This window comes from Heteronotia binoei, chromosome 15, assembly GCF_032191835.1.
Source record: "Heteronotia binoei isolate CCM8104 ecotype False Entrance Well chromosome 15, APGP_CSIRO_Hbin_v1, whole genome shotgun sequence".
In the NCBI taxonomy this organism is placed as follows: Eukaryota; Metazoa; Chordata; class Lepidosauria; order Squamata; family Gekkonidae; genus Heteronotia; species Heteronotia binoei.
Genome location: NC_083237.1, coordinates 7,139,618 through 7,280,214, shown reverse-complemented (window position 1 = coordinate 7,280,214; position 140,597 = coordinate 7,139,618). Strand labels below are relative to the sequence as shown.

Genomic DNA, 140,597 nt, shown 5'->3' with positions numbered 1-140,597 from the left:
CCTTTAGGGTTTTCGAGGCAGGAGGTGTACGGAGGTGGTTGGCCGTTGCCTTCCTCTGCGCAGCAACCCTGGACTTCCTTGGTGGTCTCCCATCCACCAGAGCTGACCCTGCTTAGCTTCCTAGATCTGACAAGATTGGGCTTTGTTGCTGTTGTTGTTCAGTCGCACAGTCGAGTCCGACTCTTTGCGACCCCGTGGACCAAGTCTCACCAGGCCCTCCTATCTTCCGCCATCCTCCGAAGTCTGCTCAGATTCGTGTTTGTGACATCAGTAACGCTGTCCAGCTATCTCCTCTTTTGCCGTCCCCTTCTTCTTTTGCCTTCTGTCTTTCCCAGCATCAGGGTCTTCTCCAGGGAGTTCTCCCTTCTCATTGGGTGGCCAAAGTATTTTAGCTTCAGCTTCAGCATCTGACCTTCCAGGGAACTGTCTGGGTTGATTTCCCTTAGGACTGACTGATTGGATCTTCTTGCAGTCCAAAGGACTCTCAAGAGTCTTCTCCAGGGAGTGCTCCCTTCTCATTTGGTGGCCAAAGTATTTGAGCTTCAGCTTCAGCATCTGACCTTCCAGGGAACAGTCTGGGTTGATTTCCCTTAGGACTGGCTGGTTGGATCTTCTTGCAGTCCAAGGGACTTTCAAGAGTCTTCTCCAGGGAGTTCTACCTTCTCATTTGGTGGCCAAAGTATTTGAGCTTCAGCTTCAGCATCTGACCTTCCTTCCAAGGAACAGTCTGGGTTGATTCCCCTTAGGACTGACCGATTTGATCTTCTTGCAGTCCAAGGGACGCTCAAGATTCTTCTCCAGCACCACAGCTCAAAAGCATCTATTCCAGGGGTGGCCAACGGTAGCTTTCCAGATGTTTTTTGCCTACAACTCCCATCAGCCCCAGCCATTGGCCATGCTGGCTGGGGCTGATGGGAGTTGTAGGCAAAAAAAAAACATCTGGAGAGCTACCATTGGCCACCCCTGATCTTTCTTTGTATTTTTCCCATGGGAACCAGGGAATTGGCCAAAGGAAGCTGTGGCTCTTTCCTTCCTTCCCCAGGGCAGGGGGGAGAGCCTCAGCCAACAGAAGGAAGAGAGATTTGGCTCAGTAGCTCTGCTGTGCAATTGAGAGAGCCTGGCCAAGCAAGCTATTCCTCCCCAAGGGAGGAGCCTCAGCCAATGGGGAAAATAGAGGTTTTGCTCTGTAGCTCCTGTGCAATTGAGCAAGCCTTGCAAAGCAAGCGATGATGCAGAAGGAAGCAAGAGAGAGGGAGAAGGAAGCAGATGACAGCCAGTTGCTCGGGGGCCTGATAGGAGCTCTCCGGGCGGCGGGGGAGGGGGCCAGGCTGCATGTTTGACACCCCTGCTCTAAACACTGCACCCAGCACCCTCCCAGTTCCACATGTCTCATTAAACCTGCGGACTGGAATTCATTTTGGCCTTTCTCTTCTATATTCCCTTTGCGGAGTGACTGGAAGGAGGGCTCTGATGCTTCCCGTTTGAGATCCAGGACACCCAGTCTGCGATGGTAGACATTCCTGACCTTCCACTTCTTCAGAAAGAGGCCGTGTACAGAATAAGAAGGTGCCACTGGCTTCAAGCTTGGGGAGGGACGGTGGCTCAGTGGTAGAGCATCTGCTTGGGAAGCAGAAGGTCCCAGGTTCAATCCCTGGCATCTCCAAAAAGGGTCCAGGCAAGTAGGCATGAAAATCCTCAGCTTGAGACCCTGGAGAGCAGGGGAGGGATGGTGGCTCGGTAGTAGAGCATCTGCTTGGTAAGCAGAAGGTCCCAGGTTCAATCCCTGGCATCTCCAAAAAAGGGTCCAGGCAAATAGGTGTGAAAAACCTCAGCATGAGACCCTGGAGAGCCGCTGCCGGTCTGAGAAGACAAAACTGACTTTGATGGACCAAGGGTCTGGTTCAGTATAAGGCAGCTTCATATGTTCAAGCTTTGTTCTATCCCAATTAATTTTTATTTATTATTTTCGATTGATAGCCCGCCCTTTCCCGAATGGGCTCTGAGCGTTTAACAACGGTCAATGATATCAGGTTAAAATCAGATACACATCTTAAAACAATATACAATCTAAAAACAATAAAAAGGTAAAGGTAGTCCCCTCTGGGGTGAAAGGTAGTTCCGACTCTGGGGTGACATTGCTTTCGCAAAGTTTTCACGGCAGACGTTTTTATGAGGTGGTTTGCCCGTGCCTTCCCCAGTCACCTACGCTTTCCCCCCAGCAATCTGGGTACTCCTTTGATCGACCTCGGAAGGATGGAAGGCTGAGTCAACCTGGAGCCAGCTACCTGAACCCAGCTTCTGCTGGGATCGAACTCAGGTCGTGAGCTGAGCTTAGGACTGCAGTACTGCAGCTTTAACACTCTGCGCCACGGGGCTCTTCTCATTGTCTTAAGCCTGGACCAAAAAGAGGACATTTCATTTTTTTAACCCTAACCTTAAAAAAAGGTAAAGGTAGTCCCCTGTGCAAGCACCAGTCGTTTCCGACTCTGGGGTGACATTGCTTTCGCAAAGTTTTCACGGCAGACATTTTTACGGGGTGGTTTGCCTTTGCCTTCCCCGGTCGTCTACGCTTTCCCTCCAGCAAGCTGGGGACTCCTTTTACCGACCTTGGAAGGATGGAAGGCTGAGTCAACCTGGAGCCAGCTACCTGAACCCAGCTTCCTCTGGGATCGAACTCGGATCGTGAGCAGAGGGCTCCGACTGCAGTACTGCAGCTTTACCACTCTGCGCCACGGGGCTCTTCTAAAAACAATAGAACAGTCTAAAAGGGTAATGTCCTGCCCCACACCCGGTTCAATCTGTCACACCCTAACAGAAGGTGCCCCAAGGTGAAGCTGGAATTCCTTTGTTCCAGCAGTCCCTCCCTCTCGGGAGTTGGATTGCTGACTCTCCATCTTGTCTGCCTTTTGCTTTTTGTCCCCAAAGGAGGGGGCGGCTTCTTTTGCTATCTTAAAACCTTTGGTTTGACTGAGGTTGGGAGATAAGCAAGAGGACAGCAAAGACAGCCTGTTTCTCTCTTTCCCCCACCAGTAATGTGTTGTAAATGACGCCCTTTCTGGAAGCGTATGCAAACTTGCTGACTTCTCCAAAGGGATATTTGCTGCTGGGCTATCAAGGCCTGCTGCAACTGGTTTCTTGTCGCAAGGGACGCCCGGGGTTGCTTCCTTAGCCTGCAGATCTTTGGACTTCCTGTTTTTTTCTCTCCACTGCCTTTTGTTTTAGATCATTTTTGAGGCCCAAGAAGAGGCAAGCAGACTTGCTGGGGTTTTTTCATTACAAAAAACCTCCTCCTCCATTTGTCAACCGCACGGTCCCATTGCAAATGACGGCATTTCTGCGGATACGCTCTGCGTACAAGTTGTTCAAGAGAAGAGCGGAGACCGATGTTCTGTCTAAGCTGCACAGCCTCGTGAGCAAAAATTCTACGTTGTGAGCTATTGGTATTAAAAGTTGTGAGCTGCTGCGTAAATCATTGAGCTCTGCGGTCATCCTTCGTGAACGAAGACAAAAATGTGTGAACTGGAGGCTAAAAATCTGTGAGCTAGCTCACACTAACTCAGCTTAGAAGAAACACTGGCGGAGACCAGCGTTCCCTCTAAGCTGAGTTAGTGTGAGCTAGCTCACAGTATCTTAGCCTCCAGCTCACACATTTTTGTCTCAGCTCAGGACAAATGGCACCAGAACACACGTAATTTATACAGTAGCTCTCAGCTTTAATGCCAGTAGCTCAGGAAGTAGACTTTTTGCTCACAAGACTACAGCTTAGAGGGAGTATTGGCGGAAACCATGTTAATGAGAACTAGCGACTCGTGGAGTGGCAGAGGGATGTGCTGCGGCCTTGTTTTCCAAACCCAGGTTTGCTAGGCTGGCAGCGACAACGGCAATAGGGGTTGCATTCCAGCCTGGCTGTCTGGCGCTGTGGCTGCCACAAGACAGACAAAATCAGGTTGGACTCACCCAGCCAGTTCCCTCCATGAGGTGATTTTGCTGCCACATGTCCCCTCCCCCGCCGTGTGTCACAGCTTGATTTTTGCAGCATGGAATGCCTATTATTTGTTCGGAGAGTGCCTTGTGGCCTCTCGGGCATCTGTGTTTCACAACAGTCCTGCAAGGCGGGCTGTCATAATTCATTGCTTGGGCTGAGGAAGCAAATGAGCCCTTGGAGGTCAGTATGAAACGCACTGCGCTTGTTTGGCAGAGATTAGGTACCTTTAAAAACAAAAACAAAAAACCTTTGGGCAAACATTGTGTAACAATGTATATTATACTCCCTAATTTGCTCAGTAAAGTTTTATAATCAATGAGTAAACATGCTGTACTGGAATATTTTCTACAGTCCCTCGGAGTCCATATAGTAAGTTCATATCCAAAAGTCTGTTGTGTGTGCATGTACAGTTCCAAGTGCATATGCGAAGAAGTGTGTGTGTAACACACAAAAGCTTATGCATCGAATGAAACTCTGTTGGTTTGAAAGGTGTTACCGGACTCTTACTTAATTCTCTTGCTTCAGACCAAGGGTAGCCAAACTGTGGCTCAGGAGCCACGTGCGAACTCTTTCACACACATTGTGTGGCTCTCAGAGTCCCCAACTGCCCTTTCAGCCAGCTTGGAGAAGGCATTTGTCTCTTTAAATCGCTTCTCCAAGCCAAGCCAGTGAGGGGAGGGGGCTTCGAGAATATATTTAAAGTTGCTTTATTTCCACCTTTCCCTCCTTCCTCTCTCTCCCTTCTATTTTCCTTCCTTCCTGCCTGTCTTGCAGGCTCTCAAACATCTGATGTTTATTCGATGTGGCTCTTACATTAAGTGGCCAACATGGCTGCCCACTTGGATCTGTTGTTGTGCAGTGTTTGTGCAATATTTTTTTTAAAAACTTATATATCCACACTGTGATTCCCTTGGGCTGCATGTGGCCCTTGGGCTGCATGTTTGACACCCCTGCTCTAAGGTGCACTGTCCACTTGTGTGAACCGGAATGCCACATGCCCTCCAGAACACCATCCAGCATTGTCTGCAAAATGCAAGCACCCTTTAGTAGAAGTGCAGCAAATAGCGGTTACCTAAGAACATAAGAGAAACCATGTTGGATCAGGCCAATGTACCTAGAGATTAGGTACTGGCAGGTGAACTGAGTGTCCCCCTTCCTTTCCCTTCCCTTCCACACGGGTTCCCTTGCTGCACAAAGTAAATTCACGTTCTGATGTTTCCCTCCCTGTCTGGCGCCCCCTTCTGGTAAGCATGTGCTGTGGTAAAGGGCCGTGTTCTCAGAAACATAATCCGCAAGACTTCGGCGAAGAAGACGCTCAAAGCATCTTCCGGTAGCTTGCTGGTTGAACCAACATTTGTAAGCAGTATTACTCAGTTGTAACTTATACTGCAGGCATAAGCAATAGAATATGTTCTATTTTCCTGTGAATTCTGCAAGTTAGCAACTCTTGGGGTGAAGAATTTTTTTTCCTCCTGTCCGGAACAGAGTGCAAGATAAAAGTCGGAGCCCAGTAGCAACACAGTTTTATTCAGAATGTCGGCTGTCGTATGCATGCATAAGTCATCGGACAAGGGAATGGGGTGCAGTGAGCAGAACTTACATACAGCTGGTGGGTAGTGGTAAAGCTGCAGTACTGCAGTGGGAGCCCTCTGCTCACGATCTGAGTTCGATCCCGGCGGAAGCTGGTTCAGGTAGCCGGCTCCAGGTTTGCTTAGCCTTCCATGCTTCCAAGGTCGGTGGAATGAGTCCCCAGCTTGCTGGGGGGGGGAAGTGTAGATGACTGGGGAAGGCAATGGCAAATCTGTAAAAAGTCTGCCATGGAAATGTTGTGAAAGCAACGTCACCCCGGAGTCAAAAACAACTGGTGTTAAGTGGTTAAGAATGCAAAGTGATACAAAGTTAGACTCCATTGGCAAAACAGTGTAATAAACAAATTGGAAGACCATTTGGTCTGGATAGCATTTGTGTGGGAAACCAATAAAAGGTAATAAAAGTTGCCTGTTAATCGCTCTTGCTACAAGTCTAGGTAAAACAAGATAGGAAAGGAAAGGTCCCCTGTGCAAGCACCGGTTGTTTCCGACTCTGGGTGACGTTGCTTTCACAACGTTTTCACAGCAGACTTTGTACGGGGTGGTTTGCCATTGCCTTCCCCAGTCTTTTACACTCCCCACCCCCCCAGCAAGCTGGGTACTCCTTTGACTGACCTCGGAAGGATGGAAGGCTTAGTCAACCTTGGGCGGGCTACCTGAATCCAGCTTCCGCCAGAATCGAACTCACGTGGTGAGCAGAGAGTTCAGACCACAGTACTGCAGTACTGCTGCTTTACCGCTCTGCGCTGTGGGGCCGCTAAAAAACAAGATAGCTGAGGTGTAATTTGGGTCTTGATCACTAGATGGCCCCATCCTGTTATTCAGAGCCCAGCCGCCCTTTAGCAAAGTTTGGCCGGGTTCCCTTGTTGACTGTTGATTTGGGATGTGTGTGGCACATTCCCCAGCCTAACTGCCAGTCAAGGGGCATCTGATATTTTATCACCTCCTCTGTGGAATTAGGTTTCTGAAGTGTGTTCTGAGGAACCCTGCAGTTCCTGGAGTTGCTCAGAATGGCTCCAGCCAGGCAAGCGTCCCTCAAAGACAACCGGCCCACTGAATACAGACCCCCTTAGAGCCACAGCACACAGCTAGGGGAGGCATACTCTTAAGATGCACTGTCCATTTGTGTGAACAAGAATGGCACATGCCCTCCAGCGTATCCCCCAACATTGTCTGCAAAATGCAAGCACCGCTTAGTACAGGGGTGTCATAGAATCATAGATTTGGAAGGGACCTCCAGGGTCATCTAGTCCAACCCCCTGCACGATGCAGGAAACTCACAAATACCTCAGCATTTGTGTGGGAAACCAATTGTGTGGGAAATTCACAGGCGCTCCTTTGTTATGAGGGCCGGATCTGACATAAATGAGACCTTGTTGGGCTGGGCCATGTGTATACCTGTTTAAGGTTAGGTAGCAGAGATAAACTTTTTAAAGGATACAGACGAACACGACTAAAGATTATTTTTATTTTTAAACTTAAAACATTAGCACTCATTGCTCTTGAAGGTGCTTTCTTTGTGTTTCTCCCATGGGATCGAGGGAACTGAGCAAAGGAAACTCTGGCTCTTTCCTTCCTTCCCCAGGAGACCAGGAGGGGGAGCTTCAGCCAATGGAGAAAATCAAGGTTTTCCTTTGTAGCTCCTGTGCAATTGAGCAAGCCTTGCAAAGCAAGCTGAGATGAAGAAGGAAGCATGAGAGAGGGAGAAGGAAGCAGATGACAGCCAATTGCTCAGGGGCCTGATAGGAGCCTTCCGGGGGCCTGATTTGGCCCTTGGACTGTATGTTTGACACCCCTGCTCTAAGGTGCACTGTCCACTTGTGTGAACCGGAATGCCACACAGCCTCCAGAACACCACCCAGCATTGTCTGCAAAATGCAAGCACCCTTTAGTAGATGTGCAGCAAATAGAGGTTACCTAAGAACATAAGAGAAACCATGTTGGATCAGGCCAATAGCCCATCCAATCCAGGATGCTTGCTATAGAGCCCTTTTTTGAACATATGAACATATGAAGCTGCCTTATACTGAATCAGACCCTTGGTCCATCAAAGTCAGTATTGCCTTCTCAGACTGGCAGCGGCTCTCCAGGGTCTCAAGCTGAGGTTTTTCACACCTATTTGCCTGGACCCTTTTTTGGAGATGCCGGGGATTGAAACTGGGACCTTCTGCTTCCCAAGCAGATGCTCTACCACTGAGCCACCGTCCCTCCTTTTGAATGAGTGTGATGGTCAGATCGTCGGACTTGAGTCTGGGAGACTTGGGTTCAAATCCCTCTGCTGCCAAATCACTGGGGTGATTCAGAGACTGACAGAGAGAGAGATCTTGGGGTGATTGTAGATAACTCACTGAAAATGTTAAGACAGTGTGCGATTGCAATAAAAAAGGCCAACGCCATGCTGGGAATTATTAGGAAGGGAACTGAAAACAAATCAGCCAGTATCATAATGCCCCTGTATAAATCAATGGTGCAGTCTCATTTGGAATACTGTGTACAATTCTGGTCACCGGACCTAAAAAAAGGATATTATAGCATTGGAAAAAGTCCAGAAAAGGGCAACTAGAATGATTAAAGGTTTGGAACATTTTCCCTATGAAGAAAGGTTAAAATGCTTGGGGCTCTTTAGCTTGGAGAAACGTCGACTGCAGGGTGACATAATAGAGGTTTACAAGATTATGCATGGGAGAGAGAAGGTAGAGAAAGAAGTCCTTTTCTCCCTTTCTCACAATACAAGAACTCGTGGGCATTCAATGAAATTGCTGAGAAGTCAGGTTGGAACGGATAAAAGGAAGTACTTCTTCACCCAAAGGGTGATTAACATGTGGAATTCACTGCCACAGGACGTGGTGGCAGCTACAAGCATAGCCAGCTTCAAGAGGGGTTTGGATAAAAATATGGAGCCATCCATCAGTGGCTATTAGCCGCAGCATATTATTGGAACTATCTGGGGCAGTGATGCTCTGTATTCTGGGTGCGGGGGTGGGGCAAAGTGGAAGGGCTTCTAGCCCCACTTGTGAACCTCGTTTTTGTTTTTTTTTTGCTTTTGAGAAACACCTCTTTCTTTGTCAGATGCATGACATAGAGAGCTGTGTTTCTCAAAAGCTTATGCTACAATAAAATGTGTTACCCTTAAAGGTGCTACTGGACTCTATACTATTTTGTGACTGAATAGGGAATCAAACTTGGTTTTCCCAGATTCTAGTCCAACACTTTAACCACTGTGTTATCTGTGTAAACCCCAGGTGTCTGAAGCATTTCCACCTCATATGAGCTTGCCCTTCCTCAGAGACTCTGCTCTTGGTCCCTCCACGTCTCTCTGCCAGGTGAGGTAAATGGTGACCGGGGACAGGGCCTTTTTGGTTGTGGTGCCGCACCTTCAGAGTTTCCTCTTCTGCATTCTGGCTGTGCTCATTCTGCTTGTATCCTACGGAGCTGGATCCTGAGAATCAGTGGTTCTTTTCCCTGGACAAGAAGAAGATTGAAGATTTATACTCCACCCTTCTTTCTGAACCAGAGACTCCGAGTGGCTTACAATCTCCTATATCTCCCCGCACAGCAGATGCCCTGTGAGGTGGGTGGGGCTGAGAGAGCTCTTACAGCAGCTGCCCTTTCAAGGACAACTCTTACGAGAGCTCTGGCTGACCCAAGGCCATTCCAGCAGCTGCAAGTGAAGGTGTGGGAAATCAAACCCGGTTCTCCCAGATAAGAGTCCCTGCATTTAACCACTACACCAAACTGGCTCTCTGTGGGTCATCCAGTAACGGTAGTAGGGGCTTATTTATTTATTTACATTTTTTAAAAAATCCACCTTCCTCTTTGAGACTCAAGACAGAGTTGCACACATTGTAAGTCAATACAGGATGGGACAGGCTTGGATTTCTGAAATCTGGGTACAGAGCTGACACCAAACACAAGGATTTAAACGCGGCAAACTTACAGCAACCGACAGTCCACAGTGCTATATTCTGCATCCCCTCTCCCTTCAGCTGGGAAGACGGAGGGACGGTGGCTCAGTGGTAGAGCATCTGCTTGGTAAGCAGAAGGTCCCAGGTTCAATCCCCGGCATCTCCACTAAAAAAGGGCATAGGCAAATAGGCATGAAAAACCTCCGCTTGAGACCCTGGAGAGCTGCTGCCCGTCTGAGTAGGCAATACTGACTTTGATGGACCGAAGAGGGTCTGATTCAGTAGAAGGCAGCTGCATATGTTCATATGAAGAACGATCCTAAATAGCTGGATTCGAATCAGGGAATGGGGGAAATCTCCCCCCTCCCTTTTTTTCTTTGCAGTGTGGGGCTGGAGGAGAGAAGGGAAGGATAATTTTTCTCTCTTTCTCAGAGCCATTGGAGACTTCCAGGCCGCAGGATGGTGACAGAGGAGATTTCGCAAACGATGATCTGTTGTGATAAGCCTTCTGGTGGGGGGGGGGGGGTGGAGCGTTTGATCCTCCAGAAATAGAGCAAGGGGGGGACGGGACAGGGGGTGGGTAGGCAGCTCCATTGGTCTTGCTTTTTTTATGATAACCTTGGAGAGAAAGGCTAGCTGTCTACAGGGTGTGGGTAGGTCGATCCTCCCTCTCTTTAAACGGGCCTGCCAGTTCTGTTTTGTTGCAGGTTGGGGTGACCGACTAAGCCGGTATGTTGTGGAGGGGGGGGGGGGAGTGAGGAGGCTGTGGTTTGTGGCGGGCATCTTTCGCCACCGGGATGGAGTAACAGGTTGTTTCACAAGGTGATGCAATCGGAGAGGTTTACCTTGAGGTTGGCTCCTTAAGACTCCTGCCTTGGTGGGTGTGGGGGGGAGACACCATGTTGCCCAGGGGGAGATGCGTCTTCTCCAACCTTTACATTTTTTTTGAGAACTCCCCAAGGTACATTGGTCTCTCTGAAAGCATCGTGGGGTCCACGGAATGCCTCCCTAGAACCTCAAAAGTGACGGGAAGGTTAGAAAGGGCCCATCACCTCCAGAGAACCAGTTTGGTGCAGTGGTTAAGTGTGAGGGCTCTTATCTGGGAGAACAAGGTTTGATTCCCCACTCCTCCACTTGGACCTGCTGGCATGGCCTTGGGTCAACCATAGCTTTGGCAGAGGTTGTCCTTGAAAGGGCAGCTGCTGTGAGAGCCCTCTCCAGCCCCACCCATCTCACAGGGTGTCTGTTGTGGGGGAGGGAGATAAAGGAGATTGTGAGCCTCTCTGAGACTCTTGAGTAAAGGGCGGGATATAAATCCAATATCTTCATCTACCTCACAGGGTGTCTGTTGTGGGAGGGGGGAAGGTAAAGGAGATTGTGAGCCGCTCTGAGACTCTCCGGAGTGGAGGGTGGGATATAAATCCAATATCTTCATCTACCTCACAGGGTGTCTGTTGTGGGAGGGGGGAAGGTAAAGAAGATTGTGAGCCCCTCTGAGACTCTTTGGAGTGGAGGGCGGGATATAAATCCAATATCTTCATCTACCTCACAGGGTGTCTGTTGTGGGGGAGGAAGGGAAAGGAGATTGTGAGCCCCTCTGAGACTCTTTGGAGTGGAGGGCGGGATATAAATCCAATATCTTCATCTACCTCACAGGGTGTCTTGTAGGGGAGGAAGGGAAAGGAGATTGTGAGCCCCTCTGAGACTCTTCGGAGTGGAGGGCGGGATATAAATCCAATATCTTCATCTACCTCACAGGGTGTCTGTTGTGGGGGAGGAAGGTAAAGGAGATTGTGAGCCCCTCTGAGACTCTTCAGAGTGGAGGGCGGGATATAAATCCAATATCTTCATCTACCTCATGGGGTGTCTGTTGTGGGGGAGGGAGTTAAAGAAGATTGTGAGCCGCTCTGAGACTCTTGAGTGGAGGGCAGAATATAAATCCAATGTCGTCTTCTTCTTCCTAAAACTTACTAGCCGGAGATTGTAACATCAACCACTGGCTTGTGCAACCCGTGTGTGTGTGTGAGAGAGAGAGAGATGGGACCCAGGTACAGCAAAGAATGAGTCTCACTGTTCAAACATCTTGGGTGGTTCAGCAGATGCTTTTGGGGGCACGTCAATGAAAAGTGCGCTCTGAGTTAGGTCAAGAAATTGGACTCTATTGCAAGTCCCATCTTGTCATCTCTTGGAAGCTAAGCAGGGTTGACTCTGGCAAGTATTTGGATGGGAGACCTCCAAAGGATACAGCCACCTCTCTGAATATCCTCCATGCTCCCATTAGGGGTCAGTCGCCAGAGGTCGCACACAAAAATAAATTTACAAGAAATAACCCCCAAAAGGAGATATATAAGAAATTGGACTGTGACATTTAAAGGTGCTTTCTTTGTATGTCTCCTGTGTGATCCAGGGAACTGGGCAAAGGAAGCTCTGGCTCTTTCCTTCCTTCCCCAGGGGACTGGGGGAAGAACATCAGCCAATAGAAGGAAGAGAGACTTGGCTCAGCAGCTCTGCTGTGTGATTGAGAGAGCCTAGCAAAGCAAGCTGTTCCTCCCCCTCTTCCTCTCCAAGGGAGGAGCCTCAGCCAATGGAAGAAAATAGAGGCTTTGCTCTGTAGCTCCTGTGCGATTGAGCAAGCCTGGCAAAGCAAGCTGTGATGCAGAAGGAAGCAAGAGAGAGGGAGAAGGAAGCAGATGACAGCCAGTTGCTCGGGGACCTGATTCGCCCCCTGGGCGACACCCCTGGCCTAGAGGCTAGAAGGCATAGCTATGGGCGTCATAGTTTCAGAGGACAGCCATGTTGCCCCAGATCTCAGTCCAACAGTCCAGTAGCACCAACGAGATTTTAGGGGTATGACCTTTTGTGAGTCAAAGCTCCCTTTATCCAATACCTCAGACATCATGTCCTTTGGCCTCAGTTTCACCCTCTATAAAATGAGACACCTGTCTCTGCTACACAGGGCTGTAGTGGGGAGGGGCTTCTGGGTGGTTTGCAGATTGTTCTGTGCTATGACATGGGCTTTTTTTTTTTTTTTAGCAGGAATGCACAGGCTTGCTCAATCGCACAGGAACACAGTTCCGGCTGGCTTGGTGTCAGGGGCGTGTGGCCAGATATGCAAATGAGTTCCTGCTGGACTTTTTCTACCAAAAAAGCCCCGTGTGAAACAATGGTGATGTTAGGGGTGTGGCCTAATATGCAAATGAGTTCCTGTTGGGCTTTTTCGTAGCCCCGTTAAACAATGGTGTTGTCACGGTTGTGGCCTAATATGCCGATGAGTTCCTGCTGGGCTTTTTCTTCAAAAAGCCCTGTGCAGAACAATGGTAGTGTCAGGGGGTGTGGCCTAGTATGCCCATAAGTTCCTGCTGGACTTTTTCTACGGAAAAAGCCCCACGTGAAACAATGGCAAGGGGTGTGGCCTAATATGCAAATGAGTTCCTGCTTGATGGTGTTTTTTTTTTAAAAAAATGGCCCGCGCGAGACAATGGTGATGTCAGGGGGTGTGGCCTAGTATGCAAATGAGTTCCTGCTGGGCTTTTTCTGCAAAAAGTCTAGCGTGAAACAATCGATGGTGTCGGGGGGTTTAGCCTAATATGCAAATAAGTTCCTGTTGGGCTTTTTGTAGCCGCACGAAATGATGGTGTTGTCGTGGGTGTGGCCTAATATGCCAATGAGTTCCTGCTGGGCTTTTTTGAAGAAAACAAAACAAGGGTGGTGTCAGGAAGTGTGGCCTGCTAAGCAAACCAGTTCCCGCTGGGCTTTTTCTACAAAAAAAGCCCCGCTTGTAACAATGGTGATGTCAGGGGGTGTGGCCTAATACGCAAATGAGTTCCTGCTGGGCTTTTTCTTCGAAAAGAGCCCTGGCTATGACCCCGTGTCTGGCGGAGACAAATTGTCAGCTGCTGGAACCTCCAGCCCTTCAAAGCATTCAGCAAACTTCCCAGAATTGCTGTGGCAGAGTGTGGCAACCTTTACAACAACACTGTGTGGTCGATGCCAGGACGCGCATGCCGTCTCGTGCTACGTTTCCCCCATAGCCATTCGATCCGTGTTGTTAGCGTTATCCCCGGGGACCAGGCCCGTAGCTAACCAGGGGCTCACGGGGCCTGGCCCCTGACAGTTTTGGGGGGGGTCCTCAGCCCCAGGCTGCTGCCTCCCTCCTGTGTGATTTAAATCACATTGGAGGGGCACCCAGGAGCAGCTGCTGCCCTTCCCATGCCATTTATAGGGCCCAGAAATCAGCTGATCGGTGGGGTCTAAATTATGGAGGAGGGGGTGGCAGGAACAGTCACAGCCTCCTGCCTGATTTAAAGGGCCCTCCCCCATGGCTCCCAATGGCCCCCTCCTCCTGTGGCCCCTAGCTACAGGGCTGCCGGGGACCCTCCCTTCCTGCAAAAACCTGCTGGAAACCTTCAAAGATCTCACAAATGGGGGTGCCTGACGGTGTCTAACTCCGAAGCTGTTTGTTCACATGCTCAGCTCCATGGAGAGAAGCCACACTCTCCGCGATTCTTGACGCAACGTGTGTGTTTTGTTGCTCGGAGCCCCAAAGCAGGAGGGAGAAGGAAGTTTGGGGCCAGGGCAACAGTTTGTGCCGCCTGAGCCGTTAGAGAAGACCTCGGTCTGTTTGCCGCCTTCCCCCCCCCCCCTTCCTTTTTCTGGGAAGAAATGCACGAGGGTTGGGGGGAAGGGAAAGAAAGAATGTGCCTTCAAACTGTGGATGTGGATAAACCGTAACTGAAAGGATAAGAAAGGGAAGGAGTCCTTGTTCATCTCCCACAGTTCCAGATGCTCGGAATTCAAGACTCAGCCCGGTTCTCCAGAACGTGCAGCTCACGTGGTCGAGGCGTGGGATGTACAGACTGAAATGGGCCAGGAACATCGGTGAAGAAGTGTCCAAATGCTGTCTCTACCCTGGACTCAGGCAAGCCACTGGGAAGTCGCACAGTCTCAGTCTAACCTACCTTACGAGCAGGGCTTTTTTGTTATTGTTGTTGCAGGAACTCCTTTGCATATTAGGCCACACCTCCCTGATGTAACCAATCCTCCAAGACCTTACGGGGCTCTTCTTGCAGGGCCTACCGTAAGCTCCAGGAGGATTGGCTACATCAGGGCGGTGTGGCTTAATATGCAAAGGAGTTCCTGCTACAAAAAAGTCCTGTTTTAATGTAGGAAGTATATGAACAGGAGGCATGCCTGTTCAGCAGAATAATCTTTATATTTCCATCAGGTTTAAGGCAAAGCCTCTTTAAGCCTCCAAAGCGGAAGTCAGCGTTCCCTCTAAGCCGAGTTAGTGTAAGCTAGCTCACAGTTTTTTTAGCCTCCGGCTCACGCGTTTTTCTCTCGGTTCAGGAAGGATGGCTCCAGAGCGAACTAATTTGTGCCACAGCCAAATTGCTCGCACACTACCGTAATGCCAATACCAATAAAATAATAAAAAAAAACAAAAAGTTGTAAAGAGATAAAACAGAGGAGAGGAGAATGTTGCGCACTGCTTTGAGTACCCGTCGGGGAAGAAAGGTGGGGTGTAAAGGAAGCAAATAAATACCTTGCAGGATTTTTGTTGTGGGAATAGGAAGGGAAAGGGTGGAGAGACGACGCGAGCCACTTTGAGATCCCCGTTGGAAAGAAGAGGGGGGAGATGAATGAAATGAACAACAACAACAAATCTGGAAAGGAAAATGTTCTTATTGTCTTTCAGCATCTGTCCCCGCCTCTGACCTGCTTAAATTGCCGGATGCTGCCATTTGCGAAATCCCTGTACGCACAGTTTGGTAGAGTCAATGTCCCGCACAGTTCGGTAGGTCAGTCGCCAGAGGTAACACACAAAAATAAATTTACAAAAAATAACCCCCAAAAGGAGATACATAAGAAATTGGACTGTGACATTTAAAGGTGCTTTCTTTGTATGTCTCCTGTGTGATCCAGGGAAACTGGGCAAAGGAAGCTCTGGCTCTTTCCTTCCTTCCCCAGGGGACTGGGGGAAAGAACATCAGCCAATAGAAGGAAGAGAGGACTTGGCTCAGCAGCTCTGCTGTGCGATTGAGAGAGCCTAGCAAAGCAAGCTGTTCCTCCCCCTCTTCCTCTCCAAGGGAGGAGCCTCAGCCAATGAAGCCTTTTTCCTCAGTGCCTTGGAAAAAAGGCTTCTAGTACAAAAAAAAACCAAACAAAAAACCATTGCACCCCAAATTCGTCTTGATCCGTTTTGTCATGTGAAATCTTCTGAGCAGCAGGGATGGAGAGATAAGAACATAAGAGGAGCCATGTTGGATCAGGCCAATGGCCCATCCAGTCCATCACTCTGTGTCACACAGTGGCCAAAAAACTAGGTGCCATCAGGAGGTCTACCGATGGGGCCTGGACACTAGAAGCCCTCCTACTGTTCCCCCCCGCCAAGCACCAAGAATACCAATCATCACTTGCCCCAGACAGAGAGATCCATCTATATACCTTGTGGCTAATAGCCACTGATGGACCTCTGCTCCAGATGTTTATCCAGTCCCCTCTTGAAACCATCTATACTTGTAGCTGCCACCATCTCTTGTGGCAGTGAATTCCATGCGTTAATCACCCTTTGGGTGAAGCTTTGGGTGAAGGACTTCCTTTTATCTGTTCTAACCTGACTGTTCAGCGATTTTGTTGAGTGCCCACAAGTTCTTGTATTGTGAGAAGGGAGAAAAGAACTTTCTCTACCTTCTCTATCCCATGCATAATCTTGTAAACCTCTATCACAAACCTCAGTTGTCGTTTCTGCATGCTAAAGAGCCTCAAGCGTTTTACCCTTTCTTCATAGGGAAAGTGTTCCGACCCTTTAATCATTCTAGTTGCCCTTTTCTGGACTTTCACCAATGCTATAATATCTTTTTTGAGGTGCGGTGACCAGAATTGTACGCAGTACTCCAAATGAGGCCTCACCATCAATGAAAAGGCAATTGTGGACAAGTGGTGACTTCATACATCTATGGTGGTCCTGCCCTAAAATTCATAAATTTGGGGTTCTTATATTAAAAGAAATTAAGGAAATCACTGGAGAATCTCTCCCCTTTCATCCAGAGACTGTTCTGTTAGGCTGGTGGCCCAATGTACCATCAAACAAAATTTCTGTAGACAGGATAGCCCTCTTACTGGCAGTAGCACGATTGGAGGTTGCTACACACAGGAAAGACAAGGCTCTACCTTCAATACATGCTTGGAGAACCCGGCTGTGGGATTATTTCCTACTAAGTAAAATCTCAATTTATAGTGCTGATGCTCTGACAGGACGTACTCAAGAAAAATTTACCGTGTTCTGGTTCCAAATAGTGGACTATCTCACCCAACATAATATTCTCCAAAAAAAACCCCGTTTTTATCATGATATGCTCCATTTCTAACATGTTCTGGGCTCACTTCCTCACCTTTGGTCCGAATACAAAAAATTGTGAGCTCTAATTAGTTGAGTTTGATTAACTGGATTTCTTAATAGAATATTGGGACGGTTGTTTGTACATCCCTACAGTAAAATCAGTCAACAGAATGTAGTATTTTCACTGGATGCTCTTCAGTATAATTGCATGACTGCTCCTTGGTTCTCTATTTTGTGGATTACTCTTTCTTTTTCTTGTTTTTTTTTTTAAATTGTTTATTATATCCTCACTGCATTATTTGAGGTGACAGATTACAGTGTTCTTTATTGTAAACTGAAAATCTGTTAATAAAAATCTGATTAATTAAAAAAATGAAAAGGCATACTGCGGAACAAGTGTATGGAATGCACACTCTTAATGTGGAAGATGGCTGGAGGTGTGTCCTCGCATGCACCCCCTCCTCCTCCTTTCCAGGGACGCGCCAGTTCCAAGAAAAGCCTGCAGTGCCATCCCTGGCTCAAAAGCACACATTGGCACACCTGAGCTGCTGTAAACCGGCTATACCTGAATCTCATGCCATGCGGTGAAGCACAGAAGCTCGGGCTGTTTAATCTCTGGCTTCACCTCGTTTTGCCGTTGTGCAAGCACAGATAGCAAGTGTGCCAGGGCAGGCGGGGGGGGGTGGTATTTATTTGCACAGAGTGCTGCAGTCACGTACATGCACAGACCAACGGTGTTGGACAGGCAAGATGCTAAATAGTTTCGTTGCCAACCTTCAGGTGAGGGCTGGAGATCTCCCAGAATTATAGGGATCCGTTTGCCTGGAGGGTGGGCTCTACGGCGTTATACCCTGCCAAGGTCCCTCCTCCCCCTCCCCATCGCCCTCCCCCCAAATCTCCAGGAATTTTCCAACCCGCAGTTGGCAACCTTAGTAGGGCTTTTTTTCTGAGCAAGAACACAGTTCCGCTGGCTTGGTGTCAGGGGTGTGGCCTAATATGCAGATGAGTTCCTGCTGGGTTTTTTTCTACAAAAAGGCCCTGTGTGGAGCAATGGTAATGTTGGGGGTGTGGCCTAATATGCAAATGAGTTCTGCTGGGCTTTCTTTACACAAAACCCGCTCTGTCTCGCTAAGGGTAGGGGCACCCAGCAGCTGGAAGGGAATTTCTTCCTCACACTATCTCAGTTCAGGAAGATCAGAAGTCCTGACATTCTGTAGTGGAGTGGGAACACAGGAGATCTGAGTTCAAGTCGCTGCTCAGCTGCAACACGAGTCGAGGATGTGTTTACTTATTTATGTCAGATTCAGGGCTTTTTGGGTAGCAGGAACTCCTTTGCATATAAGGCCACACACCCCCCCCCCTGATGTAGCCAATCCTCCAAGAGCTTCCAGGGCACTTTGTACAGGGCCTACTGTATGCTCCAGGAGAACGGGCTACCTGAAGGGGGTGCGGCCTAATATGCAAAGGCGTTCCTGCTGCAAAAAAGAAGAGCCCTTCTTGTGCTACTTCTGCATGCTTTGCCTTCGCATGACCCTTGGCGCCCCTTTGCTTTGCACCCCTCTCTGGTGACCAAACCGCATATGATGCTGGAGTTCCATACTCTGAATTCCAAGCTTCAATTCGGCTGTTAAAAAAACAACAGCTGCGGAGGGTGGGTGGAGCACTCCAGATTGGCACCGAGGAAAGAGCTTGTTTGTTTTTAAGCTCTGTCCCTGTGCAATTTTTTTTTGTTCCAGTCGATCATGTTCCCACAGGGGCAAAGCTCAGCGGAGAGGAGAAGACGGGCGCACAGTCTTTTCCTTCCCGTGGCTTAAAGCAGCTGCTGGGGGAAGGGAAGTCAGGGAAAGGGGAAAGAGGTATCCCGCTCTTCCCAGTCCCCATCAATCTCTCTCCCCCACCCCCCGCACTGCAGTTCCTTAGGGTCACGTTATATGCTTGGAGTTGCAGTCACAAAGCTCCAGCATCAGATGTGCAGTTTTCATTTAGTCTCCAGGAGGGCCTGCAGCTCAGTTAGGCTTCCCAATCCCCAGGTCCCAGAGGGGGATCCCCCGGTTTTACAGGCTTCCCCCCTCCCCCAGCCAGCTGGCCGGCGGGGGAGGCCCCGCCCCCACAGCCATCATGCGCCTCCATGTCCTATTGGGAATGATGGGGAATTGATCAGCGGGTATCGGGGGCTCTGGGGGAGCTGTTTTTTGAGATAGAGGCACCAAATTTTCAGTATAGCATCTAGTGCCTCTCCCCAAAATACCTCCCAAGGTTTAAAAAGATTGGACCAGGGGGTCCAATTCTATGAGTCTCAAAAGAAGGTGCCCCTATCCTTCATTATTTCCTATGGAAAGAAGGCATTTAAAAAGATGTGCAGTCCCTTTAAATGTGATGGCTTGAACTCCTTTGGAGTTCAATTATGCTTGTCACACCCTTGCTCTTGGCTCTGCCCCAATGTCTCCCGGCTCCACCACCAAAGTCCCCAGATATTCCTTGAATTGGACTTGGCAACCCTAGGCTCAGTGGTAGAGCATCTGCTTGGCACCCAGAAAGTCCCGAGTTCAATTCCCAGCATCTCCAGTTTAAAGGATCAGGATGTAGGTGATGGGAAATCCTTTGCCAGAGATCCTGTAGAGCCACTACCTATCTGAGCACACATGACTGACTTGGATGCTTCAGTATGAGGCAGGGTTATGTGTAGCTTTTTGCCCATGCAAAATGCTGCATTGGGTGTCTCTCTTTCCCCGGAGTGCTAGGGTTGCCAATCCCCAGTTGGGGGCAGGGGATCTCCTGACTTGGAGGCTTCAAGGTCATTAGAAAAGGGGAGGGGGAGAATGTCTGCTGGGCACGCCATTATACTCTATGGAGACCGATTCCCATAGGTTATAATGGAGAATTGATCTATGGGTATCTAGGGCTCTGAGAGGCTGTTTTTTTGAGGTAGAAGCACCAAATTTGCAATATAGCATCTGGTGCCGCTCCTCAAAACACCCCCCAGGTTTCAAAAAGATTGGACCAGGGGATCCAATTCTATGAGCCCCGAAAGAATTTGCCCCCAGGGCCGGCTCCGCCGCTAGGAAAACTAGGCAATTGTTTAGGGCTTATGGGGGCACCAAATTGGGTGCCCCCCATGTGACTCGAGGACGTTGGGCACTTTCACACAGTGTCAGTAACGCATTTTCAACCCACTTTGGTGACTGTTTGCAAGTGGATTTTGACATTTGGCGCAATAAAATCCAGTTGCAAAGTGCACTAGAAGTGGATTGAAAGTGTGATTTAGTTGTGTGTGAAAGCGTCTGTTATCAGTGCAGAGGAGGGCACTAGAATTTAGCTTTGGTGTAGTGGTTAAGTGTGCGGACTCTTATCTGGGAGAACCTGGTTTGATTCCCCCCTCCTTCACTTGCACCTGCTGGAATGGCCTTGGGTCAGCCATAGCTCTGGCAGAGGTTGTCCTTGAAAGGGCAGCTGCTGTGAGAGCCCTCTCCAGCCCCACCTCACAGGGTGTCTGTTGTGGGGGAGGAAGGTGAAGGAGATTGTAAGCCGCTGTGAGACTCTTTGGAGTGGAGGGCGGGATATAAATCCAATATCTTCATCTTCTTCTTCTTTGCCTAGGGTGCCAGAAAGTCCAGGGCCAGCCCTGGGTGCCCCTAGCCTTCATTATTTCCAAATGGAAGGAAGGCATTTAAAGGGAGCGCAGTCCCTTTAAACTTGATGGCCAGAACTTCCTTTGGAGTTCAGTTGTGCTTATCTCACCCTTGCTCCTGGCTCTACCCCAAAGTCTCCAGATATTACTTGAGTCAGGCCTGGTTTATGTGATATTTCTTGAGTCTGACCTAAGTGCCACCTTGGAGGGAAGGCATTTAAAGGGAATGCAGTCCCTTTAAACGTGATGGCCAGAACTCCCTTCGGAGTTCAGTCATGCTTGTCACCCCCTTGCTCCTGGCTCTACCCCAAAGTCTCCAGATGTTTCTTGAGTCAGACCTGGTTTGTGTGATATTTCTTGAGTCAGACCTAAGTGCCACCTTGGAGAGAAGGCATTTAAAGGGAATGCAGTCCCTTTAAATATGATGGCCAGAACTCCCTTCGGAGTTCAGTCGTGCTTGTCACAACCTTGCTCCTGACTCTACCCCAAAGTCTCCAGATATTTCTTGAGTCAGACCTAAGTGCCACTTTGGCATGATGACTCCAGGAAGAGAATGGAGTGGCTTCTCTGCTTTTGGCCTCACGTTCATTCCTGAGCATGCCCAGTGCAAAGACTGCAGCGTCTCTGGCCTGAAGCCTTGGAGAGGAGCAGCCAATCAGTGGACAGCAATAAGAGGCTAGGTGGGCCACAGGTGCAATTCAACCCGGAACAGCTCCCTATCAATTGCTGCATAAAAACAAATCACTACAGCCAGGTGTTAGCCGGAAGAGGTCCCTTTTATTAAGATGCTCAAAGCCAACTCCTTGGTTCCAAACACTGCCCTGCTTCTCCCCGCCCCCCCCCCCGCCCCAGCGGGCTTCAGCTGCAGCCCCCCAACCCTTTGATGAGCCCAGCCGCCTCGGGCACTTGGCGGAAAATGTCACGCAGGGTCTCCGTCTCCTGCATCAGCTGCTCGACGCGGCTGCGCAGCCGTTCGTTTTCCCCCAGGAGTTCCACCATCCGCTGCTGGGTCTCCAGCACCCGGCGCTTGGCCTTGTCCCGGCTCTTGCGCACGGCGATGTTGTTGCGCTCCCGGCGCAAGCGGTACTCCAAGCTGTCCTTGTTCATGGATTTCTTGCCCTTGGGGGTGCCGCAGGGCGGTGTCGGGCTGCAGGACGGGCCCTGTTGCGGGAGACAGGAGGAGGAGGCCAAGAATCAGGGGAGAGAAAGAGACAGGCTACTTGCTTCGGTTTGTTTTAGATAGAAGGGGAATCATGCGCATTACGGTGGGCACTCTCTCCTTAATCAGTTTCAGTTTGGGAATCAGAAGGCACCGATGAGAGTCACAATCTCGAGATATCTTTTGTGAGCAGGCACCAAAGAAAATAAGCTCTTTTTAGAATCAGGTTAGATAAATTTATCGGGGCCTTTTGCCAGGTGGTGGTTGATCTGTTTGGAATGGGAAGTGTAAATATCTTTTGTCTCTCCTGGTTGCTCCTGGGAACGTCGGCTTCGTGTTGGACAAGGTTATGATAAATAACCGGGGCTTTTCAAGTAGCAGGAACGCAGTTCCGGCTGGCTTGGCACCAGCAGGTGTGGCCTAATATGCAAACGAGTTCCTGCTGGGCCTCTTCTACCAAAAAGGCCTGCGTGAGACAACAGTGATGTCAGGGGGTGTGGCCTAATATGCAAATGAGTTCCTGCTGGGCCTCTTCTACCAAAAAGGCCCGTGTGAAACAACAGTGATGTCAGGAGGTGTGGCTTAATATGCAAATGAGTTTCTGCTGGGGGGTTTCTACCAAAAAGGCCTGTGAAACCACAGTGATGTCAGGGGTGTGTGGCCTAATATGCAAATGAGTTCCTGCTGGGCCTTCTCTACCAAAAGGCCTCCGTGAACCAGCAGTGACATCAGGGGTGTGGCCTAATATGCAAATGAGTTCCTGCTGGGCTTTTTCCTACCAAAACAGGCCCATAAATAACCATTTCCAGTATGGGTCATGTGGGGAAGCCAGGTGAACTGGATGGGCTGTAGGGTCTTCTGAGCTGCGTAATGCTGAAGCTCTGTGGTAATGTGGGTCTCCTGAATTTGTTGGGGGGATTAGCAAAGAGACCCCTGGGCTATGCAAGAGGTGGGTAAGCAGAATCTCCACCTATGCCTACTGCCCACCCCCCCCAAAAAACTCTCATATGAATTAGGCCACAATAATGAGATGGTTTTCTATTAAAGAGAATGAAAGAATAAAATTCAAACTTATTAATTTCAGAAGTTCAGAAGATAAAGGTGGTAGCTTTTTAGAGACAAAGAATGGAACTTATTCTAGGGGACAATATTTACATATCCAAAGAACAGAGATCTGAGGAGGAGAAGAATAAGTAAAACAAACCAGCATTCCACTCAAAGAAGGAGGGGTGCCTACCAGTGTTCCCTTTAAGCTGAGTTAGTGTGAGCTCACTCACCGTTTTTAAGCTTTTGGCTCACACATTTTTGTCTTAGCTCAGTAAAAATGCCCCCAGAGCAAAGTAATGTATGTAACCGCTCACAATTTTATAGCCAGTAGCTCACAATTTTCTAGCCAGTAATTCACAAAGTATAATTTTTGCTCACAGGATTCCACAGCTGAGAGGGAAAACTGGTCCCTATCCAATCTTGCATTGGGGGTGTAAGTTGGAGGGTGTAAAACACACATGCACACGCACACACACAGAGAATTCATACGAAATTGCTTAAGGAAAAAAAACGGTTGTCTTCGTAGACCTTCTTGGCTAAATTCTTGTGGCATCATCTTTAGAGTGTCAAATTAGAATCTGGAAAACTTGGCTAGAAATCCCAGCTCCATCATTAATCTCATTGAGCGATCTGGGGGCCAGTTATTCTCTCTCAGTCTAACCTCCCTCACAAGGTTGTGAGGCTAAAATGAAGGAGGAGGAATCGTGCACATCCCTCCAGGGGCAAGATAAACATGCAGTCAATCGATGGATGTCTTGTTCAGCCTAGAGGAAACAGATTCTCTCCTTGGTGAGCTCTTATGCCAAACGCTTATAGCTTAGTCTTGGGTTTCCCTCTCTTGTGGCAGCCTCTTCTGCGGTTCCCTTTACCCAGAACAGTCCCCAGACCCATTGTCAGTCAGTCAGTCAGTCAGTCAGTCAGTCAGTCAGTTTAATACGGCTCTAGGCCAATCAACAACAACAACACAACACATCGATAACAATACAACAACAACACAACACCAAGCTAAAATATCACAAAACAATATAATAACTATGTACAACCATCAAAGTAGTAATAAAATTTTCTGCTATAGGCAATACTTAACTAAGGGCAACTTTCTTTCAAATACAAGCAGTGTTAAATTTCTTCCTGTCAAGGTCGGAAACATATAGGAACTTAGCAAGATCCAGGGAAAGTTGATCACACCCGTCCCCTAGGAGGAAGTGCAAGACTTGGGCCTGATTTAAAGATTCAGCTAACATTAAGTGGTTCCGCAGAAGTTTGTACCTTACCTCTGTATGGAAAAGACAGTTCAGAATAAGATGGGGAACAGTATCAACCTCCTCCAGGCCGCACGGACAGATCCTGTCTTCTAGCGGAATCTTATGGAAACGGCCCCTCAGAACTGCTGTGTCCAGAATGTTCAAGCGTGCCAAGGACAGCATCCGCCTGATCTTAATTGGCTGTATCTTTCCTAGATACCTGGCACTTTTAAGATCACTTGTAAAGAGGGTTGGGATATACGTCCCCCCAACTTTGGCCAGAGATTGTTTCACCTCCAATTTCAGTAATCGGTCTCTGATAATTGCTTTTGCCCCGTTCTTAAACATGAGGGCTAGAGAAAGCCCCTCCTCTTCTTTCTTTCAGGTCTCTGTTCAAAAAACACTCTACCAGCCAGGCCTCTCTCAGTCCAGCATCTCTGCTAGCCTCAGACTATTCCCCACGTTTTAAATGTGTGCGGCAATCTATCACTTTGCCCTTTTATCCTATGTTTTTCTAAATACTCTGGATGCGCTCTGGGGACTTTGGTCCGAAAGTGGGATACGAATCCAAACAGAGTGGCAAATGGATGGCTGTTATCACTCCTTTGCTGCCTGGAGAGCTACCATGGAATAAAGTACTTGTTTGTACCCAACAGACTTGTTCGTGTTCCGTATTAAAGCTGGAGACAGTTACTGCGCTGATTGGGAGTTTGGGACCCCTGTGTCAACCTTCAACACCTTTTGAAGGGCAGTGGGAAACTCACTCAAAAAAGGCAGGTTGGGAAGGTTACAAAAGTGTGCATTTGATCTTGGATTAGGATTGCCAATCCCCAAGTGGGGGGCAGGGGATCCCCTGGTTTGGAGGCCCTCCCCTCGCTTCAGGGACATCAGAAAGCGGGAAAATGGCTGCCGGGCACTCCATTATTTCCTATGAAGATCGATTCCCATAGGGTATGATGGGAAATTGATCCGTGGGTTTCTGGGGCTCGGGGGGGGGGGCTGTTTATTGAGGTAGAGGCACCAGATTTGCAGCATCGCATCTGGCACCTCTCCTCAAAGCACCCTCCAAGTTTCAAAAAGATTGGACCAGGGGGTCCAATTCTGTGAGCCCCCAAAGAAGGCGCCCCTATCCATTATTTCCAAAGGAGGGAAGGCATTTAAAAGATGTGCGGTCCTTTTTAAATGAGATGGCCAGAACTCCCTTTGGAGTTGAATTGTGCTTGCCACACCCTTGCTCCTGGCTCCATCCCCAAAGTCTCCTGGCACAACCCCCAAAGCCCCGAGATATTTCTTGAGTCAGACTTGGCAACCCTATCTCAGATACACTAGTGGAGACTCCAGCCTTGGTGTGGTTTCACATGAAGAACTGAGGAACGGCAGGCTGCAGGAAGCACAGGAGCTTATCATTCAAGACAGACGGGACCAATAAACCAGCAGAAAACTTGTGATCTGGGGTCATTTTGTAGAAAAATAGGTGGTGGAGCTCATCCAGGGATTGTTATGCAGCTGCACCTACTAATCAATGGATGAGATGGGAAGGAGGAGGTGGAACTCTCAGAAAGGTACAGGAGCTGTGCTCCTGTGAGCTCCCGCTGAATCCGAAGTCTGCTTACGATGGGTTAGAAACAGGCCTCATTTTGGGCAGGAGCACCGGAACCTCTAAATTTTATTGTGCTCTTTCTTTCTTACCCCCTTCCTCCCAAAAAGACTTGCTTCTGGGCTCCATTGTTCAAACCCCCTGTGAGAATTTTGCTGAATACTAATCAAGCTTCCTAATATTTTCCCCACAAAAAACATGGGAAAATAACCAAAACGTAAACAGCAGACAGATGGAAATCTTCATCATGCCACTGTCGCCACATAGGAGAAAGTAATTTAAAAAGTAGGATGGGAGTAAGGTTCCCTCTAAGCTGAGTTAGCGTGAGCTAGCTCACAGATTTGTAGCCTCCAGCTCACACATTTTTGTCTTAGCTCAGGAAGGCTGACCCTGCAGCACACTAATTTATGCAGTAGCTCACAGCTTGAATGCCAGTAGCTCACAAAGTAGAATTTTTGCCCACAAGACGCAGCAACTTAGAGGGAACACTGGATGGGAGGAAGGTTCCCTCTAAGCTGCAGAGTCTTGTGAGCAAAAATTCTATTTTGTGAGCTACTGGCGTTAAAGTTGTGAGCTGCTGCATAAATTAGTTTGGCGCAGTGGTTAAGTGTGCGGACTCTTATCTGGGAGAACCGGGTTTGATTCCCCACTCCTCCACTTGCAGCTGGAATGGCCTTGGGTCAGCCAGAGCTCTCTTATCTGGGAGAACCGGGTTTGATTCCCCACTCCTCCCCTTGCACCTGCTGGAATGACCTTGGGTCAGCCACAGCTCTCTTATCTGGGAGAACCGGGTTTGATTCCCCACTCCTCCACTTGCACCTGCTGGAATGACCTTGGGTCAGCCATAGCTCTGGCAGAGGTTGTCCTTGAAAGGGCAGCTTCTGTGAAAGCTCTCTCAGCCCCACCCACCTCACAGGGTGTCTGTTGTGGGGGGAGAAGATATAGGAGATTGTTATAAGCCGCTCTGAGTCTCTGATTCAGAGAGAAGGGCGGGGTATAAATCTACGGTCTTCTTCTAGTGTGCTCTGGGGTCACCCTTCCTGAGCTAAGACAAAAATGTGCGAGGTGGAGGCTAAAAATCTGTGAGTTAGCTCACGCTAACTCAGCTTAGAGGGAACACTGGATGGGAGTAAGGTTTCATGATGACAATTCTAATTCAAGAAGCGTTTTAAGGTAGATGCGGAGCTGACATAATTAAGCGCACCGCCCGGTGATATCAGGGGTGTGTGGCTTATGCAAATGAGTTGTGCTAATGAGACCTGGCACCTCTTTTTCCACAAAATAACCCCTGGTTAGAAATAAGAGGAAGCAGGTTCAAAGAGGAACAAGTCAAGACGGAGAGACGAATTGGGGGTTTTAATAGGAAAGGATGCACGGGCCACGCTTAAGGAAGATCAGAATTCTGGCACCTCTGCGGCAGGGCTGACGGGTTGCTGGGCTCGGGTCAGAAGCCAACGGTTCCAGCAAGGCAGTCTCTAAACTGGACGGCAAGAGCAAAGATCGGCAGTGGACAGACTCTTTCCTTACCTTCAGCACCCTCAGGGCTTGCCCAGCCCGCATCCCCGGTTGGCTGAGGGCCAGCTGGGCACAGTGGGCTGCCGGGAAGTGCGGGGCACTGTACGGGTGGCGTCCACCTGCCCGCCCGGGGTCACCTCCTCGGGGCTCCTCTTTGACGGCGACGGAGCGGGAGTCGAAATTTCCAAGAGTTTTGCGTTCCCCTCCGTAAGACAGAAAGGGGTACGGCTCCCCAGGGAAGTAGTTGGGGTAGGGGACGCCCTTGGGCATTCGTTGCTGGACCCCCTGCAACACTTCTGAGAGCAGCTGCTCGTCTCCCATGCAGGAAGCCAGGTCTGATTCACAGAAGGGGGCCAGATCGGTACCCGTGGGCCTCGCAGAGGGCATTTCCAGGGCTTGGTAGTGCCGTTCGCTCTCATAATAGCCTCCTTGGGACATGGCACTGAGGAGACAGTCTCCAATTCCCTTCTCGCCTCTCTTTCCTTGTCTGCTGGCGGGCGCTGGGTCACACGTTGACGCCCGTCTCTTTCTCTCCCTCGTTCTTTTCTTCTTTCTTCCTTTAGTGTATGGTTTTCCCTTTCTGACTGATTTTCTTCTTTCCCACTTTTGACGCTGATTTCTTCTCCTGGTCTGTTGAGCGCCTTTTGACGTTTTCTGTAACGGGTACTGGCTCCGAGTTTAAATTCAGTCGCTCATTCCTTTTCTCATCTCTGTTCAGCTCTACCTTCTTGCTTCATTCCCTCCATCCGTCTGAGTCTTGTTCCTTCTTTCTCTCTGCCTTGTCCCTTTCCTCCTTGGTCTTCCTCCCTCTTCCTTCCTCTTTCTGAAGGTGCACCTCAGCTCCTCTTAGTTACAGTTAGGACACTTAGTGACAATTAGGGTTTTTTGGCCACTGTGTGACACAGAGTGTTGGACTGGATGGACCATTGGCCTAATCCAACATGGCTTCTCTTATGTTCTTATGTTTGGGACAGTGATGCTCTGTATTCTTGGTGCTTGGGGGGGGGCAACAGTGGGAGGGCTTCTAGTGTCCTGGCCCCACTGATGGACCTCCTGATGGCACCTGGGTTTTTTTTGGCCACTGTGTGACACAGTATTGGACTGGATGGGCCATTGGCCTAATCCAACATGACTTCTCTTATGTTCTTATGCCTGGGGCATGTGATGCTCTGTATTCTTGGTACTTGGGGGGGGGCACAGTTGGAGGGCTTCTAGTGTCCTGGCCCCACTGATGGACCTCCTGATGGCACCTGGGAGTTTTTTGGCCACTGTGTGACCCAGAGAATTGGACTGGATGGGCGATTGGCCTATGGCCTAATCCAACATGGCTTCTCATATGTTCTTATGTCTGGGGCAGTGATGCTCTGTATTCTTGGTACTTGGGGGGGCACAGTTGGAGGGCTTCTAGTGTCCTGGCCCCACTGATGGACCTCCTGATGGCACCTGGGGTTTTTTTGGCCACTGTGTGACACACAGCGTTGGCCTGATCCGACATGGCTTCTCTTATGTTCTTATCTTATGTTCTTATGACACCTAAAACCCTCTCCCCATGACCCTCACGGAAGCAGTCAAGTCCCCATCAGAGGTAGTGTGCGCTGCTCTGGGCCATAGAAAAGGATGCCTATGGTCTTTCCTTTTCTTCTTCCAAATGCCTTGATAGATGCCCAACTTTGTCTTGCCACACCACTGGTCTCCTGTTATACTATTGCCAAGAGGCTAGAAAGTGCCCTTTGAGCCTCTTTCTTGCTATTTCTACCATTTTTCAGGGCTTTTTTTGTAGCAGGAACTCCTTTGCATATTAGGCCACACGCTCCTGATGTAGCCGATCGTCCAAGAGCTTACAGGGCTTTTCTTACAGGGCCTACTGTAAGCTCTTGAAGGATTGGCTACATCAGGGGGGTGTAGCCTCATATGCAAAGGAGTTCCTGCTACAAAAAAGTCCTGTTTTAATGTAGGAAGTATATGAACAGGAGGCATGCCTGTTCAGCAGAATAATGTTGATATTTCCATCAGATTTAAGGCAAAGCCTCTTTAAGCATCCAATGTGGAAGTCAGCGTTCCCTCTACGTTGAGTTAGTGTGAGCTAGCTCACAGTTTTTTTAGCCTCCGGCTCACACATTTTTCTCTCAGCTCAGGAAGGATGGCTCCAGAGTGAACTAAAACCGTTTTTGCACACAGCTTACCTCGCAGTCACAATCCTGTTCCCCCCACAGCATCTGGTCGGATTTCCCACCATCTGCGCCGAAGTTACAGGAAGTGCTGTGGCTTTTGCGTAGCAAACGTAAACCGCTAAAACCCAGTTTACGTTTGCTACGCAAAAGCCGCGGCACTTCCTGTAACTCCGGCGCAGATGGTGGGAAATCCAACCGGACGCTGCGAAGGGAACAGGATTGTGACTGCGAGGTAAGCTGTGTGCGAAAACGGTCTAATTTATGCCGCAGCCAAATTGCTCGCTCACAGCCTTAATGCCAGTACCTCACAAAGTAGCATTTTTGCTCACAAGACTCCACAGCTCAGAGGGAGTATTTGGTGGAAACCCTCTTCTTTGGTTAATTCATAAACTATGCCAAAATACAACTGCACAAGTGAGGTGTGGAAATAATGGCCGGTTGACAAAAGAGATTAGAATAAATAGAGGTGACCTCTTGGCCCCCTACCTTTTTAACCTCTATATAAATGATATGGATAGTCATCTTTCTGATGAACACTTTCACCCAATTTTCCTGGCTCAAAGACCTATTTCAGACCTGTTTTATGCTGCTGATGCTGTGTTATCTTGGTCTTATATTGGGCTACGCCGTCTATTGAATGCTTTTGCTTCTTATTGTCCCCAGGAGTCTCTGGATATAAACCATCAAAAGACAAAAGTGGGTTTTTTGCAAAGGTACACCTTCACGCCATCTATCCTAGTCTATGAATGGCCATCCGCTTGTTCAGGTGAACACCTCTCACTATTTAAGGTGTCTTGTTTTCCTGTAATTTGTTCTGGACAAGCCAGATTAATACTGCTAAGAAGCTAGCATGAGTACATTCATCATCCCTTCTAAGATTTTTTTGGACCACTGAAGGAAATTACATGGCAGCTGCCATTCGTGCCTTTCAGGTGAAGGTAGTACCTATAACAGGGATGGCCAAACTGTGGCTCAGGAGTCACATGTGACTCTTTCTCATTTATTGTGTGGCTCTCGAAACCCCCCACAGCCTTGTCAGATGGCTTGAAGAAGGCATTTGTCTCTTTAAATCATTTCTCCAAGCCAAGCCAGCTGGTGGCCTGGAGAATGCATTTAATGTTGCTTTCTTTCCACATCTCCCCCTCCCCATCTATTTTCCTTCCTTCCTTCCTTCCTTCCTTCCTTCCTTCCTTCCTTCCTTCCTTCCTTCCTTCCTTCCTTGCTCTCAGACACCTGACATTCATATCTTGCAGCTCTCCAACATCTGACGTTTATTCTATGTGGCTCTTACGTTAAGCAAATTTGGCCACCCCTGACTTATATTACTATATGGTGTGCCATTAGCCATAGCCAAGGTCAATGACAAGGATGACTCTTGATTAATGTCTTTCCTGCAGTCCCTGTCAAATCTCTTTAGGTGTATCTCCAGTCTCACTCTGCTGAACCATCCTTGGAAGCTAAAACTTGGATAGCAGCTTTCCTCTTTAGACGAAAGATTCTTTCTTCCTCAGAGGAGCGCTATCTATACCACCTAGATCAAGACGTTTTTTGAAGTTCTTGGTTAAAATTGGTTGATGACAAGCTACAGAGAATTGGGGGGGGGGGGGCGGATTTCTTGCACTCTCTGATCAAATGGACTATTCTTCTGCATGCATGTGGAAGCCCTCCTTGTCTTTGAAGGCAGGTGTCAGATCCCCAGGACAGAGCTGGAATTGCAAAACCTGAGCATTTGCTTCAGGGTCTCTGCTCCAGCAGGTGGAGCCACGGGCAGAACAACAGAACTACACAGATACTGCACGGAGCAGTGACAGAATACTAGATCATGGAAAGGAAAACCATGTTTGCATCTCTTGCAGTATTCCTCTGATTGCTGATCTATACTGGTTTCTTATCATTCTTATTTTTCCCGCCTGTTGGAGGCTACAAGATTCAAGCAAAAAGCCCTAACAATAAGCGACTGGTGTTGTTTTATCCCTTGCATCCATCGGCGAGTCTACATGCTGTTGGAAGCAGGTAAAGCTTCATGCCCGTCGGAGACAATTGCCTTTTCTGAAGGCAGGCTCTTTTATACCATGTTTGGATCCGACTCCGGCTGAAGCGTCCCATTTCTCCCAGCCACCAGTTATTTGTCTCTGTATTTATAATTATTGCAAGCTGTTTTAGGAGCCAGCTCTTGGCTGGAAAGTGTGGCAAGAGCCACAACTAGTAAACGTTGGGGGTTGACCAAGGGCAGCCTGAAACCTTGCGACAGCAGGCTGAGTTAATGAGACCGGAGTTAATAAGACTAGTGCCACGGCTGCCGCGCTTAATCCAGCTCTGGAATGCTGAATCAGTCTGTTTTGATGAGCCAGGATGAACTTTGCTGAGGTGAAAAGAAGATGGCTGCCGGTCTCCGAAAAGGCCAGCTGTCTCGCCTTGCAGTTTCCTTGAACCGGTGCCTCCTTAGCAGTATTGGTGGCAAAATGGTTTCTCTGCAAATGTGCCCTTTCTCGACAGTGGACAGGTTTCGCAGGAGGGTAAGATGGCTGACAGGGATCTCCAAATATGCTTTGCAGTGCTTGTACTGGTGACCGCTTTCCCAGGAATTGTTTCTTAAAGGATTGGAGTATTATTCCGGTTTCATGAAACGTTGCTAGTTCTGTAGGCTTTGCATTTAAAGAAAGTTCTCCGAGACTGTAAGATGGGGAACCAATGAACAGGGGGCCATCGACCAGAAATTCAGGCATCCTCTCTAAAACAAAAACCGTGATGACTTTCAGTCTAAGCTGAGCAATATGTTTGTGAGCTGCCAGTACAGCCACCAATCGGAATGCAATCGGCTTGAACGGTGGGGGCGGAGCTCTGGAGCCATCTGAAGTTGCATGCAGGGCTCAAGAAGCTAGGCTGAGTCATTTCCATGGGGGAAAAAATGGAAATGAGTCTTCTTCAGATCTTTGGAGACCCCACTTATGAACATATGAAGCTGCCTTCTACTGAATCAGACCCTCGGTCCATTGTCTACTCAGACTGGCAGCGGCTCTCCAGGGTCTCAAGCTGAAGTTTTTCACACCAATTTGCCTGAACCGTTTTCAGTTGGAGATGCTGGGAATGGAACCTGGGACCTTCTGCTTCCCAAGCAGATGCTCTACCACTGAGCCACCGTCCCTCCCCTGACCAGCAGTGGCTCTCCAGGGTCTCAAGCGGAGGTTTTCCACGCCTACTTGCCTGGACCCTTTTTAGTTGGAGATGCCGGGGATTGAACCTGGGACCTTCTGCTTCCCAAGCAGATGCTCTACCACTGAGCCACCATCCCTCCCACAAGGAACTGCAATTTGCCAAGGATCTTCAGATCTGAAATGGCTCACTAGTCCGTTTCCCTGACCTACAGCACTGTGGGGAAATAAGGAGATGCTGGATGGTCTTACTGACAGTGCAGCTTCCTTCATGGCTTGCATGGCTATCTGTGCATGCATCTGTGAACCTGGAGTGAGAAAACACCAGGTACCTATTGGAGACATTGGTACTGAATGGTGCAGGCAGCCTAACCCAGTCTTCCTGCCCAAGATTCTGGTGTCAGAAACGAACTTATATCAGATCGGTCCTTTGGTCCATCAAAGATCCATATTGTCTACTTACGACTGGCAGCGGCTCTCCCACAGTCTGAGCTTAAGTGCTTTCACATCACCTACTACCTGATCTTTTCAACTAGACATATCAAGAATTGAAGCTGGGACCATCTGCATGCCAAGCAGATGCTCTACCATAGCCCCTCCCCACTTTGACAACTCCTTATCCTTTCTTACAGAAGAAGCTGAATCTAGTCTTCATTGCTGCAAATGGCTTTGCCAGGTACATCTGGATCCACTGACTTTTAAAGATGTTCTTGTGTGTTTAAAGGAACCTAAGAGAAGCCATGTTGGATCAGGTCAATGGCCCATCCAGTCCAACACTCTGTGTCACATAAGAACATAAGAGAAGCCCTGTTGGATCAGGCCAATGGCTCCTCCAGTCCAACACTCTGTGTCACATAAGAACATAAGAGAAGCCATGTTGGATCAGGTCAATGGCCCATCCAGTCCAACACTCTGTGTCACATAAGAACATAAGAGAAGCCCTGTTGGATCAGGCCAATGGCTCCTCCAGTCCAACACTCTGTGTCACATAAGAACATAAGAGAAGCCCTGTTGGATCAGGTCAATGGCCCATCCAGTCCAACATTCTGTGTCACACAGTGGCCAATATGTGTGTGTGTGTGTGTGTGTATAATACACACACACACACATATATATATATATACACACACTGTGGCTAATAGCCACTGATGGACCTCTGCTCCATATTTTTATCCAATCCCCTCTTAAAGCTGGCACTGCTTGTAGCCGCCACCATCTCCTGTGGCAGTGAATTTGACATCTTAATTACCCTTTGGGTGAAGAAGTACTTCCTTTTATCCGTTTTAACTTGACTGCTCAGCAATTTCATTAAATGCCCACGAGTTCTTGTATTGTGAGAAAGGGAGAAAAGTACTTCTTTCTCTACTTTCTCCATCCCATGCATAATCTTGTAAACCTTTATCAGGTTAAAACGGATAAAAGGAAGTACTTCTTCACCCAAAGGGTGATTAACATGTGGAATTCACTGCCACAGGAGGTGGTGGTGGCTACAAGCATAACCAGTTGGAAGAAGGGATTGGATAAAAATGTGGAGCAGAGGTCCATCAGTGGCTATTAGCCACAGTATATATATGTTTGTGTGTGTGTATACACACATATTGGCCACTGTGTGACACAGAGTGTTGGACAGGATGGGCCATTGGTCTGATCCAACATGGCTTCTCTTATGTTCTTATCATGTCACCCAGCAGTCAACGTTTCTCCAAGCTAAAGAGCCCCAAGCGTTTTAACCTTTCTTCATAGGGAAAGTGTTCCAAACCTTTAATCATTCTAGTTGCCCTTTTCTGCACTTTTTCCAATGCTATAATATCCTTTTTGAGATGCGGTGACCAGAATTGCACACAGTATTCCAAATGAGACCGCACCATTGATTTATACTGGGGCGTTATGATACTGGCTGATTTGTTTTCAGTTCCCTTCCTCATGATTCCCAGCATGGTGTTGGCCTTTGTTATTGCAGTCACACACTGTCTTGACATTTTCAGTGCGTTCTCTACCACGACCCCAAGATCTCTCTCTTGGTCAGAGGTCACACCCCATCAACTGGTAGCTGGGATTCTTGGCCCCAATGTGCATTACTTTGCACTTGGCCACACTGAACCTCATCTGCCACGTTGACGCCCACTCACCCAGCCTCAACAGATCCCTTTGGTGTGCCTCACAATCCTCAAGGAAACAAACTTCAGGCTACTAGCGAGGGCTCAGCCAGCTTGCTTCTTTCTTTCCCCCTCCCCCTCCTTCATGAAGATGGAAGAAACCAAATTCCATCTGTATATGGAGTGTTTGAGCACTCAAATGTTTTTGAGAACAGGTTGTGCCTACAGATTTTGGCTCAGGCTAGCAGCTGAGCTAAAAACTGACGTGAGCCGTGGGAGTCTGGCCACGAAGGCTGCAGCCTGTTGCCAGTTTTTTACGGCACTATTGAAGGCGGTTGTGGTTCAGAGGAACCCATTTTGAGTAGATTTGTGGCCTGCGGAAAAACTGACAGGAAAGCCCCCTAACTGCAAACGTGAGATTTGAATGGCGCCACTATCCCTTTCTTTTCAATCAGGATCTTTGGGCTATCTCATCTCCCTCGCTGAGCTGCTGATACGATTGTTACTGGTGCTTTGATCTGAAGACAATACTTCTTGGGCAATGGTGAAAAGCCCTTTAAAAGAGAATAGATTCCCTCCCCTCCCCTGACTGTGGGTGGGGATGGGGGGAGAGAACAGGGCTGGATGAAGGACTGGGTAGCCAGAGGTATGACAACCCATCCACCACTGTATTTTAATGTCTTCCTTTTTTTCCCTAATGGCAAACTATAATGGATGTTATAATCTCTTGAGAAACCTTGCCCTCTAGTTAAACTAACAAAGCCAGAATGTTACCTAGAGTTACGGCACTTCGCACCTACTACAGCAGTCTGCTTTTTATCACCCTCCAGTGTTGTTTCAGCCCTGACACTAACAACACACAGATCCCTATTTGTGATTCTTTTAATCTGCTAAAAACATTCCCATGATTCTACACTGCCCACTTCTGTTAAGAATCGCTGCTTGCCGTCCCCATTTTGTCTGATGAAGTCTGCTTAGGAGCATACGAAAGCTTACATTCTGAATAAAACGTAGTCGGTCTTCAAGGTGCACTGGTCTACTGCTTTGTTTTGCTGGGAACATTTCCTGACAGCTGTGCCTGTAATCTATGTGCCATGAGCTAGAGAAGTGCCGTGTGGGAGAGAAAAACGGTTCGTCAGACCCTTCAGCTCATCTTCCCGGAATTACAATCTCCTTGAAACTGTATCTACTTGTGCAGGTCTCCCTTGGATAGCAGAGCATTCAGTGATGCTTCAGTTCAAAAAACACTTTCCTGAGTGTAAGGTAAAGGTAGTCCCCTGTGCAAGCACCAGCCGTTTCCGACTCTGGGGTGACGTTGCTTTCACAATGTTTTCACGGCAGACTTTTGACGGAGTGGCTTGCCATTGCCTTCCCCAGTCATCTACACTTCCCCCCCCAGCAAAGTGGGTACTCATTCGACCGACCTCGGAAGGATGGAAGGCTGAGTCAACCTCGAGACGGCTACCTGAAAACCCAGCTTCCACCAGGGATCAAACTCAGTTTGTGAGCAGAGCTTAGGACTGCAGTATTGCAGCTTTAACACTCTGCACCACGGGGGCTCTTCTCTCAAGAGAGTATAGGAAAAGGAAAGGTCCCCTGTGCAAGCACCACTCGTTTCCAACTCTGGGGTGACGTTGCTTTCACAACGTTTTCACGGCAGACTTTTTACGAGGTGGTTTGCCATTGCCTTCCCCGGTCATCTACACTTTCCCTCCAGCAAGCTGGGTACTCATTTTACCGACCTCGGAAGGATGGAAAGCTGAGTCAACCTGGAGCCAGCTACCTGAACCAGCTTTTGCTGGGATCGAACTCAGGTCGTGAGGAGAGGGCTCCGACTGAAGTACTGCAGCTTTACCACTCTGCGCCACGGGGCTCTTTTTTTCCCTGGGTGTAAGCCCCACTGAATAAAATGGGGCTTACTTCTGAGGACCATGTTTAGGTTGCTTCCTCTGAGGCATTTAAAAAAAAAATACAGAGATTTGGAACACATTGCGAAGTAGAGGTTCTTCCACTGGGCTGACCTCTATATTCTTGCTGAGGATCTAGAGATGGGGTGGGGTCTGGCAGTGTCTGTAGTTTGACAGATTCTCACATCTTTTTTAATTATTATTTTGGTACATGACCAGTAGTTGCAAGTGCAAGGGTGGACCTGGGGAAGAGGATTTGGGAGCTCTCTCTTGTCCTTTTGGGTAAACTCTGGGGCTTGGAGCATGTTTCTCTGGCATAACCAGCCTCTATATTCCTCTATGGAAACACAGTGGGGGGAGAGTGCCCATGAATAAAGAAGGGGAGATTGAATACTCATTGTTCCAGTTAGAGGGATTTTACTGTTCTATTCCAGCCTCCCCCCACTCCTGATGCTGGGCCCAGGGTTGCCAGTTTTGGGTTTGGAAATACCTGGATAATTTGGTTGGGAAATGCCAGGAGATTTCAGAAGTGGAGCCTGCAAAAGACAGGGCATGATGCCATACAGCCCACCTTCCAAACTGGCTGTTTTCTCCAGGTGAATGAATCTGTTGTCTGGAGATGCTGTAATACCGGGAGATTTCTAGCCAATACCTGGAGGATGGCAACTCTAGCTGGGCATCTGCTTAGTATAGGGTTGCGAATCCCCAGGTGGGGGCAGGGGATCCCCCAGTTTGGAGACCCTCCCCCCGCTTCAGGGTCATCAGAAAGCGGGAGGAGGGGAGGGAAATGTCTCCTGGGAACTCTATTATTCCCTATGGAGATTTATTCCCATAGAAAATCATGGAGAATTGATCCGTGGGTATCTGGGGGGGGCTGTTTTTTTGGGTAGAGGCACCAAACTTTTAGTATAGCATCTAGTGCCTCTCCCCAAACTACCCCCCAAGTTTCAAAAATATTGGACCAGGGGGTACAATTCTATGAGCCCCAAAAGAAGGTGCCCCTATCCTTCATTATTTCCTATGGAAGGAAGGAATTGAAAAGGTGTGCCGTCCCTTTAAATGTGATGGCCAGAACTCCCTTTGGCGTTCAATGATGCTTGTCACAGCCTTGATCTTGGCTCCACCCCCAATGTCTCCTGGCTCCACCCCCAAAGTCCCCAGATATTTCTTGAATTGGACTTGGCAACCCTAGCTTAGTACTAGGGCAGATGTGGGTGGGACGGCCTGTTTCAGGGCTCCTGTACTGTTCCCTGACTGGCCGGCTCAAAGGCCTTTGCAGCTGGAGGCCTTCCTGCATCCACTCACTTTCCAGTTTGTTGTCCCTTCTACTGAGGTGGCTATTCTGAGGTAGACTTTCAATCCCTTCCTGCCATGTAGTAAGGAAGACTGAGGGACCTTTCACCCATCAGTTGGAGTCTCAGAAACCTTCAAAATGTTCTCTCTCTCTCTTTTTAAGCGGGACGTCAACTTTTAGCCGCACCGCATACAAATCCATAAAAATCCTGCTTTCATACCAAGACGTGGTGGGGGGGGGGGGGATGCAGCTTCTCCCAGCTGGGTATCCGAATATTTCAAGCCTGCTTTCTGACACAGGAGATTCTGGAGTTAACTCATTCCAGTCTGCTTTTCCTCACTGGATGAGAACTCTCAAGCACTCCCTGCCAAAGAATTCTGGCAAGAAACGGGTGGGTGCAGAATAGGATTGCCAAGTCCAATTCAAGAAATATCTGGGGACTTTGGGGGTGGAGCCAGGAGACTTCAGGGGTGGAGCCAGGAGACTTCAGGGGTGGAGCCAAGATCAAGGCTGTGACAAGCATCATTGAACTCCAAAGGGAGTTCTGGCCACCGCACTGAAAGGGACGGCACACCTTTTCAATGCCTTCCTTCCATAGGAAATAATGAAGGATAGGGGCACCTTCTTTTGGGGCTCATAGAATTGGACCCCCCTGGTCCAATCCTTTTGAAACTTGGGGGGTATTTTGGGGAGAGGCACCAGATGCTATACTGAAAATTTGGTGCTTCTACCTCAAAAAACAGCCCCCCAGAGCCCCAGATACCCGCAGATCAATTCTCCGTTATTTTCCATGGGAATAAATCTTCATAGAGAATAATAGAGTTCCCAGCAGACATTTCCCTCTCCTTCCCCCGCTTTCTGACGACCCTGAAACAGGGGGAGGGCCTCCAAACCGGGGGATGCCCTGCCCCCACCTGGGGATTGGCAACCCTAGTGCAGAAAACCGAACACCTGGTGACATTGCAGCGTCCTACTCGTTAGCCCCTCAGGAAACAGGGACGACGTTAAGCTTAATTTATTACATTAAAAAAAAAGAGAGAGACAAGAGAGACAATTGTGAAAAATACAAGTTCAAAAAACTGAGGGGGCGGGGATCCTTTCCCCCCCTCCATGAGGTTCAAGCCCAAAGAGAACATTCCCAACAATATAAGGCAACAACAACGAAGGGACCCCTTCCGGCAGGGGTCACAGGGGTGGCATTGGTGGCTGTGAGCAAAGCTCCCGCTAAGTCCAGCCTTGGCAAGGGGGCGCTGCAAGGAGTGGCAAGTGTGGGGCAGTACTCCAATCCCAGCAAGGTTTACCGTAGAAAGCTCAGTGGGTCACTCCCAGATATTCCACTCCCGGTCGGAAGTACGAGTTGTAGGGAGCTCCCGCTTACTTCAGCCCCAGCAAGGGCACTCTGCACTCCACAGCTGGCAGCTTCGACGTCCTCCCCAGCCTGAGGGCTCAGTTCTGAGGGCCGTTGAGGTCTTCAGCCGCACACATTGGCTGCAGCTGTTCTTTGGTCTCTTTGCTGAGATCGCTTTCAGGTTCCCCCCCATCCATTTGGGGGTATACGACTACGCAAAGCTTCTGCCCTGCCCGGGTCATTGCATCTGTAGGAAGACAAGAGTTAAGCAGGTGAGCTTTAGCGGGAGAAGAGAACCTGCTGCGTCAATCCGGCAGGGCTTCCCTCCGTCTGCCCGTGACTCACCAACGAAAGTGTTGATGGCAGGTGGTTTGTGCTCCCAGTGCACTCCCAGGAAGTAGACCGGCACTCCCGTCAGCATGATAGCCAGGCCGATGCCACATACCACAGGTTCTGACCACAGGCTGAACACCAGCAGGAAGGCCCAGAATAGCAGGTAAATGATGGGGAAGAACAGGCTCACCTGGGGAGGAGAAAGAAGGGTTGGATTTTGACAGGAACACCAGAAATGGAGATGCAGAAGGGGGGGATGTTGGCAGAAGGAAGGTTTCCTTGCCTAGCAAGGAAGGAGTTAAATATCTGCTAGAAATGCTGACTATAACCTAGATACTTGGAGTGAGTGGGGAATGGTGGTAGGGGAGGGACGGTGGCTCAGTGGTAGAGCATCTGCTTGGTAAGCAGAAGGTCCCAGGTTCAATCCCTGGCATCTCCAACTAAAAGGGTCCAGGCAAATAGGTGTGAAAAACCTCCGCTTGAGACCCTGGAGAGCTGCTGCCAGTTTGAGTAGACAATACTGACTTTGATGGACCAAGGGTCTGATTCAGTATAAGGCAGCCTCATATGTTCATATATGTTCATAATGCAAGGAACCAGAGTCATGCTTGGTAAAAACTGGTGACTTAAAAAAAAAAACTGCAGAAAAAAACAAAAGTTTAAACAGTTCAGCCACTTCCTAATATTTCACAGTTGTTCCCCAACGCAGGTAGAAATAATTCAGTGCCAAAATGCTGTAGAATAAAAGTTTGTGATTGTGTTCCTGGGTAGTATAAAAAGTTCCTTATAGTTGCAAACAGGTGTGTTTTAATGGTTACAGCGACCAATTATGCTGTTTCAGAGAACATCGATGGGACAGTTGAAAACTTGACTGAAATCAAGTCACTGATCAGGAAATGCGATTCTAAGGGACGAGCTGTGACACGGTGCAGTACAAAAAGGACCTGCTGTGAAATCTGGGTGAGGGTAAATGGGATCTCTCACCTTGATGGGGCGGGGCCGATGAGGTTCCCGAAAGCGTAGCACAACTTGCCCAGCCACAGTTACTCCATAGAAGAGGTAGTTGATGAACCCCACATAATTGATCAGGGTGTATATGTCACTTGTCACCAGCATCAGCAAGGTTGAAAGGCACTGCCAGAGATAATCAGAGCAAAAACGAAATAATGCTTTGAAAATGCAGGAATCATACTCGGCCAAACAGATGTCACCCATCCTCAGGGCTGGAATTCTAACAGGAGCTCCTTTGCATATTAGATCACACATCCCTAATGTAGCCAGCATTCCAGGAGCTTACCAAAAAAAGCCTTGTAAGCTCTTGGAGGATTGGCTACATCAGAGGTGAGTGGCCTAATATGCCAAGGAGTCCCTGCTAGAATCCCAAGCTCTTGGAGGATTGGCTACATCTGGAGGGTGTGGCCTAATATGCAAAGGAGTCCCTGCTAGAATTCCAAGCTCTTGGAGGATTGGCTCCATCAGGGGTGTGTGGCCTAATGTGCAAAGGAGCCCCTGCTAGAATTCCAAGCTCTTGGAGTATTGGCTACATCAGAGGTGAGTGGCCTAATACGCCAAGGAGCCCCTGCTAGAATTCCAAGCTCTTGGAGGATTGGCTACATCAGGGGTGTGTGGCCTAATACGCAAAGGAGTCCCTGCTAGAATTCCAAGCTCTTGGAGGATTGGCTACATCAGGGGTGTGTGGCCTATTATGCAAAGGAGTCCCTGCTAGAATTCCAAGCTCTTGGAGGATTGGCTACATCAGGGGTGTGTGGCCTAATATGCAAAGGAGTCCCTGCTAGAATTCCAAGCTCTTGGAGGATTGGCTACATCAGGGGTGTGTGGCCTAATATGCAAAGGAGCCCCTGCTAGAATTCCAAGCTCTTGGAGGATTGGCTACATCAGAGGTGAGTGGCCTAATATGCAAAGGAGTCCCTGCTAGAATTCCAAGCTCTTGGAGGATTGGCTACATCAGGGGTGTGTGGCCTAATATGCAAAGGAGTCCCTGCTAGAATTCCAAGCTCTTGGAGGATTGGCTACATCAGGGGTGTGTGGCCTAATATGCCAAGGAGCCCCTGCTAGAATCCCAAGCTCTTGGAGGATTGGCTACATCTGGAGGGTGTGGCCTAATATGCAAAGGAGCCCCTGCTAGAATTCCAAGCTCTTGGAGGATTGGCTACATCAGAGGTGAGTGGCCTAATACGCCAAGGAGCCCCTGCTAGAATTCCAAGCTCTTGGAGGATTGGCTACATCAGGGGTGTGTGGCCTAATATGCCAAGGAGCCCCTGCTAGAATTCCAAGATCTTGGAGGATTGGCTACATCAGAGGTGAGTGGCCTAATATGCCAAGGAGCCCCTGCTAGAATTCCAAGCTCTTGGAGGATTGGCTACATCAGGGGTGTGTGGCCTAATATGCAAAAGAGCCCCTGCTAGAATGCCACCCCTGCCCATCCTAATAGGGTTGCCAACCTCCAGGTGGAATCTGGAGATCTCCCAGAATTTTGACTGATTTCTGGACTACAAAGATCAGTTCCTCTGGAGAAAATGGCTGCTTTGGCGGATGGATCCCAAGGCATTATGCCTCACTGAGGTCTCTTCACTCCCCAACCCACCATATCGAGGCTCCACCCCTCAATTTCCAGGTATTTCCCAACCTGGAGGTGGCAACCCCGTCCACTCATTAATCCCGAGAGTTCCTCTGAAACTGCCCTTATCAGAAATCCAAAATGACAAGCTCTAGTCCATGAAAGCCTGTGCTGAAATCATTTCTTTTAGCCTAGATGGCGGGGCCAAGACTCCTGCTTACTTTACCATGTCCTAAGAATTGGCAGTCGATGAGTCCTACGTTATAACCTGAGGCATGAATTTAAATATTATTTCTACATTAGTATATTAGCTTTTGTTGCAAAAAAGAAACCTGAACGCTACCCATAGCCACGTCACAGACTCTGCATTGACAGATATCCTCTCCTCATTCCATGTGTACCCAACAGTCCCTGTCTCCTTAACCCCTCTGGCTGAGGACTAGGCTTGCCAATCCCCAGGTCCCAGCGGGAGTTCTTCCGCTTTCCCAGGCTGCTTCCCGCCCCCAGTCAGCTGGCCAGCAGGGGGGGTGGAAGCTCCGCCCCCAGAGGACCATGTGCCTTTGGAGGCTTCAGTCTCCGATTGAAAGTCTTCCTCTTGGGATGGTGTGTCTGTGTTACTTTGAAGAACTTGGCAGCAACTCGTGAGTAGAGAGGCCAATCCGTCGCTTCAGAGTCGCCAGAAAGGGGGGGGGGAACGTCTGCTGAGCACTTCATGATTCCCAATGTGGAGATCGATTCTCATAGGGTATAATGGGGAATTGATCTGGAGGTTTCGGGGGCTCTGGGAGAGCTGTTTTTTGAGGTAGAGGCACCAAATTTTCAGTATAGTATCTAGTGCCTCTCCCCAAAGTACCCCCCCAAGTTTCAAAACGATTGGACCAGGGGGGTCCAATTCTATGAGCCCCAAAAGAAGGTGCCCCTAACCATTATTTCCTATGGAAGGAAGACATTTAAAAAGGTGTGCTGTCCCTTTAAATGTGATGGCCAGAACTCCCTTGGAGTTCAATTATGCTTGTCACACCCTTGTTCCTGGCTCCACCCACAAAGTCTCCTGGCTCCACCCCAAAGTCTCCTGGCTCCACCCCCAAAGTCCCCAGATATCTCTTGAATAGGACTTGGCAACCCTACTGAGGACTCACAGTAAAGAGCAGGGCAGGTATGGGAGTGCAGCGCCGCACATGGATCATGGCCAGTACGCTAGGAAGATGGCCCTCCCGGGCTCCAGCAAAAAAGAGCCTGGCGAAGGAAACAGCAAAGAGAAGAAGATCAGAAATACAAGCTGGTAGGTACATGAGTATTTCCTCAAAGTGTCTAGCAGTAGGACAAGCGTTTAGACCAGGGGTGGCCCCACTGCGACTTGGGAGACACACGTGGCTCTTTCACACATATTTTGTGGCTCTCGAAGCCCCATCAGCCAGCTTGGAGAAGGCATTTCTCTCTTCAAATCACTCCTCCAAGGGAAGCCGGCTGGCAGCGTGGAGAATGCGCTTCAAGTTAAAGTTGCTTTCTTTCCACCTCTCCCTCCCTCCCATCTGTATCTTTGCCTGCCTGCCTTCCAGCTCTCAAACAACTGATGTTCGTCTCTTGCGGCTCTCAAACTTCTGACATTTATTCTGTGTGGCTCTTACGATAAGCAAGTTTGGCCACCCCTGGTTTAGACTAGCTTTGCGTGGTCAGCAGGGCTGGATGGTGTGCCAAGAAAAAGACTCAGTGGGACAGAGATCCCCAGTGCTTTCTCGAGGCCAGGGCTTTTTTTGAGCAGGAATGCGATTCCAGCTGGCTTGGCATCAGGGTGTGGCCTGTTATGCAAATGAGCTTCTGATGGGCCTTTTCTACAAAAAAGCCCCATGCTAAACAATGGAGATGTCAGGGGGTGGGGCCTAATATGAAAATGAGTTCCTGCTGGGCTTTTTCTACAAAAAAAGGCCGTGCCCAAGACTATTTTAGGGGTGTGTGGCAAAGAAGAATTGCAGATTTATACCCCGCCCTTCTCCCTGAATCAAAGACTCAGAGTGGCTTACAATCTCCTATATCTTTCCCCCCCCACAACAGACACCCTGTGAGATGGGTGGGGCTGAGAGGGCTCTCACAGCAGCTGCCCTTTCAAGGAAGGAGATTCACAGCAGCTTACAACCTCCTATATCTTCTCCCCCCACAACAGACACCCTATGAGGTGGATGGGGCTGAGAGGGCTCTCACAGCAGCTGCCCTTTCAAGGACAGAGGCTCAGAGCGGCTTACAATCTCCTATATCTTCCCCCCCACAACAGACACCCTGTGAGGTGGGTGGAGCTGAGAGGGCTCTCACAGCAGCTGCCCTTTCAAGGACAGAGACTCAGAGCGGCTTACAACCTCCTATATCTTCTCCCCCCACAACAGACACCCTGTGAGGTGGGTGGGGCTGAGAGGGCTCTCACAGCAGCTGCCCTTTCAAGGACAGAGGCTCAGAGCGGCTTACAATCTCCTATATCTTCCCCCCCACAACAGACACCCTGTGAGGTGGGTGGAGCTGAGAGGGCTCTCACAGCAGCTGCCCTTTCAAGGACAGAGACTCAGAGCGGCTTACAATCTCCTATATCTTCTCCCCCCACAACAGACACCCTGTGAGGTGGGTGGGGCTGAGAAGGCTCTCACAGCAGCTGCCCTTTCAAGGACAGCCTCTGCCAGAGCTATGGCTTACCCAAGGCCATTCCAGCAGGTGCCAAGTGGAGGAGTGGGGAATCAAACCCGGTTCTCCCAGATAAGAGTCCACGACACCAAACTACAGCAAAGAAGGGACAGGATGGCAACTATACAAAGACATAATGGCCGGGGGCTAATGCCCTTTCCTGAGCGAGACGAACTGCCTTCTTGGAACTTGATAGGTATGGATTTCAGAAGGCAGAACTTGTCAACAAGAATGATAAGTTCAGTCTCTGTGCTGGAGATCATGTTTACTTACCTAGAAGAAGTGAAGAGTGATCCATTAACTCCCCCGAAGGTGGAAAGAGCGACAGAGATAGGCATGATCCAAGCCATGACTCCCAGCAGCTTCTCCCCAAAGGTCTGCGGGGGAAGGAAACCAGAAGAGACAGCACGTGGTTAGCTGCATTTCCAACTGGAACCCGGGAGCAGGGCTGGGGAGGATTTGGGAATTTGGGGATAAATGGGGCCTCACCACTGCAACAGCATTGGAGGCCAGCAATTCCTGGGGTGACATGGCAGTGACATAGGCCACATTGGCGAAGACATACACAAAGGTGACCAGGGGAATGGAGATGAAGATGGCCCGAGGCAGGTTCCTGTGAGGGAGAGAAAGATGAGGTGGGAGAATTAAGTATCGATCTGGGTCTGTTCCCTTCCTGCCCTTTTTGGAATACTGTGTACAATTCTGGTCACCGCACCTCAAAAAGGATATTATAGCATTGGGGAAAGTCCAGAAAAGGGCAACTAGAACGATTAAAGGGTCGGAACACTTTCCCTACGAAGAAAGATTAAAACGCTTGGGGCTCTTTAGCTTGGAGAAACGTCGACTGCAGGGTGATATGATAGAGGTTTGCAAGATTATGCATGGGATGGAGAAAGTAGAGAAAGAAGTCCTTTTCTCCCTTTCTCACAATACAAGAACTCATCGGCATTCAATGAAATTGCTGAGCAGTCGGGTTAGAACGGATAAAAGGAAGTAATTCTTCACCCAAAGGGTGATTAACATGTGGAATTCACTGCCACAGGAGGTGGTGGCGGCTACAAGCATAGCCAGCTTTAAGAGGGGATTGGATAAAAATATGGAGCAGAGGTCCATCAGTGGCTATTAGCCACAGTATATATGTATATATATGTGTGTGTGTGTATACACACACACATATATTGGCCACTGTGTGACACAGAGTGTTGGACTGGATGGGCCATTGGCCAAATCCAACATGGCTTCTCTTATGTTCTTATGTGACACAGAGTGTTGGACTAGATGGGCCATTGGCCTGATCCAACAGGGCTTCTCTTATGTTCTTATGTGACACAGAGTATTGGACTGCATGGGCCACTGGCCAGATCCAACATGGCTTCTCTTATGTTCTTCTGTGACACAGAGTGTTGGACTGGATGGGCCACTGGCCTGATCCAACATGGCTTCTCTTATGTTCTTATGTGACACAGAGTGTTGGACTGGATGGGCCACTGGCCTGATCCAACATGGCTTCTCGTATGTTCTTATGTGACACAGAGTGTTGGACTGGGTGGGCCATTGGCCTGATCCAACATGACTTCTCTTATGTGACACAGAGTGTTGGACTGGATGGGCCATTGGCCTGATCCAACATGGCTTCTCTTATGTTCTTCTGTGACACAGAGTGTTGGACTGGATGGGCCATTGGCCTGATCCCAACATGGCTTCTCTTTTGTTCTTATGTGACACAGAGTGTTGGACTGAATGGGCCAGTGGCCTGATCCAACATGGCTTCTCTTATGTTCTTATGTGACACAGAGTGTTGGACTGAATGGGCCACTGGCCTGATCTAACATGGCTTCTCTTATGTTCTTATGTGACACAGAGTGTTGGACTGGATGGCCATTGGCCTGATCCAACATGGCCTCTCTTATGTTCTTATGTGACACAGAGTATTGGACTGCATGGGCCACTGGCCAGATCCAACATGGCTTCTCTTATGTTCTTCTGTGACACAGAGTGTTGGACTGGATGGGCCACTGGCCTGATCCAACATGGCTTCTCTTATGTTCTTATGTGACACAGAGTGTTGGACTAGATGGGCCACTGGCCTGATCCAACATGGCTTCTCTTATGTTCTTATGTGACACAGAGTGTTGGACTGGGTGGGCCATTGGCCTGATCCAACATGACTTCTCTTATGTGACACAGAGTGTTGGACTGGATGGGCCATTGGCCTGATCCCAACATGGCTTCTCTTTTGTTCTTATGTGACACAGAGTGTTGGACTGAATGGGCCAGTGGCCTGATCCAACATGGCTTCTCTTATGTTCTTATGTGACACAGAGTGTTGGACTGGATGGCCATTGGCCTGATCCAACATGGCCTCTCTTATGTTCTTATGTGACGCAGAGTGTTGGACTGGATGGGCCATTGGCCTGATCCAACATGGCTTCTCTTTTGTTCTTATGTTCTGCCACCATTAAAGGGCCCCTGACTCACTTGTAAGGGTCAACCAGTTCCTCGGTGACATAGTTAAGGAAATTCCAGCCCCCATAGGCAAAGGAGCCCTGTAAGAAAGACAGCGCCACCAAGCCCACATCTGGCGTCTGGAAGAACTCAAAGGCATGCCGTGGTTCCAGCCAGAAATATTCACCTGCGGAGAGAATTGGGGGGGGGGGGGAGAGGCTGTTATTGATCAAATTCCCTTGGATCACTTGATTTCTGCTACCCTCTAGTCTACGTTGGGGCTGGAAACTATAGCAACCAATCCACTCTCAAAATCCGCTTACTAAGGAATGTTGTCCATATCTCTGGGTTGCTTGTTTCCTTAAAGGGGGCAGGGTACAGCATGGGGGGCGGGGGCTGCCCCCTCCTCACCTTTGCAGATCTGCACAATTCCCATAATGATGATAAGTCCCAGCGCCAGCAGTTTCCCTGCTGTGAAGATATCCTGGACACGCGTGGCCCACCGCACGCTGGCGCAGTTCACCCAAGTCAGCAGTACTGTGGAGAAGAGGGGAAAAAGCCATTGGGCGGAAAGACCACAGATATTCCCCTGTGCCAGGCCCAAATCTCCCATTCAAGGCCACTTAACACCCCTGCAGGACACAATATCTGCCAGGGAGCAGGGTGTTTGGGGGAAGTCAGATATTGCGTAGGCGCCTCCTCGAATCCAGAACAAGGCTTGCTTTTGGGGGTCAAGGCAACTGCCTTTCGCTGTCTGGCGCAGACTGTGATTGCAGTTTAGCCTTTCTTGCGGATTTCTCGCCGTGACACTGTCCCTGACAATGCAGCATGTTTGTCTCCCAGTAATACTCAGATACAGTTACATTCTGCTCAGCTGTTTCAGGACAAGGTACTACAAGATTTAAAATGCTTGGAGCTCTTTAGCTTGGAGAAACGTCGACTGCGGGGTGACATGATAGAGGTTTGCAAGATCATGCATGGGATGGAGATAGTAGAGAAGTACTTTTCTCCCTTTCTCACAATACAAGAACTCGTGGGCATTCGTTGAAATTGCTGAGCAGTCAGGTTAAAACGGATAAAAGGAAGTCCTTCACCCAAAGGGTGATTAACATGTGGAATTCACTGCCACAGGAGGTGGCGGCGGCTACAAGCATAGCAAGCTTTAAGAGGGGATTGGATAAAAGTATGGAGCAGAGGTCCATCAGTGGCTATATATATATGTGTGTGTGTGTGTGTGTGCGCGTACACGCACATATATTGGCCACTGTGTGACACAGAGTGTTGGACTGGAGGGGCCATTGGCCTGATCCAACAGGGCTTCTCTTATGTTCTTATGTGATACAGAGTGTTGGACTAGATGGGCCATTGGCCTGATCCAACATGGCTTCTCTAATGTTCTTATGTGACACAGAGTGTTGGACTAGATGGGCCATTGGCCTGATCCAACATTGCTTCTCTTATGTTTTTAAGATTTAAGAGGCAGATAACTGCAGGGTCTCATTCCTCCATTGTTCTTCCTCCTTCATATTTGAGTGGGCCCAGGGAAACTAACCCACTCCTCAGGACTACGGCCCAGGGTTAATTCTGTGCACTGCAGTATATGGAAAGGAAAGAAACAAGGATCTTATGACTGGTCCAGTAGATCTGAGGGAATGAAAAACAAGCGGCGGGGCGGAGGGGGGGGGAAGGCTCTGACCTATTTGGCTCTCAGCCTGGCTGCGCCAAAACATCCCGTCTGCACAAACAGCCACTGGGCCCGGTAACCTAACACCACACAAACAGGGCTCACCTGAGATAGACAGAGCACTAGAAATGAAAGGAAGGGTTACTCTCCAGCTATTGCAAAGCTGAATTACAGGAGACAAGGAAGATGCCTTCCCCTTCCCCACACCTCTGCCCATACAAAATTTCCACACCTTCACTGTCTCCCAGTAATACCTGCAGAATTGTGCACCCAGGCACAGAAAGACAATGACATGGGACTAAATGCAGAATGACAAAATCACGCTCGTGGTTTTATACACTGTTACAAAAAAACCCCTGTACTCATCTGTAAACAAAACGAATGAGACGGCAACCTAACATCTGCACAGCATGTGTACAGGCAAACAGAGCAATAACACCAAATATGTAATCGTGCACAACAGTGCTCTCATGTTCATCTAGATAGCACACACAAAAAAAAACTTTAAAAAAAAAACCAGCTTAAAAAATGCTGGAGGACCAAGCCCCCCCCCCCACCCCATGATTCAGAGCTACACACTGTACTCACTTAAAATGTCAACTCCTTGACACCAAACCATCAAGTCCACTAATTTTTAAATATAGAAACATTTCCTGCCATTCTGGCTGAACACAGTACACGAGAGATATTACTCAATATACAATAGCCTGCGGCGATCAAAACGGGCAAGCAAGCGTCCATTCAAGATATACATTAACTTCGTTAATTATTTGTATGGAATGCAGGCCACATGGAGAGCCAGTTTGGTGTAGTGGTTAAGTGCATGGACTCTTATCTGGGAGAACCAGGTTTGATTCCCCACTCCTCCACTTGCACCTGCTGGCATGGCCTTGGGTCAGCCATAGCTTTGGCAGAGGTTGTCCTTGAAAGGGCAGCAGCTGTGAGAGCCCTCCCCAGCCCTACCACCTCACAGGGTGTCTGTTGTGGGGGAGGAAGGGAAAGGAGATTGTGAGCCGCTCTGAGACTCTTCGGAGTGGAGGGCGGGATATAAATCCAATACCTTCCAATACCAATTAGACGCCCCTCACCGACCAGGTGAGGAGCCCTGTAGCGCCGAGTGTTCAAGCTGCAGTACTGCAGTCCAAGCTCTGCTCACGACCTGGGTTCGATCCCGGCGGAAGCTGGGTTCAGGTAGCTGACTCAAGGTTGACTCAGCCTTCCAACCTTCCGAGGTTGGTCAAATGAGTACCCCAGTTTGCTGGGGGGAAAGTGTAGATGATCAGGGAAGGCAATGGCAAACCACCCCGTAAAAAGTCTGCCAAGAAAAGGTTGTGATGTGATGTCACCCCACGGGTGGGTAACGACCCAGTGCTTGCGCAGGGGACTGCCTTTACCTTTAACCGGCCTAGTATGGCCCTCCAGGCTTTATGCTTGATGGAACAGCATGTATGAACACAGATCTGTGTGGAAATACAAAGTAATCATTGCTACACTGTTGAATATCTTTCCTGTTCTTATCTAGATAGTTGAGAGATACCAGCGTATCTCTTTCCTCTTCTGTCAAGCCTCCTGTTCTTGTTTACTCTTTTTTTTTCCCCAGGGGGGAGGGGGAGAGTTGAGATCCCCAAAACATGACGGAGCAAGAGGAAATGGGAACTTCTCTGCTGACTCAGCTTCTCTTTTGCGCAAACAAGTTCAAGTCGGACAAGCTCAAAACAGGAAATGTGGAGATTAACAGAAAATCTAGCTGGAGGTACGGTTGCCGGGTCCGATTCAGGAAATATCTGCGGACTTTGGGGATGGAGCCAGGAGCAAGGTCGGGACAAGCAGGACTGAAGTTCTAAGGGAGTCCTGGCCATCGCATTCAAAGAGACAGTGGTCCTTTTAAATGCCTTCCCTCCACTGGAAATAATGGAAGATAGAGGCACCTTTTTGGGGGGCTCATAGAATTGGACCCCCGTGTCCAATATTTTTGAAACTTGGGAGTTTTTTTTAAGGAGCGGCATTGGATGCTATGCAGCAAATTTGGTGCCCCTCCCTAAAAAAATAGTCCCTCCAGAGCCCCAGAAACCCACAGATCAATTCTCCATTATACCCTATGGCAGGGGTGGCCAATGGTGGCTTTCCAGATGTTTTTTTGCCTACAACTCCCCCAGCCAGCATGGCCAATGGCTGGGGCTGATGGGAGTTGTAGGCAACAAAAAACTGGAGAGCTACTGTTGGCCACCCCTGCCCTATGAGAACTGGTCTCCATAGGGTTATAATTGAGCGCCCAGTGGATGTTTCCTCTCCCCCTCCCCACTTTTCTGATAACCCTGAAGTGGGGGAGGGCCTCCAAACCAGGGGACCACCTGCCCCCAACTGGGAACCGGCAACCCTAGCTGGAGGGTGGGTGGGAACGAATGGGAGGGTCTTCTTCAAACTGTTTCACACATGAAGTTTTCCACTACAGACAGGATCAATAGGGCATTGTAGGTATTTATGAACGGTGGCGTGAAGCGTGCTCTGCGTTCACAATTTCAAAGCCAACGCAGGCACCTTTTTATCTTACCTGGGAGGGACGGTGGCTCAGTGGTAGAGCATCTGCTTGGTAAGCAGAAGGTCCCAGGTTCAATCCCTGGCATCTCCAACTAAAAAGGGTCCAGGCATGTAGGCATGAAAAACCTCAGCCTGAGACTCTGGAGAGCCACTGCTAGTCAGGGGAGGGACAGTGGCTCAGTGGTAGAGCATCTGCTTGGGAAGCAGAAGGTCCCAGGTTCAATCCCTGGCATCTCCAAAAAAGGGTCCAGGCAAATAGGTGTGAAAAACCTCAGCTGGAGACCTTGGAGAGCCGCTGCCAGACTGAGTAGACAATACTGACTTTGATGGACCGAGGGTCTGATTCAGTATAAGGCAGCTTCATAGGTTCATATGTTATCATACTTTATCCTGATTGTAAAGACGAAACAGGTAACTACGCATACAACGCATGCTAAAACAGCTAATGTGCTTTTTCTATTCTGGAATATAACACATAAATGCGTGCTCTTCAGGGTACATGTTTCACATATTCCATGAAGAACATTCGTGTAATATTCCAAGGGGCACTGAGGTTGTGAGATCAATGACGTGTAAGAAAAGGGATACGGAGTGCAATTATGGAGTGAAGCCGAACGTACAGAAGTCATCTCTGATATCAGGTTGCCCTTGGAACTGAGTTTGCCTATTTGTGCAGCTTCTCTGATAGAGTATAGGTCTGCCTCTGAGATCAAGGTCTAGACTTGGCTCTGAGATCCCAAGAATAGTTAGGGCTAGCTAAAGTTACACCTGAGATCCTAGAAAGAGTACAGGAATAGCTCTGGGGTGAGGAGGGGAAGCTGAGTGGCCTTCATGGGTCGTTTTGAGGTGGGCTTCTGGGTGAGAGAGAAGAAGCAGTTTTGATTTGGGATCGGAAAGGAAGGCTCTGGGGAAAGGGAACAGAGAGTTGACTTCACAATATCTACTCTTGCATTTCTTCTCCAACCCAGCTGAACTCCTGGAAGTTCCCAGTCCCCTTGTTTCTCAGTATCCCTGACACTCAGCAGGACTGGAGGAGGGCCAGTAAAGCTCAGATTCCCTGGGATCCTTTCAGGCACAGATCTAGCAGATGATGCTGAGGCAAGAGGGTGTGGCTGGCTCGGGGCTCTTGCAAAACCTTGAGCACGCTCTGTTCCCAGGATCCATCCAAGCCAGCTGCCCTGCTACCGTATTTCGAGATCCAGTGCTTGGTTCAGAAAGGTCAATGACCAGTAATTACAAATCATATCCAGATGACAGAGATCAGTTCTCCTGGAGAAAATGGCTGCGTCTGACTCAGGAAATATCTGGAAACTTTGCAGGGTGGAGCCAGGAGCAAGGTTGCGACAAGCACGAATGGACTCTGAAGGGAGTTCTTCCCATCGCATTTAAAGGGACTGTGCTCCTTTAAAATGCCTGTACTCCGTTGGAAATAATGAAGGATAGGGGCACCTACTTTGGGGGCTCATAGAATTGGACCCCCTGGTCCAACCTTTTTGAAACTTGGAGGGTATTTTGGGGAGAGGCACTGGATGCTATACTGAAACTTTGGTGCCTCTACCTTAAAAAGCAGCCCACCCCCCAGGGCCCCAGTTACCCTCAGATCGATTCTCCATTATATCCTATGCGGACTGGTCTCCATAAGGTATAATGCAGTGACCAGCAGACATTCTCCCCCTCGATTTCTGCTAATCCTGAAGTAGGGGGAGTGTCAGTTTCATGTAGTGGTTAAGTGCGCAGGCTCTTATCTGGGAGAACCGGGTTTGATTCCCCATTCCTCCACTTGCACCTGCTGGAATGGCCTTGAGTCAGCCATAGCTCTCTCAGGAGTTGTCCTTGAAAGGGCAGCTGCTGTGAAAGCCCTCTCAGCCCCACCCACCTCACAGGGTGCCTGTTGTGGGGGAGGAAGATAAAGGAGATTGTGACTCTGAGACTCTTCGGAGTGGAGGGCGGGATATAAATCCAATATCTTCATCTACCTCACAGGGTGTCTGTTGTGGGGGAGGAAGGTAAAGGAGATTGTGTGCCTCTCTGAGACTCTTCGGAGTGGAGGGCGAGATATAAATCCAATGTCTTCATCTACCTCACAGGGTGTCTGTTGTGGGGGAGGAAGATAAAGGAGATTGTGAGCCACTCAGATTCAGAGTGGAGGGCGGGATATAAATCCAATATCATCATCATCTCCTCCTCCTCTTCCTCCAAACCAGGGGATCCCCTGCCCCACAACTGGGATTGGCAATCTTATGCTTTGGAGAGTCGGCTTCATGGCATTATACCCAGCTAAGGTCCCTCCCCTTCTCGAAACCTGCCCTCCTTAGGCTCTGCCCGGAAATCTCCAGGAATATCCCAGTTCGGGGCCAGCAACCCTACCAGTAACGCCAACACCATGGCGTTGCTGCTTCCTTCTTCCAGTCATCCACAAATTTATCCAGGCCGTCTCACAGCAACCAAGCCCGAGCTGGTACGGAAAACAACTTTCTGGCCACTTCTAGGCTGCTTACCTCAGCACAGATAAGAAGCAGAAAACAACATGCTAGATAAGGCTTGCTTCACAGAACTCTGGTGACACTGCCCCATTTTAGCCGGTAGTCTACGAATAACCCATTTGTGATGCCCTCCACCCATAAGCTTTCCTTCATTTCTAGGCTCTTCAGTCTATTTTCCTATCATCCCCTTTTATTCGGGTTGCCACCCTTCAGGTGGGTCCTGGCGATCTCCTGGAGTTACAACCCATCTCCAGACGACAGAGATGAATTCCCCTGGAGAAAGCGGCTGCCTTGTAGACAAAATACTATGTTGTATTTTTTTTTTATCTTCTTAAGGATAAAGATATGGATTTTATGTGTTTATGTTAATGAGGATATTGTTAAACTAACAAACTAGTCCGTGTTTTCAACACGGTTAAGCTAAACCAGCCAGTTCCATGTTGAGATTGCTCTGACTTTTTTAATACTTATTTGTGCTGAAGAAGAATCGTTTAGACTCTTATTGCAAGTAAGAGTTCAGTAAAAATGTTTTATAATGAAAGATAAAGATGGTAAAATACATGGAGAACTCTATACTTGCAGGTAGAACAAATTGGGTATTTTATCTGGAGGTAGAATTATAACTGATATAATTGTATTTTTTTCTTTTTCTGCTTTTCCCATCCTGTATATGCTCTCCCCCCCCCCTTTTTATGCATCTATGTTTATGCTTCTTTTTGTAGCTAAAATAAATAAAAATTATAAAATTTGGAGAAAGTGGCTGCCTCAGACTCTCTGGTATTACATTTGGTTCCTTCCTTCCTTCCCTCTCCGAATCCTGCACTCTGGAGGCTCGACCTCCAGATCTCCAGGAATTTCCCAGCCCACAGTTGGCATCCTTAACTTCCAACCTCTCAATACTCTTCAATCAAAAGAAGGGTTTTTAAAAAGCCACGTGTGGACTAGGATGTGAAGCGCTTTTTGCTATAGCAGTTGGAGAAAAATAGAGGTAAAAACATGCTGCCTACTGTTGTGTCTTGTAGCGGGGGGTGGCCAAACTGTGGCTCGGGAGTCACATGTGGCTCTTTCACACATATTGTGTGGCTCTCGAAACCCCCACGGCCCTGTCGACTGGCTTGGAGAAGGCATTTGTCTCTTTAAATCATTTCTCCAAGCCAAGCCAGCTGGCAGCTTTGGAGAATGCATTTAACGTTGTTTTCTTTCCACATCTCCTCCCCATCTATTTTCCTTCCTTCCTTCCTTCCTTCCTTCCTTCCTTCCTTCCTTCCTTCCTTCCTTCCTTCCTTCCTTCCTTCCTTCCTTCCTTCCAACATCAAACGTTCCTGTCTTGCGGCTCTCAAACATCTGATGTTTATTCCCTGTGGCTCTTCCGTTAAGCGAGTTTGGCCACCTCTGTCTTGTAGAGATGACTGTTTAATTGACGTTTCTTATAGTAAATATTCTATGGGTGTATTTAGACGTTTCCTTATTCCAGCATGTTGGTTAGCTGACGTAAGGTCTATTTATATAGCGACTCCTTCCTGCATTTTATACATGCTTGTGACTATTGTTTCACTGTGATTTACAGTTAAGCAAATAAATTGAACCGTCCCGTAAAGCTCACACAGAATGCTTTGATTTTTCTCCCTAGTTTTTCCCTTCCGGTTGCTGATCTATAGTGGCTGCTGGCTCGTCATTCTTGTTTTCTAGCTCTGGAGAATTCAGGGCAGAAGGCCCAGCCATAAGCAGTTCCTCATTGTCGGGATTTAGGGTATAGGTTTCTCTCTTCCTCTGTCTCTTTTCCCCCTATATGCACAAACACACATACACGCTCTCTCTCTTTTCTCTCTCTTTTCTGCCGACTCAGCACTGAGTAACTGGTTTTGACCTGATTAATAAAGTCTTGCTGAGCTGAAGCAGCTGGCTTGCATAAGCACTTCAGTTATCCCTCCCTGGCCGTCCCTCATCCTTCCCCCTCTCCTGCCGTGGGGCTGGAAAGAAAGGAACAAAACCAGTTCGAGCTCAATCTTCCTAGACTGTGATGTCCTGAAGTAACCTCAGGAAGGATAACCCCATATCAATATAATCTTCGTTTCAATCCATGGGCACAGAATTCTGCCCATTCATTCTCCTTTGTATGAAGCCTGGGACAACTGTGTGTACATTACAGGAAAGAAAGAAGATGATACCCAGACACCCTGTGAGGTAGATGAAGATATTGGATTTATATCCCGCCCTCCACTCCGAAGAGTCTCAGAGCGGCTCACAATCTCCTTTCCCTTCCTCCCCCACAACAGACACCCTGTGAGGTAGATGAAGATACTGGATTTATATCCCGTCCTCCACTCTGAAGAGTCTCAGAGCGGCTCACAATCTCCTTTCCCTTCCTCCCCCACAACAGACACCCTGTGAGGTAGATGAAGATATTGGATTTATATCCCGCCCTCCACTCCGAAGAGTCTCAGAGCGGCTCACAATCTCCTTTCCCTTCCTCCCCCACAACAGACACCCTGTGAGGTAGATGAAGATATTGGATTTATATCCCGCCCTCCACTCCGAAGAGTCTCAGAGCGGCTCACAATCTCCTTTCCCTTCCTCCCCCACAACAGACACCCTGTGAGGTAGATGAAGATACTGGATTTATATCCCACCCTCCACTCCGGAGGGTCTCAGAGCGGCTCACAATCTCCTTTCCCTTCCTCCCCCACAACAGACACCCTGTGAGGTAGATGAAGATACTGGATTTATATCCCGCCCTACACTCCGGAGAGTCTCAGAGCGGCTCACAATCTCCTTTCCCTTCCTCCCCCACAACAGACACCCTATGAGGTAGATGAAGATACTGGATTTATATCCCGCCCTCCACTCCGGAGAGTCTCAAAGCGGCTCACAATCTCCTTTACCTTCCTCCCCCACAACAGACACCCTGTGAGGTGGATGGGGCTGGAGAGGGCTCTCACAGCAGCTGCCCTTTCAAGCACAACCTCTGCCAGAGCTATGGCTGACCCAAGGCCATGCTAGCAGGTGCAAGCGGAGGAGTGGGGAATCAAACCCGGTTCTCCCAGATATGAGTCCATGCACTTCACCACTACACCAAACTGGCTCTCCATGTTCAGGGATGGATGGAGAGAGGTGGATTAAAAGACAGCCCAGAGATTTCATCTTCCATTCCTACCCTCTTCCTTTTTACTCTCCTCTGGGAGCGGTGGGGGCTGCGGATCAGGCCCATGGGTGGGGGGCTTTAGCTCTGAGATCAGGAGCTCCATTTCAGGATCAGGAGATCAGTAAGCTTCCCAAAAAGGATGAAAGACCCACTTCTGAATATTGCAGGGGTGGCCAACGGTAGCTCTCCAGACGTTTTTTTGCCTACAACTCCCATCAGCCCCAGCCAGCATGGCCAATGGCTGGGGCTGATGGGAGTTGCAGGCAAAAAAAACATCTGGAGAGCTACCGTTGGCCACCCCTGGAATATTGCATTACCAAACAAGAGGCTGCCTTGTAAGAGTGTTTGTTATGGTTACTTATGTTTTATGACTGGCAGCGATTAGAATAATGTTGTCAAAGCCCTAACGATCGGACGTATATTCTAAGCAAAGAATGGTTTTGCAAGCAGACCAAGCGCATAAAGTTATAACAATAATTAGTTTGTAGAAACAGCGAGTTAGGATGCTCCTGAGGAATAATGGCATGCGCTCTGAAATTTCAGGGGAAGATGCAGTCCCCACCCCCCCTCCCTAAAGGGCAGCCCCACAATTAGGGTTTCCAGGTCTGACTCAGGAAATATCCGGGGGTTTGGGGAGTGGAGCCAGGAGCCTGAAGGGAGTTCTGGCCATCGCATCTAAAGAGACTGCAATCCTTTTTAATGCCTTCTCTTCATTGGAAATAATAGAGGATGTGGGCACCTTCTTTCGGGGCTCATAGAATTGGACCCTTTGGTCCAGTTGTTTTAAAACTTGAGTTTTTTTGGAAAGGCACCAGATGCAATGCTGAAAATTTGGTCCAGTTGTTTTAAAACTTGAGGTTTTTTGGAAAGGCACCAGATGCAATGCTGAAAATTTGGTGCTTTTGCCTAAAAAACCCCAACCCCCCAGATCAATTCTCCATTATACCCTATGGAAACCAGTCTCAATAGGGTATAATGGAGTGCCCAGCAGACATTCAACGCCCCCCTCCTCCAGCAGCTTTTTGATAACCCTGCCGCAAGAGGAAGACCTCCAAACCAGGAGGTCCCCTGCCTCCAACTGGAGACTGGCAACTTTACCTGCTACCTGCTAGATCAGTTGTAACATAATCCCAGGCCTTTTTGCTGGGATTCAAATGACAATCCGTACTATAATGGCCACTTACTAATGCATTGTGAGACAATGTGGAATAGGTTATCTTTAACATTTGTTAGCTGGGAGACCAGTCACACTTCCTATATTTCCATTTCAGTTTGAGGTTACCAGGAGCTGGGCATGTTTAGCCTGGAGAGGAGGTGATAGGATCACTATCTTCAAGTACTTGAAGGGCTGTCATACTGAGGATGGTGTGGAATTGTTTTCCGTGGCCCCGGAAGGTAGGACCAGAACCAGTGGGTTGAAATTAAATCAAAAGAGTTTCCGGCTCAACATTAGGAAGAACTTCCTGGCCGTTAAAGCGGTTCCTCAGTGGAACAGGCTCCCTCGGAAGGTAGTGGGCTCTCCTTCCTTGGAGGTTTTGAAACAGAGGCTAGATGGCCATCTGAAAGCGATGAGGATCCTGTGAATTTAGGGGGAGGTATTTGTGAGTTTCCTGCATTGTGCAGGGGGTTGGACTAGATCAGGGGTGGCCAACGGTAGCTCTCCAGATTTTTTTTGCCTACAAGTCCCGTCAGCCCCAGCCAGCATGGCCAATAGCTGGGGCTGATGGGAGTTGTAGGTCAAAAACATCCGGAGAGCTACCGTTGGCCACCCCTAGACTAGATGACCCTGGAGGTACCTTCCAACTCTATGATTCTAGGTTAAATTCAAGGTCCTGGTTATCACCTCCTAAAACCCCATGGACCCTACACCTGCAAGACCACCTCTCCCACTGTGCTTCACCAGGACAGCTTCACTCATCCAAGCAAAGCGCTCTGAAGATGCCACCCTGCAAACGGGTAGGATCAGCAACTGCCGGCTCACGCGCGTTCTCTGTGCTAGTCCTCGCTTTGTGGAACAGGCCTGCCCGAGGAGTTCAGCGAGACCCCATTCTTCTGTGATTTTGCAGAATGTGGAAAATGGAAATGTCCAAGAGTGCATTTTTATAACGGCATATAGCGGGACGACTCAGGAGCTCGGCTTTTCTAAGCCAACGGAATCGTAGCCTATTGAAATGTTTGTTGCACGGATCGCCTTCCTCCGAGTGCCTTCTCTTCCACTGACCCACTGTTCGCATTATGGTATGTCATGTCTTCGACAGGTTTCTTTGGTTAGTTTGTTTGCATTGTTTTCCAATCCTTAATCCTAGTCTTACCGCAGGATTAATATTTTTTAAAAACGTGTCATTCACCTTGAGTCTCAGCAAGAAAGGGGGACTATAAATGAAGAAGAAGAAGAAGATTTTGGATTTATATCCCGCCCGATACTCTGAATCTCAGAGTCTCAGAGCAGTCACAATCTCCTCTAACTTTCCCCCCTACCCCACAACAAACACCCTGTGAGGTAGGTGGGGCTGAGAGTGCTTTTACAGCAGCTGCCCTTTCAAGGACAGCTTCTATGAAAGCTATGGCTGACCCAAGGCCATCTCAGCAGGTGCAAGTGGAGGAGTGGGAAATCAAACCCGGTTCTCCCAGATAAGAGTCCGCGCTCTTAACCACTACACCAAACTGGCTCTCAAATAAATAAAACACAAATTAAATAAATAGAGAGGATGCCCTGATGCAAACACCACCACGCGGCCAGATTGTATAGATGACCAATTCTCCAAGCTGCTGATTTTTGCCTAACAAGGAGTTCAACTTCCGCAAAGCTGCATCTGCATTAGAAGTAACCCGGTGTTAGTGCCTGGAGCATATGCATTGTTAACAGAGGGCAGTACTTACAGAGACAGACCCCAGCCAGCAGTCGCAGTCCAGTTTCAGGGGGAAGGCAGGTGGGGAAGAGTGGTTGTAGGACGTAGTTTGAGAAGGTGAGAGCAATAACAGCCTGATTGGTGGGGTAGATCACCAGCACTGCAATCCATAGCCGCAGGAATCTTGTGTGAAAAAATGCCGGTATAAAAGAAGAAGAAAAAGATATTAGATTTATATCCCGCCTTCCACTCCAAAGAGTCTCAGAGCAGCTCACAATCTCCTTTACCTTCCTCCCCCACAACAGACACCCTGTGAGGTGGGTGGGGCTGGTGAGGGCTCTCCCAGCAGCTGCCCTTTCAAGGACAACCTCTGCCAGGGCTATGGCTGACCCAAGGCCATGCTAGCAGGTGCAAGTGGAGGAGTGGGGAATCAAACCCGGTTCTCCCAGATAAGAGTCCGCACACTTAACCACTACACCAAACTGGCTCTCCTACACCAAAAGAGGTGTACAGCCCATCCCCCTGACCTCACCCCTTCTTACTCCCACCTGCCCCCAGTTCCCTATGGTCTCCTCGCTCAACTAGTTTCATCCCTCCCGTTCAGCCCCCCGCCAGCCTTCCCCACTTACCCAGCCAGTCCCCCAAAGATGTCCTTGACATAGGAATAGTCGCCTCCAGATTTGGGGATGGTGACTCCAAGTTCTGCATAGCAGAGAGCTCCCACGGCTGTGATGAGGCCAGTGACGATCCATACTATAAGGGCCAGGCCTACCGAGCCAGCATTTTCTAGCACACCTTTCGGCGAAACGAAAATTCCCGATCCGATGATGTTACCTGGAGAAGGAACAAAAGGGATTGAGGGATTAGCAACTGTTGGGATTAGATGAGAGAGAAAATGGTGGCATCCATTGTAGGGTTCCCAAGTCCAATTCAAGAAATATCTGGGGACTTTGGGGGTGGAGCCAGGAGACATTGGGGGTGGAGCCAGAAGCAAGGTTGTGACTAGCACAATTGAACTCCCCAAAGTGACTTCTGGCCATCACATTTAAAGGGACCACACACCGTTTAAATGCCTTCCCTCCATTGGAAATAATGGATAGGGGCACCTGCTTTTGGAGATCACAGAATTGGACCCCCCTGGTCCAATATTTTTGAAACAAGGGGGGTATTTTGAGGGGAGGCACTGGATGCTATGCTGAAAATTTGGAGCTTCTACCTCAAGAAACAGCTCACCCCCAGATACCTGCAGATCAATTCTCCATTATATCCTATGGGAATCAGTCTCTACAGGGAATAATGGAGTGCCCAGCAGACATTTTCCTTCCCTCCCCCCCCCCCCCCGCTTTCTGATGACCCTGAATCCGGGGAGGGCCCCCAAACCGGGGGATCCCCTTCCTCCACCTGGGGATTGGCAACCCTAATCCGTTGGGATTCGCAGAGTCTAAGACGTTGGCCTTTATAAGGAGCATTACGACCATCATCCCAGCATCGGAGGGGAAAGGTTAATTTTGGGATGACATTTAAAGGTCAGCTTCCTCACACGCCATCAGTAGAAGAAGCTGTTAGCTCTTGGCTCCAAACTGAATCCTGTACTTTACATTTTTTGATCCTGTGGACGCTTTTGGATTTCCGACATGGGACGGTGGGCACCGCAACAAAATGGCTGCCCCCGGAGATGCAACCAACCACAAAATGACTGCCATGGGAGGAGGAGCCAGCCACAAGATGGCAGCTGCTGGAGATGGAGCCAACCACAAAAAGTCAGGGAAAAAGGTTATGTATAATTCTAATAGTTACTCTTAAACATTTCAGGCATGAACTATAACTGGATGCTTTTTCATTCTGCACAGTCAATCAGATCTCCAGTGCCCAATGAGAAGCCCTGCTGGACAAAAGACCCACCTGGCCCTGCCCACCTCTTGAAAGTACTTAAGAGGGCACCAGGAAAGGTGTTGATGGGCACCCTGGTGTCCATGGGTGCCATGCTGCAGACTTCTACATTAGTAAAAAGACCAGGAACATCTGCGTTTAATCAACTTTTCAAAATCAGTTTTATTTCATGTCACTTATTCTTTGGTTTAAACTGTCCATATCTTGGTTTCTTAAGTCCTTGCTAGGCCACAGACCTAAACCCACTTGTGCAGAGTATGAGTGCCAAACTAGACATACTTATTTTTAAAGAGCTGTTTCCCAGACACAGCTCAGGTTCCCCACAACTTCACAGCAGCTGTGAGGAACAGCATTTTAAAAATCAAGGGCAGCTCATTTGGACTTGGAATGTCACAACAGGGAAGAAAGGTTCCTATCTCCCCCAAGCTGTTTTCCCATGCTGAAACAGTGTTGGGGGTGGGGTAGGGTTGCCAAGTCCAATTCAAGAAATATCTGGGGACTTTGGGAGTGGAGCCAGGAGACATGGGGGGCGGAGCCAGGAGCAAGGGTTTAACAAGCATCATTGAACTCCAAGGGAGTTCTGGCCATCACGTTGAAAGGGACTGCACACCTTTTTAAATGCCTTCCTTCCACAGGAAATAATGAAGGATAGGGGCACCTTCTTTGGGGGCTCATAGAATTGGACCCCGTGGTCCAATCATTTTGAAACTTGGGGGGTATTTTGGGAGAGAGGCACTGGATGCTATGTTGAAAATTTGGTCCTTCCACCTCAAAGAACAGTCCCCCCCCCCCCCGAGCCCCGGATATCCACAGATCAATTCCCCATAATTTCCTATGGGAAAAAGTCTCCATACAGAATAATGGGAATTCCCAGCAGAAATCCCCCCCCCCCTTGCTTTCTGATTACCCTGAAGCGGGGGGACCCTGCCCCCACCTGGGGATTGGAAACCGTACGGTGGGGATTTCTTTTCCCATTTTTGCTCTTCCACAGGCACAGAATACTGGGGAAATTATTTCCCCGCCAGTGCTATTTTGGAGTGGGAAAATGGCCTGGTGGAGGGGACCTGAAGCTGTTTCACCCCCAACGATGACACTCTGAATGCAAATTGTCCGCCCTGTGTTTCTTTAAAAAAAAAAAAAAACATTTCCACAGCAGCTGTGTGATTGCAGGGAACCTGAACCGTGTCTGGGGAAACTCAGACCCAACCTAGGGTTGCCAGCCTCCAGGCGGGGCCTGGCGATCTCCCCCTTTTACAACTGATCTCCAGCTGTGGCAGAGATCAGCTCCCTTGGAGAGAAAATGACTGTTCAGGAGGGTGGACTTTACGGTACTGGACCATGCTAAGGCCCCTTCCTTTCCCAAACCCTGCCCTCTCCCAGATCCACCCCCAAAGTCTCCAGGTAGGGCTTTTTTGGTAGACAAAGCCCAGCAGGAACTCATTTGCATATTAGGCCACTCCGCCTGATGTCACCATTGTCCCACATGGGGGGGTTAATAGAAAAAGCCCAGTAGGAATTCATTTGCATATTAGGCCACACCCCCTGACACCAAGCCAGCCGGAACTGCATTCCTGCGCGTTCCTGCTCAAAAAACTCCCCCAAAAGCCCCGTCTCCAGGTATTTCCCAACATAGACCTGGCAACCTTACTCAACTCTTTAGTGAAAAAACGCCTCTAGTAAAAAACGTTTCGTGGAAAAAAAAAAACTTGAGTTCTACTGGAATGCGAATGTGATCTATGTGACCATTTTATATGACTCTAACCGCAATCCTGCTTAGGAGGAGTTCCACCGAACACTGTGAGTCTTATTTCTGAGCATATACACACAGGATCAGGCCTCTTTTTCAACGGATTATTGTGGTGTTCTGAACAAATCCCGTGAGTGCTTTCCCACAGCTAGCGCACGACTCACCAAGTCCTGGTTCAATCCAGTTTTTTCACATGCTGAGTCAATCTCTGCATGTGACCAATTCAAGGCTTTCTGTTTCAGACAGAATCAGCCGGTGCCGATTGTGACACGAAAAGCACCAGATTCTCAGCAAACGTTATTACGTTTAGTCTCTTGGTTTGGATTGCTTTCATTGTAGCGGCCAGGCAAAGGCAAACGGATCTCAGAGGTGTCACGGTTTGGCTGTTTGTGATTTTTGAATCGTTTCGGTAGATCCAAGGGGGCAGCCGTGTTGGTCTGAAGCAATAGAACGCACAGAGAGAGGGAAGGATGGAAGGCTGAGTCAACCTGGAGCTGGCTACCTGAACCAGCTTCCGCCGGGATCGAACTCAGATCGTGAGCAGAGGGTTCTGACTGCAGTACTGCAGCTTTACCACCCTGCGCCATGGGATGCTACTGGACTCCAACTTTGTTCTTTTTAAATTGTCTGTTAGCAGTTTTCAGGGACACTTTCACTTAGGAATCCCGTAGCCTGCCTCTATTTAGGGAAGGGGCCATGACTCAGTGGTACAGAGCATCTGCTTGGCATGCAGAAGGTCCTAGGTCTGAACTCCAGCATCTCCAGTAAGAATCAAGATGTAAAGGTGAAGGACCCCAGGCTGAGACTCACTGCCAGTCAGAGTGGACAGTATTGGCTTTGATGGACCAACGGCCTGCTTAATGCGTATAAGCGAGCTTCATGTGTTCACTCACAGAACTTTTATGTGCAGAGAATGTTCTTCTGTGAGTGTTGGGATGCTCCATGCTCATTGGTGGGGAATTGCGCAGCACAGTTGTTTTTTATTTTAAAAGGAGAGCCAGTTTGGTGTAGTGGTTAAGTGTGCAGACTCTTATCTGTTAGAACCGGGTTTGATTCCCCACTCCTTCACTTGTACCTGCTGGAATGGCCTTGGGTCAGCCAGAGCTTTCGCAGGAGTTGTCCTTGAAAGGGCAGCTGCTGTAAGAGCTCTCTTAGCCCCACCTACCTCACAGGGTGTCTGTTGTGGGGGGGGGGGAGTTAAAGGAGATTATGAGCACTCTGAGATTCAGAGCATAGGGCAGGATATAAATCCAATATCTTCTTCTTCTTTAAAATATCCAGCCGACATTTCTCACAGGAGTATTTGTCTAATTAAGCCATCTACTTCCTGTCATATATATCCACTCAGGGCTTTTTTTGTAGAAAAAGCCCAGCACGAACTCATTTGCATATCAGGCCACACCCCCTGTTGCCATCAGCAGGAACTGTCTTCCTGCTCCAAAAAAACCCTGTACCTACTTATTATTTATATATTTGTCCCTGTTCATTGTATCTGTACCTTAGCTCTTCACATTCACTGCCCAGTGTTACATCCCTGTATTCTGTGTTTCTGCCCCCTCTGGCACAATTTTTCATTAAGAAAATTAAAACTTTGCAGCTACAAACTAGAGCCAAGAAACTGGGCAGAAACAGAGCTAAAATCATCAGCTGCAGAGTAAGGTGGGGTTGTATTGCAACAGGACAGTGATGTGATACAATCCAGGACTTATACACAAATGTGTTGGAGAAACTGGGATACGGGACGTGGGGCTTTTAAGAAAGAAGGTGAAGGAAAGGCTAGGACAGGTTGAAAGTATGGGAAGAGAAGCTAGGTACGCATGACAATCTAGGAAAGGTCCCCTGTGCAAGCACCAGTTGTTTCTGACTCTGGGGATCATGGCGGACTTTTTTTACAGGGTGGTTTGCCATTGCCTTCCTCAGTCATCTACACCAGGGGTGGCCAACGGTAGCTCTCTAGACGTTTTTTGCCTACAACTCCCATCAGCCCCAGCCAGCATGGCCAATGGCTGGGGCTGATGGGAGTTGTAGGCAAAAAAACATCTGGAGAGCTACCGTTGGCCACCCCTGATCTACACTAAGGCAGGCCTTAATCGTGCTCCAGAGCTCTTGTCAAGAAGGCGAAAAACATGGGGAATGAAGGTAGAATTACAGTCGTCCTCGCTGGGCAAAGATAGGGAGACGACTTGGAAGAGTGCAGAAAAAGACAATATGCAAGAGATAAGGGCAAATGGAGGAAAGTTCAAGAACAGAGTTCAGTTAGATCTGAACGATGGGGCATTAGTGGGGCTGGGGTTGAGCAGGAAGCATGGGGAGGGGGTCTCCATCTGTCATTCTAAGTGCTTCTCTTGTGTTTGCTCTGTGGTCTCCTGGCACCTGCTAAAGCAAAAGCCATCTGGAGCGGGACTGATGGAACAAACATGTTCCTAGAGTTGCCGCTCTGGTGGCGCTGGAGTGGAAAACAAACTGGGACCAAGGGACTGGGGACGTGTAGACGTACGCTCTGCTCTTTCATGGCTTTGCTGAGGGCCTTCCGTCTTGGAAGCACCCCTCGCGCCAGGGCAGCTTTGGAGAAGGATTCCTGGGTTTTTTTATGCTAAAATGCAGCTCCTTCCAAGGCAACTCAAGGAAGCAACTGCTTGTCCAGCTCTGAGACTAGACTGTGTTTGCCCAGGCGCCTATTCCTGTTGTCTGCCACCTGTTTGTCTGCCACAGATTTGCAACCCACTGTGAGGAGAAACAGCTGTGCCTGCTGGTATAGCTTGCCTGGTCTCGAGATCCAACTCTCTCTAGGCCAGGGCCAATCACTGCCTGTTGTGTACAAGCATTTCTTGCCCCCCCCCACTGAAATGTTGTCATCTCCGTCCTGCAATTTAAAGACCAAAAAGATGGAGAATCCCCAATTTTATATATATATATATATATATATATATATATACACACACACATACAGCGAGGGTTGGAATTTGGCCAGAATTCTGGTTTTGTACTCAGAAGAAAGCTCAAAAAGCAAAGAGTCAGGAGGAGTTCAGATGGTTGTGTTGGAACCGCTTCAAGGAGGAGAGAACCAGCTCTAATCGGATTGGCCACGCAACCTGACAGCTCGAAGGTATTTATAGAAAGGTTGGAAAAGGAAGAGAAGGAACAGCAAAACGAATGCGAGACTGGGAAAGGGGGTAAATACATCAGCAGTCATTTCAATCGTCCCTTTTTCGAGAAACGGGAAAGCAATATATAAAAAGGTATAAAAGGGTTCCTTGCTCATGTTTTTTTGGCTGCATTAATCATGATGGTTACATGAAAAACAGAGGCCCCAAGGGGCAGGATAAAATGTTGCTGTTCTGAGGGGGAGGGGGGCAGCACAGCCCATCTCAGAGAGCATACCCTCCCACCAAACTCCACACTCACCCACGATAATGCCACAGGCGCTTATCAGCCCAATTTCTTTCTTGAGCGCCACACCACCTCCTTCTGATTTTGCTGGGCTCGCCGTGTCCTTCTCAGAACCACCTCGACGACGTGCTCCATCCTCCATGGTGGTCTATGTCTCAGGAGAGGCGAACCAGATGGGAGTTGAACCCAACAGAACTCTAGATGAGCGCTTCAGAATGTTTGGCTTCTGAATGTTTGGCTTTCTTGCTGCTCTTGTTATAGTACTGGAATTCTGGGAAACTGTTGGTGTCTGCTTTATATTCCCAGCCTGGCCGCTTCTGGTCCCAAATTCACTCTGGGCCTCTGATTTCAGGTTGTCTGCAACTGTTTGTATCTTTACAATCAAGGTGCCTAGGCAGTGCTTGAGACGGTGGCCAGCACTCCAACACCCAGCTATTTCTGACTCCTTAAACTTGGTTCTAGTTGCCAGGGAAATTGCTGGGTTTGCTTTGGCTCCCACGCCAACCTTGCCAGAAGGGAGCTGGGCTTCTCTATCAAGTTTGGGTGCCAGCTATAAAAGCTAGTTTTCGCTTTGGTTCTTGTCCCAAGGCCACAGGGCGCAGCCCCAGTCAACCTGGCTCCTCTAAAGCCCAGGCGCCGAATTGTTGTGAGCCGCCTCTCCCTGCTTTGAGAGCTCCTCTCCGCTTCGAGAGCTCCCTTTCCGGTTGTTTTTGTCGCTTCCCCTTCTGCAAAGTTTCCCCTCCCGAAGTGGAAGAGAGAACAACACAGAGCGCTGGGCGATCTTGTCGCTGTCACTCCTACGGCCCCCTGTTGCCGCTTCGGTCTCCTGGAATCGCGGCCGGGTTTATCTAAAAGAAACCCTGTTGGGCTGCACTGTTCAGATTTCCCCCGGATCTTCCTCCAGGTTCAGAGCCCGTGCAGGGATTTTCGTGGGGTCGTGTCGACCCAGTGCTCTCTCATGCCGGCTCGCCTTCGGAGCGATGATTCGCCCGTCGGCGACTTCCAGCGGAGCTCCCTTTCCCAGCGTCTCGCTCCTTTTGCAATCCGAGCGCAATGTGCGCTCCTCTCTTCATGGGTTTCCCTGCCTACGATCTGGAACCGGCTGAGGCCGGAGCCCCCGGGGCGGGGTTAATCCTTGGACCCGGCTTCAGGATAGGCAGCCAGGCTCCTCCCCTGGTCCGAGCTAAGCAACCTTCGATAGCAGAAGCTGCTGCTGCTGCCGGTGCGGTGAAAAGACCTCCTTGGCATCTCTTATCTTCTCCTTCCCACTCCCTCGGAGACGCTCTTAGAACTTGTTTTTTTCCGTCCCCAATCGGCATCAGAATGCATGGAGACTAAGATGCTGCCTTCGACATCTTTCCCTTGCTCCGGGAGGGGACTTGGACAAGCAGCCTGGAGCACGGGGTCAGCTTTTTCTAGCTTGCCCGGCTGCTTTAGGGGAACAGGACAAAATGGAAGGCAAGGCTAATTTAGACTGGCTTTCAAATCCCCCGGGCATTGTGTAACTTGTGTTTGTGGGAGGGGAGGGGGGGGGAGGAGAAAGGAGATAATATTCTTTAAGTTGGCAGGAGCCAATTCTTTGATGAGCTTCTGGTTACCCTGTCGGTCTTAGGAAAAATTTTGACAGAGCTTTGATTTTGGATTTTTGCTTTAACCCTACCTCTTTTTCCCCCGAGACAAGAGCTTCAATACAGGCTCGTCTTTATAAGGCCTTGTGGCAGGTAGTGCCACAGGTTAACGGAGCGCTTTATCGAATGGTAGTTAGTTCTTTCTTGATTTTATTCATCAGAACAGGGGTAGCCAACGGCAGCTCGCCAGATGTTTTTTTGCCTACAACTCCCATCAGCCCCAGCCAGCATGGCCATGCTGGCTGGGGCTGATGGGAGTTGTAGGCAAAAAAAATACCTGGAGAGCTACCGTTGGCCACCCCTGATCTAGAATACTAAACCCCACCCCCCCAGTATACATTGGCCATGCTGGCTGGGGCTGATAGGAGTTGTAAGCAAAAAACATCTGGAGAGCTACGGTTGGCCACCCCTGATCTAGAATACTACCCCCCCCCCAGTATACATTGGCTATGCTGACTGGGGCTGATGGGAGTTATAGGCAAAAAACATCTGGAGAGCTATCGTTGGCCACTCCTGATCTAGAATACTAACCCCCCTCCCCCCAGTATACATTTGTTCCTCTTTCTATATACCCTTCCACTCCTCCTTTCCTGTCCACATATATTTGTATGCTTCCACTAGAACGTTTATCAAGCCCACTCTCAATTTTTCCTATATGATTCTTTACTTTTCTTGCCCTTTTGGTTCTCCCTAATGCTGCAAGAACAAGATGACAAGCTACGCAAAATGGATCCACAGTCCTTCTGTTCTCTCACTCTCCTCCATTGTCATGGCTTCCTCTTTCTAAAGCACCCCCCCCCAAAAAAAATTAGGGACGGATTTCTTCCTGTTAAAAAAATGATGGCGTCTGCACAGGATATCCACCCTGCACAAACCGAAACAATTGACCTATAGCTTAAATAATTAAACATAGCGTGCTTTATAAATAGCAGGAACCTTTGGAGACGCCTATTCCAACTCTGTGCTGTGGACCATACAGATCCTTCAGTTTCCCCTGTCGCTCAGCATAGCCCGCCTTGGGTCTGTTGCAGCAGAAATAAGCAGAAGTCGTAATACAAAAACAAGATTTTATTCCAGTATAAACTCTCCTGGGCTACAGCTCGTCCTCCCCCACCCCACGTGTGCGCGCAAGGCCTGGCTTAAACCTGAGCTGTGCGCAGCTGGGGAACGCTTGCCCCCAGTTTAAAGGAGACGCCGGGCCAGGAAGCGATGTTCGAGCCCGGCTCCCCTTCCTGTGTACTGTGTTCTTCCTTCTTCCCCCTCGCACCGTTGCTCCATCCCCATCTGTTCCCTGTCCCCGTTTCCCCTTGCTCGGCACATTCCACCGTTTTATTTCCCCCTTTGCTGATCTCGCACCTTCTCCTGCGGCAGGGGGTTGAAGTCCAGCCCTCTCCGGGAGCACCTGGTCTCTTTATCATCACCTTAGCAGGAATACCTGAGGTCCAAAGATCGGGAAAGGAGAGAGCTGCAAAAGAATAGATGAAAGCGGCGCCTCGGGGTGGGGGTGGGGGCGCGCCAAGATCATGATCTCCATTCAAGGAAGGTGCAGAAGGGGGAAGGAGTGGGAGTCCCAAGAGAAGGGAGACCAAGAGAAAAGGGGAAATCCCCCCTTCCCCAAAAACCTCACCCTTGGCGATTGATTGATTTAAACATTTCTATCCTGCCTTTCCTCCTAGTTCAAAGCGTCTTACAACAATCATCAAAGACTGACCAAGAGAGAGATCTTGGGGTTGTGGTAGAGAGCTCACTGAAAATGTCAAGACAGTGTGCCCCTGCAATAAAAAAAAGGCCAACGCCATGCTGGGAATTATTAGGAAGGGAATTGAAAACATATCAGCCAGTATCATAACGCCCCTGTATAAATCGATGGTGCGGTCTCATTTGGAATACTGTGTACAATTCTGGTCACGGCACCTCAAAAAGGATATTGTAGCATTGGAAAAAGTGCAGAAAAGGGCAACTAGAATGATTAAAGGTTTGGAACACTTTCCCTATGAAGAAAGGTTAAAACGCTTGGGGCTCTTTAGCTTGGAGAAATGTCGACTGCGGGGTGACATGATAGAGGTTTACAAGATTATGCATGGGATGGAGAAGGTAGAGAAAGAAGTACTTTTCTCCCTTTCTCACAATACAAGAACTCCTGGGCATTCAATGAAATTGCTGAGCAGTCAGGTTAAAACGGATAAAAGGAAGTACTACTTCACCCAAAAGGTGATCAACATGTGGAATTCACTGCCACAGGAGGTGGCGGTGGCTACAAGCATAGCTGGCTTTAAGAGGGGATTGGATAAAAATATGGAACAGAGGTCCATCAGTGGCTATTAGACACAGTATATATATGTGTGTGTGTGTGTGTATGTATATGTGTATATACACACACACATATACTGGCCGCTGTGTGACACAGAGTTTTGGACTGGATGGGCCATTGGCCTGATCCAACATGGCTTCTTTTATGTCCTTATATGACACAGAGTGTTGGACTGGATGGGCCATTGGCCTGATCCAACATGGCTTCTCTTATGTTCTTATGTGACACAGAGTGTTGGACTGGATGGGCCACTGGCCTGATCCAACATGGCTTCTCTTAAGTTCTTATGTGACACAGAGTGTTGGACTGGGGCCATCGGCCTGATCCAACATGGCTTCTCTTATGTTCTTATGTGACACAGAGTGTTGGACTGGATGGGCCAGTGGCCTGATCCAACATGGCTTCTCTTATGTTCTTATGTGACACAGAGTGTTGGACTGGATGGGCCAGTGGCCTGATCCAACATGGCTTCTCTTATGTTCTTATGTGACACAGAGTGTTGGACTGGATGGGCCACTGGCCTGATCCAACATGGCTTCTCTTATGTTCTTATGGGACACAGAGTGTTGGACTGGATGGGCCACTGGCCTGATCCAACATGGCTTCTCTTATGTTCTTATGTGACACAGAGTGTTGGACTGGATGGGCCACTGGCCTGATCCAACATGGCTTCTCTTATGTTCTTATGGGACACAGAGTGTTGGACTGGATGGGCCACTGGCCTGATCCAACATGGCTTCTCTTATGTTCTTATGTGACACAGAGTGTTGGACTGGATGGGCCACTGGCCTGATCCAACATGGCTTCTCTTATGTTCTTATGTGACACAGAGTGTTGGACTGGATGGGCCACTGGCCTGATCCAACATGGCTTCTCTTATGTTCTTATGTGACACAGAGTGTTGGACTGGATGGGCCACTGGCCTGATCCAACATGGCTTCTCTTATGTTCTTATGGGACACAGAGTGTTGGACTGGATGGGCCACTGGCCTGATCCAACATGGCTTCTTTTATGTTCTTATGTGACACAGAGTGTTGGACTGGATGGGCCATTGGCCTGATCCAACATGGCTTCTCTTATGTTCTTATGGGACACAGAGTGTTGGACTGGATGGGCCACTGGCCTGATCCAACATGGCTTCTCTTATGTTCTTATGTGACACAGAGTGTTGGACTGGATGGGCCACTGGCCTGATCCAACATGGCTTCTCTTATGTTCTTATGTGACACAGAATGTTGGACTGGATGGGCCATTGGCCTGATCCAACATGGCTTCTCTTATGTTCTTATGGGACACAGAGTGTTGGACTGGATGGGCCACTGGCCTGATCCAACATGGCTTCTCTTATGTTCTTATGTGACACAGAGTGTTGGACTGGATGGGCCACTGGCCTGATCCAACATGGCTTCTCTTATGTTCTTATGTGACACAGAATGTTGGACTGGAGGGGCCATTGGCCTGATCCAACAGGGCTTCTCTTATGTTCTTATGTGACACAGAATGTTGGACTGGATGGGCCATTGGCCTGATCCAACATGGCTTCTCTTATGTTCTTATGTGACACAGAATGTTGGACTGGATGGGCCATTGGCCTGATCCAACATGGCTTCTCTTATGTTCTTATGTGACACAGAATGTTGGACTGGAGGGGCCCTTGGCCTGATCCAACATGGCTTCTCTTATGTTCTTATGTGACACAGAATGTTGGACTGGAGGGGCCCTTGGCCTGATCCAACATGGCTTCTCTTATGTTCTTATGTGACACAGAGTGTTGGACTGGATGGGCCACTGGCCTGATCCAACGTGGCTTCTCTTCTGTTCTTATGTGACACAGAGTGTTGGACTGGATGGGCCACTGGCCTGATCCAACGTGGCTTCTCTTATGTTCTTACGTGACTCAGAGTGTTGGACTGGAGGGGCCACTGGCCTGATCCAACATGGCTTCTCTTATGTTCTTATGTGACTCAGAGTGTTGGACTGGAGGGGCCACTGGCCTGATCCAACATGGCTTCTCTTATGTTCTTATGTGACACAGAGTGTTGGACTGGAGGGGCCACTGGCCTGATCCAACATGGCTTCTCTTATGTTCTTATGTGACACAGAGTGTTGGACTGGAGGGGCCACTGGCCTGATCCAACATGGCTTCTCTTATGTTCTTATGTGACTCAGAGTGTTGGACTGGAGGGGCCACTGGCCTGATCCAACATGGCTTCTCTTATGTTCTTATGTGACTCAGAGTGTTGGACTGGAGGGGCCACTGGCCTGATCCAACATGGCTTCTCTTATGTGACACAGAGTGTTGGACTGGATGGGCCATTGGAGCCTGGGGAGGACAAGAGGACCTCGGTGGGGTACCATGCCACAGAGCCCACCCTCCAAAGCAGTCATTTTCTCCAGGGAAACGGATCTCTGTCATCTGGAGATGAGTTGTAATTCCAGAGGATCCCCAGGTCCTACCTGGAGGCTGGTATCAGGACTGGATCTACATGTTTTTTGAGGGGGGAGGCAAAATTAAAAAATGACACACACCCCTTATGGGCCCATAGGATAGAATGGACTCCATACCCAATTTGGCGCCCCCCCCTCTGGTGGTGCCCTGGGGCAATCGCCCCTTCTGCTCCCCCCTAGATCCTGCAGGGGTAGGGAACGTTGGCTCTCCAGATGTTTTTTTGCCTACAACTCCCATCAGCCCCAGCCATTGGCCATGCTGGCTGGGGCTGATGGGAGTTGTAGGCAAAAAACATCTGGAGAGCCAACGTTCCGTACCCCTGCAAGACCCAAGGAAAAGACCTGGTCAGTGCCAGATGGGATAGCCAACTGATGGCTACCAGGTGTGCCCAGGCCTTGCTGACATGAAAGGAGACAGTCCTTACACACACACACACACACACACAACAATGGCTGCTGCCTCCTCTCCCCTCTCCTCCAAATCCTTCTGGACTCAATTCAACAGGACCTCAAAGGACCTTTTGGGCCATGCATCCTGGCAAGTGCCTTTTCTGCTTTCTTCTGGAAGTGTTACGAAAGCAGGAGTGACCCACAAACCAGATGAGGCTCTCACTCCCCCCAGTTTGAGTCCCTCTGCATTTTCAGCTTACTCTTCCCCTTGATCTTTTAGTATCTGGGGCTGTCCCCTTTTGCTGCTGCCATGGGCAGTGATTCCATGGGTGCAGTTTTAGGAGCCACGCTTTTGAAAAAGCTGGACCTCTTTCATTTGCCACTTGCGCAATTGTTAAAGACGTCATGCGTCCCCTGGCAAAAACATGCCCCCCCACCCCAGCACTTCTCTTTCCTGTCGAACACATTCAGATTCAGCCTTTACTTCATTGCTACCCTGGAAGCTTGATCCTGTCAGAAACCACCGCTGCTCTTCATGTTTTGTGACGTTTTGGCTGGCCCTAATAATAAAAAAAAAAGGTATTACATGTTTTTCTTTATTTAGATTTTGCTTTGGACCAAAGCAGCTGCTTGCAATCTCTTTCTGCTCTTCATCCCTTGCCTGCCTCTGACTCACCTCATTTTCTCTTAAAGCCACCCACAGTCCTCCACAAACCTTTAATCGCCCTCCTATCAGCAGCCTCTCCTCTTTTTAAACCACCTTGCTTTTAAGCACTCCTGCCCCCTATCCACCAGCAGTACCCACCCACACCCCTCAGCATTTTCTTTCTCAGAAAATCTACCTGGCTGCCAATCCCATCTGCATAAATATAAAGCAAGGTAGGCAACGGCAAACCTCCACTGTTCAACCCTTCCAAGTACTTACCAGGGCCAACCCTGTTCAGATTCCAAGATCTGATGAGATCAGGCTAGCCAGTCCATCCAGTCCAGGGCCACTAGAGTCCTGTTTATTTTTACAGGTTCTGGGTCCCCACTTCCAGTCCACAGAAATATAGAGTAGCCTGTACTTCAGGCCGGTCACATTCTGGGTTCTCTCTTCCTTATACAATTCTGCATTCTAAATCAAGATGTTTGCCCATCAGTATGAAATTGTAATTGGGATGGGTGTTAGGAGTTCTCTTAAAGGCCTTTCACCTGCCTCCTGCTGTCCCCCCCTGGAATTGCAGTTTCTGAGGTTCCCAACAGAGCTGGATTAACAATTATGCCAAGTTGGCACTGACCTATGGGTCCCCAAGCCTTTAGGAGCCCCAGGCTGGCCCCCCCCCCCGCCCCGGTTTCCCCCCTGCTTGCAGCCTGAGCTGCTCTTTGCCCAACTTGCCTGATGTGGCAGCTGCTGGCGTTGTCAATAAGTTTGCCTCTCCCTTGCAGCTCTGTAAAAGGGGCTTTTAAGGAGGTTAACTTCTGGTGCCCCCCCCCTCCCTGCACTGATAATGTCATCCAGTCACATGGGGACGCCCAATTTTGTGCCCCAGAAGGCCAGAGCCGTAGTTTGTCTAGTGGCAAGGTCAGCCCGGTTCCCAAGACAGAAGGAATGACTGTCCCACCATCATGGTTGTGTTGTACAAAGGAAGGAAGGAAGGAAGGAAGGAAGGAAGGAAGGAAGGAAGGAAGGAAGGAAGGAAGGAAGGAAGGAAGGAAGGAAGGAAGGAAGGAAGGAAGATAGATAGATAGATAGATAGATAGATAGATGATAGATAGATAGATAGATAGATAGATAGATAGATAGATAGATAGATAGATAGATGATAGATAGATGATAGATAGATGATAGATAGATGATAGATAGATGATAGATGGGTGGATGGATGGATGGGTGGGTGGGTGGGTGGATGGATGGATGGATAGATAGATAGATAGATAGATAGATAGATAGATAGATAGATAGATAGATAGATAGATAGATAGATAGATAGATAGATAGATAGATAGATAGATAGATAGATAGATAGATAGATAGATATGTGTTAAGCATGTATATTTAAATATTTACAACTGAGTCTCCTCTTGCAGGTTAGGGTCCAAAACTGAAGGTTATATTCTGTCTCACTCAGGTTCCCTTGTCTTTCCCTTAGTGCACCCAGGGCCGACCCTAGACTGTCTGGCACCTTAGGCAAAGCTAACTTCTGGCACTCCCCCCTGAACTGATAACATCTCTGAGTCACAGGGTATTTGTGTCCAATTTGGTGCCCCCAGAAGGCTGGCGCCCTAGGCAAGCACCTAGTTTGCCTAGGGGCAGGGCCAGCCTTGACTGCACCCTCCTTTGATTGTTAATTTCAGAAGGTAGCCCTGTTGCTTTGCAGTAAAAAAAAAAAAAAGTTCAGAAGCAGCTTACCGATCAACAAGATTTGGGCAGGTAGGGTTAAGAGTCAAAACTCCCATTCTCTGACACTTGAAAACTCATAACCCCCCCCCCCCCCCCACACACACACACACACACAAATCTTGTTGGTCTCTATGTTGTTACTGGATTCAAATCTCAAGGGAGGTGGTGGGCTCTCCTTCCTTGGAGGTTTTGAAACAGGTTAGATGGCCATCTGACAGCAATGCTGATTTGGGGAATAGGCAGATCATGATAAGGAGTGTAGAAACTAGGAAGGATTGCATCAGTGCTTAGTTCTTGTGGGCCCTTCTTGCACACCCAGGGAAATGCTGACTGTCACTTTGGGATCAGGAAGTAATTTTTCTCCAGGCCAGTTTGTCCAGGGATCCTGGAAGTTTTTGCCATCTTCTGGGCATACAGCAAGGGACACTGGAGATGTATGTCACTGGGGGGGGGGGGGGCGGTATTTGTGAAGTTCCTGCATTGTGCATAGGGTTGGACTTGGACTAGATCAGGGGTGGCCAACGGTAGCTCTCCAGATGTTTTTTGCCTACAACTCCCATCAGCCCCAGCCAGCACGGCCAATGGCTGGGGCTGATGGGAGTTGTAGGCAGAAAAACCATCTGGAGAGCTACCGTTGGCCACCCATGGACTAGATGACCCTTGAGGTTCCTTCCAACTCTATGAATTTTAGTTATTCTCACGTTCATTCCCCCTCCACGCCTGTATCCTGAACATTTCTCCCTTCTGGGAACTCCAAGGTTGGCAGTATTTCACAAGGACATTGCCAGCTTTCAATGACTGAAGTTCATGCACCAAACCCATTTCCATTTTTTTCAACACCAATATTCTCCACTTGCTGTCTTTGTCTGCCAAGCCATAGCGTACTCTCCACAGACTTGCAAGCTTTCCCCTGTTGGTTAAATGTATTACTAGAAAACCATCATTATCCTATTACCAGGCTATTAAGGTCAAAGTGCAACTTCTGTGTGTAGTCTCTTTAAAAAACAACCGGAAAACACTGTATGCTGCAGTTTAGATTGAATGTACACAGGTCAAATTCCTAAGTACTTTACAGTCCCTCTTTAAATTAAAAAAAAAAAAGCCCACAAAGGCACTTTTGTTGGGTTTTTGGAAACCTTAGAATCTACCATAGTTTCCCTTGTAGATTCTGGTGCAGAGGTTGGCTAAACTGTGGCTCAGGAGCCACATATGGCTCTTTTACACATATTGTGCAGCTCTCAAAGCCCCCAACGCCCCATTGGCCGGCTTGGAGAATACATTTAAAGTTGCTTTCTTTCCAGCTCTCCTTCCCTCCCCATCTATCTTCCTTCCTTCCTTCCTTCCTTCCTTCCTTCCTTCCTTCCTTCCTTCCTTCCTTCCTTCCTTCCTTCCTTCCTTCCTTCCTTCCTTCCTTCCTTCCGATGTTTATTCTGTGTGGCTTTTTAAGCAAGTTTGGCCACCCCTGCTCTGGGAAATGAACTGAAGCTTGAAGAATGAGTCTAAAACCTCATGCTAATATTTCCATGGGCTATTCCCCCCCCACCTCCCAAAATGGGGGCAAACCCAGGACCCGAAACAGATGGTCCCATATTTTGTAGGCACTCTTGTTACTTCCCCCCCCCACACACATACAACGCAGTTGTCCTGCCCTATTTTCAATGCCTTCCACTTTTCCAAATTCCTCCATTTGAGGTTTCCTGCCCAGTTCTTTCCCAGACTCCATTCACAGCCTCCTCCTACCCAGAAGCCCTCTCCATTATCTCCCCTGCCTAGGGTTGCCAAGTCCAATTCAAGAAATACCTGGGGACTTTGGGGGTGGAGCCAGGAGACATTGGGGGCGGAGCCAGGAACAAGGGTGTGACAAGCATAATTGAACTCCAAAGGGAGTTCTGGCCATCACATTTAAAGGGACAGCACACCTTTTTAAATGCCTTCCTTCCATAGGAAATAATGAAGGATAGGGGCACCTTCATTTGGGGCTCATAGAATTGGACCCCCTGGTCCAATCCTTTTGAAACTTGGGGGGTTATTTTGGGGAGAGGTCTGTACTGAAAATGTGGTGCCTCTACTTCAAAAAAACAGCCTTCTCCCGCAGCCCCAGACACTTTCCGATCAATTCTCCATTCCCTATGGGAATCGGTCACCATAGGGAATAATGGAGGTCCCAGAATGCATTTCCCTCCCCTCCCCCCACTTTCTGACGACCCTGAAGCGGGGAGAGGGCTTCCAAACCGGGGGATCCCCTGCCCACACCTGGGGATTGGCAACCCTAACCCTGCCTCATCCTATAAGCGTATTTCTCGCCCCATAACTACATTCGCGTCCTTCATCGACGCCCCCAAGCCCACTTCCCCTCAGGGCCATTCTCTTGGCCCCTCCCCCCTCAGTTTCCTGCCTCTTTTCTTTTTGACAGTTTTTTCTCCCTCAGCTCTGAGGTAACAAAAATTGCCTCAAGGAAAGGGCGGGGGAAAGGCCAGGGAGGAAAAGAGAACCATTTGCCTTTTTAGGGAACCCATAGAAGGTTTAAATGGCACGTTATCGAATGTATGGATGAAATTATAAACCCCGAATGTGTAATTTTTAGCTCGTCAAACAAACCCCATGGGAAAATGAGCGCTGTTCTTGAGGAGGGTAGCTCTTCACAGAGGAACAGAGAGGTACCTCTCTCTTGTCATGAAAAGGGAGCTCCTTCTTCTGGCAAATCCCTTTTGGCATTAATTTTCAGAACATGAATTTCTCTACTATCAGGAGAACTGGAGACCGAAAATGCGCACAGGTGTTAATGTAACCAGGGGCTGTCCCTAATTTCTCGTACTTGCCCTTCACGCGTCATTGTCCCTATTTTGCCTCACAGCTAAAAGTTGGATCCAGCAGGATCATCCTGGATTTGAATGATTTTTAATACTTATTTTTACCATAAGAAATCCTTACGTATCTCAAATCCATAAAAATTGCAGGCCTCAGGACACCCTGGTGCCATTGCGGCACAAAAGCATGGACCCAAGAAATGGTTTTTACATGGAGACACCTCGAATCCACCATCAACATGGAGCTTGCATCTATGTCCATAAACTGCCCATTCATCTGAGGTTCATATCCTGTCCTGTCCCCTTCTTCCTCCCCCACCCCCCACAACAGTATAATTAATTCATATAACATCATATTCACATCCCACAAGCTATTTATTGGATTTATATCCTACTCTCCCCACCAAAGCAGGCTCAGGGCAATAATCATAGAGCAAGTGTCCGCAGATTGCTTGGAAGCTATAGAAAAGAGCTATGAGATGCTAAATGTGACTGTGCCGTTTTTGGGCTTAGATGTGAGGCATCTTATAGAAAATTCTGTGAATGGAAAGGATTTCCATCTATGGAGTGGGACTCCCCTCTCCCTCTGCACCCCAATATAACTCCCAAAATTCTGCACCTGGGGGAAATGGTACCCCTGAGAACAGCTGGGAGGTGTCACAGGTCTGCAGCAGAAGGCAGGAATAAGAAAAAAAATAGTTCCCCACTCCCATCCACAGAAATTATCCTTGGGATCCAACCCATTTTTTATGATTTGTTTGGGTTGTCTGTGAAAATAAGAATCCATTAACACCTGCATCTTGAACCTAGACTTTGCACTACAAGGATATTAGATCCAAGATGCAGTCTGTAGAAGCTGAATTTGAGATAACTCCATAAACAAAAATAAGGATCCATGTTTGAGATCTATGATTTTGCACTACTGAAGTGCCATGAGGAGATGACTCTATTATTTTTGCAATGTAATTTGCGGGGATAGATATAAGTTGTGATTAGAGGTCGTGGGGGGGAGGGATTCAAAAGGATACATGATGACACAAATGTAGGTTTTCATATCACGACAACTTTCTCCCCATACAGTTGTGAACATTGCTGAGTTGATCATGACGATCTGTGAGCATTGGTGCCAAATTTCTATGAATTTCTTTTTCTTTCTTTCTTTCTTTCTTTTTTTCTTTTCCGGGATTTATATCCCGCCCTTCCCACGAGTGGCTCAGGGCGGCTTACAACAGACAACAAAACAATAAAATCAGAATAAATTAGTTACATTTAAAATCAAGCATTTAAAAACCTAAAACCTTAAAATTAGTATTAACTATAGAGTTATCACAGAAATCTAGAAAGCTACATTTATCCAGTCAGGGGTAGGCTAACCGGAAGAGGGTCGTCTTACAGGCCCTGCGGAACTGGGTAAGATCCCGCAGGGCCCTCACCTCTTCCGGTAGCTGGTTCCACCACATAGGGGCCGTTGTAGAGAAGGCCCTGTCTCTCGTGTGCTATAATGGCTCCACAAACCACTGCATTCATGAGTTTCATTCTGCAGTTTCTCTGGCTAAAAATGAACTGTAATTTTATGTCTTGCTTGCAAGAATCGTGAAGATCCAAACAGATCCATGTCTTGACTTTTATTCTTAATAGCATTTTCAGGTTGACTCTTCCTAATCTGTGATGTGATCTGCTAATACCTAGTTGTGCACTGTTTCAGTGGCCTAATATACAATGAGTTCCTGCTGGGCTTTTCCTACAAAAATAGCCCTGTGTTTAATGTATTTAGCTGGCAACTTGAGTAGGGCATGTTATTTATTGTACTTGTACTGCTCAGTGTTTATCTGATGTTGTTCATATTGTTATTTTATATATTTATGTAATATGGTTTTAGTCTTTTAATAAGTCTTTTAAAATCCCTCTTGAAAAACTCTAGATTTTTGTGCAACAATTACAAACACAAAACTCAGGATTCATAACAATTATGGTGCAATCCATTGACACACATGCAAATTGTAATTTGATATAGCTCCATATAAGCACTGTGAGGATCCATGCTTCACAAGTAAGCTTTTTGTGTCACACCTGTTGTACCAGGGTGCCCTGGATGTACAATTAAGGAAACAGAAGAAATGCATCCAGTGACATTTAGAATATTTTAAATCTTTCCTGCTATAGTTCTGCCCTCTAAAATGTTGGCTATTTCAATGGCAAAGATTTCAGCATGTGCTTAACCAACCAACTGAAAGAAATCTAATAGTTTACTTCAGCGGAAGTGCTTTAGCTTGTCTGGGTCATAGTGTCAACTGATCTATTGATTGCTGTAAACTTCCCAAAGTTCATGTAATTAAACAAACAATTAATGGTAGACAATTTTGGTAGGTAATGATAGCAGTTATGATGTGGATGCTTTCCATCCTTCTACTATATACCCATACATTTTCTCCACAAATGAATACTCCAATTGTAAATTTTCCCAAGTCATACTATGCAAATCTACTTGTCTGTCCATTCTTCCCCAAATTCCTCTATTCTTCCATAATTATTTCCTAGTATGTGGTGATCTCACAGCTCTTCTGCTATCCATTTGTACATCTCTCCTATTCCCAGAATTTGTAACATGTCCTCCTGGACTATCTTTCCGAACAGGAGTTCAGTGGGAAGTCTGCCTCACAGCTTCTTCTTGCAACATGGACTGGTTTCATTGCAACCGGTGTTTTGTCCAAGAAGGAACTGATTTTTGTCTTACCAGCTGTGGACACATATTTTGCAAGAAATGTGCTGGCACAGGTAAGAGTGAAAACAACATGTTCATACCACATCTTAGAAATAAAACTAAAATAATCTCCGCTTTATCTCTCTTTATCTAATATACTTCAAAACAAGCACAAACAATGTGTTCATATTTTTTTCCTGAATCCTGCACATTTAATGTGTTGCTAATTGTTTCCAATATTAATTTTAAACATCACGCAGCCACATGGAGAATCTTAACCCCTGAGGGTTCAAATATAAGAAAAACACAATGCTTTTCTTTAATATAATGGGATTCGATATTATAAGAGTACTGATCCATTTTGTCTTCTCTGAACATTCTGTATTGTTTTGGGCAATTTTCAAGGGGTTACACTGACATCTTTCTGTGTTAATCCTGGCAGATAAATGCCCATCTTGTGGAACAAGCTGCAAATATTTGCTTCTCAACGATAATGTAAGTAGTGGCTTTTCTGGCAGGTGTGCCACCTTCTTTTCTCTCAGGGTTCTTATCTGGCTAGTATGATATCAATTTGGGCTAATGAATGGTTAATTTATATATATATATAAAGCAGGGGAGTCTTAAAATTAACAGAACTGTGAAAAGTGTTGCTGCTATACCTTTCGTATCACCCCTTGCCCTTTCTAGTTGGTTAAATCTTCTGGGAGAGGGGATAACTAACTAGGGAGCCGGTTTGGTGTAGTGGTTAAGTGTGCGGACTCTTATCTGGGAGAACCGGGTTTGATTCCCCACTCCTCCACTTGTACCTGCTAGCATGGCCTTGGGTCAGCCATAGCTCTGGCAGAGGTTGTCCTTGAAAGGGCAGCTGCTGGGAGAGCCCTCTCCAGCTCCACCCACCTCACAGGGTGACTGTTGTGGGGGAGGAAGGGGAGGTGATTGTAAGAGAGCCAGTTTGGTGTAGTGGAGAAGTGTGCGGACTCTTATCTGGGAGAACCGGGTTTGATTCCCCACTCCTCCACTTGTACCTGCTAGCATGGCCTTGGGTCAGCCATAGCTCTGGCAGAGGTTGTCCTTGAAAGGGCAGCTGCTGGGAGAGCCCTCTCCAGCTCCACCCACCTCACAGGGTGACTGTTGTGGGGGAGGAAGGGGAGGTGATTGTAAGAGAGCCAGTTTGGTGTAGTGGAGAAGTGTGCGGACTCTTATCTGGGAGAACCGGGTTTGATTCCCCACTCCTCCACTTGTACCTGCTAGCATGGCCTTGGGTCAGCCATAGCTCTGGCAGAGGTTGTCCTTGAAAGGGCAGCTGCTGGGAGAGCCCTCTCCAGCTCCACCCACCTCACAGGGTGACTGTTGTGGGGGAGGAAGGGGAGGTGATTGTAAGAGAGCCAGTTTGGTGTAGTGGAGAAGTGTGCGGACTCTTATCTGGGAGAACCGGGTTTGATTCCCCACTCCTCCACTTGTACCTGCTAGCATGGCCTTGGGTCAGCCATAGCTCTGGCAGAGGTTGTCCTTGAAAGGGCAGCTGCTGGGAGAGCCCTCTCCAGCTCCACCCACCTCACAGGGTGACTGTTGTGGGGGAGGAAGGGGAGGTGATTGTAAGAGAGCCAGTTTGGTGTAGTGGAGAAGTGTGCGGACTCTTATCTGGGAGAACCGGGTTTGATTCCCCACTCCTCCACTTGTACCTGCTAGCATGGCCTTGGGTCAGCCATAGCTCTGGCAGAGGTTGTCCTTGAAAGGGCAGCTGCTGGGAGAGCCCTCTCCAGCTCCACCCACCTCACAGGGTGACTGTTGTGGGGGAGGAAGGTAAAGGAGATTGTGAGCCGCTCTGAGACTCTTCGGAGTGAAGGGCGGGATATAAATCCAATATCTTTTTCTTCTTCTAATCACAACTTCATTTGAGCAGGGTTCTATCCCTAAATTTAAAAGGAGGCATTGCTAAAATGTTTGTTAAATAAGCCCTTCTTTGATCCATTATATTTAGACATTTTTTGGACCCCAAATCAAACCGTTCATTTTGAGGACAAAGTGCTCAAACAGGATGCAGATCATCTCATAAGAATATGAGAGAAGTCATGTTTGATCAAGTCAATGGCCCATCCATTCCAACACTCTGTGTCACATAGTGGCCAAAATACACACACACACTGTGGCTAATAGCCACTGATGGATCTCTGCTCTATATTTTTATCCAATCCCCTCTTGAAGCCGGCTATGCTTGTAGCCGCCACCACCTCCTGCGGCAGTGAATTCCACATGTTAATCACCCTTTGGGTGGAGAAGTACTTCCTTTTATCCGTTTTAACCTGACTGCTCAGCAATTTCATTGAATGCCCACGAGTTCTTGTATTGTGAGAAAGGCAGAAAAGTACTTCTCTCTACCCTCTCCATCCCATGCATAATCTTGTAAACCTCTATCATGTCACCCCGCAGTCGACATTTCTCCAAGCTAAATCTCTATCATACAGTTGAGTTCCTATCAGTCTGGCCTCCTTATTTAAAACGTTTTGGCTGTCCTGTTTGTTGACCTTTGCAGGGCTGCTGACAGGGGGAATGAAAACCCTTCAGTACCATGGACCATGGCATCCTTCTCTGCCATCTGATCAGGATGGGGGAGGGACACACTATTTTATATTGACTCTGCACCTTCCTAGCAGATTAGATCGGTGTCAGGTGATGCTGCTCTGCTTCTTGGCTATTAGCCTATGAGTTCCATTTTGCTTCCCATGCTATCTAACATCTGCTGGATGCTGCTGAAAGAGATCAGCTAGAGATTTGGAGTACAGTGCTGTCAATCTGCAGATGACACACAACTCTATCTCTGTTTTCCATCTACTTCTAGGGGAGGCAAGGAAAGCCCATAATCAGAGTTTGGAGGACATGAAAGGCTGCATGTGGGTTAACAAACTGAAATGTAATCCAGGCCAAACATGAATATACAAACCCATGAAATTGTCTTGTATCGAATCAGGTCACTGGTCCATCAAGGTCAATATGGTTCACTTAGACGGCAGCAGCTCACCAGGATCTCAGGCAGAGTCTTTCCTATCACCTACTGCCTAGTCCTTTTTAAAACTGAAGATGCTGAGGGATAAATGCAGTTGGTTGATGGTTACGGTGCTGTAGTATTGGATTTTCTACTTGTTCTGAATGCAGTTACAACCTATTAAATATATCAGGTTTGGAGTTTAGAAGTAATCCTGGACCTGGACCTAATTCTTAAAATGCAGGTTTCTGAGATGCCAGGAGTGTGTTGTACACTAGTCACATTGCCTTGGGTCAGCCATAGCTCTGGCAGAGGTTGTCCTTGAAAGGGCAGCTGCTGGGAGAGCCCTCTCCAGCCCCACCCACCTCACAGGGTGTCTGTTGTGGGGGAGGAAGGGAAAGGAGATTGTGAGCCGCCCTGAGACTCTTCGGAGTGGAGGGCGGGATATAAATCCAATATCTTCATCTACCTCACAGGGTGTCTGTTGTGGGGGAGGAAGGGAAAGGAGATTGTGAGCCGCTCTGAGACTCTTCGGAGTGGAGGGCAGGATATAAATCCAATATCTTCTTCTTCTTGGGAGCATCTGGCTAGAATACTGTAAAATGGGACTGCCTTTGAAAATCGTTCAGAAACTTAATTTTGATTTCCCGTTTTGGGAAAGACAGGATAGAAATGTAAAGTTATAAATAAATAATTGCTTTGCTTTGTTACCTGCACAGTGGTTGTTTCCAAGAGTAATCCAGGGTGTTGGTGTTGATTTTTAAGGGCCTGGAAAGTTTGAGACTAGGGTACTTGAATGACCACTTCTGCCTTTATCTGATTATGACTTAGTCTGTTCTGTGGGCTGTCAATGAGGAAGGCACATGAAGTGGGGCATTTTTGGTGGTAGCTCCCACTTTATGAAACTTCCTGCCTCAGGAAACACCCACTGTGCACCCTCATTTTTGTTCTTTTGAAAAGGAAGCACAAAAATTTATTGTAAACACACCTTGCCTAGTTTTAGAAGAAAAGCTGTGACTGTTAATGGGGGAGGCCCTGCTATTTGTTATAGGATTTCATGAAAAGTATTAATAATTTGAAGAGCACTTTTAATTTGCAAACTGCTTTTTAGGAATTAATTCTAGCAAAATTTGATAATTATTTACTTGCACATTGTATGCTAGAAACTAAAGCTGAGGCACAGGGGTTAGCCAAGATCCACTCAGTCTGTACTGTAAAGGAATTTGAACTCAGATCTCTCAAATGTGGTGTAATGGTTAGAGTGTCAGACTAGGACCTGGGAGATCCAAGTCCAAATCTCCATTCTGCAATGGACGTTTCCTGGGTGACTTTGGGTCAGTCCCACACTCTCAGCCTAACCTACCTCCAAGGTGTTACCCTAATTGGTCTAATTAATAGATTGATGGGAATTAGCTAGCAAGCTAGCAAGAGGCGGGTAACATGGGAATCTCCATCTTTGTATATGGGAGTTCTTCCCAGAGAACTCTCAGATAAACCAGAGTGATGTTCAACTGATAGTATTTTTACTGAAATATGATAGATAGATGATAGATAGATGATAGATAGATAGATAGATAGATAGATAGATAGATAGATAGATAGATAGCATTGGAAAAAGTCCAGAAAAGGGCAAATAGAATGATTAAAGGTTTGGAACACTTTCCCTATGAAGAAAGGTTAAAATGCTGGGGGCTCTTTAGCTTAGAGAAACGTCGACTGCGGGGTGACATGATAGAGGTTTACAAGATTATGCATGGGATAGAGAAAGAAGTCCTTTTCTCCCTTTCTCTCAATACAAGAACTCGTGGGCATTCAATGAAATTGCTGAGCAGTCAGGTTAAAAATGGTTAAAAGGAAGTACTTCTTCACCCAAAGGGTGATTAACGTGTGGTATTCACTGCCACAGGAGGTGGCGGCAGCTACAAGCATAGCCAGCTTCAAGAGGGGATTGGATAAAAATATGGAGCAGAGGTTCATCAGTGGCTACATAATAGAGGTTTACAAGATTATGCATGGGATGGAGAAAGTAGAGAAAGAAGTCCTTTTCTCCCTTTCTCTCAATACAAGAACTCGTGGGCATTCAATGAAATTGCTGAGCAGTCAGGTTAAAAATGGTTAAAAGGAAGTACTTCTTCACCCAAAGGGTGATTAACGTGTGGTATTCACTGCCACAGGAGGTGGCGGCGGCTACAAGCATAGCCAGCTGGGATTGGATAAAAATATGGAGCAGAGGTTCATCAGTGGCTATTAGCCACAGTGCGTGTGTGTGTGTATTTTGGCCACCGTGTGATACAGAGTGTTGGACTGGATGGGCTATTGGCCTGATCCAACATGGCTTCTCTTATGTTCTTAAAGGGTAAAAGCATACACACACAAGGCATACTATAAACACACAAACAAGAGCTAACTATGGGAATAAATGTTGTAGAAGGGAAATAGTGGTTTTAGGATAGGCTATATTTACCGGTCTTGAAGATTCAGGCCAAAAGCCTGAACAAATTGTTCATGGTTTTCCAAAAGGGAGATCAAAGTATTGAGTGGCCCTTGATAGCCTTCCTGGAGCTAGGATATGGCAGTTGATGTTAGGGGTCCCAAATCCCCCGGTAGGCCTGGAGACTCCCGATTTGGAGCCTCCTCCCCCCGCTGGCCATAAAAGGGAAAGCGGGGGGGGGGAGGGGAGGAGGAGAACGGCAGCCCTTCGCACCCAGCCCCGATCGCAGCAGCCAGAGCTCTTCCGTTTTCTCAGGCTGCTTCCCGCCCCCAGTCAGCTGGCCGGTGAAGGGAGGGGAGCCCAGCCACGCCCCCAAAGGACCATGTGCCTTTGCACCTCCGGAGGTGAGTGAGTTCTGTCTCCTGCATCAGATTTCCCAGAAAGGGGGGGGCGGGGGGGAGGGGGGTGGAGAGGGAAACGTCTTCTCATAGGGTATAATGGGGAATTGATCTGGAGGTTTCAGGGGCTCTGGGGGAGCTGTTTTTTGAGGTAGAGGCACCAAATTTTCAATATAGTATCTAGTGCCTCTCCCCAAAGTATCCCCCAAATTTCAAAACGATTGGACCAGGGGGTCCAATTCTATGAGCCCCAAAAGAAGGTGCCCTTATCCTTCATTATTTCCTATGGAAGGAAGACATTTAAAAAGGTGTGCTGTCCCTTTAAATGTGATGGCCAGAACTCTCTTGGAGTTCAATTATGCTTGTCACACTCTTGTTCCTGGCTCCGCCCCAAAGTCTCCTGGCTCCACCCCCAAAGTCTCCTGGCTCCACCCCCAAAGTCCCCAGATATTTCTTGAATTGGACTTGGCAACCCTAGTTGATGTGCATTATGCAGGATTCATGGTGCTATAAATTCCAGGTGCTATGGATATGCTAACAGAGGTGTGGGCGCCAAGAGGGGAAGCCAGTACCAGGGATGAAAGAGGTACCTTCAAAGCGGGGTGTTGTTTTCCTGAGAAATCCATTGTTATGAAATATGCATTGCCTTTAGGTGGGAGAGACTTGTTTGCAATTCAGTTCCTGAATTCACTTCCAGATAGTTTTTCCCAGGCTCGTTTTCTGCGTAGCATTCCTTGTTGGGTCATTTTTAGGCCAGGCAGTATGTTAGATTTAATGTCTATCTGGGAGGGATTTTATATGAAGGGTGTCTGGGCTTGCTTTCTTTCTGGGTGCCAACTACTCAACTTTAGGAGAGAGTTGACTGCTAACACAGGGTTGTTGTAAGGATAAAAGGGAGAAGTGGAGAATGTTGTAAGCTGCTTTGGGTCCCCATGGGCAAGAAAGGCAGGGTATTATCAGGGCTTTTTTTGAGCAGGAACACACAGGAATGCAGTTCTGGCTAGCTTGGTGTCAGGGGTGTGTGGCCTAATATGCAAATGTGTTCCTGCTGGACGTTTTCTTCAAGAAAGCCCTGTGTGAAACAATGGTGACATCAGGGGATATGGCCCAATATGCAAATGAGTTCCTACTGGGCTTTTTCTACAAAAAAAGCCCGGGTATTATATTTATCTATTGTACTGCCGTCGCGAAAAATTGTAAGATGAGTAACATCGAGACTGTAGCACCAAACTAATTTGTTGGAACTGAATTTGATGGTTTTAGTTAGATGGTTTTTTTTTTTTTTTTTTTCAATGTTAGCAGGTTTTATTGAACATTTCATAATTACATTGAACATTTCATAATTACATTTACAGGTAATTCAGAAAGAACAGATTCTTGTCCTGCCATTTCTTCCCCCTGTCCCCCCCCCCACCCCCAAGGAGCATCTAGGTAATATCTTACACAATTTTTATTTCTTATCTATCTAATATATTTATCCATTGATATTTATCCATTGATATAACTTATTCCAAGTCTTTCTTGATTCTTGTAAATTGCCTCCTCTTAATCTAACCGTAAGGTTATCCATTTCTGCAGCCTCTAGCATTCTCTGCACAAATTCATCTCTGGTTGGTATTTGAAAATTTTTCCAGTACTTAGCGTAAAGAATTCTGGCAGTAGTGATTATATGTAGTAAAAGTTTTTTGTCATGTTTGGTTAAATTCCCTTTACATACATTTAGTAGGTACAGCTCTGGTGTATGGCAAATGTTGATTTTTAATATTTTCTGTGTCCAGGTGTTTACTAAGGCCCAGTATTTTTTTGCTATTTCACAGTTCCACCATATGTGGTATAAAGATCCCTTCACCTTTTTACATTTCCAGCAAGCGTTAGAATAATTGGGATATATCTTGCTTAATCTTTCTGGTGTTAGATACCACCTGTGTGCCATCTTATAGATGTTTTCTTTATAGAGGGCCGATCTTGTCAACTTTAAGTTTTGAGACCAAATTTTCTCCCAATATTCTAACTCAACACTGTATCCAAAATCACGTTGCCACTTGATCCAACTTTCCTTTACAACTTCTCCCATCAGTTTAATTTCTAATAGCCACTTATATAATCTGGAGATAAGCTTTTGTCTGCCCTCTATTATGTTATCAAATTCCGCGTTTGTTTTAGTAAAACCCTTTTCTTTGTCTCGCCCATATTTCGATTTAGTTTGATTTACGAGCCACCAGTCCAGTTTAATATTTTCATTCAATATCAAATTACAGTCCGCATCTAGTAAATTTCTGTAGTTGGGATTGGCACCCCAGTCATATAAATTTGGATGACAAGAGGCCTCTACTGGGGATAGCCATAAAGGCGTCTTAGGGTAAATCATACTTTTGTACTCTATCCAGACTTTATATAATGATTTTCTAATTTCATGTCTATGAAATATATTATCTCTGTTAGGAGGAGTGTACCACAAATAATGATGCCAGCCTCTGCTTAGTCCGGTGCCCTCTAATATCAATAATCTCTTATTTTCTAATGTAAACCACTCTGCTATCCATGTCAGGCAACATGCCTTGTAATATAAATTCCAATCGGGCAGGCCGAAGCCTCCCCTGGAGATGCTGTCTTGCAGTATTTTTAATTTTATTCGGGGCTTTTTATTTTGCCATATGTATGCAGTAATGAGCTTATTTAGTTGGACGAAGAAGGATTGCGATAGAATAATCGGTATTGTTTGGAACAGGTATAGAACTTTTGGTAAGATGGTCATTTTAATCGTCGCTATTCTACCAAGCAATGAGATCTGTAAGTCTTTCCATCTATTTAAATCCGTTTGGATTTCTGTAAGGATTTTATCGTAATTATCCCTTTGGAGGGTTTTTAAGTCATTAGAAAAGTGGACTCCCAAATATTTTATTTTCTTCTCATAACAAAATCCTGATTTCTTTTCCAGCAGTTCAATCTCTTCTTTAGTCATATTCTGTACCAGGAATTTTGATTTCTGAAAGTTGACTTTAAATCCAGAACTTTCCCCATATTCTTCCAAAATTTTCATCAGATATTCAATTGAAGTTATTGGGTCTTCAAGTGTGAGGAGTAAATCGTCTGCGTACGCCCGAACCTTGTACCTTTCTCCCTTGATGTTGGCCCCTTGGACTGCATCTTCCTCTCTTATTTTTATTAGTAATAGTTCCAGGGTAAGTATGAATAGTAAAGGGGACAATGGGCATCCCTGCCTTGTCCCCCGTTCTATTTTAATCGGATCTGACAAGTTCCCATTAATATTCACTCTTGCAACTTGGTTGGAATAGATAGCTCGAATTAATTTGATGAAATTCGGACCGCACCCGATGGCCTGGGTAGACTTTACGATAAAGTTCCAATTTACATTATCGAACGCTTTTTCAGCGTCAAGTGCAATTCCGGCGAATTGCTTCCCTGGATGTAATCGATAATATTCTAATATGTCTATAAAAAATCTTGTATTTTGCCGTATTGTTCTGTTGGGGACAAATCCCGTTTGGTCTTCATTAATAACTGTGTAAACAACCTTCTTCATCCTGTTAGCCAGGATTGTTGCGAAAATCTTGTAGTCTGAGTTCAAAAGTGAAATCGGTCTATAATTACGTATGTCCATCGGGTCCAGATCTCTCTTATGAATTAATGATATCAACGCCTCATTCCATGAGGGGGGAAGTTTGGCAGATTCCTGGATCTCCTCTATCAAATGTTTATAAGGGATGAGTAGGTTCTCTTCAAAGGTTTTGAAGGCTTCAATGGGTAAACCATCAGGTCCAGGAGCTTTATTGGGTTTCTGCATTTTCCATGCCTCAGTTATTTCATGCATTGTGATATTGCTTTCCAAGTCCTTACAATGGTCTTCTGATATGCTTTTAATCCGGAGCTTACTGATAAATTCTTCCTGGGTCTGAGGTGCGATCTCTTGTCTTTTATATAGGTTTTGATAAAATTTTTGAACAATTCCATTTATTTGGGCTTTTTCGGTTACTTCTTCATTGTCTTCATTTCTAAGCACTCTTATGGCCTTCTTCTCCCTTTCTTTTCTTAGTTTGTATGCCAGCCATCTACTCGGTTTGTTGGCGTTCTCAAAGTAATTTTGTCTGGCCCATGTTATTTTCTTCTCAAGTTCATCCATTAATAACAGATTTATTTCATGTTGAGTCTTATATATTTTGACTATTATTTCTTTAGAACTTTTATTTTTTTGTTGTTTTTCCAAATTTCCCAGCTCAGCCACTAAATCCTTATATGCTTTCATCCGTTCTTTTTTCCTTTTGGTTGTATAACTGATTGCGATGCCTCTAAAGAAGGCCTTGAACGCGTCCCAAACAATTTGTATTGAGGTGTCCTTTTTTAAGTTGCAATCAAAAAACATCTTGATATCCTTTTTTGCTTTCTCTACGAATGCTTCTTCTTTTAAGATTTGTGTATTAAGAGTCCAGCGGGGTTTATTAACTGAATCTTTCAGTATAATCTGTATGGGATTGTGGTCAGCATAAGATCTGGGATTGATGTTCGCTGCAATAACCGACCATCCTAGTGAAGCAGATAGCCAACACATGTCCAGCCTAGACCAACTGTTATGTACATGGGAGAAGTAAGTAAAGTCAGTTGTTTGGGGATTTTTCATCCTCCATACATCGATCAAGTTGTATTCATCAGCAAGCTTAAAGAAGGATTTCGGGAGTTGAGTTCGAGTTTTCCTCCCCTTGGTGTTCACATATTTCTTATCTTTATCAATGTCTAGTATAGCATTGTAATCACCAACAATACACAAGTTCTGTAAATTACAGTTTATTAGTTTTTCATGTAGCTTAGCAAAGAATTTTCCTTGATTATTATTCGGGGCATATATGTTAACCAAAGTTATTTTTTTCCCATTTAGTTCCAATTCGATCATTATAATTCTACCAGCTTCGTCTTTAAATAACAATTTAGCTGGTATTGATTCTTTGACGTAAATGGCTACACCTCTTTTCTTCTTTAAATCACATGAATAATAGAGTTGGCCTAATTTTTTGTTTTGGAGATATTTTGTGTCGCCATCTTTTATGTGAGTCTCTTGTAAGCATATTATTTGAGCCCCAGTCTTCTGTAGTTGTAAAAACAGTCTTTTCCTCTTCTTTGGTTCGTTAAGGCCATTTATATTCACTGAAAAAATCTGAACTCCGGGTTTTGTCATCATTTCACCGGTTTTTTGTATCTTTTTTGGGTTTGTGATCTTGTCTTTATTCTTTCTTTTCCCTTCTCCCGCTGGTCTCTTCCTTCCTGTCCTTTGTACTCCTCCTCTTCTTCTTCTTCTTCTCTATCTTCCGTTGAGTCAGAATCTTGGGTTTTTCCTTCTATCTGTCTCCTCCAGAAGTCTTCCGCTTTTTCAACTGATGTTATGTTATATCTGTTGGATTGATACATGAAGAAGAGTCCTTCTGGAATTAACCATTTATATTGTATTGATTGTTTCATGAGCCAGCTAGTCAGTTTTTTGTATCCAAATCTTCTTTTTCTTGTAGACCAAGGGATGTCTCTTAAAACTTTAATTTCTTTTCCCTCCCAAATCAAGGGTTTTCTTTTAATTGTGCTTAAAATATTTTCACATATCACAGTACGAATGAATTTAACTTGGATTTCTCTAGGCAAATTTAATTTTCTGGTGTACGCCGAAGAGACTCTTCTGGCCCACTCGATTTCTGATCTGCCTTGCTTCAAAAATTCTTGTTCCTCTTCTGAATTTAACAAATCGACAATCTTGTTCTCTACATTCTCATCTTTTTCCTCAGGAAAGTTTTGGAATCTAAGAATATACGCAGATTTTTCCATTTCGAGTCTGGCGACTCTGTTTTCTAACTCGGACATGCTGGCCTTATTTTCTTGTATGTCTGCAGAGGTGATTTCTTCTTGATCTTGGAGATCCCTAACTTTAGCTGAAAGTTCGTGCATTTGTTGGGTATTAACTAGTAACTGTTTCTGAAATTCCACAACCTGCTCATTAGTTTTCTTGATCTCAGTTAACAATTGTGTCTTAACTTCTTCCAACGCTTCTTGATTCTGTTTGAATCCGGCCGTCATTATATTTTGGAGCTTTTCTATTGGATCTTGGTTACCTATAAATGTTCCAACTTTACTCCCCCCTGGGGGGGTAGCTTGACCGAGTTTTTTAATTTTTGTTTCCATTTCTAATCTCCCCTCTTAATAGTTTCCCAATGAACTACTTTGGGGATAAATCTAAAACAGAGCACCTGAAACCTCTAGATTGGTATAAACTTTATCTTCTGCACACCTAGTCTATAATCTATTGGGTTTTTGGCGTCTGAGCTTGCCCTGGCACCAATAATTACCAGTAATCACTCCTCAAACTTCAGATTCCAAGCAACTCAGAGAGAGCAAGTTAATATCAATAATAGCAGACTCAGCCACAATAATAACAATCTCAACCACAATGATCCATAGTCAATAATCAATAATCAGTAGATATCGATCAATAATCAGTCAATAATCAATAGATATCAGTCAAGGCGTAGATCAATAAATCAATAAATCAGTTAGTTAATTAATCAGTCAACTCCTCAGATTGTTAATTAGTCCGTAAATTAATTTAGTCTAATTTGGCCCAGTTAATCAGCTACAGAACCCCAATTATTCAGCCCAGACAGTTCCCCTAACCTTATTGCTCAATATACACTCAATATATACTCAATGTAAAATGGAGATTCCCCCTCTTAACTTATATTCTTAATTACCTTAGATAAACAGATTATATATTCTGCAATATGTATCTTACTATAATGCCCAGTAGCCAATAATCACCAGTAGTCTAATTTTACAGTCCCTTTTCTTCTTTCTTCTTTCTTCTTTCTCCCCTGTCTTTCTTCCTTCTTCTTTTTACAAATCTTCTTTTCTTCTGATCTTCTTAAATCTTTCTTTTGTGTGAGCCGTCTTTAGCCACTCTTCAGGGAAGGTCCAGCCGCTAGATATAGCTAAAAACTGTCCCTTCCCCCTTTACACCATCTAAACTCTCCAACCGACTTTTTCCTGTCGCTTCTCTTACTTTTACAGCTCTTAATCCAGCTTTTCGTATTCCACTGTCTGCTGTGCCCTACTGAGTTCCTTCTTTCTCAGATCTCTCTCTGCCGACCGTCGCCATCTTAACTCTAAGACGGTGCCAGGGGGGGGGGGGGGTTTCTCTACCGTTCCAGTTTGTCGCATCCAAAGTCCATTTGTCAGCCCAATTATCGGCTAACAGTCTCCTGTACTTTTATTTTAAAGTTTCTGACAGGCTTACCAATTTTATAAGCGAGGTTCTACTCTTGGCTTTATTTATTAATCCCCCCTTCTTTCTTAAAGTCCCTGCCAAGCCCCGCGGCTTCCCACGAAATGGCGAGTCAGGAAGTTTTCTTCGGAACTTTCTGTTTCACTTCTCAAACAACCTCACAGTCACAAAAACCACCACCTTCGTTTCCAGCCCCCTCTTATCTGTTCAAGCATCTCTGTCAAAGTTATTAGGAATTATAGAGCAAATAAGGGGAGCCGCCGAACGTACCAAGCTTCACTGTCTCAGCCTCGGCAGCCGTCCGCTAGTGACACCCGGCTCTTTTCGCCAGCCGCGTCTCGGCTTTTCGCCTCCGTTCAGACTTGCTGCAGCGCTTGAAAGTTTTAGACTCCAATTCAACGAAAAAGATTTAAGTTCTTACTTCTTCGATATCTGTTTCGTTATCCAATTGGGCAAGAAGAAAAGTTGGAATTCGGAACCCTGTCTGCTCCTTCTCGGCGGCCCAGTTAGTCGCACCGGCGTTGGAAGGCTCCTGTCAGCGGGAAAGGCTGAGCTCTCGAGGGAAGCCTCCGCTTCCCCCCAGATCCTCTGCCGGCTCCTCAGACTGAGAAGCGTCCCCAGACGCTTCTATTAGGGGGTATACAACGAGGTATCCCCCAGGAAGCCTGCCAAAACAGGGTGTTCATCGGAGCTCCGTGAACAGACCCTGCTTCACAGCGCCATCTTGCCGACTTTAGTTAGTTAGATGGTTTTAATGTAATAGTATATATAAGTGAATTTTAATATGTAATATGCTGTGTAAACAGTGTGCTTTTATTATTGTAATGTTTGCATTTTATGTTATGCTATGTGAGCCACCCTGAGCCTGCTTCGGCGGGGAAGGCGGGTTACAAATTAAATATTATCTTTCTTGAATTTCTCTGTCTTTCTAACCCACAGATGAAACCAGAAGAAAAAAAGTTTTTCAGAAGCCCTGTTGAAATTGCACTGAAATACATTGCCAATATTTCTCAGGTAAGAATTACAAGCCTAGTATTCTTTTTGGCAGTACGTCATAAACTCTGAATTTGACCACGTGTGACTGCCAAAACAAGGGACAATACGAGGAAGGGAAAGTAAACAGGCCAGAGTTAAATTTGTAGAATTTCACAGTGAAAGAATGGCACATTAAGGGATGTTTAGAGGGGATTCAGAACTACTCAGATCCTGAACAGATCTCATGAAGGATCTGGGGAGGGACGGTGGCTCAGTGGTAGAGCATCTGCTTGGGAAGCAGAAGGTCCCAGATTCAATCCCTGGCATCTCCAAAAAAGGGTCCAGGCAAATAGGTGTGAAAAACCTCAGCTTGAGACCCTGGAGAGCCGCTGCCAGTCTGAGTAGACAATACTGACTTTGATGGACCGAGAGTCTGATTCAGTATAAGGCAGCTTCATATGTCCATATGTCCATGAACTCCAGAACTCCTAAACAGATCCTCCACTGCACCAAGTAATTCAGTTGACAGCCCAAGGAGCTAGGCATTTAATTGCTGGGAGTGAGTAAGATCAGTTAAGGAACTAGTTAATAGCCAATCTCAAAATAAATTAATAATCATGGTGGTCCCTCTTTGCCAACAGTGCAAATTAATTACAATAAGAAATTCTGATAAGAGAGACAGATAAATTCGGTTAATCATCAAAGAGAATTTCAGCAGAATCAGCAAGCACCTGAACATTAAAATCCACCAGAGGCTTTGGCAATCACTGAGCTAGAGAATTCCTTTGACCTAGAACTCTTGGAATTGTACTGATTTGTTGGGGGGGGGGGAGGTGAGGTGGGACATTTTATTAAAGTATTTCCATACTTATGGAGAGAATTTATAACAATTTTCTATACAGACAAAGTGGGGAAAGAACTACAACCAGAATAAAACACCAGTAAAATTATCCAATGAGTGTTCTCAGGGTGGGACGACAGACACAGTCATCAATAAAAGCCAGCAGGCCCATTCATTATAAAATTTTTGTTTAAATTAAGATGTTTTTAAAGAGGTGTATGTACCAAATCTCCTTGACTGGTACGGCCCAGGCTACCCCAATCTTTTCAAATCTTGGCTGCTAAGCAAGGTTGACCTTGGTTAGTACTTGAATGGGAGACCACCAAGAAAGTCCAGGGTTGCAGAAACAGGTGATGGCAAACTCCAGCTCTTGCCTTGAAAACCCTATGGGGTTGCCATAAGCCAGCTGTGACTTGACATAACTTTCCACCAGTATGTACCAAACCTGGCATGCCTCACTAGCAAATCGGTTCCATAACGGAGAGTCCGACAACATAAGACAGATGGCCACCAAGACAGACCTATCAGAAGATTCTCTGTTAAGGTGGGAAATCGTATGCTTCATTCTGCATGACTATGACTACTCTCTCCCCTCCCACTGTTTCCCTTATCTTCCAGCTCTCCTTATTTCTACATTTGATTAGATCTTTCTCCCATCCCACTTGAGGAGTTGGCTATCTAGATGACCTCATCAAATATCCCCGTTATCTCCTGCTCCTGTCCCTTTCTGACTTCTAATTGCATCTCCCCGGACATTATCTCCTCTCCATCACATAGTCAACTATCACTGACTCCATCACCTGGGTGGGGTAATCTCTAAATTGTTCCACCCTCTTGCAGGCCCCCAGTTTGTGACATCACAATCACTGAGTGGGAATTCCACCCAGAGTGGAAAGAGACTCATGAGCTGATCATCTCCCTAAGCAAGGAAATTTAACTATATAAGACCTGATGCTTCTACATTCTGCAGATGAATTGAGTGTATACTGTTGGTTCTCTTCCTAGGTGTGGACATTCCAGAAGGGCCAGATGGAGCTACTGGTCTCTTTCTACAAAAACAATGCTTCTAAAATGGAGGGAGCCCTGCAACAAGCTCATGAGAAACTAACTACTCAGGAAAAGTGAGGCATGCAGGTTGTCTTCACTTGAAAGGCAGAGTTAGGCAAGAAAGCACATTTGACTTTTTCACAGTTCACACATTTTTCATGTACATGAGTCCACCCAGTATCATGTCAATAAAGACACATGAAGTATCACGGAGTTCTCTATATAAATTTAAAGTTTATTTCAGTATTTCTCTTTGTCTTACAAACATGAGAAAGGAAAACCCTTCATTCCCCAGCCACCTCACAGGTGAAGTAGCATAATGAGGACAAAAGAAGAAGATACTGGATTTATATCCCGCCCTCAACAGAGCGGCTCACAATTTCCTTTACCTTCCTCCCCCACAACAGACACCCTGTGAGGTGGGTGGGGCTGGAGAGGGCTCTCCCAGCAGATGCCCTTTCAAGGACAACCTCTGTCAGAGCTATGGCTGACCCAAGGCCATTCCAGGAGGTGTAAGCGGAGGAGTGGGGAATCAAACAGAGAACAGCCAGTGAAAGTTAATTTATTTTCGGTTCTAAGAGTGCAACTGATGCTCTCTGTTGTGGACTGAGACACACCGGTTAGGAACAGAGCCGATCCTGCTTTAGAATATTACAATGAATGAGCTGTTTGGGGAGGGCAGCAATTACTCTTTTAACAATACTAGCACCCAGAGCTTTTTTGAGCAGGAACGCACTGGAATGCACTTCCAGCTGGCTTGGTTTATGGTGGGGCCTAATATGGAAATGAGTTCCCGCAGAGCTTTTTCTACAAAAAAAAAAGGTTCTGCTAACACCATACTCTTGCACCGTCCTGATTTTGTCCCCTGTGAAAACAGAGGTTGGAGCATGTTCTTTAGTTAAACAGATGGTTCGTGAGGCCCTGAAAGTAATCTCACTGTTGGCTGTCCATCATAATATTCCACAGTGGGGGACAAGCAGGTAAAGGCTGGCACTGAAGGAATATTAAGGGCACTGCCAACTGTTTGATCAAGCCACCTGTCTTGTGTCTCCCTCCCACTGTCACTGCTTAGGGAACTGGAGGCAATAAGAAAAGAGAATAAGGAACTGAAGAGGATGTACCTAAACTTCAGGAAGGTAGAAGCTGTTTGTTGGAAACAAAGCACTTTCCCTGACTGGATGCCTCATGCCCTCTGCTGGAAGAAAAGAGCCCTACTTGGTGGTGCATTTGTCTCTGTGGAGGAGGGGGAGTAACCATCCTTTCTGCAGATGTGCACCTAGGTCCACTCCACAACCGCTCTCTTTTCTCTCTGCAGGCTTCTCCAAGGTACCACCAGGGAAACCGGTCAGTTCATACGTTATACCCCTTTTGGCCATTCATTAGAAACTGCAGCACATGACATGCAGACAGTAGGGGCTGTTCACACCAGAACAGGGGGACTGGGTTGAGAACATAGGGTGACTGACCTAGGGGTGGGGGTAGGGGGGAAGGCAAGGATGTCTTGTACTCTGCAACTGAACACAATTCATTTTAATTTGCTACAGAAACAGTACCCCAAGGCCAGTTGCCGTCACCACCCCATCACAGTCAGGTAGGAAGATGACCCCGTTACATAAACCATGTAATTATTCTCTTAAATAATTATTCTGTGTGTCTTTAGGCAAATGAGCATGTGAGTACATATGTTATGACCCTACTGGTGCAGGATCAGATGTCCTCGCTTGAAAAGCAGAAAAGAATAGTTTGCATATCTGCATATGGGATACACACATATACCTCTCCAAAAGCCAGGGGAGATCTTTACTGCCGTTCCTCCCCTGTGGCTATGCAAGGCACTGCTTTACAATAATCCAGTCCAGAGGGTCTCTTTAATACTATGGATAAACTGATATGCAGTCTACAACAGTCCATATCTCATACTTTGCAGTTACACCGTGGCTTAGCTTCCAGCACTCCAGTGAAGTGGTCAGGTAGGTACACAAGGAAATTAATATTCTTTGGCTACACCCTTATAGTTTCACAGGGAGAAAGATGCAAATATATGGCTCTATCCTATTAAAAATTTAAGAGGGGGGGGGGGGAGAAATTTGAGTCAACACAGGAAGGAGCTGCTTTGTGCAATAATCGCCGATCATCATGGCTTCTTTTTGAGTACACCCAGCCGTAGTAGACTTCCTGCTGCAATCACTGCTGCTTTCTTTGTCCAATCCCTTAACAAAAGAACATGATCGGGACTCCCAAGTTATGCAAACTATCCCCTGCTTCCCTTAAACCACGTGGAATGTGCACAAATGATCTTCGTATGCTTTTATTCCAGTCAGAAAACTGGGATTTATAACTAGTGCTATAAGTTCCACTCTTACAAATCTAGATTTCTTCACAGACCTTGTTTATCCGTCCACCAATTACGGTTTGACGTTTTGTGCCTGTGCCCCACAGCCGCTCTTCTTCGACGGACTCTCTCCCCTCAAGAGTGACCCACCCGTCAGCTTTCCAAGTGAGTCCACACTTCACAACCCTTTTCCCTAGAAAGGAGACGGTGGGTATATCGCTTTGTTCTTTTAAGAAACTCATTGCGAGAAATCTCTCGTTTTTACCCAGCATGCTGCAGGAGCCGTCCAGATTACTCCCAGCATGATGACCCCAGCTGACTCCGGTATTGGTAAGGAATACTGGAAGCAAAATAACTCCTAAGTATCAGAACAAAATTAGGGTTTGTAGAATCTTTCGGGCTCAAGTGCTGTGTTCTACTGGAGAAAGTTTTCCTTCCAGACGTTTCGTTCTCAGCTGCGGAGAACATCCTCAGTGGCGTTGCAGCCGGAGCAGGCGCTCTGACCTTCTTGGCTGCTGTGCATTGTGTGACCTTCTTGGCTGCTCAATGCACAGCAGCCAAGAAGGTCAGAGCGCCTGCTCCCGCTGCAACGCCACTGAGGATGTTCTCCGCAGCTGAGAACGAAACGTCTGGAAGGAAAACTTTCTCCAGTAGAACACGGCACTTGAGCCCGAAAGATTCTACAAACCCTAATGATGTTACCAGCCGCGAAAACCTGAAATCTTTGATATCAGAACAAAGTTTGCGTCCAGTGGCACCATTAAGACCAACAAAGTTTTATTCAAAGTATAAGTTTTTGTGCACGCACACACACTTTTTCAGATACCATGAAATGGAAATTGCCAGGCCATATATATAGGTAGAGGGTGAGCAGTAAATTAGCATACAGTGTGGACTGGTATTTTTAGTTTCATTTAGAGTTGCCAATCCCCAGGCGGGGGCAGGGGATCCCCTGGTTTGGAAGCCTTCCCCCCGCTTCAGGGTCATCAGAAAGTGGGGGTAGGGGAGGGAAATGTCTGCTGGGAACTCTATTATTCCCTATGGAGACTGATTCCCATAGGGGATAATGGAGAATTGATCCACAGGTGTCTGGGGCTCTGAGGGGCTTGGTTTTTGATGCACCAAATTTTCCGTATAGCATTCAATGCCTCTCGCCAAAATGCACTCCAAGTTTCAAAAAGATCGGACCAGGGGGTCCAATTCTATGAGCCCCAAAAGAAGGTGCCCCTATCCTTCATTATTCCCTATGGAAGGAAGGCATTGAAAAAGGTGTGCAGTCCCTTGAAATGTGATGGCCGGAACTCCTTTTGGAGTTCAATTATGCTTGCCACACCCTTGCTCCACCCCCAATGTCTTCTGGCTCCACCCCCAAAGCCCCCAGGTATTTTTTGAATTAGACTTGGCAACCCTAGTTTCCTTGTATCTGAAGATGCGTGCGTGCCCACGAAAGCTTCTAGCTTGAATAAAAAGTGGTTGGCATTGGCCTTAAAGGTGCTACTGGACTCAAACTTTGGTCTGCTGCTTCAGACCAGCGTGGCTACCCACGGGAATCTAACCCATGTATTTTAGAACTGGGTGGGCAGCTGTGTTGCTCTGAAGCAGTAGAACAAATGAGTCCCATGGCACCTTTAAACCAACAAAAATACGTTAGCCTTTGCTGCAAGGTATACAAGTCTCCACAAGATGGCGCTAGAGCTGGGACTAAGTGAATGCAGGCTCTTGCTTGTAAATTTGGCAGCCAAGGAGCATAATTCAAGCTGGAACTTGAATTATTCACAGATGAAAAACACCAACTAATGCAAATTGTGCGTTCCACACACTGAACAGACCAGACTGATGTAATTTTCATTGTTCATTGCCTATTTCACTTTCCTATATGTCCTCTTGTCTACTCTCAGGTATAATAGCCTAAAAAGTTCTGTTCTTTTCAGCTACTCCTTCTCCAGCCTCTACTCAAAGCTTATTCCACAGGTGAGTTTTAAGGTGTGTGAGCTGTCACTTTCGAGATGCTGCCTTCACTATGAAAGAGACAATGTTGTACTCATTTCCACTAATAACCATCCCTTTTCTCCTTTCCTCATTACCATCCATCAGGGCTTCTTCCTCTACTCACACCCCTAGCTTGAATGTCTTTAACCTACAGCCCCCCTTGATGAGGCAAAGTCAGAATGCAAGCTACAATGGACAGCCACAGGAGACTCCAGCTGTCAGCTTTAACATATTCACTGGTGAGTGAAGGATACCCGGGCCGTCATACAAAACCACATCCCTCTGCCAGTTTTGTTGATCATGGCACACTACAATCATATCTTACAGCGGGACTTACAGCGGCAAAGGCAGTAGAAACTCCCAGGAATCCAGCCTTTACTTTAAATAACACACCATCCTACCCAGTTCCCACTATACGTTCACTGTTCCTTATTGACTTTGGCCCACAGACCACATGGAGAGGGCCCATATGCCAGAATATCACAGCACTGAGAGGCTGCAGCCCATGCAGGTGAGATGGAGGTGTGTGTATACATATATGGGTTACACAAAGCTCTTACTGAAGTATTTTAAATAATTGTATCCTCACTTTTCTTTCTCAGCTGAGATTCACTCCTCACTCTACCCCATTTTATCAGAGCAGGTAAGTGAATGCCTTGTATTTAAGGCCCCATCCCAGAATACTTCTCTGAAACATGAAGGGTTTTTTTCTTATAACCTGCATGATGGCAACACAAGGCAGGAAACTGGCTACTAATATAAATTCAGCCAGCTTTCACAAAAAAAAAAAAAGCTTGTAACGTTCAGGATACTTGCCAGGTTTATATAAATTGGTCATTTTTCTCTATAGATGAAAATATACATGCCAGATTTACAAAACAATATAATCGCATTATTGTAAGACTGACTTGCAAGTATTTTTGAACTTTGCAAGGTGTTTTGACAGTGCTATTCCCCTAATCTCTGGGCCAGAATAAAGCAGCCTAAAAATCAACTTCTATCTCTACCCAGAACTGAGCCCTTGCTTCTTATAGCGAAGAATCTCCTGTCCTTTGAAACGTTTTCATTTTGTTGAATGCAAGTGATTCATCATTGAATGGGCACCGTTGTTCTGTACACGTAGCTTGCTGTATTTTCTTCCAGGCCCCACTCAGCCAGCAGAGTCTACCAGCAATAATGGGGAGCACATCATGGCTTGCCAGCTCTCTCTAGTCTGCACTGGTGAATGTCCACACAAACTCTTAAATTTTAGAGATGGGAAAGCCATCCATTACCTGCAGCTATATTTCCTCAACTGTCTCTCTCCTTTTGTTCTCACTTCCATTCTGTTGGGAGAAATCTGTATGCATGGTGGACTTAGGTTCAGTGTTCATGATTCTTACCTAGACTCTATTACAGCATATTAAGGTTCCTAAAATGATCTTGTGCTAATTGTTCAGATTGCGGCAAGACCCCTTTCGTAAGGCAGCCAGTATCTTTCTGTCAGCGTCCAGAAACCACTAGCAACTCAGCAGATGCAAGTATTCCATCTATTTGACCCTTGTCCCGTAAGATGAAATGGCTTGACCTTAGGCAAAGTTGGTTCCAAGTGTAACTATGCAACATTTAACTCGCAAGGCAGCTGCTGGTGATCCTATTCTATCACTTGTTGAAGACCAATGTAGCAACAAAAAACTTCCCCCCCAAATGTATGGCTATTTATTAAGCAATTCCCATTCCAGTCTACTTCATTCACCTCCTTTGAGTACATTTGGAACAAGCTGCGGTCTCGTAACTGTTTCACAGGCTATTGCAGGTTGGTAGTTGTTTGTGTAGTTGGCTTAGAATTACCTAATTTTTCTTCTTGTTCTGGGAGAGATACATGTTTTGTTTTTATTTAGTTGAATTCTGTAAAAATTACTGGGAAAATTATTATTAAATCACTGAAAAATACAGATCAATCTGCCTTGTAGTCTCCCGCCTAATATACCTCCATATCCCAGGCTTAATCTTCAACATTATTCCTTATAAGTGATTACAGCTCTGAGGTTTCCCACTATCTTCTTTTCCCTCAGACCTTTTGGGAGATAATAAGCATGTATAATATTTCTTGAAGGTCTGGAATTGGAATAACAGACTCCAGAAGGAATCAATGCTTTCCCTTTTCTGTAACCCCTCCAATGAAGCAGATGGTCTCTGCAACTTTTCTCACCTTCGGTAAGGTGAAGTGGAACATTTCTGTCGGTTCATTGCATCAGGCAATTTGTATCAAATGGATATGATGAACACACTTGAAAAACACAGAAGAGAGGAGTTCAAGGGAAAACGGATGAATCAAGACAGAAATCAAGAGCACAGAAACAAGGAAAGGTGACATAAAGCAGACACTGATGAGAAACCTCAAGCGCAGAAGACCAAAGAGACAAAAACAACACAAAAACTGAAAGAGGAAGAGAATGAAAAAAGACAAAACAATGGATTAGGTCATGAAATATTCACATAAACTTATTTAAGCATTACTCTGTTCAATGCTTACTGAAAATTAAATCTCTATATTGGTCATTTTGGGAGGGTCACATTTAAAAATTACAGAAACAGAGGTCCATAAATAAAGTAACCCAATGAAAACCAAGCAGAGATGAACTGAAAGTTAGAGACATATGTGAGCTTAGTATGTCTCAGTTTCTCAAATTGGTTCCGTCTGCTAAGGGGCCTTGGATTGCAAAACCAAACGCAAAGTATTCATAATTCACACACAAACTGTATCTGCTAGGCTCTTGCCTCACTCAGCATAACAAAAAAATATTTAGTTATATGGGTTTAGTACCCTCCCTGATATTATTTATGAAGTTCACATTGCTCTGGACCTAAAAACAGATATAAAATGATACAGATATTTGGAAAGAAGGTATTTGAATCAAAGACTATACAGCTGTGGCACTGAAAGGAGTAACTCGGTTCTTGAAGCAGAAATGAAAGAATTAGCAGGAAGAAGGGAGACCAATGGTATGGGGGGGGGGGAGAAACCCTAGCTCTGAATGTTATTCTTAACATAAAGGAGACAATACCGAAGAAAAGAAGAACAGGATCCTACAGCAGGGATAGGCAACCTTTAACACGTATGTTGGACTGCCATTTTGCTCCAAACCCAGGGCCAGTTCTCTACCCAAACAACAAGGGAACCCCATAAGACTTCTACAGCACAACTGAGGCCTGGGAGAAGGTGAGCGGCATGGTTTATGCCATCTTCACCTAGGCTGGTGCAGGTGCTAGCCACGCCAAAGGCAAGCTTCTGAGGCACTAACATTGTCACTTGGCCTGCTCTCGACATGGATTGCCAAGAATCAACCTCATCTCTTCCCCTTCCTTGGTCATTTGCCAACACACCAACATCACAGATACCTGTTGCTTTTTTGCCAGCACTTGGGCCAAAAGAGTGCCTATTTCTGTTCCAGAGGCAGAAAAAAACATGGAATCTATTAAGTGCAGAAAATGATACAGAACCTACAAGTGCAATGAACATAAAAGTGGTCTAAAGAAAACTAGTCATTTTTTCAGATTCTAGAAAACTGCTGAAGAAGGGGCTACAGACTCTGAATCATGAAAATATGTTGGAACTCCCTTTTCCAACATTGTTTTGCGACTAGATCTGAGTGGAAGGGAAAGGACAATATTTTTACTGAACGTCTAGAGCTTAAAAGGAAGACACAAAATTCTAGAGCATCCAGAGGGCCCAATTTTATATTTTGGAGTAAGGGCAAATGGCAAAAACCTGACAGGGTAGGACCTAGCTCTAAACAGCTTCTCCCCTCCCTCAAAGCCATCCCAGAAACCCATCATCTCTAACGTCCACACTGTATGCTACACAGTCCATTCCTCGTCATTGTCCTCTTCCTCCTCCTCCTCTTCCTCCTCCTCCTCTTCTTCTTCATAGTCTTCATCTTCATCTTTTAACATAGCTGCTCTCATCTCCTCATCTTCCTCCTCCTCTAAACATACTTCCACTTCATACGGTGCTGGTGAATGTGAGCGACCCGATTCCTGACAAAGCAGCGGCAAGTCATTATCCTGCCACTGTGTATGGGCTGCCCAGTACTGCTCCAACAGTCTTGTGTCCGGATGACTAGCCTGACTAGGCTGAGGAGGCAGTGAGCTGGCAGGCTCTGAGCTCTGTCCTGCGTTGTCCCTAAACCATCTCAGTTGACCGTGTTTGAGAGCATAGCGGGTGTCCCCAAACCACTGGATGATCTCAGCCCGCGGCAGCCCAGTGACGTGCTCCAAGTGGTCGTAATCCTCCCGCCTTGCCCATTGGCAGCGCAGAAAGAAGGATTTCAACATGTCCAACTGCTCCTTTGTCTTTCGCCTAGGCTTGCGCAAATTATCCGAGAGGCAGCCCGAAACTTGCTGCTGGTCGTGCGCAGGGCGCTGATAGTTTTGCGGGTTGCACGATTCCACGGCAGTGGCCGTAGAGGACAAGGAAGCTTTGCTAGAAGAGCGGGCTGGAGAAATCGCTGGGTGATATTTGCCGTTCACGGCTGATGTGATGATCGGTTCGGGTGGCTCTGGAGAGGATCGGTTCGGGTGGCTCTGGAGAGGATCCCAGGCCATCGTGTGAGAGTTTCGGAATTTGTAATCCAAACTAGTGGTTGTGGTAGGTAGGTAAGCGCTGGAAAGGGTCTCTTTGGTATTATAATGAAAAGCGGATTCACAGTTCTCCTGAGCTTTGCTAGGGTGTGAAAAGCCATTTCCCTTCTGTTCCCAGAAGTCCTGATTGATTCTCCCAAGTTCCCTGGTTCTCTGGGCTGTGCTGTAATGGCTCGAGAAAGTGACATTATGTTGCTGGCTCTCCTGATATTTAACGGGATGATGCAGAGGGACAGGTGCTAACTGGTGGTATTCCTGGTTTTTATAAGACTGATGACAGGAGTCACCATCATTCTCAGCAAGCAGGCAACTGAAGTGCAGCTGGTCCTGATGGTAGATGAGGCGAGCCCGAGTCTCTTCAATCTCTTCGGCGCTCCAGCTGATGCCGCAGCGTAGCCGCTGGGCCATGAACCAGGCCTTGACCTTCTCCATGTGCAGCCCGTGATGCAAGCAGAGCAAGGCCAGGTCAGAAAGGCTGGGGTACGGGAAGTAGCTGAAAGTCTGCAGCAGGTGCTGGTTGCCATCAAGTTCACTCGTCTGCGCCGCTTGCGTCCAGACCAGCTGGAGGTCTTCAGAGATAGGTGGCAAGCAGATGAGACTCGGAGGAGAGCCAAAGCAACCTGGGGTGTCCTTATTCGGGGGCATGGCTACCAAGGTCCAGAAGGGGTCTTTTGCCTCTGGGAATTGGCTTCAGTTACTCAGAACAGCTGAAATGACAAATTTGAGAGGAAAATGTGAATGGGGGTGTGTGTGTGTGTACAACACAGAACAGATGAGACAGCAGGGCGACAAGGGGGTTGAAAAGAGCAACAGAGGGCACGGGGAAAGTAACGGTTTCATTTTGAAAGAGAGAAACATATCCGATGTCTTCTTCACTGAAGTGGTGCAGTGAGGACTGGATCATTTCTGACTGCAGGTGGGAGCTCAGATGGTGGAATGCTCCTCTGTATGAAAAAGAAATAATCCCCTGTCAAAGAAAACCACGTGGCAGGGAGCATTTAGCCATGTGAGCCCTCACTCTCAGCCCAATATGGTGTAACTCCAACACAGATTTACCACCTCACTTGTGGCCCACTGGTTTTTTTTAAAGATTTTTCTTCCATTCTCCAGTTTGATTATCTCTGCCATGCTTCAGGACCATCTAAGATCGCCACAACCGGAACGGGCTTCAGGGCGATAGGGGGGGCTTGTGCATAGGGTCCACAAATTCTCCTGAAAAGATACAGTAATTCTCCTAAAATAGTTGTCACTTTATATTTAGAACAGTTATGTTGGCGACTGTGGAAGAAAAAGAAAAGAAGGTGATCCTTGCCTTCCTTTTTTCCCCCAGCTATGTGGCTTGGCTCAGTTTTGATCATTCTGAACATGATGCTTCCAAGTTCTCATCTTACTCTCTATTTGTGGCAAAATGAAGTAAGATGGATGTAGTGGGTTATTGTTCCTGGTTTTTGGTAGGAAGCTCAGGCATCACTACCTTCAAATTCATTCTAGCCCTGAACTTACAGATAAGGAATTGCCTTCACCAGTCGAATTCTTCACCAGTCCTTATTTTAGATACAAATCTTTGTGACAACCCACAGTTATCCCATTATCACAGAAACCAAGAGATTGCTCCTCCCTACTTTTCCTAGCCAAATTGCCCAAATTACCTTCTGGTTGGTTCACAAATACTCTTCCAGTGCCACCCTTCTTCTTCCACTTCTAGCACACATGCTAACCTCAGAATAAGCGATTACGGGATATGAAAAGTGTCCACAGATCAAACCTAACCTAATACAGCAAGCAATATTTGTATGATTTATTCTGTTCACAGTGAACTGGCAGAAAGTAGGCCTTCTCGGTTGCCAAAGCTTTTAACTTGCAGCAAATCACAGCGAAGCATTTCAGATACACAGAAAGTTGTGCCTACCTGGCATAAGGGGATCTCTGATCCAAAAGAAGTATCCTCACAGCCTTTTAAGAGTGGATGCTTACAGAAACATCGGAGATGGTGGTGAGCAGAGTCTTACAGTTCAGGATCCCCAGCGCCCTGGTCTCTTCCTGCAAGAGGACAGAGCAAAAGACAAGACATAGTACTGAGGTCCACTTTGCTAAACCATATGCACAAGGCTATAAAATCACGTTCTTGCTTTCAACGTATGTTTAAGACAAGATATAGTACTGAGGCGCACTCTGCAGAATTGGCACTGGCTACCAATAATGCACCGGATTCGCTTCAAGGTGCTGGTCTTAACCTTTAAAGCCCTCTATGGCCAAGGTCCTGCATAGCTTAGGGACCGCCTTTCCCCGCATATGCCCCAGCGAACACTTCAGTCTGGGTCTCAAAACCTGCTGACAGTCCCCAGCGTCAGAGAAGCCAGGCTTAAGTCAACTAGAGCCGGGGCCTTTTCTGTTGCTGCCCCTAGCTGGTGGAATGAGCTGTCGGAGGAGGTTAGGACCCCGCGAGAGCTTCTACAGTTCTGCAGGGCCTGTAAAACAGCACTTTCTCATAAAGGTAACATCTATAGCAATGAATTAGGCCCCTAAACCTTAACATAACTCTGGATTTCTCTTACTATGCTGTGACATCCCGGGGTCCTCTTTGGAACACCTAATACCGACCAACTCGCCCTCTGCTATCACTGAAATTCTAATGGTCTGTATGAATTATTGCACTAGCACCTATTGAGATTAATGTTTTAATTATTGTTTTATGTCTCATTTTTATACTGTTTTATCTCGTTTGGTCATTGTTTGACCCTAACCTGTGAGCCGCCCTCAGCCTGCCTTTGACGGGGAAGGCGGGATATAAATTAAATAAAATAAAAATCACATGGACAGGCTATAAAATCACGTTCTTGCTTTCAACATATGTTTAAGACAAGACATACTACTGAGGTGCCCTTTGCAAAATCACATGGGCAAGGCTATAAGATCACATTCTTGCTTTCAACATATGCTTAAGAGAGCTCTAGGAAAGCTCTACAGAGCTTTAACTAGAAACAACTATTTTACAGATTTGTGACACTGTAACCGCGGTGTGTGCATTCCGTTCCACAGCGTGTTCCAAAACTGTACTCTAGTCTAGATCAAGTTTTCCTTTCACGCCTTCTCTAAATCACAATCCATTTGTTCCCTCACATCTCTCTGAGCCTTTAAGCTCAAAAACTCAGGGACAAGCCTCCTGGAAATCCTCTTTTTAAAAACACAATTGCTTACATACCTCCAGAACGTGAAACTTGGGACAGCCCATAAATCTAAGCCAAATTAAATTTAGCACCAACACGCTGTGCTAATCGGCCAAACCAAATGGCCAATTCTGCTCTCTCTTCATCCTGGAAGCCAACCGGCCCTTAATTAAAAGAGATAACTATAGCAGCAGCAAAGCAATTAATGTCAACAGAGGAGACTTCGGACAATTAGGCATCTAAATAAACAGCGGCGTTAATGGGGGGAAGCCATTCCACCCCAGCTCCATAAAAGCAAAACTGAAGCTTCTGTGCCAAAGTTTAAGACGCAACCGCGTCAGCCTGGCAACGGAGCACCTCAAATTCACCTGCCGCTTCGGAATTCAGATCTTGCAAAAGGGGGGAGGGTCTCGGGGAGAGGCACAGACCCTATGCGTCCCCCAAATGAAGGAGCCTGCAGAGTTCAACTTCATCCCTTGAAATTTCCAGCGTGCTACTTAAAAACTCCACCATTTCCCCAGCACCGACTTCCCCCTCGGAAACCCACTTGCACCCCCCGATCCCCACGCATATACTCACTTCCATCCCCCTTCTCTCTCTCTCTGCTTTCCACCAGTCTCCTCCTCCACTTTAGGACTTTCCTTCCTTCTTTCTCCCCCTTACTCCCTGCAGTGCACGCCGGGAAACGGAGAGGGAGGGGGGGAGGAAAGGCGGGGTTTCTCAGGGGTTGGGAAGCTGGCCCTTTAAGAGAAGCCGGATGCCTGGGCGAACTTTTGCGCCCCTCTTCCAGCTTCTCTACCCGAGAGGCTCTTCTTTCCCACCTGCTCTTATTGAACTGCCCATGGATTTGTAAGGGGCTCTCTTAAAAATACAGGACGAATCGCAGCTTGGAACAGTCACACTGGGCTGCGCATTCGCAGCTTTTTCGCAAGCCCAAGGAAGAGGAAGGTGGGTGATCTTTCCCGATTCTGCTCCGCATCTCATGCGACTTCTTGGTTCGCCCGCCTCCCAGGGACAACAGCAGACCCTTTTCGTGGGCTCCAAGGCGACCCCCGTCTCCCTTGCTCCGGCAGAAAAGGCGGTTCGGAGCCAAGCCGTGAGAGCCAGTTATGTGTCGTGGTGAAGTGTGCGGACTCTTATCTGGGAGAACCAGGTTGGATTCCCTACTCCTCCGCTGGCACCTGCTTGGAATGGCCTTGGGACAGCCAGAGCTCTGGCAGACGTTGTCCTTGAAAGGGCAGCAGCTGGGAGAGTCCTCTCAGCCCCACCCACCTCACAGGGTGTCTGTTGTGGGGGAGGAAGATATAGGAGATTGTAAGCCGCTTTGAGTCTCTGTCCTTGAAAGGGCAGCTGCTGGGAGAGTCCTCTCGGCCCCACCCACCTCACAGGGTCTGTTGTAGGGAAGATAAAGGAGATTGTGAGCCGCTCTGAGACTCTGGAGTGGAGGGCGGAATATAAAGCCAATGTCGTCGTCTTCTTTATTACTCAAGTCTACAGCATCCAAGCGACGCGAGTCCACCGCAAGCGCCCTGCTCCCTTAAAACCGTGCTGCCGACACGCAGAATTTTGGAAACCCTGCTCCGCCGCAGGGAGACCGGAGGGACTGCCCGGTTTCTGCACTTGAGCCGGTTCCCACCGAGGAGGCCTTGCGGTAGAAACGCCGCGCGCCCGCCTCCCCTGCGAACCTCGATCCAGGCCAGCAGCTCCTTTGCACCGCCGCATGATTCCCCCAGACAAGTGTCCCGTCCCGCCCCCCTCCCGGTTCCTCCAAGGCTTCGGCCTGCCTAGGAGCGGCTTCCCGGGGCCGCGCGCTGCAAAACAAGCTCCTAGTCCTCTTGATCCACCCCGCCAACTGCAGACGCCGCCGCCGCGCCCCCTCTCCGCTCAGTCCCGATTCCCCATCGCCTCTCACCCCTTCTCCAGCGCTCGCCCCCGGTCCACAAACGACTGACCCACCGCAGCCGCTCCCCCTGCCCCACTCTCGCTTCTCTCCCCCTCCTCCCCTCCCCGTTCCCACGACCCCTTTGCAAAGAAAGCCGCCGCGCTTTGCAACCCGGGAGAAGCGCGTGGTCTCCTCCTCGGCTCGCGCCTTTGTGTGCCGGACCCGGGAGCCGCCGCCGCGCGCGGGAAGGATCCGAACTTTGGAAGGACGAGACGTTGAAACAAGGAGAGCCGACGGCGGCAGCTCCCCCAAAAGGGAGAGGAAGGAAGGAGGGAGAGGCCAAGGCCCGCAGGCGAGCCGGGGAAGAGGAGGCCGGGAGGGGAGAGAGCGAGGGAAGCCCGGCTGGCCAGGGCCGCTTACCAGCTGGGCTCCGGTCTAGGCGCGCGGTTTGCAAGCCCGCCAGCTGGGGGCTGCAGGGCTCCGTTTGAATGGCACGGTAGGCCCGGGCCCTGCCATTGGCTGAAGGGGGCGGAAGGGCTGGGAGCTCCGACGCCTGGGTCCTTGGGAGACCGCCTGGGTCCGGCGTCTTCTCCGCCTTTACCTGCAAGTCCGGCTGGGCGGCGCTTTGCACCCTGCACATGCTTAGAGGAACCCTCGGCTGCCCTTCGGGGTGCACGCGTTCTAGAAGTCCGCCGGGTCGTCCGGCCCCCGGGTTCGCGGAGGGAGCTGGGTGCCCGGGAGGCAGGCGTGGAGGGATTAACTGCACCCCCCCCTCCCCGGTTGTTCGGGGGCTGGCTCAGGGGTGGATTCGAACCGGGGACTTGTGGCTCTGCAAATGTAGCGGCTCTGATTTGCGGTCGAAAAGGAGGCGAGGCCCCAGCGCCTGCTCTTGACCAACGTCAGCTTCGCGCTCAGGGACGCTCTGTTAAAAAAAAAACAATGGCTTTTCTTCTTTGAAAGGAATTGGTGTATTTATTTGACATCTGGTGTCAAGAGAGCCCTTGGAGCCACTGCTGGTCTGGGAGTGACCCCTTCCGGAAATGTGATCCCAGGTCCACCCTGTCAGCTCTGCGGGGAATTCTACACTGCAAGAGAGGGAAGAGGATCTGCAGCAGTTTGTGTAACAACCCCCCCCCCCACCCCGTTTTGCTTTTAACGTCTAGCTCAGGGGTGGCCAAACTGTGGCTCTTTCTCACATATTGTGTGGCTTTCAAGGTCCCTGCCACCCTGTTGGCCAGCTTGGAGAAGGCATTTGTCTCTATAAATTACTTCTCCAAGCCAAACCAGCCTGGGGCTTGGAGAATACATTTAAAGTTGCTTTCTTTCCACTCTCTCCCCCCCATCTATTTGCATCCCTCCCTCCCTCCTTGCCTTCCTTGTGGCGCTCAAACGTCGGATGTTCGTGTGTCATGGCTCTCAAACATCTGAAAATTATTAAACGTGGCTCTTATGTTAAACGAGTTTGGCCACCGCTGATCTAGCCCGATTAAGCGTTTCGGAGTGCTGAACAGTTTTCGCATTGTTTTGTGTTCTTGCTTATTGAACAGAAATTATATCCTATCTTTCTGTCCTTATGTTGGCTCATTCTAAGAAAAGGGCTTTCAGTTTAGGACTTTTGCTACCTGCTCAATTTTGATGGTGAGAAGAGCTCTGCTGGTCCCTGAACCCTGAAGGCCCTTCCTTCTCCTGTGGCCAGTAAGAGTGTTGGGCCACGAACTGGGGGACCCAGGCTAGAATCCTCACTCTGCCACGGAAGCCTGTTGGGTGACCTTGGGCCACTCACACCCTCTCACGCCTGAGTGCTGTGAAGATAAAATGGAGTAGAGGACAGCAGGGGCTGTGACTCAGTGGCAGAGCATCTGCTTGGCATGCAGAAGGTCCCAGGTTCAATCCCTGGTATCTCCAGGTTATAGGATCAAATAGGAGGGAATGAGAAAAGATCTCCTCTTGAGACCATGGAAAGCTTCTGCTGGTTGAAGCAGTCAAGGAGAGGTTGGGTTTATATCCCTCCCTTCCCTCGGAGTCTCAGAACAGTTTACAATCTCCTTGCCATTCCCCTCCCCACAACAGACACCCTGTGAGGTAGGTGGGGCTGACAGAGCTCTGAGAGCCAGTTTGGTGTAGTGGTGAAGTGTGCGGACTCTTATCTGGGAGAACCGGGTTTGATTCCCCATTCCTCCACTTGCACCTGCTGGAATGGCCTTGGGTCAGCCCACTCTTGCTAAGTGGTTAAGTGCACAGACTCTTATCTGGGAGAACCGGGTTTGATTCCCCACTCGCACCTGCTAGCATGGCCTTGGGTCAGCCATTAGCTCTGGCAGAGGTTGTCCTTGAAAGGGCAGCTGCTGGGAGAGCCCACTCAGCCCCACCCACCTCACAGGGTGTCTGTTGTGGGGGAGGAAGGGAAGGTGATTGTAAGAGAGCCAGTTTGGTGTAGTGGTGAAGTGTACGGACTCTTATCTGGGAGAACTGGGTTTGATTCCCTACGCTTCCACTTAGAGCTGCTGGAATGGCCTTGGGTCAGCCGTAGCTCTCACAGGAGTTGTCCTTGAAAGGGCAGCTGCTGTGAGAGCCCTCTCGGCCCCACCCACCTCACAGGGTTACTGTTGTGGGGGAGAAGATATAGGAGATTGTAAGCCACTCTGAGTCTCTTGATTCAGAGAGGAGGGCGGGGCGGGGTATAAATCTGCAGTCTTCTTCTTTAAGAGAACAGCTCTGAGAACTTTTGACTGACCCAAGGTTCTTGAGGTATGCCAAGTTGATGCAATCCCTCCCCCCATGGTTGCAGGCTTGTTGGGGGCTTGATGAACCAGCTCATGCCTTTCTGGCTGTGGGTACAAGGCTCTCCTTCCTTGGAGGTTTTTAAGCAGAGGCTCACCTGCACATCTTGTGGATCCGTCACAAATGAGCCTAACTTCAGAGGAAGAAGAAGAAGAAGATATTGGATTTATATCCCGCCTTCCATTCCGAATCTCAGAGCGGCTCACAATCTCCTTCCCCTTCCTCCCCCGCAACAGACACCCTGTGAGGTGGGTGGGGCTGAGAGGGCTCTCACAGCAGCTGCCCTTTCAAGGACAACCTCTGCCAGAGCTATGGCTGACCCATAGGAGTCCATTGCGCCAAAAATAAAATAAAATTCTTGCTTTGGAGGCACGCACTGCCTCGATGGACTTTTCAGGGAGTAAACAGTGAGGTGGGAGAAGTCTGATGGGACTTCCTGAGATGTACTAAAGGTGGAAATGTCTTTTGATGGGGAAACTACCGGGTTTTAAGAACAGGCTTAAAATTTGCTAAATAGGGTAAAATAGATGGGGGGAAGTGAGAACGTAAGAGAAGCCATGTTGGATCAAGCCACTGGGCCATCCAGTCCAACACTCTGTCAGACAGTGGCCAAAAAAACCCCAGGCACCATCAGGAGGTCCATCAGTGGGGCCAGGACACTAGAAGCCCTCCCACTGTGCCCCTCCCCAAGCACCAAGAATACAGAGCATCACTTGCCTCAGACAGAGTTCCAACAATACGCTGTGTCTAGTAGCCACTGATGGACCTCTGTTCCTTATGTTTATCCAATCCTCTCTTGAAGCTGTCTGCTTGTAGCCGCCGCCACCCCCTGTGGCAGTGAATTCCATGTGTTAATCACCCTTTGGGTGAAGAAAGGCTGGTGTTGACAGGATTGGTCATGGGCAACCTATAGACAGAGTTTCTGGCTAAACACTAGAAAGAACTTCCTGATGGACCTCTGTTCCATATGTTTATCTCTTCCTGTTAGAGCGGTTCCTCAGTGGTACAGGCTTCCCCAGGAGGTGGTGGGCTCTCCTTCCTTGGAAGTTTTTAAGCAGAGGCTCGATGGCCATCCGAAGGGAAGACTGATTCTGTGAACGTAGGCAGATCATGAGGAGGAGGGCAGGAAGGGTTGCATCAGGGCGTAGTTCTCATGGGCCCTTCTTACATACCCAGGGAAATGATCCTCATTCTTTGGGGTCAGAGCCAGTTTGGTGTAGTGGTTAAGTGCGTGGACTCGTATCTGGGAGAACCAGGTTTGATTCCCCACTCCTCCACTTGCACCTGCTGGAATGGCCTTGGGTCAGCCAGAGCTCTCACAGAGGTTGTCCTTGAAAGGGCAGCTTCCGTCAGAGCTCTCTTTGCCCCACCCACCTCACAGGGTTTCTATTGTGGGGGGAGAAGATATAGGAGAATGTAAGCCGCTATGAGTCTCTGATTCAGAGAGAAGGGCATGGTATAAATCTGCAGTCTTCTTATTCAGGCCAGTTTGGCCAGGGATCATGGAGATATTTTGTGGTCTTCTGAGTATGAAGGGTGTTTACCTCTTTTTCTCTATGTGCTAAATAGCTCTTTCTGTGGGAGCAGAGGTCTGACAGCTAGCAGTGCATTTGACCAAGAAAACATTTCAAGGGCTGTGTCTGTCTTCAGTAGAACAGCTAGATTTGAATCCAGAGCTTTGACTCTTGAAAGTTTATACCCTGCAAATCTTGTTATTTCAGGTGCTGCTGGACTCGAATCTAGCTCCTCTGACCGAGTGTTCCAGGGAGGCTTGTGCTGAAAGACAAATGTGTTTGTCTTTAATAAGCCACAAGATTCAAAGTTATTCTAATCTAAAGCATCCTTCTCTTCCCCGATACCTTTAAACACATCCGGAGTACTTTAGGAAGGCTTGGTAACAGCAGTCAGTTTCTACCCCAATCCAAACTCCTGTTCCCAAATAAGTAAAAAGATTTTATTAATATTAATAATACTATGGGGGGGGGAAGCCCCAGTCACTACAAAAGTTGTACGCAGGTCCCAAACAAAGGGTTTGGGGAGAGAGGGAATGCTATTGGAGCCGGCCTTGCAAGAGGGGGGCGCTATTGCTGTAGCAGCTGATGGAAGGGTAGCCATTTTACCTTTTTTAGCCACAGAATGGACATCTGAGGAACCTTCTGGATCAGTGCAGGGAAAAGACATGCCTCTGGAACCAAAGAGACTGAGGAAGGGCTAATAGAGAGCTCAGAACTAAAAAAAAAAAGCTGTGCCAGACAGATACAAAGGGGGAAATGGTCCTCACAGGCGGGGGTGGGGGGGAGAGAGAGATCCTGAGGTTCATTCCCGGCAGTTGGAGCACTGCGCCTGTGCGCCTCCGTAGCCCCGGCAGTCGGGTCCCAAGCACTGGCAGCAGCCGTTGTGGAACCAGCGGTAGCGCCAGGCCCCAACCGACTGACCGGCAGCGTGACATCGGCTCATGGACAGGCACTCGTTGAAGAAGATCGCCTGGCAGGGGGGAGCCGTCGTGTTGGGGCCCTTGGTGTCCGGGGGGGCCAGGCCTGCAAAAGAGAACCGGGACGGGGGGGTTGGAGTGATAGCGGGGCAGGGGATGCGATCTTGTGCCTTTCCCAGGCGATGTGGATGGGCACGTGACCCATGCTAAGACATCCCGCCCACGTTGGGAAGAGTCTGGTCTCCCAGACTGCTGGAGAAATGTACGGCTTGCGCACTCTTGATTTGCACCAGTATCCCTTCTAAGCTGAGTTAGTGTGAGCTAGCTTACAGGGGTTTTTAAGCCTCCAACTCACACATTTTTGTCTTCGGTCGGGAAAAGCGGCCCCTGAGCAAACGAATTTCTGCAGTACCAAATTGCCCACTCACAACTTTTAATGCCAATAGCTCCCAAAGTAGAATTTTTGCTCACTAGACTCCACAGCTTAGAGGGAGGATTGATTTCCACATGTTAATATGAACATATGAAGCTGCCTTTTACTGAATCAGACCCCTCTTCAGTCCATCAAAGTCAGTCTTGTCTACTCTGACTGGCAGCGGCTCTGCAGGGTCTCAAAAGCTGAGGTTTTTCACTCCTATTTGCCTAGACCCTTTTTAGTTGGAGATGCCGGGGATTGAACCTGGGACCTTCTGCTTACCAAGCAGATGCTCTACCACTGAGCCAGTCCCTCCCCTGACCAGCAGTGGCTCTCCAAGATCTCAAGCTGAGGTTTTTCATGTCTACTCGCCTGGACCCTTTTTAGTTGGAGATGCCGGGGATTGAACCTGGGATCTTCTGCTTCCCAAGCAGATGCTCTACCACTGAGCCACTGTCCCTCCCCTGACCAGCAGTGGCTCTTCAGAGTCTCAAGCTGAGGTTTTCCACATCTACTTGCCTGAACCCTTTTTAGTTGGAGATGCTGGGGATTGAACCTGGGACCTTCTGCTTCCCAACAGATGCTCCACCACTGAGCCACCATCCCTCCCCTGACCAGCAGTGGCTCTCCAGGGTCTGAAGCTGAGGTTTTTCACACCTCCTTGCCTGGACCCTTTTTAGTTGGAGATTCTGGGGTCTGAACCTGGGACCTCCTGCTTCCCAAGCAGATGCTCTACCACTGAGCCACCGTCCCTCCCCACATTCAGTTCCCTGTGCATTATTGTGCTTTGAGCATTTTCTGAATTTATTTCCACACGTGAATATCTCCCGTGCGCCCAGGTCCCCGTGCATCGTGCTTATCCAATGTGCATGCTAATATCTCACGTGCCCTCAGTTCCCACACGCCCCATGCATCGGCCGCTTTACAAATCACCCGGGAGTCTCTTCCCACAACTCACTTGTGTGTGGCCCCAGCAACAGGTGGCTGGTCTCCACGTGGTTCTGTCGCAGCTCCTCGTCCACCGGCAGGGTCAGGATGCTCCAACCCACGGGGGGGTCGTTGTCAGAGATAGCCATGAGGGCCCGAAAGAGCGATGGGACGGGAGACATCAGGTTATGCATGGAGCTCCTCTGGGCAGACCGAGGGGCAGAGGCTGGGCGTTCGTCACAAAGCCCTGGGTGTGGGAAAACAAGAGGAAACCTTCCTGAAGCATCAGCCCCAGATCAGATTATTGTGGTGGAATAAGAGTTGGATCGAGCCCCAGTCCTCTGCTGACTCTATGCTATTTCAGTTTCTATAGTATTTAGCTTCTGTAGTTGAAACTTTGGTTCTGTTGCCCAGAAGGCTTTAGGACGCTTCTCTTGCTACAGACCATTTTTAGCCTTAGCCTTTTGGCATGTTTATGTAGTATCAAATTCTGAACAGATAAGAGCAGCCCAACCTTTTTGGCACCAAGGACCGGTTACGCAGAAGACAATTTTTTCACGGACAGGGGTGCGCACGCGATGGTTTCCAGATGACACAATTGTGCATTTTATTTCTGTTCGTTTGGTGTCGTGGTTAACTGTGCGGACTCTTATCTGGGTGAATCGGGTTCAATTCCCCCACACCTCCACTTGCAGCTGCTGGAATGGCCTTGGGTCAGCCATAGCTGTTGCTAAGTGGTTAAGTGCGCAGACTCTTATCTGGGAGAACCGGGTTTGATTCCCCCACTCTTCCACTTGGCACCTGCTGGAATGGCCTTGGGTCAGCCATAGCTCTTGCTAAGTGGTTAAGTGCGCAGACTCTTATCTGGGAGAACAGGGTTTGATTCCCCCACTCTTCCACTTGCACCTGCTGGAATGGCCTTGGAATGGGTCAGCCATAGCTGTGGCAGAGTTGTCCTTGAAAGAAGAAGATGATATTGGATTTATATCCCGCCCTCCACTCCGAAGAGTCTCAGAGCGGCTCACAATCTCCTTTATCTTCCTCCCCCACAACAGACACCCTGTGAGGTTGGGGGGGCTGGAGAGGGCTCTCACAGCAGCTGCCCTTTCAAGAAGAAGAAGAAGAAGAAGATATTGGATTTATATCCCGCCCTCCACTCCGAAGAGTCTCAGAGCGGCTCACAATCTCCTTTACCTTCCTCCCCCACAACAGACACCCTGTGAGGTGGGTGGGGCTGAGAGGGCTCCGAAGAGTCTCAGAGCGGCTCACAATCTCCTTTACCTTCCTCCCCCACAACAGACACCCTGTGAGGTGGGTGGGGCTGAGAGGGCTCTCACAGCAGCTGCCCTTTCAAGGACAACCTCTGCCAGAGCTATGGCTGACCCAAGGCCATGCCAGCAGGTGCAAGTGGAGGAGTGGGGAATCAAACCCGGTTCTCCCAGATAAGAGTCCGCACACTTAACCACTACACCAAACTGGCTCTAAGCTGTAAGAGCTTTCTCAGCCACACCCACCTCACAGGGTGTCTGTTGTGGGGGAGGAAGATAAAGGAGATTGTAAACCACTCTGAGATTTGGAGTGGAGGGCGGGATATAAATCCCAATGTTATCTTCTTCTTACATTGTAATATATAACGAAATAATGCTACCGTTCACAGCCCGGCTGCTAACAGGCCATGGACCAGTACTGGTCCACAGCCTGGGGGTTGGGGACCTCTGGATAAGAGTATCAGAATGTAGCTTCCTGGACTTCCCAAGTCCTCCTCGCTTCCCCTGAGTTTCCTTGAACTTCGTGATCCCAAGAGATAGAAGGGGCTGAGTTCTGTTTGGTGCCTTGCTATATGTCAGATGCTCGTCAGAATTGACTGGCAGTTACATTGGCTCCTAGGAAAAGGCGCTTAAGGTATGAATTAAGTTTTGTTCCTGGTTGCTCTGAGCCAACCAACCTCATGTGTCTTGCGTCAGAGCCGCCAAGGATACATCCTTTATCAAATTACTGTACGCAATGTTGGAAGTATGGAATTATGAATTAATGGTTGAACGCCAAAAGAATCTACATTTGGGACTGAAATGAAATAAATACGTTTTTTAAAGAACTGTCTCTCTTTCTTGCCGCAGTTGAGAAAGCAGCCTCTCTCCCTCCCCAAATGAACACAGCGGGGATGGAGGGGGGGCAGGAAAAGGTTCTTATGAATACCCAGGGCTTTTTTTGTAGCAGGAACTCCATTGCATATGAGGCCACACACCTTTGATGTAGCCAATCCTCCAAGAGCTTACAGTAGGCCCTGTAAGCTCTTGGAGGACTGGCTACATCAGTGGGGTGTGGTCTAATATGCAAAAGGAGTTCCTGCTACAAAAAAAGCCCTGTTCTATTATGATTGGGCTAGCCGGGGCCATCCAGGTTAGGGCCACACTCACATCAGCAGTCATAAGAGATGCCATGTTGGATCAGGCCAATGGCCCATCCAGTCCAACACTCCGTGTCACACAGTGGCCAAAAACCCCAGGTGCCATCAGGAAGTCCATCAGTGGGGCCAGGACACTACAAGCCCTCCCACTGTTGACCCCCCAAGCACCAAGAATACAGAGCATCACTGCCCGAGACATAAGAACATAACAGAAGCCATGTTGGATCAGGCCAATGGCCCATCCAGTCCAACAGTGTCACACAGTGGCCAAGAAACCAGGTACCGTCAGTGCTGGATTAAACCCTGTGGATGCCCCTAGGTGGTCATAATCTCGGGGGCCCCTCACAAAGTATCTCAAGAGTTAGAGCACGCCCCCCCCCCCCCGTGACCCCTGCTGCAGCCTTCAGGCACCTTCTCAAAAGCCCCTTAGACAAAGCTGTAGAGGAGAGGCAAACTTGGCGACAATGCAAGCAGCAACTGCACCAGGCAACTCAGGCAAATAGTGGCTCAGTCGCTGGCTGCGTGTGCAGGCTGGGAGGGCTGCACGCAGGGGAGAAATGGGGGAAGCCAGCCCGGGGCCTCTAAAGGCTTGGGGGCCTGTAGGCCAGTGCCTACTTGGCCTAATTCTTAATCCAGCCCTGGGTACCATCAGGAGGTCCACCAGTGGGGCCAGGACACTAGAAGCCCTCCCACTTCCTCGCCAGCACCCAGAATACAAAGCATCTCTGCCCCACACAGAGAGTTCCATCTATGCCCTGTGTTTAAGAGCCACTGGTGGACCTCTGCTCCGTATGTTTATCCCATCCCCTCTTGAAGCCGTCTGTGCTTGTAGCTGTCACCACCTTCTGTGGCACTGAACTCACAAGGTAAGCAAGCTCAGATCTGGTTAGTGCTAGGATGAGAGACCGCCAGGGAAGTCCAGGGTTACTACACAGAGGCCCACAGTGGTCTACCACCTCTGAAGTCTCTGGCCTTTAAACCCTTTTCAGAATTGTCATCTAGTTGCAGCCAACTTACGTCATAAGAACATAAGAGAAGCCATGTTGGATCAGGCCAATGTCCCATCCAGTCCAACACTGTGTCACACTGGCCAAAAATATATATACACACACACACACACACACACTGCGGCTAAGAGAGCCAGTTTGGTGTAGTGGTTGGACTCTTATCTGGGAGAACCAGGTTTGATTCCCCACTCCACTTGCACCTGCTGGAATGCCCTTGGGTCAGCCATAGCTCTGGCAGAGGTTGTCCTTGAAAGGGCAGCTGCTGTGAGAGTCCTCTCCAGCCCCACCCACCTCACAGGGTGTCTGTTGTGGGGGAGGGAGATAAAGGAGATTGTGAGCTGCTCTGAGACTCTTGAGTGGAGGGCGGAATATAAATCCGAGGTCGTTGTCATCTTCGAGCTTACTAAGGAGCCTTTGATGAGGAACTTTATCAAAAGCTTTCTGGAAGTCAAGGTAAACAACATCTATCGGGTCTCCTTTGTCAACATGTCTGTTCACCGCCTCAAAGAAATGTAACAGGTTAGTGAGGCAAGATCTTCCCTTGCAGAACCCATGCTGAGTCTTCCTCAATAACCCGTGTTCATCAATGTGCCTACTCATTCTGTCCTTGAGAATGGTTTCTACCAGCTTTCCCGGTATTGAAGTCAGACTGACTGGCCTGTAATTTCCTGGCTCTCCTCTGGAACCCTTTTTAAAGATGGGGGTGACATTTGCCAATGTTGTTAGCCACCCTGAGCCCGACGGGAGGGCGGGATATAAATATAATAAACTCGGTAGGGTTGTCAAGGCCAGAGACATTCTGAGGTGTTGGCAGCTGCTGTTTTGAGGCAAGAGAGTTGTGCTTTTGGCGTGCCTGGGCTCCTTTCGTAGCATCTGCCAAACCAGCACATTGGCATTTCACATAGATGGCAGGGTGGCAAGAGATTGGACTGCCGCTCACTTCATCAGAGGCTTGAAGCGTGTCCTCGGCTGACACAGAAACATACATTGGCAGAAAGAGAGGAAATGGTGACAAGTGGGATCAAGTAACCCCGAAATGCAAGAGGTCCAATCTCCGGCTTTTATGTGCCAGATGAACACGGTGCCCATTTCCAAGAGCAGAAACAGATGATAACCCAGTCTTCCTTGACTTGCTTTGCTAATATAGTCCCTGTGGTATTTTTAAGAATTCATCATCTTTACCGAGGCCTAATGAAATACTCCCCTAGTCCGGATGTCCGAGGCTAGCCTGATCTTATCAGAAGGTAAGCAGCACTGGCCCTGCTCAGTGTCCCCTCTAAGCAGACTCTGTGTGAGCTAGCTCACAGGTTTTATAGCCTCTAGCCCAGGGGTGTCAAACGTGTGGCCCAGAGGCAGAATCAGGCCCCCGGAAGGCTCCTATCAGGCCCCCGAGCAGCTGGCTGTCATCTGCTTCCTTCTCCCTCCCTCTTGCTTCCTTCTGCATCTTAACTTGCTTTGCCAGGCTTGCTCAATCACATAGAAGAAGAAGACGTATTAGTCTTAGCAATTTCGCTCCATTAGACAAATGTATATAGGTTTACCAATAATGCTTTTTCTTTTTGTTGTTGTTGATTTGTTGTTTAATTGTTTATTTGTTTTTTTGTCTTTTGATGTAAATAAAATCCTTTTTGTGGGGGAAAAAAAAAAGAAGAAGAAGAAGACGAGGATGATATTGGATTTATATTCCGCCCTCCACTCCGAAGAGTCTCAGAGCGGCTCACAATCTCCTTTCCTTTCCTCCCCCACAACAGACACCCTGTGAGGTGGGTGGGGCTGGAGAGGGCTCTCACAGCAGCTGCCCTTTCAAGGACAACCTCTGCCAGAGCTCTGGCTGACCCAAGGCCATGCTAGCAGGTGCAAGTGGAGGAGTGAGGAATCTAACCCGGTTCTCCCAGATAAGACTCTGCACACTTAACCACTACACCAAACTGGCTCTCCTACAGGAGCTACAAAGCAAAACCTCAGTTTTCTCCATTGGTTGAGGCTCCTCCCCCTCCTGGTCCCCTGGGGAGGGAGGGAAAGAGCCAGACCTTCCTTTGCCCAGTTCCCTGGATCCCATGGGAGAGATAAAAAGAAAGCACCTTTAAGACCAATAAGTGCTAATGTTTTAAGCATGTTTTATTTTTAAGGTTTTTTTTTAAAAAAATCCTTAGTCATGTTTGTCTGTTTCCAAAAAGTTTATATCTCTGCTACCTAATCTTAAATAGGTACACACACGGCCCGGCCCGACACAGCCCAGCCTGGGCCAACAAGGTCGCGTTTATGTTAGAGCCGGCCCTCATAACAAATGAGTTCGACATCCTTGCTCTAGCCCACACATACGGTATGTAGTCAGGGCTGGCTCTAGACCAGGGATGGCCAAACTCGCTTAATGTAAGAGCCACAAAGAATAAACATCAGATATCTGAGAGCCGCAAGACATGAACGTTAGATGTTTGAGAGCCGCAAGACAAAGGAAGGAAGGAAAATAGATGAGGGAGGGAGATGTGGAAAGAATGCAACTTTAACTTTAAAATGCATTCTCCAACCCACTGACTGACTTGGCTTGGAGGAGCGACTTAAAGAGACAAATGCCTTCTCCAAGCCAGCTGACGGGGCAGTGGGGGCTTTGAGAGGAGAAGAAGACGACTGCAGATTTATACCATGCCCTTCTCTCTGAATCAGAGACTCAGAGCAGCTTACAGTCTCCTATATCTTCTCCCCCCACAACAGACACCTTGTGAGGTGGGTGGGGCTGAGAGGGCTGTCACAGCAGCTGCCCTTTCAAGGACAGAGACTCAGAGCGGCTCACAATCTCCTTTCCCTTCCTCCCCCACAACAGACACCCTGTGAGGTAGATGAAGATATTGGATTTATATCCCGCCCTCCACTCTGTAGAGTCTCAGAGGGGCTCACAATCTCCTTTACCTTCCTCCCCCACAACAGACACCCTGTGAGGTAGATGAAGATACTGGATTTATATCCTGTCCTCCACTCCGAAGAGTCTCAGAGGGGCTCACAATCTCCTTTACCTTCCCCCCCACCCACAACAGACACCCTGTGAGGTAGATGAAGATATTGGATTTATATCCTGCCCTCCACTCCAAAGAGTCTCAGAGCGGCTCACAATCTCCTTCCCCCCCCCCCACAACAGACACCCTGTGAGGTAGATGAAGATATTGGATTTATATCCTGCCCTCCACTCCGAAAAGTCTCAGAGTGGCTCACAATCTCCTTTACCTCCCCCCTCCACAACAGACACCCTGTGAGGTAGATGAAGATATTGGATTTATATCCCGCCCTCCACTCCGAAGAGCCTCAGAGCGGCTCACAATCTCCTTTCCCTTCCTCCCCCCACAACAGACACCCTGTGAGGTAGATGAAGATATTGGATTTATATCCCACCCTCCACTCCGAAGAGCCTCAGAGCGGCTCACAATCTCCTTTCCCTTCCTCCCCCCACAACAGACACCCTGTGAGGTAGATGAAGATATTGGATTTATATCCTGCCCTCCACGCCAAAGAGTCTCAGAGCGGCTCACAATCTCCTTTACCTTCCTCCCCCACAACAGACACCCTGTGAGGTGGGTGGGGCTGGAGAGGGCTTTCACAGCAGCTGCCCTTTCAAGGACAACCTCTGCCAGAGTTATGGCTGACCCAAGGCCATTCCAGCAGCTGCAACTGGAGACACACAATATGTGTGAAAGGGCCAGATGTGGCTCCCGAGCCACAGTTCAACTACTCTAGCTCTAGACTGTCTGACAACCAAGCAAGACTAACTTCTGCCCCCCCCCCTCGCATAGATAATGTCACATGGGGTGCCCGATTTGGTGCCCTCAGAAGGCCAGCGCCCCAGGCAATCGTCTAGTTTGCCTAGTGGCAGGACCAGCCCTGTATGTACTTGCCCACAACTTTAACGCCAGTAGCTTATGAAGAAGAATTTTTGCTCACAAGACTCCACAGGGAGTCTTGGCCCTGGTCACTAATTGGATGGGAGGCCACCGAGGAAGTCCAGGGTTGCTCTGCAAAGGCAGGTAATGGCCATACCCACCTCTCTTTGCCTCTTGCCTATAAAACCCAATGGAAAAGGAAAGGTCTCCTGTGCAAGCAACAGGCGTTTCCGACTCTGGGGTGACGTTGCTTTCACAATGTTTTCACGGCAGACTTTACGGGGTGGTTTGCCCTTGCCTTCCCCAGTCACCTACACTTCCCCCCTCAGCAAGCTGGGGACTCATTTTACCGATCTCCGAAGGATGGAAGGCTGAGTCAACCTCGAGCCGGCTACCTGAAAACCCAGCTTCCGCCGGGGAACGAACTCAGGTCGTGAGCAGAGCTTAGGACTGCAGCGCTGCAGCCTTAACACTCTGCGCCACGGGGCTCTTGGCTAGACCCTTCTGTGTCTTGCTGTGGCTACCGCTCTGGCATTTGCCACATGGAATCAGGCAACCAGGTGAAGCTTCTCCCCAGAAAGGGGCTCAGGACTGATTGGCTAGTGTTCTGCGCGGACAGAAATCATATTTCAGCCACCTCCGTTGTTTGGAGGTTCATAAGCCATTTCAGTCATCAAACAATATAGGAGAAAAGGACATGTTTTAACCCGCACCCTTGAGTGCACTCACCCACACATTCGCAGCACGATTCCCACAAGTTCCCCAGGCAAAAGGCACACTCTTGACAGCATGGGCAGCCAGCGTGGTTCGCCTCGCACTGGCACACTTCCTGCCAAGAGATGCCAAGTGGAGTGTCACAACTTTTAACTCTTATCAAGTGTATTTTAATCCCACCCTTCCCCCCCAAGGAGTACAGGGCACCAAATGTGGTTTTAAGAAGATGACTGCAGATTTATACCCCGCCCTTCTCTCTGAATCTTTCTGATTCAGACTTAGAGCGGCTTAAAAAAGGTAAAGGTAGTCCCCTGCGCAAGCACCAGTCGTTTCCGACTCTGGGGTGACGTTGCTTTCACAACGTTTTCATGGCAGACTTTTTATGGGGTGGTTTGCCATTGCCTTCCCCAGTCATCAACACTTTCCCCCCAGCAAGCTGGGGACTCATTTTACCGACGTCGGAAGGATGGAAGGCTGAATCCACCTGAGCCAGCTACGTGAACCAGCTTCCGCTGGAAAGTGGCTTACAATCTCCTATATCTTCTCCACCCGCAACAGACACCCTGTGAGGTGGGTGGGGCTGAGAGGGCTCTCACAGCAGCTGCCCTTTCAAGGACAACCCCTGCGATAGCTATGGCTAACCCAAGGCCATTCCAGCAGGTTCAAGTGGAGGTGTGGGGAATCAAACCCGGTTCTCCCAGATAAGAGTCTGCACACTTACCCATTACACCAAACTGGCTCTCCTTAAGACTCACAAACAACCTGGTGAGAGACTGGGAGGGGCTCAGGTTCACCCAGCATGCTTGATAGCAGGGGGGCTGGGTTTGAACGCGGGTCCCACTAGATCCAAGATCCACACTCATAACCAGTGTCCCCTCTAAGGTGAGTTAGTGTGAGCTAGCTCACAGTTTTTTAGCCTCTGGCTCACACGTTTTTGTCTTAGCTCAGGAAAAATGGCTCCAGAGCAAACTAATTTATGCAGGAGCTCACAGATTTCATGCCTGTAGCCCATGAAGTAGAATTTTTGCTCACAAGACTCCATAGATTAGAGGGAGCATGGTACTGCTGCATTTCACTGGTTCTCCCTTTAAAGTAGCTGCCAGGCTTTTTCATCTTGAAAAAGGTCCCGGGTTGCCTCAAAGGAAAAACCTTCCTCTCGTGTGCCAGTGGCTTGTACATTTCTCAAACCAGCTTTGCTTTGAAGTTTTGGGAAAGATTGCAGCAAAGCCTAGAGGGCTGCAGTGTGTGTATGTGTATGGGCCGGGGGCGGGGGGGAGGTAGGAAAACTGGGATTTCCCCAGCCACATGGCAGCAATTTCCTTCCCCTAGCCTAGGCAGACCCAGAGACTTTTTTAAAAAGTATTGAATATAATCAGGGCTTTTTTTGAGCAGGAACGCAGTTCCGGCTGGCTTGGTGCCAGGGGTGTGTGGCCTAATATGCAAATGAGGCCCTGCTGAGCTTTTTCTACTTAAAAGCCCGATGTGAAACAATGGTGATGGCAGGGGGTGTGGCCTAATATGCAAACGAGTTCCCGCTGGGTTTTTCCCCCCTACAAAGAAAGCCCTGAATATAATTCTAATCCTATAACAACACGCACAACAGATTTTCTGAATTCCCAGTTTTCATTTTGTTAAAGTCTTGCCCCTTTTGTTGAGGAGATATTAAGGGAAAGGCATGTCTCTGCAACAAAAGGGGCTAAAGACTCACATTTTTTAAAAAAAAAATAAATCTGGTGAATTTGACACACAGATTGTTATAGTATTATGCCAATATAAAAACATTCAATTGATAATTTTTTTTAAAAAATAACTGGGGGGGGGGGTGGAACAGCAACCCAGAGAAGAAAGGTTGGCGGCCATTTCTGAAGGACTGGGCCAAGGAAGCAACAGGGGCGCCTCCCATGCAGAAGACCCATAGACAATGCACAGCATCAGCTTCTCCAGCAGCTACAGGGAAACCACACAAGCCTGTCCCCGTGTGGAAGCCACCTTGGAGAGTGGAGCCAATAAATACCCCGGAGTCTAAAAAAACCCAATCCTTTGGAGTGCCAGTTAGTGAGGTGGGCCTCCAATTTGAACTCAGAACAGAAGAGAGCTCTGGGCCACCAGAGGAGGAGGCCACGTTGTCCTGGCCTGAAGGTCTAAGCCCCAGAGGGCACATCCTTCGGGGAATCTCACCTGCAAGAGGCACTTGCTGACATCGCTGGCGCAGAGAGCCTTATTGCACCCGTCCGCAGGGGAGGCCACGGCCCATGTCGCCGCTGCCACCAAAAGCAAGGCCAGGCCACGAGGCATTACGGTGGTGTTGCCGGGGGTGGACCCCGCTGGAAGAGCAATGGAAAGCAGAAGGGGATCGTGTGAGCGCAGAAAGGCAAGGCGCGTCGGGAGTGCACGCTCAGCATCTCGCAGCACTGATCTGTTGTAACTTGTAATCCCCCCCCCCCCACACAGTTTGGGATTGGGATATCCCTAGAGGTTAGGGTGTGAGGCCTTGGGAAGGCAGCGTTGGAAGAGGGGAGGGACCTCAGAAGGATACGATGCTCTAGAGCAGGGCCGGCCAAACCTGCTTGACGTAAGAGGCACCAAAAGTCAACGCCAGATGTTTAAGAGCCACAAGACATGAACGTCAGATGTTTGAGAGGCGGATGGTTGAGAGGAAGGAAGGAAAGCAGACAGATGCGGGGAGGGAGGAGGTAGGGAGAGGTGGAAAGAAAGCAACTTTGAATGCATTCTCCAAGCTGCTGGCTGGCTTGGCTTGGAGAAGTGATTTAAAGAGGGGAAAAAGCCTTCTCCAAGACAGCCAATGGGGGCTTGGAGAGTCACACAATACATGTGAAAGAGCCACACGCGGCCCCCGAGTTACAGTTTGGCCATCATTGCTCTAGAGGCCTCCTTCCAAACAGGGCCAGATCTGGGGGGGGGGGGTCGCAGAGGGGGGTGTTTGCCCCGGGCGCCGATGGAGTGGGAGCCGCCAAATTGGGTATGGAGTCTACTGTGTTCTATGGGCTCATAAGATATAATGGGACCACAAGGGGGTGTCATTTTTGATGATGATGATATTGGATTTATATCCCACCCTCCACTCCAAGTCTCAGAGCAGCTCACAATCTCCTTTACGTTCACCCCCCACAACAGACACCCTGTGAGGTGGGTGGGGCTGAGAGAGCTCTGACAGAAGCTGCCCTTTCAAGGACAACTCCAGCGAGAGCTATGGCTGACCCAAGGCCATGCCAGCAGGTGCAAGTGGAGGAGCGGGGAATCGAACCCGGTTCTCCCAGATAAGAATCCACACACTTCACCACTACACAAACTGGCTCTCAGAGACTCTCAGAGGCTCAGAGCGGCTTACAATCTCCTTTATCGTCCTCCCCCGCAACAGACACCCTGTGAGGCGGGTGGGGCTGGAGAGGGCTCTCCCAGCAGCTGCCCTTTCAAGGACAACCTCTGCCAGAGCTATGGCTGACCCAAGGCCATGCCAGCAGGTGCAAGTGGAGGAGTGGGGAATCTAACCCGGTTCTCTCAGATAAGACTCTGCACACTTAACCACTACACCAAACTGCCCCCATCAAAAAAATAATAATGTAGATCCGGTCCTGCTTCCAAAGCAGCCATTTTCCCCAGGGGAGCCAAGCGCTTTCATTTGGAGATGAGTTGCCATTCCAAGAGATGTTCAGGTTGCACCTTAGCCTACATACGCTTGGTAGTCAGTTGTGGCCTAAAAGGAAGAGTGGGACCATTATTTTACTAGTGCTTTGCTTGGACACCGGGAGGTGATTTTGACTGACCTTGGGTGCAGGTAACCACACTTTGCTTCCTTGGAAAGTGAAATTTCCTTCCCTCTCTTCGTCTCCCAAAACCTGTCCTTTAAAAAAGAAAGAAAGAAATGCTGCTTTTCTCATCTCTTTCCTGTTTTCCACATCTCAGCTCTGAACCAAACAGGGCAACGGGACAGCCCCTCTCCTTCTCCAAAAGTACGTTGCTTCCAAATAACACCAGTTGCTTCAATTGCTGCTCCGAGTCACGTGTTAAATGATCGCTGGTTGAGTTACTGCTGTATTTTTATTAAGACCACTGATGCTTGGTTTGTGTTAGCATTTGAAACATTTTCTAAAAGTTACTAGTTTCTCCCTTTCTCACCATATGAGAACTCGTGGGCATTCGATGCAATCGCTGAGCAGTCGGGTTCGAACGGATCAAAGGAAGTCCTTCTTCACCCAAAGGGTGATGAACACTTGGAATTCACTGCCACAGGAAGAGGCGGCTACAAACATAGGCAGCTTCAAGAGGGGATTGGATAAAAATATGGAGCAGAGGTCCATCAGTGGCTGTTAGCCGCAGCATATTGCTGGAACTGTCTGGGGTACTGATACGCTGTATTCTTGGTGCTTGGGGGGGGGGTGCAAAGTGGAAGGGCTTCTAGCCCCACTTGTGAACCTCCTGATGGCACTTGGTGGTTTTTTTGTCTGACACAGAGTGTTGGACTGGATGGGCCACTGGCCTGATCCAACATGGCTTCTCTTATGTTCTTATGATGCTGCTAAATAGTGAGGCTGTATTTTAATCCTTATTAACAGGGGATGGGAAGCAGCTGTTCTCACTTCAGCTGGGAAGGTAGGGTTGCCAACTCTGAGTTGGGGAATTCCTGGAGATTTGGGTGTGGAGCTTTGGGAAACTACTTGAGATTTGGGAGTGGAGAGGGCAGGGATCTCAGTGGGGTACAATGCCGTACAGCCCACCCTCCAAAGTAGAGGTGGCCAAAGTTGCTTAACCTAAGAGTCACATAGAATAAACGTCAGATGTTTGAGAGCTGCAAGACATAAACATCAGATGAAGGCAGGCAAGCAGGCAGACAGGCAAATAGATGGGGATGGAGAGGTGGAAAGAAAGCAACTTTAACTTTAAATGCATTCTCCAAGCTGCCATATGGCTTGGCTTGGATAAATGATTTTTAAAGCCTTCTCCAAGCCAGCTGATGGGGCTGTGGGGGCTTCAAGAGCCACACAATATGTGCAAAAGAGCCACATGTGGCTCCCGAGCCCCAATTTGGCCACCCTTGCTCCATAGCATCCCTTTTCTCCACGGCAACTGATCTCTGTCGTCTGGAGATGAGCTGTAACTTCCAGGGGATCCCCAGGCCCCACCTGGAGGCTGGCATCCCTAGAAGGGACATCAGTGCCATAAAGCCCACCCTCCGAAATTACCATTTTCCCCGGGGGAACTGATCCGGGGACTGGTTGTCCTTTCGGGAGATCTTCAGACCCCACCTGGAGGTTGGCAAGCCAAACTGGAATAAAAGGCAGCCCCCCCCCTTACAACTTATCCCTAGAGCAGTGGTCCCCAACTTTTTTGGCACCAGGGACCGGTTTTGTGGAAGACAATTTTTCCACAGACCAGTGGGGGAGGGGTATGGTTTTGGGATGATATAATTGTGCACTTTGTTTTGGTGTGGTGGTTAAGTGGGCGGACTCTTATCCGGGAGAACCGGGTTTGATTCCCCACTCCTCCACTTGCAGCTGCTGGAATGGCCTTGGGTCAGCCACAGCTCTCACAGGAGTTGTCCTTGAAAGGGTAGTTTCTGTCAGAGCTCTCTCAGCCCCACCCACCTCACAGGGTGCCTGTTGTGGGGGAGGAAGATAAAGGAGATTGTGAGCCACTCTGAGATTCGGGCGACAGGATATAGATCAAATGGCATCTCATTATTATTATTACATTGTAATATCCATGGCTTTTTTTTTTAGCCGGATCACACAGGAACGCAGTTCCGGCTGGCTTGGTGTCAGGGGGTGTGGCTTAATATACAAATGAGTACCTACTGGGCTTTTTCTACAAAAAAGCCCTATGTCAGGGGTGGCCAATGGTAGCTCTCCAGATGTTTTTTTGCCTACAACTGCCATCGCTGGAGCTGATGGGAGTTGTAGGCAAAAGACATCTGGAGAGCTACCGCTAGCCACCCCTGCCCTATGTGAAACAATGGTGACATCAAGGGGGTGTGGCCTAATATGCAGATGAGTTCCTGCTGGGCTTTCCCTACAAAAATAACTCTGGTAATATATAATGAAATAATTATACAACTCACGGCCCGGTTGCTAACAGGCCGCGGACCGGTCCGGTCCACCGACAGGGGGTTGGGGACCCTTAGAACATAAGAACATAAGAGAAGCCATGTTGGATCAGGCCAATGGCCCATCCAGTCCAACACTCTGTGTCACACAGTGGCCAAAATTTTTTTGTATATATATACATACACACACACTGTGGCTAATAGCCACTGATGGACCTCTGCTCCGTATTTTTATCTAAACCCCTCTTGAAGGTGGCCATGCTTGTGGCCGCCACCACCTCCTGTGGCAGTGAATTCCACATGTTAATCATCCTTTGGGTGAAGAAGGACTTCCTTTGATCCGTTTTAACCTGTCTGCTCTTGAACAGGGCCGGATCTAGGGTGGGGGGCAGATGGGGGTGCTTGCCCTGGGTGCCGACGGAGGGGGGGCACCAGATTGGGTATGGAGTCCATTGTATTCTATGGGATCATAAGATAAAAGGGGCACCCCATAAGGGGGCGCCATTTTTTAATTTTGCCCCCCCCCTCAAAAACATGTCGATCCGGTCCTGCCCTAGAGCATTATGTAAGCGGGTGGGGGGGGGGAGAAGTATAACCTCCCCCCCCCCCCCAGTAAGTGGGCTGGACTTCGAAATGGTGGGAGAAGCAGCATCCCGCCCCCCTCCCCAAAACCTGGGGCTTCTTTTCTCCCAGGACAAAAGACGCCCGGCTCAGTTCGTGGCCAGATCTCGGCGTGGGGGGAGACAGAGCAGGCCAGGAGAGGGAAGAGAGGAGAGGAAGAGTCGGGGAAACCTGGGCAAGATTTTGCACGACAAAAAAGTAAAAGTTTGCAGGGCGGTTACCTGGCGGAGGGGGGGGGGGGCGGTCTGCCAAGTGCAAGGGGGCGCCGTCGCCCCCCTCTGGGTCGGCGCCTGGTCGGAAAAGAAGGAGGGATCCGGGCGGAGAGAGGAGGAGAAAAAGGGATTTCTGGAGAGGGAGAAGAGGAGCGAGATGGAGGGAGGAGGAGGAGGAGGAGGGGAGAGCGGGGGGGGGGGTTGGAGAGGAGGGGAAGGCGGCAGGGAAGGCCGCCCTGGTTCGGGGGTGGGGGAGGGACCCAGGTCGGTGCTTTTATATATTTTTTTCACTATTTCTTTCTTGAAAGCATCCAGATCAGGGCAGCTTTGGAAGGTGGCTTGCACGGCGTCACCCCACCCCAGGGTGGGGGCCTCTCAGCTCTGTGAAGCCCACCCTCCCGGCTTTCACGCGCCAGTCTCCCGGGAAGTTGGCAACCGTGGGCTCAGCAGTCCTTGTTGCTGCAGCCCGGTTGCCGATAAACTAACACTCGCCGGACCCCCCCAAATTGAGCTTCTTATAATCAGCCAACAAACTTCCCCGGGATTTTGCATACTTATGCACCGCCGGCTCTGTATTTCGGACTGTTTGCCCATCCATTCTGTTGTCATAAGAACATAAGAGAAGCCATGCTGGATCAGGCCAACGGCCCATCAAGTCCAACACTCTGTGTCACACAGTGGCAAAAATGTTATATACACACATACACTGTGGCTAATAGCCACTGATGGACCTGTGCTCCTCTGCTGATGAAGCCTGCCTCTAGCACACAAAAACTTCTGAATAAGGCTTTGCTGGGCTTAAAGGTGACTCCTCCGTCCTGTGTTCGAAAGCTTTCAAAGGTTCCTTGGACACTTCACCTGTCATTTCAGTCCTTGGGCTTTCCTGGATTGAAAGGATGACGCATTTGGAACGTTTGCGCATTCACTTCTGGGGTAGGAAACACACATGTAAACATCACTCGGCGCTTTTAACAGACGTTTTATTTCTTTGGTTCTTTTTAGGACATTTAAAAAAAATTCTTTTATCGGTTATGAACATTCATACACACTGTTTCGCCAATGGCATTTCACTGTTATATTGGGGAAGGCGGAAAGAATGTCTGGTCTCTGTTCACAGCTAGCATCTTCCCTTGATCCGAAGGAATACTTCCCTTGGAATCCTTTGTCCGACCCTTTAGAACTGATCGAGCCTGGACACTGGGGTGGGTGGCTTTTAGATTATCTCGCCCCCCCCACCCCCATTTATCAGACCCATGATGAAGAAAATAGCGCCACCGTCAGATATACAAAGTTCCTTGTGGATACCTTTCTATGGCAGAACAGTGATTACAAAAGCATCTACTGCAAGAAATATGCAAATAAATCAATTACAAATACACTAAAATTAAGGCACTGATAATGAAATAATAAAAGGTGTATTATAATGCCATAACAGCCCACCCTCCAAAGCAGCCCACTCTCCAAATTTCCCCTCCCATATGGAGCAGAGGCCTATCAGTGGCTATCAGCCACAGCATATTGTTAGAACTCTCTCTCTGGGGCAGTGATGCTCTGTATTCTTGGTGCTGGGGGGGCAAAGTGGGAGGGCTTCTAGTGTCCTAGCCCCATTGGTGGACCTCCTGACAGCACCTGGGGGTTTTTTTTGCCACTGTGTGACACAGAGTGTTGGACTGGATGGGCCATTGGCCTGATCCAACATGGCATCTCTTATCTTCTGCATATCTACATGAATTCTGGCCCTCTGTTTCTTTTGGGGACAGGCAATTCTGCCCTATCTGCATTAACTGTAACTTGATTCAGGTGGGTAGCCAGGTTGATCTGAAGTAACAAAATAAAGTTTGCATCCTTTGGCACTTTTAAGGCCATTTATGAGTTATTACAATACTTAGGGCAATGGAACCTCCAGGGCTTAACAGAGATATCTGGTTCTTATCTCACCACACATGCTAAATCACTCAATTCTCAAATCTGAAAGTCCCGTAGCACCTTAAGGATAGGGTAGTAGCTTTTGTGAGTCACTGCTCACTTCTTCTCCCATCTGGTTGTTAAATGTTATTATCTGCATGCTAATTTGCTGCTATTCACAGGTCTTACCAACTGCTTTAATTCAATCGTGGCTATATTTAACTCTCAACTGCTTAGGCATCTTGACTCTAATTAGCCCTTCCAAGCAACTAAGGGCCATCTCCTCTTTAAGTAAGGCTCGAGGGGAAGGGTTTCAATGCATTTGAAGGGCTTCAGTTTATCTAACAAAGCAGGAGTCGAGGGGCATCTTTAAGACCAACCAAGTTTTATTCAGAACGCCAGCTTTCGTGTGCTCTCTAAGCACCCTTCATCAGACGAGGGGATCAGGTATTGTGGGCTGAAATACAAGCAGTTTGTTGATTACGTATGCAGGCTGATCGCATGGTAAATCAGTGCGGCTTGGCCATTTGGTCTGGATAGCCATAAAAGGTGTTTCTGTAAATCTAGGTGAATCACAAAAGGACGTGTATTTCCTAGTTGTACTCCACCTACACGTGCTTTTGCGATTCACCTAGATTTACAGAAACACCAGTTGGCAGAGGACTTTATTACCTTTTATGGCTATCCAGACCAAATGGCCAAGCCACACTGGTTTACTATGTGATCAGTCTGCATACTTAAACAACAAACTGCTTGTATTTCAGCCCACAATACCTGATCGATGAAGTGTGCTTAGAGAGCACACGAAAGCTTACGTTCTGAATAAAACTTGGTTGGTCTTAAAGGTGCACTTGACTCCTGCTTTGTTCAACTACTTCAGCCCAACACGGCTGCCCACCTGGATCAATTTATCTATGCGTGCAAAGCTTAGACCTGGGGTGGCCAAACCGCAGCTTGGTAGCTGTGTAATTTGATTGGTTGCTTTATTCTAATTTTGATGCGTAATTTGATTGGTTGCTTGATTCCAACTTTGATGGGTAATTTGATTGGTTGCTTTATTCCAAATACAGCAGAATTGCTCTCAGAGGGGGACTGTCTGTTGTGTCCCTGCAAAAGTCCCTGTCGTGGCATGTTTCTTTCCAGCCCGGAAATGCAAACAGTATGGTCATTTGCACAGACACGAAGAAGGGAAGGGTTATACTTACACCTTCTAAAGTAAAACTTGTTGGGTATAAGATTGAAGAGTGTTCAGTTTTAACTTGGGATCCCAGCTCAGCAGTCAGAAGTTTGGGGTCATCCATCATTCAGAAGACCAAAAGCAACGGTGAGTGTCCGGTGCTATTATGGATCTTATGAGTTGTGGATGATGAAGATGACGACTGCGGATTTATACCCCGCCCTTCTCTCTGAATCAGAGACTCATAGCGGCTTACAATCTCTTATATCTTCTCCCCCGACAATAGTCACCCTGTGAGGTGGGTGGGGCCAAGAAAGCTCTGCCCTTTCAAGGACAACCTCTGAGAGCTGTGGCTGACCCAAGGCCATTCCAGCAGGTGCAAGTGGAGGAGTGGGGAATCAAACCTGGTTTTCCCAGATAAGAGTCCGCACACTTAACCACTTAGCAAGAGCTCTGGCTGACCCAAGGCCATTCCAGCAGGTGCAAGTGGAGGAGTGGGGAATCAAACCCGGTTCTCCCAGATAAGAGTCCGCACACTTCACCACTACACCAAACTGGCTACACGGAGATGACTTGTGGTCTTACTCCCTAAGTATTTAGTGGCAGACAGGGCCGTCAAATCGCAGCTAGCTTATGGCAACCCCATATGGTTTTCAAGGCCAGAGACATTCAGAGGTGGATTGCCTCTGCCTGTCCCTGAATAGTGACCCTGGGCTCCCAACCAAATGCTAACCAAGACTAACTCTGCTTAGCTTAAGGTTGCCAAGTCCAATTCAAGAAATATCTGGGGACTTTGGGGGTGGAGCCTGGAGACTTTGGGGGTGGAGCCAAGATCAAGGCTGTGACAAGCATAATTGAACTCCAAAGGGAGTTCTGCCCATCACATTTAAAGGGACGGCACACCTTTTCAATTCCTTCCTTCCATAGGAAATAATGGATAGGGGCACCTTCTTTTGAGGCTCATAGAATTGGATCCCTCGGTCCAATCTTTTTGAAACTTGGGGTGTATTTTGGGGAGAGGCACTAGATGCTATATTGAAAATTTGGTGCCTTTACCCCAAAAAACAGCTCCCCCAGAGCCCCAGATACCTGCGGATCAATTCTCCATGATTTCCTATGGGAATAAATCTCCATAGGGAATAACAGAGTTCCCAGCAGACATTTCCCTCCCCTCCCCCCGCTTTCTGATAACCCTGAAGCGGGGGGAGGGCCTCCAAACTGGGGGATCCCCTGCCCCCTTTGGGGGATTGGCAACCCTAGCTTAGCTGCCAAGATCTGATGCTCTCCTGGACCATCAGGTCAGGGCCCAAAGTATTTAAATCAAAGTTTAGGCTTAAAGCTCAAGATGCAGTTGCGCAAACTGCCACCTATGCCCTTTTTGTGACAGCTGTCCAGATGTTCCAGGTCAAGTTCACCCAACACCTTTTCTCTGTGTGAGGATCATTTCAGTAGGGGGTGGGGGTGGGAAAGCATATAACCAGTACAGAAGAATGTGGTGCAAAGAAGAAGATGATATTGGATTTATATCCCGCCCTCCACTCCGAAGAGTCTCAGAGCGGCTCACAATCTCCTTTCCCTTCCTCCCCCACAACAGACACCCTGTGAGGTGGGTGGGGCTGAAAGAGCTCTCCCAGCAGCTGCCCTTTCAAGGACAACCTCTGCCAAAGCTATGGCTGACCCAAGGCCATCCCAGCAGCTGCAAGTGGAGGAGTGAGGAATCAAACCCGGTTTTCCCAGATAAGAGTCTGCACACTTAACCACTACACGAAACTGGCTCTCACAATCTCCTTTATCTTCCTCCCCCACAACAGATACCCTGTGAGGTGGGTGGGGCTGAAAGAGCTCTCCTAGCAGCTGCCCTTTCAAGGACAACCTCTGCCAAAGCTATGGCTGACCCAAGGCCATCCCAGCAGCTGCAAGTGGAGGAGTGAGGAATCAAACCCAGTTTTCCCAGATAATAGTCTGCACACTTAACCACTACACGAAACTGGCTCTCACAATCTCCTTTATCTTCCTCCCCCACAACAGACACCCTTTGAGGTGGGTGGGGCTGGAGAGGACTCTCACAGCAGCTGCCCTTTCAAGGACAACGTCTGCCAGAGCTATGGCTGACCCAAGCCCATTCCAGCAGGTGCAAGCGGAGGAGTAGGGAATCAAACCCGGGTCTCCCAGATAAGAGTCCGCACACTTCAGCACTACACCAAACTGGCTCTCCTAAGGCCAACTGATTTTCGATACATAACACTGCTCAGGAAGCCCACTCCGCTTAACCGTTTCAGGGCTCTTTTGTGTGCGTGGCAGGATTAGCGTGAACGTGTGCACAAGGAACAAACTGTTTGACTTTCCCCCAGGTTTCCTCGAGTTCGGTGCGCCAGCGATGCGAGTGTGAACATTCAGACAGTTCTTGTTTCCCAAGAATTCATGCAGGGAGATGGGGGAAACAAGGTAACATGGGAACCAATCCTCGGTATGATAACCCAGTGAGTGATCTAGAGCCTGGTGACAGCCGATACCAGGAAGAGGCACTCGTGGGTGTGGCAGTGGAGAACGTCCATCGTCTTCTGACTCTCTCTTCTTTCCCCTTACTCTTTGCCTTCCTTTCCTGCCTCCCACATTCCCTCTAAGCTGAGTTTGTGTGAGCTAGCTCACAGTTTTTTTAGCCTCCAGCTCACATATTTTTGTCTTAGCTCAGGAAAAAAATGGCCCCCCGAGCAAAGTAATTTATGCAGTAGCCAAAGCACTTGCTCACAACTTTAACTGCGGTAGCTTATGAAGTCGAATTTCTGCTCACAAGACTCCATGGCTTAGAGAGTGCGTTGCCTGCCTTCGGGGTGTGTGCGCATTTGGCTTGCTCCTCGCTCAAAATAAGGCACCAATGAGGTCCCAAGGCAGAGAGGGGACTCTCTTGATGAACCTCAAGATGGACCGGTTTCTTAGCAACGCAGACGGTGCATGGGAGGGGGAGGCAAAGAATATCCACCATACTTATGTAGATAGGGTTGCCAGGTCCAATTCAAGAAGCATCTGGGGACTTTGGGGGTGGAGCCAGGAGACATTGGGGGTGGGGCCAGAAGCAAGGGTGTGACAAGCACGACTGACCTCCAAAGGGAGTTCTGGCCATCACCTTTAAAGGGACCGCATGCCTTTTAAAAGCCTCCCCTCCATTTTGAAATAATGAAGGATAGGGGCACCTTCTTTGGGAGCTCATAGAACTGGACCCCCTGGCCCAATCTTTTTGAAACTCGAAGGGTATTTTGCAAAGAGGCACTGGATGCTATGCTGCAGATTTGGTGCATTTACTTTGAACGACAGCCCCCTCATAGCCCCAGATACCCACAGATCAATTCTCCATTATTTCCTATGGGAATCGGTCTCCACAGGGAATAATGAAATGCCCAGCAGACATTTCCCTCTCCCCCCCCCCCCACCCGTTTTATGATAACCCTGAATCAGGGGGAGGACCTCCAAACTGGGGGTGATCCCCTGCCCCCACCTGAGGACTGACAACCTTATATATAGGTTTTAATCAGTCCCAGACAACATGCATGAATAGGGTTGCCAATCCCCAGGTTGGGGCAGGGGATCCCCAGGTTTGAAGGCCCCCCCCCCCTGCTTCAGGGTCATCTGAAAGCGGCGGGGGGTGGGGAGAGGAGGGAAATGTCTGCTGGGCACTCTGTGATTCCCTATGGAGACTGATTCCCGTAGGGTACAATGGAAAATTGATCTGCAGGTATCTGGGGTTCTAGGTGAGCTGTTTTCTGAGGTAGGGGCACCAAATTTTCAGCATAGCATCTGATGCCTCCTCACAAATTACCCTCCAATATTCAAAAGGATTGGACCAGGGAGTCTAATCCTATGAGTGCCCAAAGAAGGTGTCCCTATCCTTCATTATTTCCAATGGAGAGAAGGCATTTAAAAGGTGTGCGTTCCCTTCTGGTGATGGCCAGAACTCCCTCTGGAGTTCAATTATGCTTGTCACAACCTTGCTCATGGCTGCACCCCCAAAGTCTCCTGGCCCCACCCCTAAAGTCCCCAGATATTTCTTGAATTGGACTTGGCAACCCTCTGCATGAAGCTGCCTTAGACTGACTCAGACCACTGGTCGATCAAAGTCAATATCGTCTACTCAGAGCCGTAGTGGCTCTCCAGGGTTTCAGGCAGAGGTCTTTCACATCGCCTACTGCCTTGTCCTGTAAACTGGAGATGCCAGGGATTGAACCCGAGACCTTCTGCATGCTGAGCAGGAGTTCTGCCACCGAGCCATGGCCCCTCCCTTAAAGAGAGATCTTTCTGGTCCAGAGGAAGGCTGCCGGGTTGTGGTGTAGGAGATCTGGGTTGAGATCATTCCTCCACACAGAACCAAGTCCCTCTCTTTCAGCCTGTTTCCCATCTGTAAAATGGAAGTAGTGGCTACCAGTGTCCCCTGTAAGCTGAGTTAGCGTGAGCAAGCTCTCAGTTTTTGAGCCTCCGGCTCACACGTTTTTGCCTCAGGAAGAATGGCCCTAGAGCAAACGAATCGATGCGGTCGCTCACAACTTTAATGCCAGTGGCTCACAACAGAGCACAATTTTTGCTCACAAGGCTCCACAGCTGAGAGGGAGTATTGGTGGCTACTTCTTGGGATCTCTTTCTGAGGCAAAAAGCTATCTTGAGGTGACTTGGCCACCCCCCCAGCCCCGGGCCTTGGGGAAAACATGCACACAATGCTAAATAACAAGTTACCATGTCCCAAAAGACA

General features: G+C 48.1%; 5 protein-coding genes across 6 annotated transcripts; 1 reads left to right on the top strand and 4 right to left on the bottom strand.

Annotated features, from left to right (window-relative positions):
- Nucleotides 1-21,283: 21,283 nt before the first annotated feature.
- CEBPE (CCAAT enhancer binding protein epsilon) lies at nt 21,284-27,447 on the bottom strand. The gene is made up of 2 exons (XM_060255398.1): nt 27,021-27,447; nt 21,284-21,607 (listed from the first exon to the last, which is right to left on the bottom strand). Exons 1-2 carry the CDS (start codon nt 27,444-27,446, stop codon nt 21,305-21,307), a joined length of 729 nt encoding a protein of 242 aa, XP_060111381.1. The 5' UTR covers nt 27,447; the 3' UTR covers nt 21,284-21,304.
- Nucleotides 27,448-38,627: 11,180 nt separating this feature from the next.
- Nucleotides 38,628-66,882, bottom strand: SLC7A8 (solute carrier family 7 member 8). Its single transcript, XM_060255366.1, has 11 exons — nt 66,738-66,882; nt 60,325-60,529; nt 59,727-59,878; nt 47,411-47,536; nt 47,033-47,186; nt 45,044-45,167; nt 44,828-44,931; nt 43,027-43,123; nt 40,294-40,443; nt 39,322-39,499; nt 38,628-39,223 (listed from the first exon to the last, which is right to left on the bottom strand). Exons 1-11 carry the CDS (start codon nt 66,862-66,864, stop codon nt 39,075-39,077), a joined length of 1,566 nt encoding a protein of 521 aa, XP_060111349.1. The 5' UTR covers nt 66,865-66,882; the 3' UTR covers nt 38,628-39,074.
- On the top strand, nt 66,291-102,908 carry RNF212B (ring finger protein 212B). Its single transcript, XM_060256516.1, has 15 exons — nt 66,291-66,438; nt 81,325-81,465; nt 81,834-81,886; nt 95,416-95,490; nt 97,298-97,413; nt 98,412-98,475; nt 98,655-98,683; nt 98,884-98,930; nt 99,267-99,309; nt 99,779-99,836; nt 99,941-100,001; nt 101,678-101,899; nt 102,110-102,171; nt 102,263-102,303; nt 102,804-102,908. The coding sequence occupies exons 2-15, from the start codon at nt 81,366-81,368 to the stop codon at nt 102,835-102,837; spliced, it is 1,005 nt and encodes a 334-aa protein (XP_060112499.1). The 5' UTR covers nt 66,291-66,438; nt 81,325-81,365; the 3' UTR covers nt 102,838-102,908.
- A 2,447-nt stretch (nt 102,909-105,355) lies between these two features.
- On the bottom strand, nt 105,356-111,906 carry HOMEZ (homeobox and leucine zipper encoding). 2 transcript variants are annotated; one of them, XM_060255370.1, is made up of 3 exons: nt 111,753-111,906; nt 108,193-108,323; nt 105,356-106,990 (listed from the first exon to the last, which is right to left on the bottom strand). In XM_060255370.1, exon 3 carries the CDS (start codon nt 106,926-106,928, stop codon nt 105,501-105,503), a length of 1,428 nt encoding a protein of 475 aa, XP_060111353.1. In that variant the 5' UTR covers nt 106,929-106,990; nt 108,193-108,323; nt 111,753-111,906; the 3' UTR covers nt 105,356-105,500. The 2 variants fall into 2 exon arrangements, with proteins under 2 accessions (XP_060111353.1, XP_060111354.1); XM_060255371.1 differs by lacking the exon at nt 111,753-111,906 and adding an exon at nt 110,030-110,172.
- Nucleotides 111,907-116,404: 4,498 nt separating this feature from the next.
- LOC132583748 (twisted gastrulation protein homolog 1-B-like) lies at nt 116,405-128,210 on the bottom strand. Its single transcript, XM_060255400.1, has 4 exons — nt 128,062-128,210; nt 125,899-125,998; nt 117,918-118,133; nt 116,405-116,650 (listed from the first exon to the last, which is right to left on the bottom strand). Exons 1-4 carry the CDS (start codon nt 128,176-128,178, stop codon nt 116,430-116,432), a joined length of 654 nt encoding a protein of 217 aa, XP_060111383.1. The 5' UTR covers nt 128,179-128,210; the 3' UTR covers nt 116,405-116,429.
- Nucleotides 128,211-140,597: the final 12,387 nt, after the last annotated feature.

Bases quoted from the DNA above. Each gene is read 5' to 3' on its own strand.
- HOMEZ (XM_060255370.1), bottom strand. From the start codon at position 106,928: ATGCCCCCGAATAAGGACACCCCAGGTTGCTTTGGCTCTCCTCCGAGT.
- LOC132583748 (XM_060255400.1), bottom strand. From the start codon at position 128,178: ATGCCTCGTGGCCTGGCCTTGCTTTTGGTGGCAGCGGCGACATGGGCC. The intron at 125,999-128,061 runs GTGAGATTCCCC...ATCTCTTGGCAG, and splicing joins TCAGCAAGTGCCTCTTGCAG to GAAGTGTGCCAGTGCGAGGC. The intron at 116,651-117,917 runs GTGAGTTGTGGG...TCTCTTTTGCAG, and splicing joins GTTGCTGGGGCCACACACAA to GCCTGGCCCCCCCGGACACC.
- RNF212B (XM_060256516.1), top strand. From the start codon at position 81,366: ATGGACTGGTTTCATTGCAACCGGTGTTTTGTCCAAGAAGGAACTGAT. The intron at 97,414-98,411 runs GTGAGGCATGCA...GTCACTGCTTAG, and splicing joins AAACTAACTACTCAGGAAAA to GGAACTGGAGGCAATAAGAA. The intron at 99,837-99,940 runs GTGAGTCCACAC...GTTTTTACCCAG, and splicing joins CCCACCCGTCAGCTTTCCAA to CATGCTGCAGGAGCCGTCCA.
- SLC7A8 (XM_060255366.1), bottom strand. From the start codon at position 66,864: ATGGAGGATGGAGCACGTCGTCGAGGTGGTTCTGAGAAGGACACGGCG. The intron at 47,187-47,410 runs GTGAGGAGGGGG...TTCTCTCCGCAG, and splicing joins AATTGTGCAGATCTGCAAAG to GTGAATATTTCTGGCTGGAA. The intron at 43,124-44,827 runs GTAAGTAAACAT...TTCCTTCGCCAG, and splicing joins TCACTCTTCACTTCTTCTAG to GCTCTTTTTTGCTGGAGCCC.
- CEBPE (XM_060255398.1), bottom strand. From the start codon at position 27,446: ATGTCCCAAGGAGGCTATTATGAGAGCGAACGGCACTACCAAGCCCTG. The intron at 21,608-27,020 runs GTAAGGAAAGAG...CTCCCGCAACAG, and splicing joins AAGCCCTGAGGGTGCTGAAG to GGCCCGTCCTGCAGCCCGAC.